At 35.6% G+C, this 144,179-nt stretch overlaps 1 long non-coding RNA gene across 1 annotated transcript; it reads right to left on the reverse strand.

The window, feature by feature from the left end:
• Positions 1–23,031: 23,031 nt before the first annotated feature.
• Positions 23,032–78,947, reverse strand: LOC144282976 (uncharacterized). Its single transcript, XR_013351382.1, has 4 exons — positions 78,025–78,947; positions 71,204–71,271; positions 70,050–70,174; positions 23,032–23,186 (listed from the first exon to the last, which is right to left on the reverse strand). It is a non-coding gene; the product is annotated as an uncharacterized LOC144282976 (long non-coding RNA).
• Positions 78,948–144,179: the final 65,232 nt, after the last annotated feature.

A 144,179-nucleotide genomic window follows, 5' to 3' on the forward strand; every position in this document is an offset into this window, starting at 1 on the left:
CATCTAGGAATGACACGACTCAATCATATGACACATGCATGTTTAACTTTTAGAAAGTGCCAAGCTCTATTAAGGGTGTTTGTACCTTTTTGCATTCCCACCAGCAGTGGATGAGAATTACTGTTTCTCCTTATCTTTTCCAAAGTTTGAGATAGCTTTTTAATTCTAGCCATTCTAGCGATTTTGGGGTGGTATCTCGTTGTGATTTTAATTTGCCTTTCTCTACTGATGAATGAGATTAATCATCTTTTCCTGTGATTGTTTACTTTCTACAGATCTTCTTTTTTTGAAGCTTGTGTTCAAACCTTTAGCCCATATCTTTATTGGGTTGCTGCTATCTTATTGAGTTTGGGAACTCCTTATATAACCTGGACATAGGCCTTTGTCAGATGCATAATTTGCAAATGTTTTCTCTGAGTCCACGACTTGTGTTTTCACTCTCCTAACAGTGTCTTTCAAAGAGGAGACATTTTCAGTTTTGATGAAGTTCAACGTATCAATTTTTACTGCTATATATTGTTATATGGTATCTAAGAAATCTTAGACTAAATAAAGATCACAAAGATTTTCTCCTGGAACCTTTTAGTTTTAGGTTCTACATTAAAGTGTATAATCCAATTCTGATCAATTTTTGTTTATAGTGTGAGGCAGGAAGTGTGCTTCTTTGTTTCACATATAGATATGCGAGTTGTCTGAATCGCTTGAAAAAACTATCACCTCCACAGAATTGCTTTTTTTATTTTGTCAGTAATCAATTGTCCGTATATGTATATTTCTGGACTCTCTTCCCTGATCTATTGATCTATCAGCTTGCCTTCATGCCAATCTCATACTGTCTTGATTAATGTACCTTTATAATGAGTCCTGAAATCGAAGAATGTTATTCCAGCTTTAGGATCTGTTTTCGAAGTTCTTTTGGCATTCCACATGCTTTGCATTCTGATATGATTTTAAAATCAACTTACGAATTGTTACCCTCCAAATAATGACTTCTGGAATTTTTACTGAGATTGTATTAAATCTAAAGATCATCTAACCCATGAAAGGGATGTGCCTCTCTTTTTATATAGGTCTTCACTAGTTTTTCTCAAGATTAACTTAAAGTTTTCAGTGCACATGGATTCCACAGCTTTTCAGATTTATCACTAAGTATTTATTTTTGATGCTATGGTAAATGACATTATTTTATTATTTCAATTTCTAATTATTCATTACTAGTAGATAGATAGTTAATTTTATATATTGATTACATATCCTGCAACCTTGCAAACTCAATTATCAGTTCTAGCCTCTTTGTATATTCCATTCGCTTTTTTCTATACACAATCATGTCATCTCCAGATAAAGACAGTTTTTATTTCTTTCTTTCCAATCTAGGTGTTTTTTCATCCTTTTACTTGAATGACCTTACAATGTTGAATAGAAGTGGTAAGATCAGAAATATCTTTCTTAATTTTAGCGGGAAAGCACTCAGTCTTTTACCATTAAGTATTTTTTAGCTATAGGTTTTTCATTACTGCCTTTTACCAGTATAGGAGGTTTCCTTCTATTTCTGGTTTACTGAGTGTTTTTGTCAGGAATGGATGTTATATTTGGTCAAATATTATTCTGCACCTATTGAGGTGATAATATGTTCTTCTCTTTTATTGACCTGTTAAGTTATATTGATTGGTTATTTTAACTATTAAAATGACTTTGCATTTGAGGGATAAATTCTACTTGGTCATCAGTTAATATCCTTTCATATATTATTGGATTTTATTTCCTAAAATTTTGTTTAAAATATTTGCATCTGTGTGCTGTTGTATAGTGTTCCACAGTTACCTTTTTCTGTAATGTCTTTATATGATTTTAATATCAGAACTTTTAGACTATCATAGTATCTGGAGCTGAGCTCACATACTTAGTGGTAGCTTCAATTATGTGTAAGCCTTTATAAAAATATTAACTTTTACTCTGAGAAAGATGGAAATCCACTGTAGGGTTTTGAGAAGAGAAGTACATGATCTGCCATATGTTTTCAAACATTCACTCTACAGCTCTTGGGAAGATATAATATGGAGGATGTGATATAAATATACAGATAAGTGGAGAGGTTATTATAATAATCTAGGTGAGAGATGATGAGGCTTGGACTCAGGTGGTAACAATGGATGAGTGAGACATAGATTCTGGTTACATGTTTGAAGCAGAACTGATATTTGTGGAGATGATGTAGGGTAGAAGAAAAATACACAGACAAAGGTGGCAGTCATTGTTTGTAATTTGAATGGTTTAAATAAAGTAGCTACCATTAAGTGTCTGGGAAAGTATGCAGAAAGAGCAGATTATGGCATGTTATATTTGAGATTCCTTTTAAAAATTGGAAATGCTGAGTACACAGTTCTGAGAATCTGGAGTTCAGGACCACAATCTAATCCAAGCCATACATATGGATTTAACCTTTACACGGTATTCAAAATGATAGAATAGTATGAGATCACCCAGTGTGAGTATAGAGAAAACAGGAATTCTGAAAATCTGTCCCTGATGTGGGAAAATCTATCCCACAACCACACTGTGAGAGTTTTGCATGTTATTTTGTAACCATAACCATATTTTAATATGTAGCTTGAGATTGCATTGACACCACATAAAAGCTGACTCAGAAGATATCAAAGAAACAAGTTAAAACTCATATTTTAGATACCTATTTTTTCATCAGGAATTATTCTTATTTGCAGCTGCACTGTGTATATGTCATGTACTACATGCATTTAGATTTTGGACACTCGGAAATGTTGTTGGCTGAATATAAAGAGTGAAGGGTTTTATTAACTTATGACTCAGGATATTTCTGATTAAATGTGGAGGAGATTTTAAAGAGGAGATCTTTCCTTTTTGCTAGTTATGGTGGTAATTTTGTTATCTACATCCTTTTAACCAATGACATGATAGGTCACAAAGAAGATAAATCTGGCAGATAAAATGAAAATAGAAGTATCATTCAATCCAAATAAATATTCTCTAACTTATATCCAAGTATAGTAACAATACCTACTGTAGTAAGCAAGTCCCCTTACATCATAATGAAACACAGATAACAGATTTTTCGAGTTTCAGGCAGTCTTCTTGTTCACTCAAAACAAATAGACAGACTCCACCACTCTCATTTTTCTCAGACATGCCCAACTGAGGAAAGACTTCCTTTTTTTTTTTTTTTTTTTTTAATTACTTGACTTGGGAGATCCCTGGATGGCTCAGTGGTTTAGTGCCTGCCTTCGGCCCAGGGTGTGGTCCTGGAGTCTCGGGATTGAGTCCCACATCAGGCTCCCTGCATGGAGCCTGCTCTCTCTCTGCCTATGTCTCTGCCTCTGTGTGTGTGTGTGTGTGTGTGTGTCTCATGAATAAATAAATAAAATCTTAAAAATAAATAAATAAATAAATAAAAACTTGATCTGAATTCTGACATTCACCAATATATTGCATAACTTCAGAAAAGCAACCTTGACACTATTGTCTATATAAATTGGGACACTGGGAGAGTGATTTATAAATAGATAAGTTAATATTTTATAGTATATGGGCACAAATTTTTAAAATATAAAGTGACAATATTTATTGGAGATAACCACAGACAAAAACTATTGACAGCCACAAAGCTCTAACTCACTACAGTTGCATTATTTTTCAAGGTCAGTGGCTCTCAAAGTTTTGTTTCTTCACTCAACAAGACTGAGGATCGCGCCCTGGGCCAAAGGCAGGCGCCAAACCGCTGCACCACCCAGGGATCCCCAAGACTGAACTTCTTAAAAGTAAACAGCCTCAAGTGAACCCCCTACCTACTAGATCAGTAACTCTCTGGGCAGGGTTCAGCAATCTGTGTGTTCATAAGCTTTTTATGTGATTTAGATTGACATTAAAGTTTGAGAACCACTGATGTAGACTAAGCATGTTAGAAGAATAGGAGAAGGAGAAAAAGATTTTTTCTTTGCTAATGCTAATAAGCTCTCAGATGAATTTTTGGGGGTTGTTAAATTTTTGTAGTCAAGTGTCAACTTAATGGTACACCATTGTGAAGGACAGTACAGAAATTAAGAATCAAACTGCCTCATTCTACAAAAATTAGAAGCCAATAGGAACAATGCTTGCTTAACATGATCATCTTCATTCTTAGTGAAAGGTAAAAGATAACGAAATGAGAATACCCAACAAGTCTGTTAGGTAAAAGAAAAAAACTCAAAAACTTTTAAGTTTTAGGAGTTTTTTGTTTGTTTCTTTTGTCAAACAGCAGGTGCAGATTAATTGTTCCCTTAAAAAGATGTATCAAGAATACATAAGAGTACACTATAAAGAACACTCACTTAGAATAGGAACAAAGAAAATGGGGACACCGAATGTCCAGTGCATCTAAAAATGCCACAAACATTCAAAAATGATTTTTGCTCCAATCTATCAATGTCACTTTTCATTTCACCCTCAATAAAAATTAAGATGTAATTCCTTTCAAAACTGCAATCCTCTTCTAAATTTTCTGCCTACATTTCCTGATATCCCACAGCCAATTCTCCCCTGAATGGAACATATTTGCAAGTGTGCTGATAATGTAACAACAATTCTGAGAAGCTCTTAAAAAAAAAAAAAAAAAAGAAAGAAAGAAAGAAAGAAAGAAAGAAAGAAAGAAAGAAAGAAAAGAAAAAGAAAGAAAGAAATAATTAATTTGAATCATGTCTTGTGCCAGTACATATTTTTCTTTTCTGAGTCATTTTAAAAAAGTATAACAGAAATCATCATTAGGGATTTCCTTTTCACCAATTGCTACTAAGCAAATTAGCAGAAAGACCTTACACATAAATACAACTTGACTTGAAGTAGAATGCAAGCGAAATGAGACAAAGGATATACATCTAAGGAAAAGAAACATTTTGGCAGAAAAGCCATAATCAATCGTTCCAAAAATATTTGGAAACATTCTCTGCAGTTTTTTGACTTACATATGTTGGCTTGGAGAAATATCTTGAATCAAATTATATCAAAAACATAAAAGTGAACTGAGGAAACCAACACTTCATTACAGGTTAAACATATGTTTTCTTCTTATGTCTTCATTTTTGTGCTCTCAGTTTGGAACAAATCCTCAAGACCATGAAATAAATCTATGGAAGGGGAATAGGTGAATAAATCCCTATAAGTTTCTGCTCATCAGTTTCTGTCTTCTGAAAAGTAATTGAAGGGGGAATGGAGGGATGAATAAAGCAAGGAAGATTTTTAGGCAATATAACTATTCTGTATAATATTGTAATATTATATTGTCATTATACATTTGTGCAAACCCATAGAATGTAAAACTCCAAAATTAAACCCCAATTGTAAACTATAGAATCTGGATAATACTGATGTGTCAATTCCGGCACATTAATTGGAGCAAATGTACCACTGATAGGTACACTGATAGGTACCACTGATAGGTACATAGGATGGCCATAGTAGTAGGGGTTATGTGCGTGTGGAGGCAGCAGGTATATGGGAATCCTCTGTACTTTTTTTTTAAAGATTTTATTTATTTATTTAAGAGAGAAAGAGTAAGGAGGAGAGAGAGAGGGAGAACACAAGCAAGGGGATACAGAGTTAAAATATTCTTTTTAAAGTATTTAGGTTTTGATAATACAAACATTTCCTAAATGACATTTTCTCATCTTATTTTAAAATATGTATTACAAAAATTTGGTACCCCTAAATAACTTGTTTATAAGAAAAAATGCTTAGTATATATTCTATGTCAAGGACTAAAGATACATACAAGGCACTAAAGATGAATTGATGAATTAAATGTGGACACTGCTACTACAAAACAAATGTATTTGTCGGTAAGTCAATCCAAAAAAAGAAAAAATAAGTGAATAAATGATGACTCCACTAGTTTTTGGTTTGCTTATCCTGTTTTTTTAAGTATATTCAAGGCAAATCTCTTGGACATATTAACCACATAAAGATAGTAGACATTCTATTTCACAGATTTATCTTTCCCTATGTTCTCCCTTAAATTTTAGTGTTCTTCAGGCTTCCATTCTAGACCCTCTTCTCTGATCAGTCTTATGATATTGTATTAGCTTTCATTATTAATGCTGATGGCTTTCAGAACCATCTTTCCAGACAAGATCTACCTCCCCGTAAGGATGAGCTGTTGATGCCTCCAACAGCTGAATACCTTTGGATAACTTAATACCGGGACCTGTGCCTCTGTCTAAGGGAGTACTTTATTTGTAGGAGTGTGCTAGAATTCTGCATGCAAGATAGGACACAAGTGTGGCAAGCTATACATAAGCTAGCTCCCCAGGAAACAGCTTCTATCAGACACAGACCAGAGTTATTAGATAAATAATCCAGCAGCCTCCCCTTTCAGGTGGAACCACTCTGAGGCATATTCTACACAATAGGATTCCAGTGCTACAAAATCTCAGTTGTGGCACACGGGGAACTTGCTAATAGCACACTCTATTAATTTACTTCCTTTTCTTCTCACTTCTCTATCAGTGCTTCCTGAGATTAATTCCCAAATAAATTACTTAAACACTTTAAAATTCATAAATCAAATATTCACCAATGAAATAATAATCCTTTAATATACTCTAGGTACTCCAATCCAAGTTTCAATTAAATATCTATCTATTGGGCCTCTATATCTGGATGTTCCATAAGCAACAGTGCTAGCATCCACACTGGGAAAAAAAATGCTCAAGTATCATTTTAGATTTTACCCTTTCCCTTACTCTCCATATCTTTTCACCAAAATCTTTCAATTTTAACTCCTTAAAAACTCGTAAATATGCCAATTTTTCTGTAATACCATGATCTATATCTTATTTTAGGTTCTAATCTTTATCTCATGAATTGCAGAAGTTGGTCATCTGTAAAGGCTTCCTTTATCTCCTTATTTATCTTCCTTATTTCCTTATTTATCTCCTTATTTATCTTTCCTTATGTATCTTCCTTATTTATCTCCTTCAATCTTTTACAGCTCTAATATATACACCCTAGCATGACATTGATCATTAAAAAAAAAGAGAGAGAGGAAGGAAGGAAGGAAGGAAGGAAGGAAGGAAGGAAGGAAGGAAGGAAGGAAGGAAGGAATATTATCACCAATCGGCTTAAAATCACATAGTGATTGTACATTGCTTTCAGGATAAAATTCAAATTCTATGAGCATGGCATACAAGCTGTCTGTAAACTTTCTTCAACAAATATTTCAAGCCTCATCTATTCACATATTCACAGAATACTTCCTTTACATCAACACTTTCAAATAGTTTGTCCTAAGTGCCTAAAATCTCCTCCCACATTCTCTTTCTTTGAATTAACTCATTAATTAAGAGTAATTCTAGTGTGGCCTACTCCAGGGCATCTTTTCTGATGCATTTCAAATCCAGTCTAGCTTAGGAATACTTTTTTAATTAATTAATTAAGTAAGTAAGTAAGTATAGTAGACACACTCCATGATTAGGCTTAGGTATACTTCTTATGCTTTCCAATATTAAGCCATGTGCAGACACTGAGCAAAATGCTGGGGAAGATATGAAGAATAAAATATAGTTTCTGATTCCACAGAACTCATAGTCTAATATACAGCCTGAAATACAAGTTTAAGAAATTTATTTGAAGTGAGTACAGACAAAAAAAAGCATAAGATGCCATGATTTCTCACAACAGAAATCCAGAAATTTCAAAGCTAATTAAAGAAGAAAATTGATTTTGGAATTATAACTTGATATTTAAGCCCTCTCAGTAATTATTTATTTATATAAAATATATATATTTATATTTTACAACATTCTCTAGAAATAAAGAGGGCATTAGGAAAATAAGTAATTCTCAACTGAACGATAATATTATAAGTTCTAAATCATAGAAATATTGAGGGGTGCTAACAACATAGGTAAAAACTGCATGTATATGAATTACTTTAGGGAGCAGAATTCACTTCGTGTTTTTCATTTATTTAACATTCTAAAAGACCATTAAGCAAATATAGCACTGTGTTAGATTAATTTAGAGAATGTAAAAAAAAAGAAATTTTAAATGACCTTTTTTCAAACTATAGAACGAATGGTTAATAAAGGAAAATTTGCATGTGTGAGTTACTCTGGAGAAATCAATTGACAGAAGTAAATCATAATTTCTCATGTTTCCAAGCATCAAATAGGAGTTGACCTTGGTGCCCAGAATCGTGTCTGTCCCTATCTTACCATTTGAGTTCATGAAAATCTGTATAAATTTGCAACATGAGCTGTAGCCCAAAGCCCTGGTGTAATTAGTTGATATGTTAATTTGCCAACTAGACGTGAATTGAGCATTATTACTGTGGACTGGCATGTCAAATCTTAGCAGTAAAAGCCCTAAAGGAGATAAAGTATATAGGCCAGGTCCAGTCTCAAAGTACTCACTGAAATTTTAACATTGTCAACAAGCCTCTGTTCTCTGCAGAAAAGCAAGTATCCAGCAGCATAAACACATATCCTTGGAGAATTAGAAGTCTGCAACACCATTACTATCATAGAAACAAAAGGAAAAAAGCTAATAATAAAACTATCCCACAATAATTTAACTCAAATATTCAATGTGTTACTAACTGATGTATTATTAAAATTCCATTTAGCTAAATGTTAAATCTACAAAGGGAGAATATGTGAACTGCTGCATTTGATTTATGTATTTTCTTAATGTTTGTATCTTCTTATAATGAATTTATTATTTTATGTAGATCAGAAAAAATAAATATAGCCATTAATATTAAAAACCATAATTTAGTTAGACAAATGCAAGTCATCAATAACCTCACTGTAAATAAAAAATTGAATTAACACAAACACAATTTGGAAATTTCTTTAGGAGTCATCTTCACAGGAAAATAGATGAGAAATTCATTAATCCACTTTTTTTTCCTTTCTCTTTCACTGACATGTCTTCAGTACTTCCCTTTAATTTTTGTATTGTGATATAGGGATGAATCTGGCATATATTGCCATGGCAATATGGCCATGAAAATTGTGCCTCAGACACTGTAGGGATGTAATAAATATTTATGGAAAGAGTATCTAGATGAATGAGCACAAAGCGCCAGAACTGTCCTTAAGAAACTAATGCAATGGCACAATTACATAATAAATACAGATAGGCAATCTCATAAATGGGTTGTTCGAAGTGACTGCCAAGAATGAATGTTGTATTCACAGCCATATAATTAATATACATATTTGGGAAGCACAAAGTAAAACTTGTAAGACCGGAATGATAAAACTCAGGTGAATAACATTCCTTCCTCCTCACCCCAACCCACCAAACCAGTAGAAAGAACAAAGTAATTACGAAAAAAAAAAAAAAAAACTGAATATTTTTCTAGTCAAAGTTTAATCAAAGGTTTGAGAATCTACTGATATAGATTCACAAAAATATCCATAATAATCAGCTTCACCAAACTATTTTTTTGTTTTTTTTGTTTTTTTGGTTTTTTGTTTTTTTTGGATTAAAATGTTTCCCATTGATTATATGGTACCAGGACCCAACTTAATTTCCTAATTCTCCATGGATTCTTAACTTCTTATTTAAGATAAACAAACAAATGTGGTTGTAAATACTCAATTTATAGAGGGGTATAGGATCTAGAAAAGTTGTAACATTTAAGTAATTGTGTTAGGTACATGAAATTCTAACCTGCAATTTGCCAACTGAAGGACTCCAGACTGAACCATGATTTTGGTTCATTCCCTATATCTAACTTTCTTATGGTTCCAGTTCTCTTAAAGTCTGCATTTACAAATTGTGTTTACCTAGTGCTAACCCAGGTGCATGGCTCGATCTTGACATAGTTATACAGAAATGACCCCCTAACACCAAAACCTTCAGGAATTTCATATTTTTATTGATGACTTAAGGGGATGTGGCAAAAGATGACATAGGACATTGCCCCATCCTTCACTATCACGTTACTTTTATTGCCCTTTCTCTTTCTTTCCATTTCTCCACTACCACCAAGTGTAGCAAATAATTCTCTACCTTATCTCATACAGATATTGTATTGATTTCCTTTTATTTTCCCCCACAAGCCACAAGCAGTCAAAGGCAGAATCCATTTTTACTATTTTTCTTTTATGAAAAACTATGAGTAAAATAACCCAGTATTCTGGTTATTCTCAATTTGCTGCCCTCCCATCCAAAAATTCTTTTTTTCAAACATTTCTTCTGTTTTCTTTCTTTCTTTGCCTTCTCATACTCCCATTGTGTGTATGTTATACCTTTCATAGTTGTCTCATATTTCTTAGATATTGTTTTTTTTTTTTCAAGCTTTTTTTTTTTTTTCTTTGCTTTTCAGTTTTGGTAGTTTCTGTTGACATGGCCTCAAGTTCAGAGACCCTTTCCTCAGCCATGTCCTGTCTACTAATTAGCCCATCAAAAGCATCCTTCATTTCTGTTACAGTATTTTTCTATCTCTAGTATTTCTTTTTGATTCTTCTTAAATAATTTCCATCTCTCTCTTTACATTATCCAACTGTTCTTGCAAGTTGCCTACGTTTCCCACTAGAGCTATTAGTATATAAATCATACTTGTTTTATAGTCTAGTCATTCTAACATTCCTCTCATATTGGAGTTTATGAACTAAACTGGTTCATTTGTCTCTTCAAAGTATGATTTTTGCCTTTTAACATGGCTTGTATTTTATTTTTGAAAACTGGACAAGACATAGTGGGTGAAAGGCATTGTGGTAAATAGGTCTTTAGCATATGCTGGTGAGGTGTGGAGGAGGGAAGGATCCTATAACCCTTTGATTAGGTCTCAGACATGTAGTGAGCCTATACTCCTGGACTGTACTTCAAAGTGATTCTCAGTTTTCACCCACTCCTTAACATGAAACAGGATGGCCAGAGGAGCTAGAGTTGAATATTTCCCTTTCCTTTGGTCAGTCAGGCTCTGATTAAATCCCAATAGGTTGGGCTCTGGCAGAATAGCTTTCTTGAATGCTGGCTTTGTTCAGAAAAGACTGGTCTGACATATTTCAAATGGTTCCTTTCCCCTTCCTCTGCTGGAAGCCCAAGAGGACTTTTCTCCAGTCTTCATTGTTATAACCAGCCAGACATCCTGGAAATAAAACTCACAAAAAGTGTAGGTGTTCCCTCCTAAGACTTGCCCTCCTGGAGTTTTAACTCTCCGATGTGTCCCTACTGAGTGTCCAACAATTTGTCCATTACAGTTGACACTTTCCCACCCCAGCAGAGGTTCCCACATAGATTTCTGCTCATGGGTCTCTGCTTTGGTAACTTATTATTCTTTATTATCTCTCTGTGTTTACAATTTTTGGACCAGGGGCTTGCCCTGTGACCTCAATTCTCTGTTGGATCTAAGAAGAGTTGTTAATTTTCAGTTTGCTCTGCTGCTCACTTATTGTTAGGATGACGTGGTGACTTCCACGGACCTTACATGCTGACCAGACACTGGAAGCCACCCACATTTCTTCTCTATTTTTTTCTCTTTTGAGCTGAATTCTAAGTGGCTGATCTCCACAGACTGTATCACCTTTGTCTCGCTTGGGTTTGGTTAAAGAGAGGGCACAGTTGGGAGATTAGAGGATGAGGCAGGAGGGGCTATTTCTTTCCTGGATCACCCTCCTTTTCACTGCAATGTCCCTGGCAGTTCAGCTTTCCAGAACTGTTGTTTCCACTGAGCTGTCTTTGTCCACAATACCAGCTCTCTGGGTACCAATAACACCCTTTCCTCTTCTTGTCCCATGAGGTCTAGAGGTAGAAAAATTTCCCATTCTTGTAGGTCTTTGTGTATCTTGCTATTAATATGTGTTTCCTGCAAATAATTTTGTCACTAAAGCTATCTTGATTTGAACTATCTGGGATAAATTCTACTTCTCATTGCAACCAAGTGAACAGATATAGGACACAAACAGTAAGCCAACCAAGCATCGACTATTTCTTGACTCTTTGCCATCTCTATATCTAACAGAGGAATCAACATGGTATTGGTAACAATCTCAAATATTTTAGCAAAGAAGCAATTGAGTTAAAGTCTCATAAGTTGTTTCCATCCATCTTTCTGAAATCAAATTAGCTATGTTTAAATAAAGTCTATTTTTCTTTCACACAAATCTGTAGCTTCCCATGGCATTTCTATATGCTCACTTGAGGTTACTATTTACTATCATTTTTAGTAAGGAGATGACTAAAGCTGACTTGGTGGAATGGCAAAAATATATGGCACCAGAACAGCTCTTGTCAAAATTACTTTCATGTAGCCAAATATTCTTTATCTCCTTGTTCTATCTTCAGTCTTCTCATCAGAAATGGCTGCCACTTCCTTCTTGGATAATCTCTTCTCCAAGGGTTCTTCTCCTGCACTGCCTACTCCAGTTCAGTCCATTTGCTCTCTCCTTCTCCTCTTCACAATCTTAAATGATCGAAAGTCCTTGATCCTAGACTTTCTTATCTTCTCCTGCTATCGACTTCCTTAAGCAAATGCATTAATTCACAAGACTTTGAGACAAACCCATCACTGAGATCCAAATGTGCATATTCACCATCTTCCTTGAATTTCTATTCAAAGGTTTCATATATCTCAAACATGGCATGCTCCAAATGGAATTTTTTTATTCTTCCCTCCTTAAAACCTGCCTCTCAATATTTTCCAAATTTAGAAATTCACATCATCAAACTTTAATTTGACAAGTCTGAAGCATAAATCACCCTTGGTTCCTCTTTTTTACTTCATCCCCTTTGTGTCACACCAAGCACATCAATGATTTCTGTATATGATTATAACTCTAAAACATGTCTCTGTTTTATTTTCTTCTCTTTATTTCCAATCACACCTCCCTAATCCAGATTACCAAAAGCTCTGGCCAAACTTCAGCAAATGACTCTCAATTAAATCCATACTTCCATTCTTATTCCCCTCAAATTTGTTTTCCAAAGAGCAGAAAGAGTGTTCTTAAAACTAATATTAGATAATGTCACTCCTTTCAAATTTTTTTCTTTGAGTTTAAAATAAAATCCAAGGCCTCCTTTTTGGCCTATAGGATCCATCTGTTCTAACCACTAACTTGTCCTCAGTTTTCAATCCCCTAGAACATCACATTTCTCTTTCAACTACAGCTACGTGCTTCTCTCCATACCAAGATCTTTCCAGACTTGGAGTCTTTGGACAGAATGCTCCTTCTGCTGAAAATACTTCCCCCTTCTCTTTGCATATCTAGTTCCATTTCATCAGTCAGTCTTTGAAATGCCACTATCAAAGATCTATCTTCTTTGCCCTTATTTAAAGTGAAGGTCAAATTTTAAGAAAGGAAGAATAAAAAAATCCTCCCTGTTAACATTCACCTCACCTGTTTTTTTTTTTAATAGTGCTTGATTACAATTTGCAATTCATTAATTTTTTTTGTTTCCCTGTTTTATTGTCTGTTTCTCTCACTAGAATACGACAAAAGGCCAGATATCACGTCTATTTTGTTTATTTTTGAGCCACAGCAGAATAGCCCTGAATGGTCATAACTAATTTTTTTTTTAAGATTTTATTTATTTATTCATGAGAGACACATAGAGAGAGGCAGAGACATAGGCAGAGGGAGAAGCAGGCTCCCTGCTGAATAGGGAGCTTGATACGGGACTCCATCCCAGGACCCTGGATCATGCCCTGAGCCAAAGGCAGATGCTCAACCACTGAGCTACCCAGGCATCCCAATAACTAAATATTTTTAAATGAATTTTCAATATTTAGAAACCTATTCTCTCTCTTTGAATATGTATTAACCTGCCATCTTATATTTTCCTTGCTGAATAATTGTTTTAACTTCTCCCTTCAGTGCTGGCACCAATGTAACAACTTTCTACCCTTCTACTCACTCAGTATGAATGATAAATGGCATACTTGGTGAAAAGGTTCAAGGCAATTGGCTTTGAGAAGGTTTAAATAGCTCCTTTTAACCATGTACTCTTCCCCCAATAAATTTAATTCATTGAAATTATAAAATATGTGCAAACTACACTCAAATATAAAATTTGGTTCTACTATTTGATCAATCATTTTTCTTATATTGTGCTTTCCAAATAAGCCACTTATAATATCTTAGGACTGTAATAATCAGGACCATGTTTTTTTGTGCATTCTTTGAGTAGAAGAAAACAATGAAATTAGTATACTTTCTTAAATAAAAGCATTGAGTCTTTACTAAAAAGCTGCAAACCTGCTTGAATTCTGATGTAATAATATACATATTTTATCTAGATGATGAGTAAGAAAAAAGGAAAGGACAGAAAATTACAGGTCACAAAGTATCTTAAAATAAGAATGGTGCCAAATATCAATGATTTTTTGCTAGGAATCAGTTACCCATTAAAAGATCTTGAATGCTACAACAGAAGTATAAAAGAGAGGTGTATCAATACAAAATTAATCTAAGCAGACATCCCTGATCACTTTTTAAAAAGAAATTAATTTTAAATAAAAAGGAAGAGGAGCTAGTATTTCTAAGGAAATGATGGATTCTTACTTTTTGTAACAGATATTTCCTCTAGGCAAATTCCGATGTCATTTGTAATATCTCCAACGATTTTAGTCATTTGAGGAATCCAAAACCCATATAATCCATAGGAGAAGCCATTTATATTTCATAATCATTGCCTGCTTAAGTTCTCATCTGTAACTCAGATACTCAACAATTTAAAAATTTATCAGCTTCCGATAGCCCTGCTCTAAAAGATCATTAAGAATACCAAGGAAATAGGGGCACTTGGGCAGCTCAGTCTGTTAGGGCTCTGACGCTTGATGTTGGCTCAGGTCATGATCTAAGGTTGCAAGATCAAACCTTGCATGGGGCTTTGCACTGGGTGTGGAGACTGCTTGAGATTCTCTCTCCCTCTCCCCTGCCCCTCTCCCAAGATTGCACACACACACACTCTCTCTCTCTCTCTTAAAAAAAAGAAAAAGACTATCAGGGAAATACAAGATCATCCATTTCTTTTGAATTGAATTATTTGAAAGTAAGCTCATAGTGTTAGTTGGTTTAATTCACTCTTTGACATTCACTACACATTATGCAGGTGACTCCTAGACACCCCAAGGCTCTTAGAAAAGCACTGTACATATTTGATGCTAAAAAAATATTTGTTAAATTCAGAATTAATGGAGTCTCTACCTCTAAGGAGTTGTTGAACTTTGGATACACTGAATCATGTAGATTCATTTTTTTAAAATCCCAATCCAGGGGCACCTTGGTGTCTCAGTCAATTAAATGTCTGCTTTCTACTCAGGTCATGATTCTAGGGTTCTGGATTGAGCCCCATGTTGGGCTCCCTGGTCAATGAAGAGCTTGCTTCTCCCTCTCCCACTGCCTGATGCTCCCTCTGCTTGCGCGCTCTCTCTCTCTCTGTCAAATAAATACATAAAGTCTTAAACTAAAATAAAATAAAATAAAATCCCATTCCAAACCTTTTAATGACCAATAATAATCATTATAAGCATACTAACTATATCCTTGAATATGATAGATGGTACTGCAACCCCATCTCTGTAAGATCAGATAGAAAAAACTGGAGGAATTTCACCCAAGATCTGTGAATTAATGATTCTAACACAGAATTGAAATTATAATGACCAAAATACCATTCTCCCAAAGAATGTCTTTAGGTTAAATCAAGAGTGACAAAAACCAACTGAGCATTATCTGTATTGAATTATTGTTAAATACTGGCATTAAGATATTTTACCTGTGCACATATAAACATCCTTTGTTTAAAAGGTCATTATTTACCTAAAAGCATTATTCTAAATAAAGGTAATAGGAGTAATACTATTTTTAGGACAGAATTAATTTTACCAAACTCTCATAGATAGGTCATATTGTACTTTGCATTCAATTATTCTAATAAGTACATTTCAGGGTTTTGAGGCACAGTTTATCCTATAAAAATATTTTATTATTTTATATTTTATAAAAATTCTTCCTGATAAAATGAAATTTCATCTGCATTTCTTTCTTTAATATCTAAGAGGAAAATTATTATAAAATCACTGCATATTAATACATTTCACCAGATGAAGGGGCAAAAATGAACTTTAAAAGCAGGGAGAACTAGAATCAGGAAAAACTTATGGGCATTTTCTAAGATATTCGACTGCCCTGATTATGAATTATTTCAGTTAAGTCAAGATTTCATTTTGTCAGAACCAGTGCCTTGTTAAAAAAAAAATGAGAGTATTACTTTACTTATGTGGAATCTGGAAAGAATAGGAATTTTCAATGTATTTTCCCATTTTAAGTCCTTCCAATTTTAGATGCACCTGCTGGCTCCAATTCATGGTGTTTCAAGGTGTTCTCAGAAGGAAATGACTCACTTCATTGCACGGTACTCCTCTAGTGAAGGTATAGTCATATTTCCCTTTCCTCTGATCTGTTAAGTCAGTTATCATTTGGTCTTTACTTTGTCCCTTCTACTATTTTATGGACACATTTTTTTTCTGCTGTCATCATCTGTCATTCATTTTGCCCATGTGGATTTATTTTCTTTTCTATTACACTCAGGTAGCATAGATAAATAGATAAGCTTAGTCAAAGTCAAAGACTTTTTTTTAAAATATAGGAAGAGAGATAACATCATTTAAATCTATCCCCCCATATAAAATATGCTATGCTGATAAAGTTCTTCAATACATTTTTAAAATATTAGATAAAAAGAAGAGGTTATGGGAATATACCAAATGTGGTTATATTGGTATAGGTGCTTTTCTTTTTTCATTTTTATTTCTTCTTATATTTTTGAGGTTGTGCATGTTTTCTTTTATGCTGAAATATAATTTATATTTTGTTTCCTTAAGGCACAATTAGATTAGAATATTTTATACTTATAATATTCATCCTAAAAGTACATACTCTCTCATGTTTTCATGTTGGAAAGAGACATGAAAAAGAATAGAAAAATCTAGAGAGTAAAGCAGTTAGACATTTTTGGCCTATTTTGGTTTGAGCTACTTTGTTTGGTTTGGCAGCAAATGGTTCTTTCCCTTCTGCATCAGTTTCCCTGGGCTACCATAACAAAGTAGCACAACTAGGTAGTTCAAACACCAAAAATTTACTGTCTCGCAATTTTGGAAGCTAAACATCCAAGATCAAGGTGGCAGTAAAGCATGTTCCTTCTGAGGGTGGTAGAGAAAAATGTGTTCTGGTAGTTCCTTGGTTTGCAGTAACTTATTTGCAATCTTCACATGGTGTCTGTGTATATGTTTGCTTCTGTATCAAAATTTCCCATTTTTATAAAGAAAACCTATTTAACTGGCCCATCTACCCATATCTGCTCTGGTAACCATCAGTTTGTTCTCCAAAGTTAAGTGTCTATTGCTTGGTTTGCCTCTCTTTTTACCCCGTGATCATTTGATTTGTTTCTTAAGTTTCACATATGAGTGAAATCATATTTGTCTTTCTCTGATTAAATAATTTTGCTTAGCATAATACTTTCTAGCTCTATCTATGTCACTGCAAATGCAAGATTTCGTTCTTTTTTATGGCTGAGTAATATTCCATTACACATAGACACACACATAAAGTACATACACACACCACATCTTCTTCATCCATTCAGCAGTTGATGGACATCTGGGCTCTTTCCATAATTTGGCTATTGCAGATAATGCTGCTATAAACGTTGGGGGTGCATGTATCCCTTCAAACTAGTACATTTGTAACCTCTGGGTAAATACCAAGTAGTGCAATTGTTGGATTGTATAGTAATTCTACTTTTAAATTTTTGAGAAACTTTCATTTCGTTTTCCAGAGTGGCTGCACAAGTTTGCGTTCCCACCAACAGCGTAAAAGGGTTCCCCTTTTCTCCACATCCTTGTCAACATCTGTTGTTTCTTGTGTTGTTAATTTTAGCCATTCTGACTGGTAGGAGGCAAACTTTCAAAACTAACTGAAGGGATACTGTAAGCCAAGGCTTTTGGAGGCAATTGCCCTACAGGTTACTGAGACAGATTATTATCTGGTCTTCTGAATCACACAGGTACTCACTAAAGACAAACATAATTCTGAAAATGACAATGATGAGCAGGAATCCCATTGGACTTGCAATAAATGTATGTTTATAGGACATTTTAATAAATACCTTTATACTTACTTACTATGGGGCCTTTAATTTGTATCACTAAAATGTTCTATACACCAGCCTCATTATACAATATAGGTAGGTATTTATTGCCATACAATGAAAAAATCTGTATGCTTATGAATAAATCACTGTTTCACAGTGCATTTCACAGAAGCAAAAGAAACTTATTGAGATGAGAGATTTTTTTTTAATTTTACCTTGAAAAATAAGTAAGAAGAGAGACCTAAAAAGTAAAGAATAATAGAAGTTGGGAATACAGTTACATGATAGATTTTTATATAGCTTCAAAGAGGAGAGAGAGGAAAAAAAAAGAAAATAGGAAAGGGACAAGGAAAGATTTTTTTTTTTTTTTTTAATGGAAGGAACATAGAAAGAATCCAGGTATTAAATTAGAGGGAAAATACCTTCCCTATAAACAATAGTGTTCTGCCAATTGTGCTGAGAGAGAATGAGCTGGAATTGATTGTGCCGGAATTAGATAAAGCACTAGCTAAACAAAGAGCTTCTGGCATCCTGAGGAAGGAGCCAGAAAGTACAAAAAAAGATCAGCTCAGTGGCAGTCAGCCATTAGATACCAATGAAGCTAATCCACACCACAAACTTGTGAACGAAGTAGATTTTCCTCCTTGTCTGTTCCCACAAATAATCATTAATTTTAAGTGCAGCTTGGGCAGGTGCACAGAGAATCCCTGCCGTTTTGACACTGTGCTGGAGACTTTCCAAGCAGCAAGCTGGTACAGTCCTTGAGTCCCTTCCACTTCACTGCTTCTCAAATTCACTTACATCTATAGACAGCCTGTCTCCTACCTGTAACATGCAGGGGCAGACCAGCAATTCTGGCATCCAGAGAGGTTTATTTTCAAAAATTTGGAGCCAAAACATCCATAAACTTATTCAACGAGTGGCAGCAGGAGCATCCAGTCTCCGATATGAACTGTCTAGGATGAGTCTACTTGGCTAATATGCTTATTGATCATCAGCCTATTAGATCAGCTACTGTGGACTGAATTTCTGACATCTTCATGCTCAAGGAGATGTGTTATGTCCTCTGACTCACTGCACTTAAGATTAGCACAAGTAATACATGAATTTATACTGGAATCAATATAAAGAAAGCATTAAAAAGAAAAAGGCTAACTCCTTACAGATCTAAACCTCTGCCATTGTAGTTTCTCTTGAACATTCTACAGTGTCCGAGACTGAATGTCCATTTACTTTGCTCACTCTCTTTGCCTTTACCCTTAGGGAGGAGGCAAATAAGAAATGAGAGAGGAAAAGGCCAGAAACTGCTTATACCTCTTTTCTCAAAAATTCTTCCTATAATGAACATTAGTGAGTGTATCAGTGGTTACAGTTCATTAAATAAGAACAGATGCCACAAAAGGATTGCAAAACCCAGGGAAAAATGTGTCCCCATTGTGTACATAGCACTCCACCATCCCCAAAGGTTTATAGACAGTGCCACCTGTCTTGGTGACAGATCCACTGTGTCCACTGCAAGCTTTCCAGGTGAACAGAGTGAGGCCATATGAGGAACCATTTGTAACATAAAGACATCTGCCAACTCTCCCCCCAAGCTTTGGGGAGGACCAATGACATATGTATAGATCAATTCAAGTTCCTTAGAAGGAAGAACCTGTGAAATAAGTACATTAGTTTTCCTTAGAAGTTAGCAGGTAGCTAATGACCCTACCCTTAATATGTGGATATAGCTATTGACACATAGATTAGATGGATTGCTCACTAACATGAAGAATAAGTGACAAGGTTAGAAGAAAAATAATATGAAACACTATTGTCTCCTAATATCCTAGTAATCAATGCTCTGTTCACTGGAGGAAAGATTTATGTGGATGCTATCAAGACACAGAAAATTTGAGTTCCCTCTCTAAGTTTCACATACTAGAAAATAACTTTTATAAAATACAGTATATAAAGATCATCTGGTAAGTCAATAAAATATTTTTTAAAAAAGGGAACTTGACAAATTAGAAACCAGTGAAGAGTGCAATAACATCTCACTTTTAAAACATCTAAGAAAAAATAAAATAATATGCCAAAAATTGATAAAGAAAAATCACTCCAATGTTGGCTTGGCCTCAGACCACATTCTTTTGTGAACTTTATGACTATCGCATTTAAAGATAAAGTTATATTTTTCAAAATGGAAACTTGAGGAATTGTGAATGCAGTTGGCCCTCTGAGTTAAAAAGATATTCACGTCTTGAATTTTAATTCCAATTATACAGCTTGCAGGCTAATGCCGAATGGACTTGTTTTCCTCTCTGTTTAGAAAAGGGAGGAGGGAAGGGAAAACCACACATGGCATCGTTGGAAAGAAGCCAAGTGGCAGAGTGCTGGGGAGGGAATTGGCAGCCACACTATCTGAGATCAAACCAGCGACAACTTTCAATGCATTTCAAAAATAAGATGTAGCATAGTATGACAAGTATAAACTTTTTAACAAAAGCAATGAAAATTGTTTCGTTCCCTCCCTTTTTTTTTTTTTTTTTTTTTGCAATTATCATTTTAGCTTTCCAAGTGTTCCCATTTGATTTCACTACATTGCTATTTTGGTATAAATGTCAAGAAAATCTTAAAGACTATATTTTTCTAATCTTGAAAGATGCCTCAACGTTTTTTGGAGAAAACAAGGTTCTGACAAACAAAGGAAATTTGGAGATAACATTCTGCCTGATTAAAAATGGAAAATATCAGAAGGAATCATTGCTAAAGAAAAACAAACTAGCTATTAAAATTGTTAGCATTCTACAAGACCCATAATCTAGTCCATGATACCTGAACCTAATGGCCCCTTTTATGTGAAGTTCTTGGAGCATCTCCAAGGCAGTTATATTCCTTAATCTTCAAACTATTGCGGCAAGAGAGAAGTGCTGTCCATCAAAACCCCATTTTCCAGATAGTAAATTTTCAAGCACAAGAAATTTAAGTCTTATTTAATGATCCAGAAAAAAAGTAGGGTTAGGAGAGGCTTGCTGGGTCTAAAGTGTGTCATGTCAGTCCAGATTGATAGGTGTGGCTTTACCTCCTTACATCTTGCAATCTCACTGAGAAGGAGGAATTTACACTGCCCTCCCCAAGAGGGAATGGATTTAGGGGAAAGATATCCACATTCTCTCATTCATATTTTTACTGGAGAAGAAGAATGGTTCATTTTAGGGATGAGACTGAGAAAAAGCTCAGAAGCTCTCGAGGTGTAGCTCAAACTCCTCTTGATGCACTCTCCCCTCCCTCTAGCTTGCCTCTGCATACAAACACTCTGCTCTGCTCCACGTGATAAGTCTATTAGAGTAGGCTCTGCCGACAAAGGAAAGAAATCTGGACTGTAGAGTGGAGAGGTCGATTCCGCTGGGCAAAGAGCAGAAATCCTGATTTCAGTTGCACGTTTAAGTAGGATCGTCCAACCTAGCTTTATTAGTTATAAAGCTGTTGTTTCGATCATCCCCTTCAACTGGCTCAGAATATAGAAGGAGAAACATGAGGGGCACTTCAAAATCTCTATCGAGTGTCCTATGAAAGTTTAAGTCAATTAAAAAGATGCCTCATTCACAAGATTGAGCCTGGTGATAATGACGCCAGTAATGATCATGGTGATGCCGCATGTTCTGACACCTACCATGTGCCAAACATTATGACATCCATAACTGATTTACATATATTAGCCACCACATTGTCATATAAATATATGAGATAAAGCTATAATTAGTCTCACATGAAAAATTGAGGCGACCAAGGCTTAATAACCTTTCCAAGAGCAGAGAGTTTGCTCTTTTCACTTCCACTCTTTTTTTTTTTAAGACCTTATTTGAGAGAGAGAGAGAGAGAGAATATGGGGTGGGGTAAGAATAGAGGGAGAAGAAGAAGCACTCCTGCTGAGCAGGAAGCCTGACATGGGGCTTGATTCCAGGACGCTGAGATCATGACCTGGGGCAAAGACAGTCGCTTAACGGACTTAACCACCCAGGTGCCTTTTATCACCACTCTTATTGTCACTAACAGCTTCAGGCATTATCTGACCCTCATCTGAAGGTTATCAGTCATTTTGTAATGAATAGTGCTTATTTTTTAATCTGTTCACTTTGACTACTTGGCATGATGTGCTTATGTATCTATTATTGTTTTTATGGTAATTTTTTAAAAAGGTAAGAATAATATCCATAGGGACAGTACCTAACATTTATGCATCAAGAACTATATGAAGCACTTATATTGTCTGATGAAAGCTTCAAAACAATTGAATGAGGTGATGGTACTATTATTCCCATTTTACAGATAAGGTTTAGAAACTTGAAGTGACTTTGCCAAGGTTATTGAGTATTAGAGGCAGTATCGATGCATATGTGTCAGGTTCTGACATCTGATCTTAACTCTATGCCATATAGATGAAATTTGAGATCAATAAAAGATATCAAAACATCTTTAATTATTGGTCTGTCTGTAACACCCAAGAAAGTTAACTCATACAAAACTTTAAGAAAACACATCCTAATAGTAGGCTATCTAAATGTTTATTATTTATCTTTATACCACAAATCATAATTATGATGTGCTTTTTGCATACTTAAGCCATAAGCTCATCATAATTATCTAGCCTTAACATAATTTGGAAAAACTTGAAATGGAAAAGGATTAGGTTCACTTCACTACCATAATAGTTTTGATAATTCTGACTCTCATCAAAACACTCTTCTGCTTTTTCTAGGAAAAGAAAAATCTTATGTTTAATTATTTTCTATAATTTTCATATATCTCTTCTAGATAAACCATTCTGTTTTGAACTGTTCATTAGCAACATCTAAAAGTTCTACTTACTGTTAAATGGCAAGTTAGAATTAGCAAGAAGGAAGATCTGGAATGCACCCAGTCAACCTACCTTGAGACTAAATACAATATAGCCACCTCTCTGTGTTTTGCACTTAATTGGAGCTCAATCAACATGGACTACTTTGTTGATCTACTGAGTTGAAGCAGTGCACAGGATAGATGTGCACAGGCTATCCAAACAGCATATGATGAGGAGCAAAGTAGGGTACCTACAAACAGAGATTAGAAACAAAATGTTTTTAAAGAATCCCTGAAGCATAACTTCAAACATTGTCATGGCTGTAGACCACTGGGAAACCCTGGCAGCAGATGGCTCAAGCTAATGCCCAACTAAAATGAAATGAAAATACCAGCCAAACCTCCAAGAGGAGATGAGTTTGCAAATGTAGGACAGTCTGCATTTGTATATGATAGAGAAAGCTGTAACATATAGAATACTTTCAGCTCAAATATTTAAAAAAAAAAAGAAAGCAGTTTCCCTCAACATTTCCTTTCTCTCCCACTCTCTTTCTCTCTGTGTTCACTTCTTTATATAAATATCTTATTGCTCAAGTCATTAATAGTATCACAGTGAACACAAATACATAATCATTTTAATGACATTAGAAGAAAAAAGTTGAAAAGTGTATTATTCCAGAATTCTATGTTAGGTAAATAGGCTCATGGATCTTCTCAGCCTACTTACATTTGAAAAAAGAAAACGATAAATTAGATATTGATATAGATATAGATATAGATATAGATATAGATATAGATATAGATAGATATAGATATATCTGCTAAGTTTGCATATTTTCATATTAAACCATTTTGTTCACAGTTATTCACTGTCCATTATTCACAATAACTGATACCTAGAATGAAGCATATTCATGTTATCCTTATCATCACACTTCTTAATTTTTTCATGGGGTTCTCATCTATCTGGATTTCAAATCAAAATAATTTAATGTCATAAACATTGGCCATGAGGCCAATTAAGTAGGAGCTTGCAGCAGAATCTCTCTCATCTCATCTTCCAGTTTCTTTCCCATTTTTCCTGTCAATGCCTTTCTCATGATAGAAATTCTATCTCCAGTGAATTCATGTTCTCTCTGCTTACCTAAGTTTTTTTAACTGTTAAATACACCAGATGAGAAGATGTCCCCCAATATGGGTGGCACCATGACAAGAGAGGAGTCAGGAAAGCTGAATGCAGTAGGACAGAAGGTGAGATTCATGGAACAAGAGTAGGAGCAGCGTTTTAGAACCAGACAGAGAATGGTGTCTGGCTGCTGGTACAAACACACTACAGAAGTTGCAGTATGCTTGCTGGGCATCAGCAAGGACCACCCTGGAAAGGAACTGACAAAGTAACTGACAGCAATGTATGACTGAGTGATATAACAACTGCATGTTTTATTCCTGCAAAGATTATATAGAGTTCAAGAGGGATAAAATATTTAGGGTTGAAGTTGGGAGATTTATTCGATATTTTTCTGTTTTCCATGAGAAAGGATCTTATCTAAATATTCCTGACTTCTTGCTTGTCCCCTACTCCTCTCTATAGGGGTAGAATGTGACACTTGGCAGGCTGGGTTGTGCTAATCCATCACAAGCCCTAAACAAAAGGGATTTCACACACCTGCCCTATTATCCCTAGGTAAGTAGAAAGGCAATGTGTCCCCAGGTAATGGTGTCTATTCCTCAAGGCCTGGAATAAGAAGACAGGGAGTAGTATCAGATCCATCCAGCCCATATTGGGCTGCAATTATATCGGTAAGACCTACTCTGTTCTCTATCTCTCTAACTCACATCTATTTCTCAATTGGTTCTAAAGACAGAAAATAGAGATGTCACTTATGAGACCTGATAATAATTTTTAATCTCTAACTAGAATTTGAGTCATCTGTGATGGGAAGACAAGAAGTATTCTGATATTCTTCTAATCATATTCCCTAGGCTACAAATGACATTAAATGCCCATAAATCAACTCTGAATTTCATTTTACGGATCTTCCTTGACTTACGATAGGATTATGTCCCGATAAACCCATTTTAATTTGAAAATATCATAAGTCAAAAATGCATTTAATCCATCTAATCTACTGAACCTCGTAACTTAGCCTAGCCTACTTTAAGTATGCTAACACTTGTATTAGCCTACTGTTGGGCTAAAATCATCTAGCACGAGACCTATTTTAAATTAAGTGTTGAATATATCATGTAATTCATTGAATAGAATACTGATGGTGAAAAACAGAATGGCTATATGGGTACAAATGGTTGTAACTGTACTGGTTGTTGACCTTCATGATCTGTGGCTGACACGCACCTGCAGCTACCACTGCACAGCATTACAAGGAAGCATCATACTGCTTATCATTAGCCCAGAAAGAAATCAAAATTCCAAATTTGAAGTATGATTTCTACTGAATGTATATCACTTTCTCACCATCATAAGTCAAAAAAAAAATAAAAAGTCAAACCATTATAGTTAAGGATCCATCTCTATTTGCAAACCACCGGTTACCTCATTTATTTGTCTAAATTGTGATATTTTTGGTACAAATTAGAGATGCCTTTATGTTTTTCATGTTTAGAGTTTAACTCTGTGCCATCTTTTAGTATCCAAATCACCTCTAAGCCCCAGCTAAGGTCTCACGACTTTCTTTACTGAAATTCCCAGTTATTTGCCTATTTTACTTTCCCAGTTGACTTACAATGTATGCCGCACAAATTTTTCCTTTTCCTATTATGTTATCTAAATATCAGCTGTGGTTTTCTTCCCAGCTTAGATCCGGATAATATTCTACTTTCCATGACCCGTAGAAAGTGCAATGCCTTCCATAAAATCTCTGTCAATTTGTGGTTCAATCTCTGATCACTTCTGGTTCCCCTTCTTTGCCCCTGACTTCCTTTTGTGCTGGAGTTTTGTCCTCTACTATGTCTTTTACTCTCCTTTATCTCTGTCCCACTAGGGACTCAAACTTGAAACACTATTTTTTTGTTATGTTTCCATAAAAGCAGATCAAAGAAAATATTCATGTGCCTAGCATATGTATAAAAGTAATTACAGATGAAAAGCATTTACAAGGAAGAAATGCAAAATAATAATTAAAATTCAATATTAAATAGTGCTGTACTTAAAAGTTCACTTTGTCATCCTATGTTGCTTGACCATTTCCTCCTATTTTTCTTCTCCCATTTTTCTCTCTCTCTTTTTTTTTTTTCTGTCCTCTGCTCTGCCAGGAAATGAAAAAAAAATAAGACTAAAGGAAAGTAAAGATTCCTTACAGTCCCTTTGCTCAAACTCCAGTCAAGACTGCATACTCAACAATGCAGCAGAAGCTTTGAAAGTACCACCTGTGAGTCAGCTGGATAGAATTTAGGGTCTCACATAATGAAGGTTTCCTTTGCTCACATTTCTAATACTTTATTAGAAATTCATGGTAACAAATCTTCACTCTCCAACTTACTGAATGAGTCTTCTATTCAAGGCTAATGTTTGTATTTCACACCTTCACAATACCCAGCATTGTATAAGATGCCTGATGTTTTCTTTGCAAAATAAGAGAAATACTACCTGACTAAGGAGTTGCTCAACCCTACTTAAGAAGCCTTTCTGGGGATTCTTGGGTGGCTCAGTGGTTTAGGGCCTGCCTTCTGCCCAGGGCATGATCCTGGAGTCTCGGACTCCAGTCCTGCATTGGGCCCTCTGCATGGAGCCTGCTCCTCTACCTGTCTGTGTCTCTGCCTCTCTCTCTCTCTCTGTGTCTCTCATAAATAAATAAATAAATAAATAAATAAATAAATAAATAATCTTAACAACAACAACAAAAAAAAGAAGTAGAAGAAGAAGCCTTTCTACTTCAGCTTGGGAGTTGGTTCCTGATTTCCATGGTCCTTAGTTTGAAGCATAAGGTCTACACAGATCAACCTCTGTTCAATCTCTTAGAAGAAAGGGGCAAAATTGTTCTCTTGAAGTACTAAAAGGAAATGAAATATTCTGTGAAAAAAAAAATCTGCTTCATTTAATTGTTTTTTCAACTTTCTGCTATTTATTACCAAACAAAAACATGTCCATAACACAGAAAGACTAAAAAGAAGTGACAGATATTGCAGGCAAATTCTAAAAATCTCATAGGCAACCCCATAAAAAATTCCCTTAAATTAGGAACAGGTGAAATCATTTATGCCACTGGAAATTTTATATGCTTGGATAATCCTAGTACCTGAAAAACAAACTTCTAAGTATATTTTACTTCTAGACTATCTGCTTAATTTTTTAATTCACATGCAGTATAATTTTGAAATTTAGTTCACCAGGATGCCTGGGTGGCTCAGCGGTTGAGCGTCTGCCTTTGGCCCAGGGTATGATCCTGGAATCCCAGGATCCAGTCCCACATAGGGGTTCCTGCAGGGAGCCTCCTTATCCTTCTGCCTATGTCTCTGCCTCTCTCTCTCTCTGTGTCTCTCATGAATAAATAAATAAAATCTTTAAAAAAAACAAAGAAATTGGTTTAAAAAAATCTTAGTTCACCAAAACAATTTAAAATATTATTTGCTTTTTAAATTTCTCTGCAATCAGAGATCACTTATTCGTTAAATATATATCAAGGACATGGTATATACTAAAGACTTTACAAGGTGCTAAAATGCAAACATGAACAGTCTTTTGTGGAAAACTAATAATAATTATACTGTATTATGGAAAGTGTCCTTTTCTTTTTTTTTTGCTAGGTATTGTACCTTACCCTTCTGCTTCAATCCAAAAAAAGGGTAAGTTTTTGCAATAACTTAAATTAATACTGCCAACCAACTAATGTCAAAATTTAGAAAGGACTTCTTTATTTTATTTTAAAGCCTGTGTATCTGATTAAAGAAATCCGTCTACAAGTCATGGAACACCATAATATCCTAAGTGAAACAGATGACCTGAGGAGAGTAGAAAAATATTTTCTTATTTCTTTCTACATCTTTTCATGACCATGAAACCCAAGCCCTGAACTATCCATAAAACATGGCTTTTATTCTCTATATCTAATAAGAGCAGTTAGAAGACCTAGAAGACATACCTTTTGAAGTAGCTTCATATACAAGAAGAAAATTCCTGAGACTAATTTCTAATTTTGCAAAATGTAACTACTATATATGAGAGAGAAAATTAAGAGAAAGGAACTTTTTCAGTTGGAAAGGCAATAATATTAGAAGAAATTGGAAGAGGATGAAATAAAAAAACATTATAAGGAGGTTTAAAAATGTAATAAAAAACATAAACCAGAAAAAAAATAACAAGCAGAACTGGTGCTGAAGAAAAAAATAAATCCCTGAAAGGACTCATATTACAAACCATACCCTAACTACAAAGTGATATTCATATCTGATTAATAGTTTTTTTAAAGACTAAGCAGTTAGAAAAATTTTTGTATTCTTTGGTAAAGAGAAAATGAAAACAAAATTATAGGCTACCTAGAAATTAGTAAAAATAGAATGATTATATACTAAGCCTTAAGGTTATAGCCAAAGCTAGTGCTGTCTGCTTTATAATTAAAGAAAAAAGGAATAAAAATAATTGAACTGGGCATTCAATTCAATATGTTAAAAAAAGAAAAATGCAATAATTATATGAAAAGTAAAGGAAGATTATTCATTAAAGACTAGACATTAAAAAAAAAGACTAGACATTAACAAATTAACAAACATGTTTCTAGTGCTAATTATTTGAGCATGTAAGTAAAACAGCCTGATGCTGTTCATTATTGAGAAAGAGGGGAGGAAGGGAGAGAGTGAGGGAAAGAGGGAGAGTAGAAAGAAAGAGACTTTTTGGAATGAGAAAATTGGAAAAGGTATACCATTCATCATGAGATGTAAATGCTTGGGATAGTTGATAGAAAAATTGGGGGAGTAAAAATAACGTAAGAAGACTTATCATATGATATATTAAAACCTGAGTAAATAAATGGATTAGTAAATAGATTAAGTAAATAAACAGAATAAGCAAATGTATAAAATAATTCCTTATGCCAGTGAAGAGAGGTGAATTTTAAAAAATAAATGGTATTGAGAACATTGAAAAATGTAGTGGCACCTCACACCTGTCAGAATGGCTAAAACCAACAACACAAGAAATAACAGGTATTAGGGTGCCTGGGTGGCTCAGTGGGTTGAGCATCTGCTCAACCAATTCAGGTCATGATCCCAGAATCCTGGGATCCAACCCTTGGCAGAAATCGTGCTTCCTCCCTGCCTCTGTCACTCCCCCTGCTTGTGCTCTCTTGCTCTCTCTCTCTCTCTGTCAAATAAATAAGATCGAAAGAAGAAAGAGGAAAGAAAGAAAGAAAGAAAGAAAGAAAGAAAGAAAGAAAGAAAGAAAAGAAGGAAGGAAGGAAGGAAGGAAGGAAGGAAGGAAGGAAGGAAGAAAGAAAGAAAGAAAGAAAGAAAGAAAGAAAGAAAGAAAGAAGAAAGAAAGAAAGAAAGAAAGAAAGAAAGAAAGAAAGAAAGAAGAAAGAAAAGAAAGAAAGAAAGAAAGAAGAAAGAAAAGAAAGAAAGAAAGAAAGAAAGAAAGAAAGAAAGAAAGAAAGAAAGAAAGAAAGAAAGAAGGAAGGAAGGAAGAACAGGTGTTGGTAAGGATGTGGAGAAAAAGTAACACTTGTACACTGTTGGTAGGAATAACACTGGTGCAGCCACTCTGAAAAACAGTATGGATGTTCCTCAAAAAGTTAAATATAGAACTACCCTATAATCTAGCAATAGGTATTTACCAAAAGAATACAAAAATACTAATGCAAAGGGATACATGCACCCCAATGTTTATAGCAGTATTATCTACAATAGCCAAATTGAGGATAAAGCCCAAGTATCCAGCAAATGATGAATGGACAAGGGAGATATGGTATTTATATACAATGGAATAACATTCAGGCATAAAAAAGAATGAAATCCTGACATTTGCAATGATGTGGATAGAGCCAGAGAGTATTTAGCTAAGCAAAATAAGTCAGAGAAAGACTACGATATGATTTCACTTATATGTGGAATTTAACAATAAAAACAAATGAGCAAAGAGAAAAAGAAAAATAAATAAATCAAGAAACAGACTCATAATTATAAAGAACAAATTGATGGTTACCAGAGGGGAGGTGGGGGATGGATGGGTTAAATAAGTGATGGGGATTAAGGAGTGCATTTGTTGTGATGAGCACCAGGTGATGTATGGAACTGTTGAATCACCACATTGTACTCCTGGAACTAATATAACATTGTATGTTAACTAACTAGATTTACAATAAAAACTTAAAAAGCCAAAAAAATATATTGTGGTAGGTTCTCATATCACAGTTTTTCCAAAATGATTTCAAAATGGATTAAATATTTCAATAACAAAAAGAAATCATAAATGTATTAGAATGAGAAATTACTTTTAATTATTTATTTCAAAGGATAAAACATATAGAGTTTGATAGTTTACATAAAAATGAAAAATATGGTAAAGGTAAAGGAAAAAATATCACTAACAGAGTGAAACGGCAAAGACCAAACTTTGAAAGAAAACCCACAGCCTACACAGCAATAAATGTTCAGTATCTTCAATATAAATAGAAATACAAATCAGTACTCAAAGTCTGAATAATCCATTAGAAAAATGGGCTAAAGTTCATGAGCATGCTATTTACACAAGAAACACAAATGGCCAATGAACACATTTTTAAAAACTTAACCTAACTGAAGAAATTCCGATTGAAACATCAATAGGGACACCTGGGTGGCTCAGCGGTTGAGCATCTGCCTTTGGCCCAGGGCATGATCCTGGAGTCCTAGGATCGAGTCCCACGTAGGGCTTCCTGCATGGAGCCTACTTTTCTCTCTGCCTTTGTCTTTCCCTCTGTGTGTGTGTGTGTGTCACTCATGAATAAATAAATAGAATCTTTAAAAAAAAAAAAAAAAGAAACATCAATAAAGGAAGGTCTAGAACTATCTGATGAGTAAAAGTTATATGAATGATAATATTCATTGTTGGTAAGCAATTCTCATAAGGATGGTTAGATACACAGACAAGTAGTAACTTTTGGGAAGATAATTTATTCATTTGAGTAAGGACATTAAATAAGATTTTTCCTGATATCTGAAGAATTGAGATCGATGACACAAAATCAAGAGCAATAAATACCAAAAAGAGTTGGTGGGCCAGGTACTTTTTTAGTACTCATTAAGAAGTAAACAATTATCCTTCATACAAGCCCAACTTTCTTCCTGTTTGATAAACATAGGAGACCAGGAAGCAGAGGGTATCTTGAGTATTTAATCTAAGAAAGAGCTATGCATTGCTCATTCCCTGAAGCCAAATAATGAACCTCTGAGAGAATCAATTAAAGAAACTGGCGTCTCATTCATTAGTTCAGGATCTTGTCATGCAGCAGATTGAATGATCTGTACATAGGAATATTTGAGCAGAAGTGGAAACAGGAAGTTGAGAGAGAATGTAGAACAGAAGAGGGATAGAGTGGTGTAGTCTGTACTCCAGCCAGCTTTGTCTTAGAGAAAGTGGACGTTACAGAAAGCAACAAAATTTGAAATATCTTGTTTGCCTGAAGTCATGAAGATAGATAAGCAAAGGTAAACCAGAAATAAAAGGCTGTGTTGACAACAGAAGGTGGACCTGGGATGTGTTCTACGGAGCTATCAATGGAGCAGACATCACATGTCAAAGAACTGAGCACTGAAATTCCCCTTCTGGAATCATACAAACACCCCAAGAGAGCCTGCCTATCAACACCTGCCACAAGAGAAGCAACAGCCAGCATATCTAAGAGATGACCTAGCAGAAACCTATAAGTAGAAAATATTTTCTCTATTTTTTTCTTTTTATCATATCTCTCCATTCTACTAGCTGGGAATGAAAAGATGCATAAGAGGGAAAATAAATAGAGGTAGAGTAGATGTCTTAGGAGCAGACTTTGTTTCATCTGTACTCCAAGTTCCCCAAGCCTCGCTACCACTTGGAGGAGAGGAGATGCGCAATGAATTGGATATGCAATTGGGCTTGACTTTCTTATATATCTGCATGTAACAGGAGAGTTGAGGGGACTGTCCAAGATGTCCCTAAATAATGAAAAAAAGAAATCTGAGAGAGCATAGAACAAGGTAACTTGACCATATCAAGTTCAGACTGTTCAATAGACCAGTTGTATGGTCCACAGTTCCTAAAATAATACATTCCCCTTCACCCACAAATGGTACTTCTGGAATTTATCTGTGGTGACATAAAGATCATACTGTCAAATCAAGCTACATAAATCTTGGATTTGACCCAATATCAAACTTTACCAATGATCTAAATGATACAGGAGGAAATTTTCTCCTTGGAGGACTCTGAGACCCTCAGGTACAGCTTCCAATAAAAAATGACTTTCTTCTTCCACAACAGGACATTGTTTTGTTCCAGGTTAACAGATAAAGCAGTTGAGCAATGTATGCATGAACATCACTCACACAGAAGAAGCCATTTGGACTATTTTACATTAATTACAGCTTATGTGATCTTCCTCAGCTAGCCATCCCCCATAAATTTATAAGTTGCAGAATTATTCACAATAAACAGCTTCAACTGAATAGTTTTTTTCCTGCTAAAGATCTTTTCAAAGACAAGAAGTTGCCATTATCCTTCTGCTAGTAAATATCAAGAGTGGGTTTCTCAGGTCATTTGTATGTTTACCAGGAGGTCATTAGCATGTTTCCCAGGAGGTCATTAGCATGTTTGCCAGAAGATTTAATGCAGTAATTCTTTGTGTCTGGACATCTCCAGGAGAAAGTGGATTGGTACAGAACTGCTGCAAATTCTTTTCTTCCCAAGCCCCAGTCAAAAAATTGGGCAAGAGTACACATTTTAGGTACAAAGATGTTTAATTCAAATAATTTTAAACAACCTTAATATATAATAAATGAATACATTAAATATATTGCTCATATATTTATATTATGAAATCATCTATAGTTGTTATGAATGATAATAGGCACATATCTATGTTTTATCATGAAATTATGTTTATGAGAAATAGCTTAATGAACAGGCAGGTTATAGAACAATACGTACCATATGATACAACATGACATAAATTTCATAACACATACACATAAAAAAAAGATTGGAATGCTTCAGAAAATATATATATTGACAAGATCCATGAATATCACTTCTCCTGTCAAATAGATTTATTCTACCCTTGAGGGATTTTTTAGCAGTTTATCCCAATTCATGAAGACACATCACACCAAAAATAGTCTAATCCCTTTATATATACATTACAAAAGAAATTTTCTTAACTTTGTAACTTCCTGCAAAAAATCTGGAAATCATTATAACCCTCCTTGCTTGTGCATTAGAGCTCCTTTCTTTTCCACTCTTCCCCTTTTTATGTATTTATAATGACATGTCACAGGTATGCACACTCTTGTGTGTTTCTTCCACTAAGTCATGAAATTCCTTCAGGCAGGAGCTACCACTGTTTTCTTTCTATCCCTATTATAATACCTGGCATGCAGAACATATTATCAATAGAGTTCTTTTTCCAATCTGCACAGGTAGAAAAAAAAAAGAAAGGAATAAAGCACTGCAAAGCATTGTACTGTGTGTTATAGGAAATAAAAACAAAGATACCATGATTATTTGCATACTTAAGAATGTGGTTTGGAAAAATAAGATATAGCCACAACTTGTTTGCCAATTGTGGGTAGAGTTTCTATAGGAGCAGTAACTTTTACCAGATTCTACCTCCATCCCTTTCCTACTTTGTTCCACCCACTATAGGTAGGAACTATAAGGTAGGAAGATTGCATCCCTTAGGAATTTGTTCTCCAGATAACATCCAACAAACAGTAGTTTAAACCAATGTAGATTCATTATTCATATATTACTAGAAGTCTACACGTTAATCGTGGCTGTCACTGGTTCTTCTTTTCAACAAGAAACCAAAAGCTTCCTATTTTTCTGCTTTTCCATCATTAAAACATTGGTTTGGGGCCTCATAATTGCAAGATGACTGCCAGACTTCAGAGAGTACATATGCATTTTCAGGGAGGAGGAAGTGAAAGGACCAGAGGTATAGCAGCATGCCTGGTAAATATGTCATATTTTATCAGGAATTTAAAAGCATCCCAGGGAGCTCCACTTAGCTGACAGCCACTCATAATTCATTGGATAGAAATAGAGTCATAAAGCCTGACTAGATAGAATGAAGCTAGAAAGAGGAGTACTGTAGTGGCCAGAAAACAGGGCTGCCACATTTGTTAAGCTAGTTACTTATTACCTGGGACATTTCTTGGATGACAAATATTTGTGAGCAGTATTACCATGTTTAGAAGTCACAAACCCAATTAAGCTTTTTCTCTCTAATCTACTGACTCCCACGTTCATATGATAAGCAGACTTGGCCAAAACTAGCCTCCTCTATTGATGCCCAGCCATGCCTCTTGTTTCTACTCCTTTATTTGATGCAGTTATGTGGACAAACTTAAGACCCACCGCTTAACAGGTCCTACCAGATGCTCTATCCTCACCTTGTTCTTTCCGTATAGATGGTCAAAGAAAAGCAATTTTAAGAATTCCATTAAAGAGGCTGATGGATAGATATTAGGACAACTTACTTAAAATTGAACATAGTTCTTTTCCCAGGTTTTATCAACATTTTCTTTGGGGACAATACATACTAAGTCATTTATACAGAAAGTAGTGTTTCCATTTTCAATTTTATGATTTTGGGGAAACCCTGTAAGCATCCAGAGGTACTGGCATGTTTCAATTATCTTAACATATACTCTCCATAACCCTAGCTATGTCTCTCATATCTCAATTTCTAAAAGACCCATAACAGGTATGCAGCAATTGGATCCATGAGTGCATAGACATATTTGGATTTTCTCAACTAACAGACAGTAAAAATATAACCATTACAACATGATGTGTATTAAGTAGGTTGATGCTATAAAGGGGTTCTTGTGTGCAGAAAAGTTGAAGACACTGTCCCAAATTGAGGTAGAACAGATTTTTTTTTCAATCAAAGAAGCAAGAATGTTTTCATGGCCTGGCAGTCTGAAATGTTAGAAAGAATTAGGGGACATATAAGACCAAGAAACAACTATGGAAACCGCTGTAAACTGGTTAGGTAAAAAGAAGAAACATACCTAACTGAAGAAACAGATGTACCAATACATGGAAACATTCAAACTTTGATCTTTAAGAGCAATATATATATAATATGCATGATTAACGCACCCAAATGATGTGTTACATCAGAAACAAAGAAAAATTCACAAAAGTTGAGATTTTTGAAATGTCTTATGGCAAAACAAGTATTTCTCATTTTACATGCTATTATGAAAGAGAAGGTACTTACTGAAGTTGGTGAATGGCTTACTACTAATGAATATCAGAAAGAATATTAATCTCATATCCTATTTTATTGCCTTTTTTTTTTTAATTTTCCAGGAGAACATTTGTTGGAATAGGAAATATAAGAAAAACAATAGTAAGAGGTGATGTCAAGATATGTGACATCACCAAAGGAGACCTTAAACACCTTAGGCTTTTACTAATGGTTCCCCAATGCTACCCCACGGACTGGCCAACAGAAGAAACACTGGAGGAAATGTTTAAATATAGCTCTGAGGACCTACCTTCGAAGGTAATGATTCAGTATACCTAGGGTAGAACCTAAAATTCTGTACTTTAGAAAAAGTTACATGACTGATTTTAATGTGTAGTAAGATGAAGTTTCCCCCTGAAAGAATTTCAGTCTTATGACCCATATAACTACCTTCCCTAGATACTGAAAGAATCCATCCTTTCTATGATCTTTGAAGAATCTAGAAAATAGTGAAGACAGTAAAAGAGACTGGAAGTGTATTGGAATGTTCAAGGCAGAAAAAAAAAAAAAAAACATTAATTTCAAAGATCCAGAGGAAAGAAGGCTTTTGCCAGGATTAAAGCACAGCAAGAAGCCCACATGGGCTAGAAAGGTATAAACAGGATGAAAGTGGCTGGAAATGAGAGAGGAGAGGTGGGTGGGGACAGGCAAACATGTGGGTTATAATAAGGACATTGCATTTATTTTCAATACATGGAGAAGCCATTTAAAGATTAGGAGCCAAAAAAAAATAACATATTTTAATTATGTTTTTTAAAGATAACTTTTGTTATTGAGGGGAAAGAATTGGGATAGAGAAAATTTGTTGTCCACTTTAATAAATTACTGTCTGCTTAACATAAATTTGTTAGGATGGCAGCAGTGGAGATGATGGGGATTTTATAAAGTCTCGGTATATCTTAAAAGTGTAACTGGAAGCGTTTTGGGTGAATAGTCTATCAAGGATGAGGACAAGAAAGAACTCAGGGATGATTCCTAGAGGTTTCCATAGCCCCTGGGTAAATGATGGTGCCATTTTATAAAATGAAGAAATCTGAGAAATTAGCATACTTGACAGGCAAGGATGGGGTGGTGACAGGTTTTTATTTTGGACATATTAAATTTGATATGCCTATTGGATGACCAAATGGGGATGTGATGAAGACAATCAGACATACTCATCCAGAGCACAGAGGTATTTCCTGTTTTTTAATAAGATTTTATTTATTTACTTATTCGTGAGGGACACACAGAGAGGCAGAGAGAGAAGCAGATTCAGGTGCCCTGAGAGTTTAAGACTGGAACTGTTACTACTAAGAAATGTAATTTAAAGCCAGGGCCTGGAGGAGATAATCTAGAGCATGGGTGTAAATGAGAACTAGATAAGGGATGAGGAATGAATCTTGATGCACTCCCACCTGGAATAGATCAGGGAAACAAAGGAGAGGAAAGGGAATTGCCATAAAAGTGTGAGGAAAACTCAGAGACAGTGGAGTTTGGAAAAGTGTACAAGAAAGGTATTCTAGGGCATCTGGGTGGCTCAGTGGTTGAGCATCTGCCTTTGACTCAAGTTGTGATCCCAGAGTCCTGGGATTGAGCCCACATCAGGCCTGCCAGTGGGGAGCCTGCTTCTCCTCTGCCTCTCTCTGTGTGTCTCTCATGAATAAATAAATAAATAAATACATAAATACATAAATACATAAATAAATAAAATCTTAAAAAAAAAGTAGGGAATCACGAATTTTATCAAATATTGTGAAGTCATGATGTCAAATGAGAATTAACCATTGGACTTGAAAAATGGATGATTTTGTCAAGAGTATTTCAGTGGAGAGGTAGAAATGAAATCTGATTTCATTGAAGGAATAAATGAGAAGTTGAGAAATGGAAAACTTCAGAAAAATTTGTAACTAAAGTGAGTAAAGGTATACAGGCAGGGGTATGGAGATATAAGGATTCTTTTTTTGTTTTTTTTAATGGATGCTTTTGCAGTATATTTGTGTGTGGATGGTAATATCTTAGTAGCAAAGAAAATATTCACTAACTTATGAGGCAGACTCATTTTCCAAAAACGGCTACAGCAGTATATCCCCTCCCTCATGCCATTCTGCAATGGGACCTTAACACTCCTCTTATCAAGAAGTGGGATTATGTTCCTTCTTCACAAATCTGTATAGTCTGTGACTGTCTTATAATCAAAAGGATTAGCATATAGATGCTGTGTGAAGCATATTGTAGTCCTGAGGCCAGGATAGAAAAGACAGTGAAATGTACTCTGGTTACTCGGACACTCCCACTAGAGCCCTAAACTGCTTTGTAAATGTTTTGACTGCCCTAAAGCTACTGAGCTGTAAGGAAACCCAAAGCAACCCAGGCAGAGATATCACAGAGTGATAGTTTTGAGACTATTTGAAGTGAAAGAAACACTTGGTCGATCCCCAGCTGCTCCCGACACTCTGCTCCATCTGCGCTAGTTTCAGCCATGATCTGACTACAGTCCCATTAGAGATCCTTGGCCAGAACCACCTAGCTGATCACTTACTAAATGATGATCCACAGGACCTATGAGAGATAACAAAATGCTTGTTTTAAGACACTAAATTTTGGAGTGATCTGTTATGCAGCAATACCACTTAAAACAAAACAGAACAGGAAAAAAAATGAAAAGAGAAAATTGTGGGATTAACTTCAGTAAGTCAGAAGGACTGGAATCCAATGCACAAATGTAGAGTTCATCCATGGTAAAAGGTAAATAGGCAATAATTATATGTCCAGATGCATGGAGTGGCCAGATTTCATGTGGAAAAAAAAGAATGTATTTGTCTTGTGATTATTTCTATTTTCTTAGTGCTATAAGAAGAGAGTCATCAACTCAGAATGAGAAGGTGAAAGGGATACTGAAACCCTAAGGAAAGGGGAAAAGATGTGCAATAATCTTTTGAAAGAATCGGAAGGAGAATTGATTTTTAAAATGGAGTAGGAGAGCTAGGCAGTCCTGAGGAAACACATGAAACTTGTGATTATGATTTTAAAATGAATACGGTGAGTGCATTTATGTTTTTCCTCCAGCTGCCTTTGGCTGCAATGGCACACTTATGCCTAAAAGGAGGACTTACCCAGCGTTTGCATCTTACCAGGCAATATGGGAAAAGAGAGACACCACAGAATTGAAGTGAATTCAAGGGAGTATCAAGGTGATAAAAATAATAGTTCAATGCAATCCAGATAAAAAGAACAGTGAAGATTTGTGAAGTTATACTGGTAGATTAAAAAGGTGGCATGCCTCAGAGGTACTTAGAGGGTAGAAGAATTGTGGAAGTCGTAATGAAATAAGTGAGCCAGAAATATTAGCAGTGCAGTGAGATAGTAGAATCTTTGCAATCAAGATTTTGTGGAAACTGCAGTTTTTCATAATGATGAGCTCAGAGTATGCCCAAGGGATGGGTGGTTAAGGACAAGTAGAGGACATAATCATTGGGGATAAAGCAGCCATGAAACTGAGGATCCAGAGCGTTAGAGTGCTTATCTCAATATTCAAAATACTAGAAAAATAACAGACATCATGAATGAATTAATAAAACCTCCAGAGAATGATAAGACATAAGTGAGTTTTGAGGGCGAGTGTTTAAGAAGTGTAGAGGACATCATAGTGATTTGTTTCAAACAAACTGGGAGTTCTGACAAAAAAAAGGGACAGACAGGGATTTGGAAGAGACAATGAGAAACATGGAAGACATCCAACTACCCCTGGCCTCAGGAGAATATGGAAGGAAAAGATGTCACCACCCAGAGAGCTGTTTTTTTTTTTTAAGAGGATCTCTGACTTCATTAGGCATAAAAGGTGAAGAACTATCTAGAGCAAAAGATATAGGGAGTTTTGTAGAGAGCACAGTGGAAGAGGGTAGATAAACGCGGAAGGGAGGGAGACTGATTCAAGTTAGGGAACATACTGAGCCATGTGAGGTTAAAATCATGATGGATGTCCCCAGGGTCCTGAACTGGAATTTGTGCCCAAAGTAGGGCATGATGAAATTAATCCTGATGGTTTCTTAGGGAATGTGAGGAGTCCATTTGATTCTTGGGACTGATCTCATCAACACTATGTAATACTAAGAGAAATGTTTGGCTGGTGATAGGTATAGAGAGTGACAGTCTTACTAAAAGCATGTGGAGCTCTGGGGTTTCCTAAAATCCTGCTTTAGCCAGTGTCAAAGCTGTGGAATCATAGTCTTACCAGAGGCATAGGGAATTCTTTGGAATTGCCTTAAATCCTGCTACAAGTGCTACTGTGACAATATGAGAGACAATCTTATCACAGCCAAAGGGAGCTTTGGGGCCTGAAAGAGGTTAGAGATAATCGAGTCAGGATCATGGATGGAGAATATTAGCCTTGAATAGGAAATTATTTCTATTTCTGAAGCAGGAGGAAAATATGTCAAGAATAAAGATGCGTAGAAATGTTGATGTAAGAACTGAGATTTCTGAGAGTCAAACAATCTCAGAAAAGTAGGTAACCATGCCTGCCGCAATGTGGGAATTGAATATAAATTTGAGAGATTAAATAATTGTTTGGAAATTGTTGTGTAGTATGCAAGGGAAAGATAAAGGAAAGGTATGTGTGTATTGCCAAGTAGCCCAGAGAGATAAGCATGAATGTGTAGATGGCAGGGATTATGGCTTCTCTGATCCTCCAAACTGTATCCATCCAAAGCCACAGCCTGAAATCACCTAAGAAAGTATATTTTAAAAGGAAAGATGATCATCAACATTTTATCTTTATACCTTCCATCTGACTCTAAATGTGATAGAGACTTCTAGGTCCAGGGTTTACTCAAGTTGGAAGATGCTTACCATATATTTTTTTTCAGATCTGTCATTTGACATTCTAGAATTTAAGCTCTCTGAGGTCAGGGAAATATATCTTATTCATCTTTGTAGCATTGGCTTTCATTGCAGCATCGGATACCTGGTAGGCAATGCCACAATGTTGAATACAGATACTACACGTATGTGTTCGGGAAACCTTCTGGGGTGAAGAATGTATGTTTATGTTTTAATAAAATAGACTAAGATCAGCTGTTCTGTTATGTTGTGAGCATTCTAGTACATTTCTACTTGTTATATATGAATATTATATATTATATCATGTAATATATATTAGTGAAAAATCTCATCTACCTGCCAACCTAAGACGAGTATTGGTAATTATTGCTTGCATGCTCATCCACCAAAATGGTAAGAAACTAATGTGAAGGGAACATGGTATTGCTGGTGTTCTTTAAAAATAAAAACCTATTGTACTGCAAGATTTCAATGCCCAGGTGTTACCTAATGTGCTGTAAATATGTACAGCAGACAATGTCAGAACAAGCTATTTCATTTCCATGGAAACGTCAGGGCCACAATGGAGGGTGCTGGTTAAAAATGGATTCTTTTCATTAGGACCACACAACAGGAGGGGACAATTAACAGACTGAATAGAAGTCCTAATGAATTTAGCAAAAATACAATAAAGCTGTCTTCCTATTTTTATTGTAAACATTTACGAAGCAAAAGTACAAATGAAATGCTTTGTCTGATACATTCCAACCTATTTCAAGAGACAATTCTACAACTCTCGGATTTCAAATGTTACATTAAATATTTTATGATTTCCTGACCAGGCTGAATAGGAGAAAGAGGAAGAGACAAAACTAATTTTTGTTTTGATTATTGAGATCACTTAAATTGCATCTAGTAAACAGAATTGTGAAACTTAATCACTGTTCAGTGAAGAAAACTAGAAAATTCAAAAGGAGCAATTAAAATTTAAATATGTACACTAAAAGAATAAATCAAACCGTAAAATATATATTTCCCCCTTTCAACTGGGGCTGCTATTGGTCAAGATTGAAATAATTATTTTTAAAGTTATGCATTTATTTGCTGATACTTGGTCACTGTGTAGCACCAAAGAATGTAATTCAAAGTGAAAATTGTATCAGTCATTCAGAAGTTTTGCCTAAAACAAGGCTAAAACATCTGCATATTTGGATGAATGCCTGGCTCTGTCATTCACTAGCTGAGAGGAGAGGCACCATTGCATCATTGTTATCCTAAGCATCGAGAATGCTAATTCAGTATGTGTATCAGACTTCCGTGCACTTCTTGCTTGGGCTACACCTTATCATCTAAGATTAAGTTGATTTTATTTAGATTATACTCACAAATAAAGGATAATTATACTGCTATGTGACAGAAAAGAATCTACTGTTAGAGGAACCTGCTAAAATGAAATTCATTCCCTGAATGACCTTCAGGGTAGAGGGAAAAGAGTATAAGGACAAGAACAAAAGCCCTCTAGCAAACCTAAACAGCTGTCCTAGTTCTGACAAGTCCCTTATGATTCTGTGCCCCAGTCTGAGGTAGAATAGAGCCTGGAAGTCTTTTGGTCTATCTATATCTCTAGATACGATGATAAGATTAGTGATTAGTGACAGATTAGTGGTTAAGAGTTCAGGCCCTACATGGGATGCCTGGGTGGTTCAGCAGTTGAGCGTCTGCCTTTGGCTCAGGGCGTGATCCCTGAATCCCCGAATTGAGTCCCACATCAGGCTCCTTAAGTGGAGTCTGCTTCTCCCTCTGCCTCTTCTCTCTGTCTTTCATGAATTTTTAAACAAAAATCTTTAAAAAAAAAAAAAAAAAAAAAAAAAGAGCTCGAGCCCTACAAATCGTAATTATCATTAACTTGCTATAAATTTAGGCAAGCTTCAATTTCCTCACCAGCAAACTGTTGACAATCACTGTATCTGAGCATTAAATGAGAACATGAATTCTGAATATTTAGCATAGTGCCGAGAACACTGTAAGCAACCAGTAAATGGACATTTGGGAGAATCAAAGAGAGCACATGTTCAAAGCAGCTTGGAAAATGAAGAAGGCCATAGAATCCACCAGTCTTCAAATTTGAGATGCTGGAACATGTAAATCACACCCCATTTTCTAGACTACCAAAGGTGAAAATGAAACTATCATTGACACCGTCATAAATCACATACAAAATTTAATTAAGTAAAAAGTACATGTATGTTCCTTATGTTCCTTTCTCAAATTTTGTCAACATCAACAGAGATAGCCCAGAAGTCTCCAGAAATCAAGCAACTCTCCTATACCAAAGGGATCAAACTGGAAGTCTAATCTGACCCGTGGCTATGCTTCCTCTAGTGTCACAGTACTTTAAAAGATTACTCAAAAACTGAAAATTTGAAAAAAAAAAAAAAAAAAGCCTGAATATTTGGAGTGTTAAAATAAAAATCAAGATTCCTAGCTTAACTTAAAAATTAGAAAACCTGGTAGCCCTCAGCATGCACAACCATATGGCACAAATCTGCTAAAATATAAAAGCAGATGTCCTCTGTAGAAAGGCAAGACTTCTCTAGTTCTCATGGTCCTTATCTCACTTTGTTGCTTCTTTTGATACCAAGGCTTAGTACCAGTCACTGTCTGCTGTCATAGCATATCAAATTTTCCTTTGGGGAAGAAACAACTCTTAGTACTCATGTTTCCTTCTTCTTCTTCTTCTTATAGATTTTATTTATATTTATTTATTTATTTATTTATTTATTTATTTATTTATTTATTTTTATTTATTTTTAAAGATTTTATTTATTTATTCATGAGAGACACACACACAGAGAGAGAGGCAGAGACACAGGCAAAGGGAAAAGCAGGCTCCATGCAGGGAGCCTAACGTGGGACTCGATCCCGGGTCTCCAGGATCACACCCTGGCTGAAGGCAAGTGCTAAACTGCTGAGCCTCCCAGAGATTCCATTTTACTTATTTATTTGAGAGAGAGCAAGCATGAGTGAGGGTAGGGGTAGAGCAAGAGGAACAAGCAGGCTCCCCACTGGGCAAGGAGCCCAACACAGGGCCCTTCCGAAGACCCTCGATCCTGGACCCTGGGATTGTGACCCAAACAGAAGGCAGACACTTAACCAATTGAGCCACCCAGGTGCCCCAGTATTCATGCTTCTTCTAAAGGCTGGAAGGAAGCCTTTAGGCTACAATTTTAAAAAGTACATAAATAAGAAAAAAAAATAAAAAAAAATTTAAAAAGTAAATAAATAAATAAATAAATAAATAAATAAATAAATAAATAAATTTGTGGATTTGAAGATTTGTTGGTATATATTTTTTAACCTTTTTATTAAAGTAAAACATATATATATGTTTTAATATAAAACATATTTATATATATATATATATATATAAAAGGACCCAAGTCATAAGTTTACAACTCAATAAATATTCATAAATTGAATTCATTTATGCAACCAGCACCCAGATCAAGAAAGAGAACATTATCAGCAAGTAGAAGCCCCTTTGTGCCTTCTTCTGTTTACGATTCTCACAAAGGAACTGCAATCCTAACTTCTAATACAATTACTTGCTCTGTTTGAACTTTATGAAAATAGAATCACTCAGAATATATTCCTGCACATGTGCCATCTTTTACGTAACACCTTGTTTGTGAGATTCATTTATATGGTTACATGAAGTTTTCATTCTATTGCTGCATTTCTAATGTGCAAAGAAAGCTTGTCCATAACTCACTTAACTGTTATTACCTGTCTGGCCCCTATTGGCAACCCAGTTCAGCACCCTAATCAAGATATAAATCTTTAAGAAATCTTTCCCTTTACAATTCTCTTAATACTTCAAAATCCATTGGCTTCTCCACAACCATTTCACTCCTGTCTAGTGATTTAAATTTTCAAATGGTCCTCTTTGTTCATGCACAAAGGTGCAAAAATCACTTTCTGATTTGATCCTTTTACCTAACATCGAACTCGTTTCCCCCTATTTCAAATATGTCTGAAACATCTTGAATTGCCGAAAAGAGGAGTAGGATTATCTGCTACATGCCTGCTGTGCTGCTTCTTAGAATGTTCTTGATGAAGAGGAAGCAGTGTTCAGATTTCAGTCTCTTTGTTACACAGCCTAGAATCAGCGTTTAGTGAGCAAAGGATTAGATGTATTAAAATAACACTTTTGGTCAATTCTAAATGATAAAAATATTTCATATCTGAGATGCAGACAACTTTAAGCTACTAATACCACATCATTAATTACATAAGACTTTTCAGGAGAATAAAACCAGTGATTCCTAACCACAAATTTATAATCTGTCCAGAAATTTAATAGTTAACAAAAATCTTGTGTTAAGATGCCCATGCATGGTATAAGTGTAACTTTTAGTGCTGTTTTGGAAAAATTAATGTGTTATGATTCAAAATATCATTTGGACAACAAAGAAGAGAAGACTGAATTTGCTATTAACTAAGAATAATTTCACTGGGAGTCCTCTATTTCATATTTTCTCTTGAGATTTTCAGTAGGCTTTTAAAGGAGATGCTGAGCTCGAAACTAATCCAAGAAATAAAGAAAGCCAAGGGGAGAAAACAATAATAATGGACAGTTGTACTTGATTGTTTCCGTGGTCAGGGCATCCTCCTGAGTGGCAGATAATTCATCTTCTGTCAGTTTCCATTGCCTAGAGATCATTCTGAGCATTGTTATCAGCAAAACCTCCACAAAGTGAAGGATTTTCAAACAGGAAACCAGATGTGATGGGGTCAGGCCCTGCATGTGATGGGGATATTTGGGTTAATGATGATTGATGCCATATCACATTTCATAAAGTACACACTTGCCAAATCAGGTATTTCTGCAATCATGTAAGAGCAGTTGCTAAATGCCTTTACAGCAAAGCACCAAGGTCAAAGAGGAAGCAGTGGATGTAAAAGATCCCATTTCCCTTAGAAAGGTGGCATAATAAAATTGGGATAACCATGTTGCATACTGTGTGGGGTTTGTGTAACAATCCTTTCTAAATGTCTCCTATTTATCGAGGAAATCTGAAACACTCCAAAGTTCCCATACCTAAAACAAGCACATTATTGTTTTGTTTGGGGGATGTATATTTTTTACTTTGTTACTCTAAATTACTATATTAAGTAACTCTTAATGCCATTACTTTATCAAAATCAGTGATTAAAATGTAAAATATTAATTTTTGCATAACACATTTGGTGATTTGGGACAAAAATATCACATTGAATACAAATGTACACCCAACAAGTATTCCCTCTTATTTGCTGAGGCACATAAAGGTAGTGATTTTATTACCACTCCTGCTTTGGTAAAAAATATGTTTTGATTTATATGGTAGTTCAATATGGACACATATTTACATGCTACAAAGGAATAATATACAAACATGCTCAAGGGGGAAAGGACCCTCACCATTTAATCTTAGGAAATAAATCTTTACAGGGTCCCTGGGTGGCTCAGTGGTTGAGTGTCTGCCTTTGGCTCAGGGCAAGTCCTGGTATCAAGTCCTACATGGGGCTCCTTGAAGGGAGCCTGCTTCTCCCTCTGCCTATGTCTCTGCCTCTCTCCCTCTGTCTCTCATGAATAAATAAATAAAATCTTTTTTTTTTTTAATAAATAAAATCTTTAAAAAAGAAAGAAATCTTTACAAAACCATTATGCCATTGTTTTTGAGGTTGATGTTTCCAAAGGAAGAATAATGAACGTTGCAACTATCGTAAAATAGTCTTGGAAAAGCTTAAAAATTATTTTTAAGCTGATGTATTTACAAGACTCTTGAAGCATTTGTGGTTTTCGATAGCTATTGGTATAATACCAACTTTTCCAAAATATGCATATTTTAAAGAAGCTTATAGTCAGGATTGGTATAGCAATCTGCATGAGTGAAACACTGGGACACCTGCACCCCAATGTTTATAGCAGCAATGTCCACAATAGCCAAACTGTGGAAGGAGCCTCGGTGTCCAACGAAAGATGAATGGATAAAGGAGATGTGGTTTATGTATACAATGGAATATTCCTCAGCCATTCAAAACGACAAATACCCACCATTTGCTTCGACGTGGATGGAACTGGAGGGTATTATGCTGAGTGAAGCAAGTCAATTGGAGAAGGACAAGCATTATATGGTTTCATTCATTTGGAGAATATAAGAAATAGTGAAAGGGATTATAGGGGAAAGGAGAGTAAATGAGTGGGAAATATCAGTGAGGGAGACAGAACATGAGAGACTCCTAACTGGGAAATGAACAAGGGGTGGTGGAAAGAGAGGTGGGCGGGGGGTGGAGGTGACTGGGTGATGGGCACTGAGGGGGGCACTTGATGAGCACTGGGTGTTATGTTATATATTGGCAAATTGAACTCCAATAAAAAATAATAAAAATAAAAATAAATAAAAATAATTTAAAAGGAAATCTGCATGGTTGACTTTATACTTCCTTTTCTAAAATCAAGGCCTGCCTCATGGGAAGAAATTGGGAAAAGAAATAGTTCTGAAAGATTACTTGCTAAATAAAAATTAGAACTTCATTGTCAATGGTAGATTGGGAATTATTGGACCTAATAAAATGTATCATTGTGATGATTAATTTTATGTGTCAACTTACTGGGTCATGAAGTATCCGAATATCTAGTTAAATATTATTCCTGGTGTATCTATGAAGGTCTTTATAGATGACACTAGTACTTGAATCCATAGGCTGAGTAAAGCAGAGTACTTACCCTTCCCAGTGTGGAAAGGCTTCATCTCCTCTGCTGAGTGCCTGAATTGAATTTCAAAAAGCAGAGGATGAGAGAATTCTCTGCATCTCTATCTCTGTTTCTCTCTGTTTCTGTGTCTCTCTCTCTTCTGGATGACTGCTTCAGCTGGAATATCAATCTTCTCCTGCCTTTGGCCTAGGACTTATACCATTTGCTATCCTGGTTGTCAGTCTTTAGGATTCGGAATGGAATTATATCACCAGTACTCCTTGGTTTTAGGCCTTTGGACTCAGACTGGCATGTTTTCTACTGACTCTCCTGAGTCTCCAATTTGCCACCTGTATATCATGGGACTTCTCAGCCTCCATAATCACAATTATAAGCCAATTTCTTAAAAGTTATATATATATATACATATACTTATGTTTTGTTTCTTTCAGAACTCTCACTAATACAGATTTTGGCACAAAGAATGGAGTGTTACCATAACAAATAGTTAAACATGTGAAAATAGCTTTGGAACTGAACACAGGTAGAGGCTAAAAGAGTTTTGAAGTGCATGCTAGAAATATGGATGTTAATAGCGATTCTGGTAAAGTCTTAGACAGAAATGAGGTTATTGGAAACTGGAGGAGAGGTGATCCTTACTATAAAATGGCAAAGAACTTGACTGAACTGTAGTCTAGTGTTCTGTGGATAAAACTTGTGAACAATGAAACTGGATATTTAGCTGAAGAGATTTCTAAGCAAAGTGTTGATGGAGTGGCTTGGTTCCTCCTGACTGCTTGCAGTTCGATGTGAGAAAAGAGAAATGAACTGAAGGAGCAATTGTTATCCTAAGAGAAACTAGAACTTAAAGTTTTAGAAAATCCTCAGCTTGTCCATATCAAAAGACGAGAAAGTATGTTCAGAAGAGAACACCAAGATATGGCTGACCAATTATTTGACAGATTAATGTCGAAGTAAACCATGGACTTAATCTCAATAGGATCCAGGAATTGAGATAAGATTACACCAAAAGAAACACTGCCTGTTGGGACTAAGGAAAACAGAAATGAAGGAAGACTGTAAACATGCAATATCCTTCAAGGAAAGAAAGACCCCAAAGGTGATTCAGAAACCTTCAGGGCTACTATTCCCACCACAGGCCTAGGCAGCAAGGCTGTCTCCACTTTAGTTTCAAGGGGTAGAACTGCCATCCAGCAGAGCAACCTGGGCAAGGACCTTGCAAAAAGCTGCACAGGCAGGGCTCCACCAGGGCCACCTCTCTGAGCCATGAGGGTGATGCCACCATCTCCCCCACGTGTGTCTAGAAGGTGGGACTGCTGCCCCAGTGGCTCTGGATAGCAGAGCAACAAACCAAAGAGGCCTAATATGTCATGGTATTTGCCCTGCTACACAGTGTACTTGCTTGAGAACCAACACCCCTTTCTTCCTTCCTATTTCTCCCTTTGGGAATCAGAATAACCATCTTATGTCTATACCACCATTGTGTTTGGGAAGCACATAACTAATCTGGTTTCAAAGGTTCAGCTGGAGAGAAATTTTGCCTCAAGATGAATCATATCTCCAGACTCATCTACATCTGACTTAGGCAATATTTGGGTAAGACTTTAGACTTTAGAGTTAATGTTGGTACTAGTTAAGACATTTGGGATGAAATTAGTATATTTTACATGTGAGGAGGACATGAATTTTGCGGGCTTAGGGGCAGAATGCTACAGAATGAATGTTTGTGTTCCCCTAAAATTCATATGTTAAAGCCCTAATTCCCAGTATGATAGTATTTCAGTGTGAAGCCTTTGGGAGATTTAGAGTTTAGATGGGAGATTTAGAGATTTAGGTTTAGATGAGGTCATAAGGATGGGGTTTCTATGACAGAATTAGGATAGAATTAGGGTTCTTATAAGATGAGAAAGATTAGTATCCTTAAGATGATGAGTGTGCTTTTTCTTTGTCTCTCACTTTTCCTCCCTCACTTCCCTTCTCCCCTCCCTCCCTCCCTACCTTCCTCCCTCCCATGTGAGGGCCCAGTAAGAAGACAGCAGTCTATGAACCAGGAAGCAGGTTCTCATCAGACACCAAATCTGCTGGTGCCTTATTCCTGCACTTCTCAGGAATGGCACCAAGAATGGAGTGCCATGACTCCATAACTGTAAAAAATAAATTTGTTATTTATAAGTATTTTGTTGTAGCAGCCTGAATGGACTAAGACACATCCTGGGCCAACTAAGACAAAAAGAAAAACCCACACACAAAACCTTGATAATAAATAGGGACCATTAACCACTTCTCTAGGTGATTAGACTACACAAGGAGAACTGAAGCCATAGAAGACTCGTGAGAACACAAAGATTAAATATCACAATTGTCAAAGCTCTTTGAGGCATCAACCTTGGTTCCTTTTTCACTCTTTAAAAAGAATGTTCTTTAAACATCTAACGTATTTGAATCCCTCAAACTAAGGATTCCGGATCAATCCAGAGAAAAATTGAAACAAGGACAAGTTAACTTCAAGATCAAAACACAGAAGATTACTGTTCACATTTTCTTGTGAGAACTGTATTTAAATTCTATAAATTTCACTTTCAGAGATCTTACTTTTGGGATACATTGATTAATAGAAGCAGACATATCTATCGTTGGCTGGATTCAGGGCAGTGCCTAACCAACTAACCTGCCTAATAAAATATAAACAGAAATCATTCCCTCTGTAGGATAGTGATAGTCCAATTACATCTTAATCATATATTGCACAAGGATATTTTGGTGACATGTTTAAGGGAGCTGCACACCTAGTACCAAAAGTAGAAATACAGAAAACAATCTTTAAATCCACTCTCACAAATCTCTGATAGACAGAAATTCAAAGTACAAAACCAGCAAGAAAAGTGTTCATAGTCTTCTGCCAGAGGCATGGAGGGAAAAATGAGATTTTTACTTTCTCATTGCTCAGGGTAAAATTGCTTCAACCTGAAGGTAACATGAGAAATGGAGAAAGGGGTTAGCATAGAACAGTAACCCTGAACGTCATTCCCTCCTGAAGTCTTCTCTTTTTCACAATGACATCTTGAAGAAAATAACACTGGCAAGCCTGATAGACACTAGCATGAGCCACATTTGCTGAAGATGTGATTTTGTTCTTCTTCAAGTGAATACTAAGACATTTGCCATTCTAAACAAAGAAGAGCTTGCATAACTGTGTACATGATCTCATAGTATGGTTTTTATAGACTAAATCTAACCTAAAATATATATTGCACCACTATATTTGCTCATAATTTCTCAGGCAGAGCACAGGCTATGCTGTACGAAGGGCGATCTTTTAGCATTTTCAATAATAAATCCACACTAACCTAAAAGGGAGCTGGAGATGATGAGCTTCACAATTAAGAGGAATTAAGAACAAGAACAGGAAGATATTCTATTTATCTCTCTTTTATACCATTCACCCACAAATATCAAAACCTCCAAACAATCTTTCAGAGAAAGGACAACATATATATGGAGTAAAAAACAGAAATATCAAAGCACTTATATATTTTATGCAAATACACCAGCTGTATACAAAATGTCCCATGATATCTAAAAATCAGCTCATATCAAAAGAAGTTCCTTAATTAAAGCTCATATGCTTTCAACTTTGGGTTTGGTTTTTAAAACTAAATATAGGCATCCCTATATCACCAAATTTTCTTCTCCCACATTGTTCTCTTCCTCTAGGGTTTAATCCAAAAACTCTGGAATCATCCTTAACACTTTCATAACCAACACACAATACATCAAAAAGTTATCTCAGCTCTAAATCTTTCTAGAATCCAGCTATTTCTCAGTATCTCCAGTGCTGCTTACCTGATCCAAGTCCCTATCATAACAATTCTAGATTATAGTTGTAGCCTTCTATTGGGTCTCCTTGCTTCCATCAATACTTCCCTATGGCCTGTGCCCTGTAGAGCATCAGAGTGACTATTTTAACATGTCATGCTTTTGCTAAAAACGCTATAAATATGTAGAAGTCCAAAATGTCCTTTCTTATCTGATGGTCTTCATATATGCAGATTTTGGGCTCTCTTCTTATTTCCAGTGACTTTTTCATTCACTCACTCTGTTTCACCACTCTGGCCTCCTTGCTGTTACATAAACATTTCAAGACCTCTCCCACCATAGGACATTTCTACTTGCCATTGCCTTTGCTTGGATGCTCTTTTTCCAGAAATCCTCATGGTTCCCTCTGTCACTTTTTTTTTGAGTGTATGCTCAAATATAACCTTATCAGAGAAACTTAAGCATTCCATTCTATAAATAGAAACCTCCTACTGCAGCATTTCCTACTCCTGTAGCCAGGCATATTGTTCTCCATAGCACTTCCAACACCTGACACAATCTACATTATTTTTTTATTCCTTATCACCTCAACACTAGACTGTAAGATCTTCAGTAGCAGATTTTTTTTCCCTTTTGTTAACTGCTCTTATCTCTAGCACTTGCAAAAGTGCCTGGCACACAGTGGGAACTTACTTAATATTTGCTGAATAAATGAATAAAAGGATATATGAATGAATAATGATCCAATATTAAATATGGTCACAAATTATATCAACAAAGTGGGTTAAGAAAAGCTTGGCATGTTTTGACCTGAGAGAAGTTCAGAGAGGCTGGCTCAATAACAAGGACAAAGAGATCTTTGGATGACAGTGATGAGTCAGGTATAGGCTGATCACCCTGGAGTTTGTATAGCAGGCTGAATAATTTTAATTTTATTTTAAGGAAAATATCAAGCCATTAAAAAGTTTAAGCAAAGGAGTAACATGTTATCATTTTTTCCAAATTTTTTACTTTGTCTACTGAGTAAAATACAGAATAAAATAGAGCCAAGAGAAGAAGAGAGATTATTAATAAGGCCATTGCCATAATTTGGATGAGACAATATGCTTTCTTGGACAAGAGTGGTGGCAGCTGGAAATGGAGAGCAAAACTAAATCCAGAATATATTTTGTAAGCATGAACAATACTAATTACTAATCATTTGCATGTAGCAAAGGGAGGAGAGGAATTTTGGCTTGAATAGTTGGGTGTGTAGGCCTCAAAATGGGAAAAACTAGAAGAAGAAAGATCTGGGGCAGAAATTTGATCTGAATGTATCAAGTTGAGATGTTTTAGATGGCTTACAGATCCTCCCATACAGGACAAATTGCTTCACTTTCCCCTGATAAACTAGCCACTGCTTTAGGAAACTTCATTGACACCTCTCTACCGAGCAAGCACCTCTCAAGCAATAAAGCACAAGATCTCTCTAAATTTTTGAATACTTTAGGATACCTTTATTTGGAGGTTCCAGAAATCAGTCTGACAGGAAGTCAATATCATCTTGCATAGACTTTGTAACTGACCTCAAAAGAAAAGAGATTTTATATGACTTAGCTCCTATTCTTCCTTTGACAGAGGTCTCAGCAGGAAATCTGGGCTGAAAGCAAAAGTTTGTTACAAAATTCATTTTTAATTGTCTCCTCTGGTATGTCAGGTAACCCTAAATTGTCTCCAGGAAATTGAATATTCCTTCTTATGTGGTAGGAAAATGATGAAAGTGTCTAGGACAGCCAGTCACCATTAGGAAGATGAAAATCTATTCATTGCCCACAAAATGGAAAGTTCTCTACCTTGAGTCTTTTCTCTCTTAACCCTAAGGGATCCAAAAAGTACTTTGGGCATGAGAAATAAATTTGAAAATTATGAATTCAAGGGACGCATGTAAAGCCATGAAAAGGAAGAATTTACTTAGAAAGGATATCTATAAAGGAAAGGGACACAGAAGAGAGCTATGGGCTTCACAGAGTTTGGATAGAAGAGTAATCCTGTAAGGGATACTGAGAAGAAGTTGAAGAAAAAAGATGAAAACCAAAAGAGTATGCTGGAAACTAAGAGGAACTAATGTTTTATATATATATAAAGAGGAAATGGGCTATTGCATCATTTTTTTCTGAGAGGTTAGATAAAAGGATAGAAATTCAGTATGGCGATATTGGTGATCATAAAAAGAACAGATTCGCGGACATGATGAGGGAGGAAACAAAAATTACAATGGCTTAATGAATCATTGGGTGGTCAGAGAGTGAAGATACTTTACATAGAAAATGCCTGCCTAAAAAATGAGATGGTAAAATGAACAGAAATGCAGCTATAGCTGGAAGGTTATGAAAGTGAATGAAATAATTATTAGTGTACCAAGAGCTCTTCACAGAATGCGCATCATTCTGATGCCCAACAAGCTGAACAGACCCTATTAAATAATGTTGACCAAGCAAATACTGAGCACACTGTGGAGTCATGGCTGAAGGGGACAATAAGATAAATCTGCTGGGAGAGTCCCACATTATGGCCTTCAGGACTCCGGACTCAGAAAAGTCCTCTAATGACCTATGGTAACTTGAAGTCATATTCTTTGGGGCAGTTGAGTGTTGTGCAAAATATTATGGGACCCTAAGAGATCAGAGAACTATGCATATGACCTTTAGTTACTCCAGTTATTTTTGCAACGGATACTTGCTGATATTCTTTTTTACTATTATTAAACCTCTTTGTGTGATACATTTATATTGTCTTGCCGCGTGCCTGGCACTCACCTAAATGCTTTAACAAATACTAACTCATTAAGCCCTCATTGCAACCTTCTAAGACCTGTACTATTATTTCCTTTATTTCACAATCCGAGGCACAGAGAATTCTGTAAGGAAAGTAGTCTTTTTCCAGAGGCCATGGCTTCAAGCTCTGCGTTTAATTGATGCTATTTAACTTACCTACTTGTTTGCAAATGAGCATTGTTACATTGTCAAGATAGAAAGCACTTCCTGAAGCTTCTGGATGAGTGATTCAAGTCAAGTGAAGAACACCTCTTCGTTAACTACATTCAGCGCTCCTGGGAACTTGGAGAGTCACTCACCTCAAAGGTGTAAGAGCAAGCTGCATTGGTAGTGCATCCTCCATTACTCATTTTCTTTAACATACATTAGAAGGAAGCACCCAGTTGAAAGGCTTAATTTTTATAATTAATAGGAATGACTGAAGGACAACTCCCTACTGTTTTTGTTTTGTTTCACTTTAGGGGGCAAGATTTCTCTACTTCTTTATACAGTTCTCTAAGAAGTCTCAAAAAGAGCCTCTGTGAGAATTATTGCACTTCCGAAACCAGAAACTCGTCATCCCCTATCTGACAAACTGATTTTATCTCTCATGCCCACTATACTATGTATGTTCTTTGACCTCAAAATAACTTGCTTGATTCTTTTGTCCCTTTTTTTGGCCCTATCACCTTATTTCTAATCTTATTTCCTTACCTGTCCATCCTCAATCTGTGTATCAATTTAACCAACTCCTGCCAGCACTCTTAATTTCTTTACCCTAATATGTTTCTAGTTCAACATCTTCAAAAATGATTACTTAACTGAATCTAAATATCTGCATGCTCTCCTCTCCTGCCAGACTTCTGAAAGCTCAGCCATGTCAATATGGCAACTGATGCTGCTAACAAGTCCTGGCCATCATGAATCAATCCTTTTAGATGGTCCAGGATAGCTCTCTTTTCCTTATCTCCTCCTATTACTATATGGGCTAGACTCCACCTGACTCAATCTCAACTTCACATTACATAGAGGAGTAACGTTCCTTCCTCACCATCACCATCACCTTCACCCCCATGTCAGAGGTAAAAGCATTACTTCTCTTTCCCAAGGCATTTTTTTCATAAATGCTTTCTCTCCCATTCTTTCCTACTATCTCCAGAGTCCTGCTCCAACCACTATCCAATTGTTTTGTATTGGCAACCTTTCTCATTTCATTAGCTCCTTCCTATACATGGAATCCAAAATATAGTCAAATAAGAGACACAAATAAAAATAAACATTGGGCCATCCAGTGGTTCAGTCAGTTAAGCATGGATTCTTGAGCTCAACTCTGGTCTTGATCTTGGAGTCATGAGTTAGAGCCCCCCATTGGCTCCATGTTGGGCATGAGCCTAATTAATTTTTTTAATTTAAAAAATAAATAGAAAACCTCCTATATACTATTTCCTTTCATCTGGTCTTTAACTCTACACATTTCACATCTACCCTTCCCAAAGTGTTAATACTTATGAAAAACTTTTAGAGCACGCTGTGTCAGGCACAGTTCTAATAACTTTTTTTTTTAAAGATTTTATTTATTCATTCATGAGAGACACAGAGAGAGAGGCAGAGACACAGGCAGAGGGAGATGCAGGCTCCATGCAGGGAGCCCAACGTGGGACTCGATCCTGGGACCCCAGGATCATGCCCTGGGCTGAAGGCAGGCACTAAATGCTGAGCCACCCAGTGATCCCCCAGTTCTAATAATTGACACATATTTTAGTTCAATCCATACAGCAACCTTTGAGGTAAGCATTTTATTATTCTCATTTTACAGAAGAAAAACTGAGTCATAACAAGTTTAAGTACATTTTCCAGGGTCACAGAGGTGTGTTTCCCATTGTCTCTTTGACTTATTAATAAATTTTACAATAAATTACAATAAATAAATGGGCAGTTACCTGCTCACTCTAATTTTTTTTCCAGGCTTTAAAAATTTAAGCAGACCACCTCTTTGAGGATTTTTTTTTAATTTCCTTTTAGAATTTTTGCTTTCTTAGATTTTCCTAAGTATTTTTTTTCTATTTTATATTTCTACCATAACATCAACTTTACTCATTCTCAATGACTTAAATTCTTAAAAAATAGGAGCGCCTGGGTGGCTCAGTTGGGTAAGTGTCTGCCTTCAGTTCAGATCATGATCTAAGGGTCCCATGATAGAGCCCCTCATCAGGCTCCCTGCTCAGTGGGGAATCTGCTTCTTTCTCTCCCCCTGCCACTCCTCCTGCTTGTGCTCTGTCAAAGAAATAAATAAAATCTTTTTAAAAAAATTGTTAAAAATTAAACTGTAACTAAATGTAGACAAATATGAATATATTTTCACTCATAATGAAATGCATATGAAAATATTTTTCATGTTATCCCTAAAATTATATTTTCCCTAAACGTATTTTTAAGTAATTTCAAAAGAACTATTAAGAAGTAGTGGGATGCCTGGGTGGCTCAGCAGTTGAGCGTCTGCCTTTGACTCAGGGCCTGATCACCCAGATTCCTGGGATTGAGTCCCGCATCCGGCTCCTTGCAAGAAGCTTGCTTCTCCCCCCTCGTCTGGGTTTCTGCCTCTCTTTCTGTGTCAATCATGAATAAATAAATAAATAAAATATTTTTTAATAAAGTAGTTAGGAATGTCAGTTTTAAATAAAAATTATTTAAATAAGTCCAAAAATTTTAATTTTAAAAAAGTTGATTAAATCTTATCAAATATTTTATAAAAATACAATGCATCACAATTTGCCTTTAATTTCTGTCAAGTTACCAATGTAAAGCAACAATCAGTGTTATGCTTCATGAATGTTATATCTAAACATAAGTAAATATAAATTTAAGAGAAATATGAATTATTTAACCCTGTAAAATATTATAAGCTTTGCAACATATTGTGAATACCTGCTATATGTGAGTGTCTTTGGAAACACGATTAGAAGGTGAAAAGTAATAAGAAAATAAATGCTCAGCACTACTGAGAAATGATACTATATTTTGCAAGAATCTGTTGGGTTTAGATGAGCATTTGACAGATCAATTAATTTACCTTTTCTCTTACCCAAATCCTTCCCCTGCTCTGATCCTCCCCTCCTACTGAAGCTAATGCCTGTTTCCAATGTCATCTGTGGCACAGCCCACAGCTTTTATAGCATTTGGATACAGTTGCCTTTGCAAGAAATGAAGAAAAATATTACCCAGGGGCAGGAGTAACACTAGTCAAGAGAGCAGATGTTTGGGATAATAGGGGTACAAGCACTGAGTGTTAAATTCCAAGTCAAAGAAAAATCTACGTGTTTTTTTATTAATGGATGTATACCTGCATATAAGACATTTAAGGTCTTCTAGAGTACAGGGCTCAGGGCAAGGATCACTCTTGCCTAAATCTAAGGGAGTCTTGCTCAAGATAGAAACTAAGTTCAGCTGTAGAAAAACAAAGAATGATATATTTGTTGCATACCAATACATGGTTTGAAAATATATCCAGTACACATTGCTGTAAATTGCATGTACTTTACAAACCTTCATTGACAAATCTTGCTAAAGATTCTTTCTTACTAAATTGCAAGCTTACTGAAAACTAGAATTAGGTCTCGGTTGATTACTGTAGTTCTTCCTAATAAAGAGCCCATCTTCTGGCACACACCAGGAAATACTGCTACAAATAGTGCATTGTTTCAAAGAAGGCTAAGCTGGGATCAAGCATATATATGCAATGAACATGCTGAGGGCAAAAATACCCCCAAGTGAGTTAAATGAGAGTATTTCAAAAGATAATTAGATAGCAAATCCAAAGATTATTACTAATGTGATATGTACACTTTTTTCCTTTTTCCTTTTCCTTCCTCGTTATTTTCTTTTTGAATGAACAATTTCTAGTAGTAAATATCGAAAACCAAGAACTCTTTAACCATTAAATCTTCTGATAACTATTACTTGTACGCAGTTGATATACAAGGGAAAATGTTGCTATTAAACTAAATTTTAAGTAAAAGCACATTATAGTAGAAATAAGACCCTCCAGAGTATAATTTTATGAGACCATTATTGCACGGTAGCTTGGGCAGTTGAACTCACATGAAACAAATGGCTCCATAAAACAAGTCCCAAAGTGGCCTATTGCTTAATTAAATTCATATACAAAGCATCCCTCTGCCTTGACATGTGTACATACATATATTAGATATGTTTTAAAATTCAGTCTGAAAAATATGACCTCATAAAGATGCAAAGGTTTAGACAACACTTCAAAGCCAAAGAACTTCTTGAAGCAATATTTTACATAGAATTGTGACTTTTAAAATAATTGCGTTTTTTTTTTCCCTTAACATAGTGAGGACAGTCAGCTTGATGTATACAATATGTTTAAGCTTTCTGCCTCTAAAGATGTGCCAGAGACTACATGAAATGCTTGCATTGAATGCAAGTATTGCTAATTCTTTCTTCTATTTCATCAAAATGGAAGCATTTCTAGAGAAGTCTGGGGGGGGGGGGGGCATATGAAGAAACACATTTATAAGATCCATAGCCTAATCCTTCAACTGAAATGTGTCTATTTGGAAGAATGTCAATTTAATGAATGCAAATAAATTAAGACATATTCTTTGCCTTGAATATAAAATTGTTTTATCACAATGTATTACTCTCCTCTTCTGTTTCATGAACCACCTACACGTGGGTAACAGCCCTCCAGGAGCAGAATGTGGTCCAGTCTGTTCAATAGGCTAAAAACATCCTAAAGCCATCTGGTAGTAAATGTGTTCAGGAAAGATGGAAGCAAGGGAAGAAAATGAAGAGACATTATTCAAAACATGTTACTAATTGATTATAAGATTGTGTCCACAAATGTTCTATCAGTTTTAAGATTCCACACTAAATAATCTGGAATGAATAATTTTAGCCTCTCAATTTTCACCTATTCTTTTGGGAAATTCCTCAATAATGCCTATTGAACTAGCACCCCTAAAAAGAATGGGAAACAATGCATAAAATCTAGACAAGTACATACAGGTGATTCTCAAACAGAAAATAAATGAGACTAAGTTTTATTTTATTTATTTATTTATTTATTTTTTTAAAACATTTTATTTATTTATTCATGAAAGGCACAGAGAGAGAGAGAGAGAGAGAGGCAGAGACACAGGCAGAGGGAGAAGCAGGCTCCATGCAGGGAGCCCGATGTGGGACTCGATCCCGGATCTCCAGGATCACACCCTGGGCTGAAGGCGGTGCTAAACCACTGAGCCACCCAGGCTGCCCGAGACTAAGTTTTAAATGTGTGAGCAAAATGTTCTACATTTGGGTAAAATTCTCTGGACTTACAAACAGAAAAATGAGGAGGGCTTTATACTGGTGTGAATAATTTTTGCAGCCAGACACTGAAAATGTCCTGTGTAAGAATACCAGCAATCATGAGAAAAGCTATGATTTATTTAGAATTCATGGGGCACCAGGCACTATGTGAAGCATTTTACACTTGGTTACCTCACTCTAATCATTGTGACATCTCTACGGAGGTATTCTTAGTTTAAAGATGAAGAAACTAAGGCGCAAAGACTTGAAGCAACTTGCTCAAATCACAGTTAGTAAATAGCAGGGCTGAAACTCTTTTTCACTGATGTAAAAGCTCATCCTTTTAACTCCTACCCCCTTGCTGCCAGCTTTAAGAGGAAGTCAAGATCTGGCCACAGGGAGAAACTTGGCAGTGCCCCTTAATAACCTCATAGAGACAACTTCACATTTAGGCCACTGACAAGAAAAACAATCCATTAGAGATACATCCCAAACATTCACCTCACCAAAGGTAACCGCACAATGCAACCAATGTCCAACCCTATAGTTGTGAGGAGACATTTCTGTAAAAAAAAAAAAAAAAAAAAAGGTTTATGTTTAGAAACAGTAGGTTTCTTTCTGAGCCATTTATATTCATGGAGGAAAAGCACACACTCTTTTCTCTGGGCCAGTCCTCTCAAGGTGTATGATAACTAGGGAGAGGTCACAGAACATGTACTTAGTGCTATCCAGCAAACAAGCCTGAACAGATGGTGTGAGATTCCAACAGCAGAAAGGCTGAGTGAGCTCCCTATCTGAATGAAGAGCATGTGTGAGCTGTCATGGCCCTATTTATCACTTCCACCTCAGTCACTCTCTTGACAAATGCCATAGCTAAAGAGTAAGGGACAGATTCTGTGTATAAGAGCAGATATTACTACTGCCTCGCAAAAGAAATGCATCCCACATTCAAACTAAAGCATAGAGAGTCGTGGATAATGTTTACCAAGCATGCACAAGGCTATAGACACTTGACAAGGAGATGTGATGTTTACTTTGTCGGGATACATAATCGTAATGAGGCCAGAGGGTCTTTCTGTTGTGTCCATCACTAAACGATACACTTCACCAAATACAGAGATATTACACATTACCTAGCCTGGTGTGAGCAGCCCTGATGAAATAAAATGAGACTGTAGTCCACCTGACAATTACTTCCATGGAGGATTTGGTTGCAGGGCAGGCAGCGGGGAACACAGAGATCTGTTTCCATTTTGCAACTTGGAAAATGCTATTCAAAACATTCATAACAAGGATACCTAAGAGAGGATACCTGAATTCTTGCTCCTCTCTGGCATCATACTTATGCTCTGGTATTGTCACTTTTAGCAAGAGAAGAAACCATGTGACATACTGTCACCGGCTAGACCCCAAGACCTGACCTTTACTGCCCACCTGCTTGAACTCTCCAACCTTTGTCCCACATTTTTCCTCAAGCTCTTTGTTCCAGTTTATCTCTTAACTCAAGCAAATGGAAAGTGAAACCACCCCTCCCCCAGTTGACCCAGATGACTCAGACCACCCAGACCAGTTTGAGCAGAAAACCTAATGACTGTGCAGATGGACCATGGAGTGACATCTCTGATGACAGACAAAAACCTTTCCCTCAAGGTATTTATAATACTCAAGTCTCTACCCAAGGAGTCTCAGCTTCATTTACATAATATGCAATGTAGGCATGGGCATGTTTCCCTGACGTGTATGCACAGCCTTATACCAACTTCTACATCTGATGACAAATATCTATCTAAATATTCATCCCCTCTCTAAATATTCCTATCTAAATATTCATCCTAACCCTAAATTTAAAAACAAAAACAAAAACAAAAACAAAGAAACAAACAACCCTCCATTCTTGCTGAGGAGTCACAGCTTTGGAATTCATTCCTTGTGATCTCCTTAATTCACTGCAAGTAAACCTTTCTTTGTGCTACAATTCAACCTGGTACAGTTTCTGATTCACCAAGGAGCAAACTCACATTGGTTCAGTTACAATGGTAGGATTATGTATGCACCTCAGATATTTAAATTAACTTTCAGTAAGGATGGAATCTTTTAAGAACTCAAATGAAAGAATGTGGCACTGATGCTTTCAAATATTTTTTTCTGCCACTGTTCCATAATATTGAGATTTTGAGGATACTTTATATATTTTCAAATAAAAGGCTCTTCTGGTGTGTCATACTCTTGAATTTTATCCCTTGATTTTTTTTTCAAGTGAACTTATTTTTTCTTGAGCTTATTTTTTTAGTAACCCCTATACCCAATTTGGGGTTCCAACTGATGACTTCAAGATCAAGAGTCACATATTCTTCCTACTGAGCCAGCCAGACGCCCCTCCAGGGAACAAGGGAACTCATTTTAAGATCTTATATTTTCAAAAAAAAAAAAATCTATATTTTTAACAAATGTTTATCAAATGCCCATAAAATACAAGATATTTTTCAGTGGTATCTCAAAAGACATAAATATATATTAGAAACAGATCTAACAAAGGTAAAAAAAAAATAACCAAAGCTATAATGATAAACAGCCCAAGGGAAGTGCTATTTGAATGATAGAAACTAAATGCCTATGAGAACTTCAGAGTTTCAATTTGGCTTCAGAACTTTTGAACGACCTTATAAACCCTGACTGTGGCCAAGTTCAAAGCACTTGAGATAAGGAAGGCTCTTTGTTTTAAAGGTCCTAGAATGTAAATTTCTTGGTATTCCAGTGCTACCAGCATCATCCCTGGCTCAATCCACATGATGATGAAAGAAACCAGCCAGTAAACTGTTTATTATCAAATAACTTTGATTCAGTTATTTTGCAATGTTATCTTTGTCTTTTGCCAAAACACCAAAAACTCATGCAACATTAAGAGAAGGTCTCTCCTTCCTATGTTTGGGTACTTTACTGGAGTAAAGGCATAAATAATGTTTAAGTTGCAAGAAAATTTAGAAAGAAAACAAGTTCATTACAGATGAAATACTGAAACCCAGATAAGTGAAATGAGTCATAAGCAGAAAAGAGATTAGAACTTGGGGTTTCTTAGTTTTTTAATCCACTGTTAGTTCTATCAAACACTGTGCTAATTATTAAGTCGTTCAAATTCATTTAGTCATTGAAAATGCTGTCTATAGGTATTTTTGCCTTGATCATCTTTGACTTTTTATTAACATTGTTTGACAAGTTATGAATCTATGTCTAAGATAGAAAAATTTGAGTACACAATTCTTAAGGTAAGTAAAAGGATAAAGCAACTTGACAAAAAAAAAACTGCTTTTGACTCACATTTTAGGAAGCACACAAATCTATCTTTAATGAGAGTCGATGTATTATCTATCATCTTTAGAATTTGAAAGATAAATGCCATAGAATGATAGGGGCTGAATCTGACTTTATTGTTGATGCTAATTTGGAGATCCTCAACTGCACACCTTATCTTGAAATACCTCAGAAGTTTACATTTCATTTACAAATGAAAATCATCTATCAAGTCAACTCTGACTCAACCAGCTCTCTACTCATTTGAAAGCCAGCCCATACTAATCTCTCTCATGGCATTCTGTGGCTTGCTATTTTTTTCATTCATGAAACTTTTCTTATGGCAATATCATGATTTGAAATCTTGTATCTATACCTACATATGTGTGTATTCAGTAGGTCAATATCTGTCATCTAACACACTCTAAGCTGTGTGAAATTAGTCAAATGTGGATTTATTTCATCCTGGAACCAGTGGCTATTCAGTAAATATTTTTTGAATGACCAAAGGAAAAATTATTGGATAGTCTTCTGATTTTGAAAATTGATGGATATTCTTACATTGTTGCTAGGTACAATTAATAAAGGGGGAATAGTACTGTATTACACATAATTAAATATTGTTTTAAGTCTATTACTGCTTGTATTAGACAGGATCATTTAGATCCAAGTGATAAAACCCTACCCGAACTCATTTAAACAAAATTGAGAACTTAGCAACACAAAACTGGAAAGCCCAGATGATGAAGTTTTGTAATATAGGAGAGGTCCAGAGCTGATGACCAAGAAAGAATTCTTGAGATGTCTTCGGTGCAAAATGGTGGTTTTATTAAAGCATGAGGACAAGACCCCAGGGGCAGGAAGAGCTGTGAGGGGTGGTGGACTATATACCTGGGAGTTGGGAGGGGTTTGAGGATAGAGTGCTAAGGAATTTTGGAAGCAAGGTTTCCAGGACCTTGGGGGCTAGCTATTGTTGGGAAAAGTCACTTATTATCACCCAATAAACTGTGAGTCATGAGACCCTTCAGATGTGTATCGGTGGGCCATCTGCTTGGGGGATGATTGCCAACATGTAACTTGGGGATTTAGAGAAAAAGGAAATTTCTAAAGGAATTTTTCTATGTTAAAGTAGACTTACAGGATCCTGGGGGTCAGGCTAAGATTGCCTTCTGCCCTTAGCAAAGTATGAACATCGAGGCAGTTGAGTCCATACAGGAATGTCCCTCTGCCTGTTTGAAGAAGTTGTGAATGTGCTGGCCCAAGCTCCTGCCTTGTCCCCAGCTAGTCCTGTGTTCCCCCCATCGCAGGGTTTCCAGTGAGGTGAGATTTGATCCTGTCTTTAATGAATGGCACTCGAATGAATAATCAGCAAAATCGGGGATATTGGTCTGTTTTTTTCACTGATATATCCCAAGTTTTTAGACAGTGCTTATCATATATAAACTGCTGAATAAATATTTGTTGACTAAATGAATGATCAATCTCTGTCTCTCAGACAAACTTCCCTATCTGATGGTGTGGCAGGAAGAACAATCACCCCCAAAATGATTCATAAGGACCTAAGAATATGTTACCTAGTAAAAACCAGTTTACAGATATGCTTGAGGTTAGAACCTTAAGATGGGCAGATTATCCAGATGGGCCCAATCTAATCACATATATCTTTTCCAATTACAGTCAGAGAGAACTATAACAACAGAAAAGGAGGAAGAGTGATGTTGCATGAAGACAAGATCTGTTGTTGCTGGCTTTGAAGATTCATGCTTGGGGGAGATTGTAGGGCCATGAGGCTGAGAGGCCATCAAGTAGCAGAGGAACAGTTTGTAAAGGAAGCAGTAGGTTATGTTACCAGAAGAAAGGAAAGGAAACCTTCAAGCTTCTTGACATGTTATAGGGAAGACAGAATTTACACATGAAATGAGACAGAATTCAGTTCAAGGCTGAAATACTTTTAACACATAATAACAACTCTACAATCCTGAGAAAGAGAGAAATACCATTAGCCCAAAATGTTACTAAAGCATATAGAGTAAGAAAACTTAAATGGAGTTTCAAGATTATGGGAAAATAGAATGGAATAAAAATATAGGGAGGATCTTCTAATTAGAAATTATAATAAAGGCATAGCTATCATGGAAAATGTGAAAAGACAAGGTAATTTTGAATAGAATGGGATTTTTTTATGGCAAAAATCTTCAAAATGTTAAGAAAGACAAAAGAAACAGAATGAAAGCATCAGTGTATTAAAGTTTCAAAAAACTATCTACAAATGTGTAAGAGATTATTTTTCTAAGAATATATTATAAAGTAAAAAACATATTTAACTCTATAATTTCATTACATACTGATGCTAGAAAATATTTATGGCTTCTAATTCTGTTCATTTCTCAAAAATTTTACTGAAACACTATTGTCTAAAAAATCTGAATGTTCCAAACTGCAGCAAAACACGCTGCTCTGAATGGATCCAATATTATGATCATAGAAATTCAAAGAGGCAACCTTTGCTATTGAGGCAGGATTAGAAAATCCACTGTAGAAAGGTCTGAAAGACTTAAGGGAATCATTGTAATTAAAAAGAAATGTTGATATTAAGCCTATAAAACATATGGATCATCCTGTTGCTTCCTAGGGTGATTCTCTATGTCATCTGATATTTAATCCTTATTTTCTTTTCTTCTTCAGGGAGAAAAATGTAGCTGGAGCTATAGCTTCCTATTTGCCACCAACAACGTTATCTGTTTTTTCCATCAGCCATGCACCATCCAACCTCCCTCTCTACCATGTATTCCCCCCAAGCTTTTCAAAGGTAGTATGCTCCCTGATTTCACTTAAAAACAAAACTAAATTAAGTCTTCTCTAAGTCTCCATTCACCTAGTGTCTAGTTCTCTTTTCCTCCTCAGGCAAACACCTTCAAAAACTTTCCCTTATTATTATTTCTCCTTATTTCCCTTTTAGTCCTCAATTTGCTGCACTGTGCCTTTGCTTTCAGCCTTCCAAAGAAACTGTTCATGGTGAAGGGATGAAGATCTCTGTTCCTCCCATTAGTTCTCATATATTTCACCTCATCCAGGTCTCTACTCAAAGTAACCTCCTCACAGAATTTTTCAATGCTTATTTTCCTTTATATCTGGCCGATCTTTCCCATCCTAATGCAAAGAGATCTTTTTCCTAGCAGCTCCTGTATGATTTGGGCTCAGTCCTCTTCATTATTCACTCTTTTAACCCTCTTCCCACGTGGTCTTTATTTGCTTCCATAACTTCAGTTACTATGTGTTCCCAGACAACTTTAAAATGTATGTCTCTACCTGAGACCCCTCTCTTGATTTCCAAACAAAGGTCTCAGATGGTCTACTGATGCCTCCTCATGGAGACATCTGAAACTAAATAATGCACCTTTTCTCCTCTCCTAGGTATGCCCTGTGCCTTTAATTTATATTTACTAATTCCTAATTTGGTGTCACCACCCATTCCTTTAGTCTTTCAGGCATTATGCCTTTTCAATTCTACCTCTTCAAGAGCTCCCCGTTCCAGTCATGGTTATTCCTTAGGCCTTCCTTATTTCCTACATGAATTCTTGCCACAGGTTTCTGACTGGTGTCCTTGACTGTTGTCATGCCCACACCCACTAAACTTGCCATTATTGGTTATTAGATTGACAACTTAAAAATTCAAAATAACATCATATAAGAGGCCCATCATGGCATCTTCCTTATGCTTCACTCCCATTACCACTGAGCACATGCCCTGTGCCTTCATCCATCTCTGCTTTTTGCATGTTGCTTCCATTCTCTCTCAGGATTTCCCCCATCATCTCCTCTTGGTCTGGCTAACACTTACTTGTCTTTCACATTCCAACTGAAATCTTGCTTCCTACAAGTTTCTTCTTTTGACTGCTACTTGCCCCCAACACCCAAGAGTACATTAGGTGGCACTCCAATATATTCCTACAGCTTCTTCCCCTTCTTGTCACTTGAATTAACACAGTATTAAAATTATAATTTGTTTGCTATCATCCAGTACCAGTAAGCTAATGCTAGTTGCTGAGATAAATCACCCAAAATGTCAGCATCTTAACAATAAAGGTTTGTATCTTACTCCTAAAAATCCTGTCAAAAACTAAATTAGGTCTGGGACAAAATTAACAAAGCCTATTTATTTATAAACTTGGGCAAGAGAACACACACATGTGCCATCACTTTTATTTCATCAGAGGATCAAAGGTCTAAGAAACGAAAGTAAATTTTAAAGACTCTAAAGAAGAATACAAATGTTTTTTAAATGGTATCTTTGGAAGCAAGGACTCTCTAATTGGTCTCCAGATATATTTGGCAGACAGGTTGGCTAGAGGGGACAAGTGAATAGTTTCTGGGCATTTCAAAAGAGGAAAGGTTGCTCAGTGTTAGGCCTAGAGGGTTTTTTGTGTCTAGCCATTTCTTCTAACAAATAGAGGTTGGTGGGCTGTCTTCTTGGGGCTGTACTGTCATTACGGTCTTTAGTGGGGGTGGCTGCCATTAGGAAGGATGGTTCTCTGATCGAGCACATTTTTCCTGAAAGTTGGTTGGCTTTTTTCCATGTGGTGATTGGGAATCTAGGCTTCTTCTTTTTATGGCCCCGCCATCCACAAAGTTCAATAAGCAGATTAAAAAGTTGGAAGTATATTCACAAATCCCAAACAAGAACTAATAAACACCACTTCTGTTCACATTGGATAGGCAAAATCTTGTCCTCGGACAGTGCCTGGATGCTAAAGGTGCTGGGAAATGCAGTCTTCATTGGGCACCTCCCTCCCAGGGACTTCTTCACATTATGGAGGGAAAAGGAGGTACAGATATTCTAAATAAAAGCTCCTAGCTACCATCTTTACCACACATTCCCACTAGATTTTGAATTGTAAAAAAGCAAAAAACAAAACAACAACAAAACAAAAAAGCTATGTATTTCCATTGCCTTTAAAAGTCAAAATGCCACATATTAGTTGCTCAAAAACAAAATGGTTAAATGTTTAAATCAATAAATGTTTGAATGGCTCTGTCAGCTGAAAACTCTCAATCACTAAAATTGTGTCTTTCTATTCCTAAAGATTTACTCAAGCAAATTATGGTTAATAATGAAATAAAAACATATAATCTATAAATATAAGGCATGATCTGAAAGCTGATACTGAATATCCCTCTACTTGCAAAAAATGAAAATGAATCTAAGAAGCACTATAGATATAATACATATCAAATAAACTAATAGCAATATTTTAAATGATAAAAATCAATATTATAAAATAAATTACAGGAAAAAATGCTGAAAACCCTTGCCAAAGAAATCTTCTTAATATTTTGAGAAGGGAATTCAGAGAGTTCACAGATTTGAGCCTAACAATTAATTAAAGTGGGTTTCTATATAGCATTTTGAGATCATTTTTTAGGCACAAGATCATTCTTAACAATCTGTTCTATTTGTCACTTGAAGATATTTCTAAAATAAAATTTTCAAAAATAAAGTATGAAATAATTATCAGCACATCACCTAGTGAAAAATAGAATAAACAACTTTCCAATTAGTTTTAGAGGTATGCAGGAATGAATTATCCTCTGCTTTCAGGTTTTCATGAATAATTCAAATTCTGCTGTCAGCCGACCTAATTAGTAATTATCCAAACTATTTCTAAATTATCTGGTTTGAAGCTATCTGTGTTGCAACTAGATGTATTTCTGATATAATTATTAACTCCATCTGTGTTGGTCTTATCTCTTTTTTCTGTTGCTGGTAATGGAACAGTCATCTCCATACAGCAGAAAAACCTACAGATTCAGTTTATTACTGAATAAACTGTACCATTACCAAGGATCCCCTCTAGTACTAAGAAACTGACAACATATACCATACAAAGAGATATTTTAAAGCCTTTATAAATGCTCCATTCTACCAATTTAACCATATAACCACAGGGAAAGAAAGCTGACTTTAAAAAGAAAGAATAAGGTCTACTGCAAACATGATGAAAGGAGAGTGAGGCACAAGGACTTACTCAGGGATGAAGTGAAACACACTAGAGTAGATATAGAGGCCCCACCCACAGAGAAATCTTCCCCATGTGAACCTTGGAGATAATTCAACACACTCAGAAGTAACACGGTACAAAAAGGAAAATTCATTAGTTTAATACTGCATCACAATGCTAGAAATTATGTTGTCTTTATATTTTAAATTGCAGTTTATTTCATAGTATATACTTCTTAGCAACACTATTTGGACTATGAATATCACCGCTGCTCAAAAAAGAAAAAAAGTTTACAAAATAAATTTTTACATCTTGACCCTAAAACAAAATCTGAAACCTAAAAATTCCTAACAAGTTTTGGGGTAGAATGAAACTTAAAATCAAATTATAATTGTGAGGCAGAACATATTTCACTGATGACTGCAAGTGCATCATATACTCTGGGGTGAAAATTCTAATTAATAAGGGACATATTCCCTGATTCATTCTCCTATTTCTAGATTTATATGAGATTATATCACCTTTCTCTTCTTAAAAAGTTTTTACTGAAAGCTTGTAGGGATTATAACAAACTAGGTAATTCTTTCAAAATAATCAAAAGCATTTAGTTTTAACTTGCAGGAGTACATCATAACATTTTATTTCACAATTGCTATTGCCTAGCCCTAACAGTTTTGGCTATTATTGCCATTAATAACTTCCTTCATCTCCATACACATGCAAAATAATTTTTTAAATACCCTATTTTCTTCTTTATTCTTTTTTTTTTTTTTTTTTTTTTTTTTTAAATCTAGATTTCACCAACAACTGAGAAGTATAAAAGATGTGATAGGCTTGTGGTCATTTCTTGAGTCTTTGCCTGCTTAACATTTTTGCTTTACAGTGTTTTTCTCTCCGTTTTGTTCTTTCTCTTGGATGTATTTATAGAAACTTTTCTTATTTCCTTTGAGTCCCTTAGCTACATTATTTCATTTTGCTTTCTTGACTCTCTTATTGTGTGCCTGCATTTCTTGATGGCTAGCTTATATCTATTCCTTTCAATCTCCCCTCTTTTCCATTTCCTGTACAATTCTATTTTGTATTTCAGCGCTTAGAGAAACCCACCCTCACCCACAGAAATTTTTTAATCTTCTCTGTATTTTTAACCTATATTGGAATCGCTGTTGAGCTTTCCACGCTGAGCTCATCTTAAAACTTATTTCTTCCCCTTTTTTCCTCACCCTAGCAGTTGGCCACTGACTTCATTTGAACTGATTATGTTGCTCTACATTGTCATAAAAAAAACTCTTCCACTTTAGCCACTATTTATTATATTAGGGACATTGAACAGTTATCTAACTATTACAAGGGACTTACTGATTTGAAAACAAATTGGGACATTTTATACCTATCTCCATGGTGAGGAACAAACAAGAAAATGAATGATACAGTATCATTGTATACTAAGTCCTCCTGAGTCGCTCAAATAGACTGGCCTCCCCGAGCTAGGACAATAGAAAGTTCAGATGACCTCCTTATAGTCAACAACTCTTGACAGCTGATGGGTATAATGGACTATGAGAGTTCGTACCACTACCATGGCCAACCCCAGGTTCACTTATCCTAAAGCCATTCTATATTAAAATCCTCCTGGAACTCAGAAAATTTATTAAAGTGACCTTAACACCAAAGTATATTTTTAAACTCTCAAATCATACATTATATTTATAAATATAGCCATGGATCCCTAGAAGACAATATCATAGGAATAGCAAGCCTAAAAATTAAAATTTCAAGGCAAAGACCTTTTAGTTAAGCCTACAGACACACATTTTCAGACAAAAAATCTACCAAATATTGTGACTAGTTTTGGAAATCTAAGAAAAGACCTGAACCCTGGCAAGTTTTGTTAATCAACATCTACCTTCAGATGTAAGGCTTGTTCCAGCCCAGATATTTAATAGTGTGTCGTCCCAGTAATCCATTGCGTGCTCTTAAATGAATGAGCTAAATCCAAGGAAATTAAACTAAAAGCTCGGCCTCCCAAATCTGCAAGAAATATAGAGACGATATGAAAGACATTGTAGCTTAGATTACTTATGAACCATCAGGTGGCACATTTATGAGCCAGGGCAAATATTACCTCATTTCATTTGACTGGCATCAGTTGAAGAAGGAACAGCAATTAATATTAGTTTCAGTATGGCTATTTAGATATATCTGTTTGAATCAGTCTATATATATAATATACATAATAAATAATAAATAGACTTTTTATATTTTTGTACACAGATGTCCTCAAACATCTGAATAGCTAAAAAGCAAGTGCTCAAGCATAAAATGAAGCAGTCTCTTACAGAAGATAGAGGAAGAAAAATCAACTTTAAGAACTTGCAAACCAGCCTGCCTGCTAAAATATTGCTCAGTCCCCTTCCCACCCAAGTAGAAAGGAGGGCATTCTCCATATGCAGCTGTAAATAAATGACATATAAACTTAGTCATGAATAAAAGAAAAAGGACAACTTTTTGTACCATGAAGAAAGGGTAAAAGTAAAATATCATCAACATTAAGTGGATTTTTTTTCTTTTTTATAGATTTTACATTTTAAACACATATGTCATGACATTTTAATGTAGCAGTCTGAAATGGAGAAATAGCACATTGATTTTGTGCCCCAGAGAAAAATAAACAATAGCACTTTCAAAAAAGGTTTTGGCCTGAGATTCTCTTGAACCATATAAAGGACATTTATCCCCAAACTGAATGATGTTAGTAATGATTGTATTTCCTTGACTACTCTTTCCATCTATATATTCTGGTTTGATCCATCAGTGAGGTCACCATACTGCCCAAGCTGTAACATAACACGCTGATGAAAAATTACTATAAATTCAAATTAACATAAAGAATACCACCAAATCCAGAATACACAGCATTAGTAAAGAATTAATAAAGAAAGGTGGCCTGATATCCTTCATGTATTTAGCTATAAAACCAGCAATTTTCAAAGAAAATTTTAATGAGAGTCATTTAAAAGTGCATATCCAAGTAACATATATTTTAAATATTTTTCCTACCTGATATTCTATTCCTTTCTATTTTTAGTGTGTTGGAGACAGATCTTGTGTGATGACTCTTAGTAGTCCTACAGTGAAATGAAAGAAAATGCTTTTGTCAGGATCAAACTAACTATTAAAGGGGTTTAAAAAAATGTACATTCTACTTTTGACATGGGTAAAATCTATTAATGGTGATATATATTACATTTGCCCACAGAGGAATTATTTAACTTCTCTTAGGTTTAAATACTGTAATCTGAAGATTCTTGTTGTTGACACATGTGGTAGCTGAGGTCTACTGAGGAGAAAGTAAAATAATATTTCCATACTTTTATGAAACACACTACTAACTTCACCAAAAGATATACATTGGAATGTCATTAAAATACTCTAATTGGGATGTATGATACAAGACTGATCTTTAAATGACACCATAATAAGCTCATATTCCTCCAAAGTCAGATTTGCAGAATGGAGTATAATACAAGCTGAGAGCTTATATAAACAGGTTGATTGACTTAGAAAATATTAACTCAAATGCCACTTTGATGATGGGAAACTCACATTTACCAATTTTTAAAAATTACAATTGAATGAAGCCTTCTTTACTCCTATATTGTTTTCTCCAATCACAGTAGAAACCTCAAATGTGGTAAGCCTTAAAGAAGAAACTCAGGGGACACCTAGGTGGCTCAGTGGTTGAGCATCTGCCTTTGGCTCAGGTCGTTATCCCAGATCCTAGGATCTAGTCCCACATCAGGCTCCCCACAGGGAGCCTGCTTTCTCCCTCTGCCTATGTCTCTGCCTCTCTCTGTGTGTCTCTCATGAATAAATAAATAAGAAAGAAAGAAAGAAAGAAAGAAAGAAAGAAAGAAAGAAAGAAAGAAACTCAGGATGACATATCGTCTGTGCCTCTTGGAAAACACAGAAAAGCCTACAGAGCCAGTTCCCACAGGAAGAGAAGGGACAAAGGAAAGAGAACTCTTTTCAAAGATAGGAAGAAGGTGTTTTCAGTCCTTCGCATCTAATAGTACTTGCTTACAGTGCTTTAAAAGATGGAAGCAAGTTTGATAGGCCTGCCTACAATTACCAATGCCATCATCTGCTCTGGACTCCACCCATTTTTAGTGAGTGTATACTCCATATGGACAGTCATTTCTGAGTACTATGCCATAATCTGATGCTACAAAGGCCTCCAAAACACCTATGTATTTTCATTCCCATTTTTATCAGACTTCTTGGGGAAGCTCAAATGTTTATTTGAAATTTCTTATTGGGATCCCTGGGTGGCGCAGCGGTTTGGCGCCTGCCTTTGGCCCAGGGCGCGATCCTGGAGACCCGGGATCAAATCCCACGTCGGGCTCCCGGTGCATGGAGCCTGCTTCTCCCTCTGCCTGTGTCTCTGCCTCTCTCTCTCTCTCTCTGTGACTATCATAAATAAATAAAATTTTTTTAAAAATGAAATTTCTTATTACAGTGCGCTTCTGAATTTAAGATTCAAGAGAATAACAATTTAAGTCAGCTAGCATTAGAGACATGCAAAATTATTTTTAATCCATAAACTTTCTGTAAACAAACTAGTTGGCTGAAATTTGTTAGCCTCACACCCCTACTAAAGCTCATTTTATATTTCACATTCAAGAATCTGAACATCTCAAAAATGTCAGTACAAATCACACATTCACCCTAATCAAATTCGTTTTCATTACAGGAAGGCCTTTTCCAAAAGACCAAGTAATTTGATGTAAATACTCTGCCTTTCAAATTGGAGACAAACTAAGCTTTGGCATTTTCTAGTAAAATATTTATTTACATAAATAAAATAGCTTGATACTGGTCCCTCTCCCCTTTCATGATTCAGGCAGTCAAAAAAGTAAGAACAAGCCCTGAGTTAATTACATTTGTCAACACTTTGTCATTACCACAACATGTTCTATTGGAACTGAACTTGTGAAAGTTTCTAGATAAAAACTGAAGGAGGATGTGTGGTAAATATTGTAGATTAAGTGCATGCATCCCTCCTGTAAGCCCACTTACAGAGAAGAAGAGGAAGAAGAAGAAGAAGAAGAAGAAGAAGAAGAAGAAGAAGAAGAAGAAGAAGAAGAAAAAGAAGAAGGAGGAGGAGGAGGGAAGGAGGGAGGAGGGGATGGGTGGGAGGGGAGGAGGGAGAACAGGAAGTGGAAGGAAGGAGGGAGGGTGGGGGAGGGGGAGGGGAGGGAAGGCAAATAGGAGGGGAAGGGGGGGAAGGGAAGGGAGGAAGATAGGAGGGGAGGGGGAGGAGGAACAGGAGAGGGGAGGAGGGGGAGGGGAAGGTGAAGGGAAAGGGAAAGAAGAAAAGAATAATTCCAGGACTAACAGAAGCAGTTGTACAATAGGGAAAGACATCAACAAGTTTTTGGAGCATGGAAACCAAGTGGATGAGAGGTAAATAGTTATTAAAACAGGAGAAATTTAAAGCTAAAAAAGAGAAAGTTGAAACCCATTCAGGAAAGGATGCCAACATGAAGCAGCCATTTATGTAGCAGAATCCCAGGAAGACTTATGGATTCCAAGCACCAGATATTTCAGAATGTGGAAATCATGGTGAGACTAAAAATAAAAGTATCTGAAAATCAATTTAAAAGAGCAGTTAAACATCCTAAATTCCTTTCCAACCCTAACCATTCACAAGATTTCTCTCAACTTTGGTATATTCGGACTTGAATGAATTAGACTCTGGACACAAGGATAGAGACATTAGTAACAGCTGAGAATAGGACCACAATTTTATACTGAAAACAGAAGACTACTTACACATATAAATTTATGATTTCTCCTCCATAGTCCAGGAATCCAGCAGCCTGGTTATACTGCTCCAGCCTATAACTAGAGAACATTCTTTGGAGAAACAATCAGCCCCAAAGAAAAGATACACAGATAATGATATTTGGACATCCCCCACAGATTGGTGATCCTGCCTAATTACCCAACAGTGAAGTCCAACAGCCAACAAATTCTGCCCAAATACCGGATTCTCTGGTTTTTAATGTTTCAATCTTAAATATAAACAGATGATGAAAGATAGCTCAACACTTGAAGAAAGCCTTCAACATAAATGTTAGCAATAAACAACAAAATATAAAAACAAATGCATAGAAATGGGTACAACACAGGAAATAGAAGTTAACTTCAAAAAATGTATACGTAATTAATATTCTTGAATATATTGCTCTGTGAAAAAAAGAAGAGGGTGCTGTTTTTTTAAAGGACAATTAGATAAAAAGAAAGAGACTTTGGGTATATAAATATGACAAACCTCCAGTCGAAGTTTTGGAAGACAAAACTGGGAAATCAAAAAAAAAAAAAAAAAAACAGTGTGAAAGAAAAAAATAAAGAAATTTTTTAATTAGATAATTAATTTAGGAGGTCTAATTGCTGCCCAACTAAAGTTCCAGAAAAAAAGGTACAAAGAAAATAGAAAGGAGAAATTTGTTCAAAAAATTGAAATAACATTTCTCTAAACTGTAAGACATACAACAGTTATCACCACAACTAATAAAAAGTGACACCCACCGGGGCACATAAACATGAGGTTTCTGTTAAAGATATCTTAAATGCTTCCAGTGATAATGATGATTATGAGAAGGAGGGATGGAGGACAATTAAAATGACAAGCAAAACTATAGGAATAAGGTGGGTGTTGATTTTTTTCAGAAGTTACCCATCCTAAAATTTCTTCCAAAATATTAGTTAAGTAGTAAGGTGGAATAAAGACATTTTTTGACAAATGTGCAAAAATTTCGATTCTCTTATACTGCACTTAAGACAGCTACTCCAAAAATGGTAGCTAGAGACATATGGAAAAAGGACCCGGAGGCAGAAAATAATGGTTCTGTTTTAATAAAGAAGTAAAGAGAATTCCCACGATGATGAAGAGAGGGAAATGCCATGTGGATAACTGAACAGCAGGCCAAAATGGCAAGCAGTCTCCGTGAGACCAGGAACATGAAGGTCACCAGAAAAACATCTCCTATGAAAGAAAAAAGGTCCTGATAGATTACCTAATATGTTTGGCCTTAGTGAGAAGTATTCTTTTCTTTAAATGAACTTTATATTTAGGAATAACTTTAGATTTACAGAAGAGCTTCCAAAGATAGTCCATAGATTTCCTATATATTTTTCACTTAATTTCCACATGGTTAACATCTTAAATTACCATGGCCTATTTGTCAAAACTAAGACACTGACAGTGCTTTATGAATGCATGAAGTCCAGACTTTTATTAGATTTTACCAGGTTTTCCATTAATATCCTTTTCTTCTAACATCCAATCCACGCTACCACACTGCATTGAGTTGTTGTATGTCCCAGTCTCCTCTTATTTGGACAGTTTCTCAATCTTTCCTTGTATGTATTTCATGTGACAGTCTTAAGGGGTGCTGCCAAGGAAGTATCTGAGTTTCTCAGATATTTTTCTTATGATTCAAGTGGAGTTAAAGTTTATCTCTTGAAGAGGGGGCAGAAATATCTACACATATTTTTTGAATTTTTCTGTAAATAAGTTGTGTCTCTTCTCCCCATTTATTTACATATTTATTTATTCATATCAGCATATAAATTCATTTGTATAAACTTTTTGCTTCATGGTATAATCCAATACTACTTAACCTGTTCTAGCTTTGGCTATTAGACCTTTTGGGTTATCTCTTGTGTTCTTTGATATGATACTACCCTTCTGCCTTAGAATACTTCACTACTTTTAATAGTGAAACATGCTCCAGGCTAATCTTCCATTTGCTCTACCCCAGCTCTAGAGCTGGTTATTTCTCTAAGGAATACAGATTCCTTCTACTAGAAAATGGTATTTAGAACACAGGACCTGAGTATGCTGCATGTGCTCATTGCTAGTAGCATATCATTGCTTCTAGGCAAGTAAGAGGAATTTTATAGCATGTCCGAGTGCTGGTGGAGCATCAGCAATGGGTACATAGAGAAGAAAACAAACCAAAGAGACAATTTTTAATTCGATATTTAAGAAAAGTTTCAAAGGAGGGATGCCTGGGTGGCTCAGTGGTTGAGTATCTGCCTTCAGCTCAGGGCGTGATCCTGGAGTCCCGGAATCAAGTCCCACATCAGGCTCCCTGTGGGGAGCCTGCTTCTCCCTCTGCCTATGTCTCTGCCTCTCTATCTGTGTCTCTCATGAATAAATAAATGAAATCTTTAAAATAAAAAGTTTCAAAAGAAATCAAATTTAATTATAATATGGTATTTTGGTATTTTGTTCCGTTATAACAATATTTATGTAATCCATATGATACAAATACTTAATACTATCTCATTTAACCAAAATATCATAACCATATGGTCAGAATAGGCATACCGTAAGTACTTGTGAGTTTAATTGAAAGCAAGTGGTCTCTGAACACAAACCCTCATCTACTATAAAAGATAAATCATCTATCAGAAATTCAAAACTCAAGAAAGAGCCATATGTGGATTTTAACTTAGAAATATGAGTGTAAATTCCAGAGATACAGATAAAATGTTGAAAATTCTTTCCTCTGGAGAATGATGTCTTGTGGGCAGAGTATGTGACTACTTTTAATTATTATACTAACATATTTTAAACTAAGTAAATATAGCTCATAATGGATAAAAAAATTTTAATCAGTCAGGGCTATCTTTGGTAAACTAGGAGTCCCCTTCTTACTTCTTTACTATAGTTTCCAAACTCCAAAATACATGTGAAATTTCATCAATAATTGAAAAAAAGAGTCTCACTATTTAAAAAATGAAACAAGCACACCTAGCAGCAGCAAATATTTTATAATGGAGTTGGATCAAACTGAAATCCTTAAAAGTATGATCAGTAATGCTAGAAATAGAAATTTGCCTTGGGAAAAAAATCCCTTGTTACAGAATATCAATGTGAGAAGAAGGCAAGGGAGAAGTGAAAATTATGTTTTAGTTGTGAATTTAGAGAAAAAAAAAAGAGTTAACACAAAGGGAAAAAAAAAGATTTTAAAGGTTCACATGTCTGTATCTATGTGTGTGAACCAATTTGGCTGCTTCTGTATGCTTTGGTAGGAAAATGACTATAGATACCAGACCTTCTGCAAATTTAAAAGAATGTCGTTCCATTCTTTTCTCCCATTTCACAGATTGGGGAAATTCTCAACCAGGAAGAAACTGAATAGTTCATGAAATGCACATTGTACTCATTCTCAAATGTCTTGTGCTCCCTTGAAGTGCTGGTCTCTCATACTACAAGGGAGTTTTGAAGATATACAAAGCAAAGTGAGGAAAAAGAAGAAAATGGGCCTATCTACCTGAATACTGAAATAGAAACAATATTCCCTAAGATGGTAACAGCATATGCCTGGGACGCATGCCTTAGTTCTCTAAAAACCTCCATATTTCCCCCGCAAAAAAATATGCATAATAATGGTACCAACCTCCTACAGATGCAGTGAAGATTAAGATATCAAATCCCAAATAAAGTACTGTCCAGAAAATAGAGATCCATAAACTGTGACTAGTATTTGTATTTGTAATTTTTTTAAGATTTTATTTATTCATTTGAGAGAGAGAGAAAAAAAATGCACGAATGGGTGGAGCAGAGGGAGAAGCAGACTGTGTGCTGAGCAGGGAGCCTGTTGCAGGGCTCAGTCCCAGAATCCTAGGATCATGACCTGAGCTGAAAACAGATCCTCCACCAACTGAGCCACCCAGGTGCCCCTAGTGTTTGTATTTATGTTCATGTACGTGCGGGTATCATTTAACCCGTTAATATCACTGCTCTTTATATGAAGGGAATTAGTATAAATGTTAGATGCAGAAAGCAAAGCCACAGTGTGTACCTGAACTATGCATTATCTAGGCCACAGAAAGAGTAAGAACCAGGTAGGCCGAGATCCTCCAGTTGTTAACTTTATCCCTCCTTCTGATCTATCCACCAGGTCACCTGTCCAAACACAGAAGATCCAGAAACACAAATGTGTATCATGATGAAACTTCTATAATAGTTTTTAAATATTGATGAGATCAAAACATAATAGAGAATTATGTACCTCAAAATATTTTTTTAAGAATAAGATCTATTTCTCCTAGTGTCGTTTAACTAGGTTCAAAGACTTTCTTGCAGCCTAAGGAAGCTCTGGTTTGTCTGAAGCCTGATTATTTAGCATTTCACAGTAAATATAGGAAGTGTTTCTTTGAAACTACTTTAGGAAATGATCACTTTTGGTGCTCAACTTGAAACCATCTATGTATAGGAAACAGATAACTGCACAATCAGTAATTTCCTTCCAGGGAGTTGAAGTTAATTAAATCCATAAACTAAATTATGAGCACTAATGTCAATATGTCCAACTGGTTAGATAATGAATTTGTGTTCTAGAGAATTATGATAAAACAAATGTTCAACTTCTGTTAAGAATTAAAAGTTTTACCTTATAAAATAGATGTGTGCATTGTAATGTTGACATTGAATCAGTTGGATAGTGTTTAAGACTCACTTTTGAGATGGGCTCCATTTCTGATCTTGAGAAGTTGTGTAAACCCATGAGCCTTGTAGGTCATATATTATATAGGTATAATAAAAATTTTTTTAAAGCACTTAATATGGGACCTAACAAAGTAAATGCTGAACCATTAATAATAGACTGTTAATTACAGCATTATCATTATTTTAAAGGTAAAGTATTGGGATCCCTGGGTGGCGCAACGGTTTGGCGCCTGCCTTTGGCCCAGGGCGTGATCCTGGAGACCCAGGATCGAATCCCACGTCGGGCTCCCGGTGCATGGAGCCTGCTTCTCCCTCTGCCTGTGTCTCTGCCTCTCTCTCTCTCTCTCTCTGTGACTATCATAAATAATAAATAAAAAAATTTAAAAAAATAAAATAAAAAATAAAGGTAAAGTATTAAGGCTATTTTGCCTAAAGGCACATACTTATTAAGAAAATAAGTTAATAAATTACTAGTTTACTATTTACATTTGCTTTTCTAAGCCCCAAAATGTTGGTTTTTTTCTATTGAAAATAATTTAAGTGACAGAACTGAGATTGGATTCCAGTAATTCTATTCATTCTATAAAACCTAGTTTCATCTCAGTCATAAATTCCTTTTTTAAAATATATATATATATATATATATATTTAAGATTTTATTTATTTATTCATGATAGACATAGAGAGAGAAGGACAAAGACACAGGCAGAGGGAGAAGCAGGCTCCATGCAGGTAGCTCGACATGGGAGTTGATCCCGGGACTCCAGGATCATGCCCCAGGGCCAAAGATAGGTGCTAAACTGCTGAGCCACCTAGGGATCCCTCAGTCACAAATTCCTAAAGAATTATTTGCTGAAACATAAAATTCTCCCTCTCTCCTTTTCTTTCTTTCTTTCTTTCTTTCTTTCTTTCTTTCTTTCTTTCTTTCTTTCTTTCTTTCTTTCTTTCTCTTTCTTTCTTTCTTTCTTTCTTTCTTTCTTTCTTTCTTTCTTTCTTTCTTTCTTTCTTTCTTTCCTTTCCTCCCTCCCTCCCTTCTTTTCTTTGTCTTGGTTGTCAATGAACAGTGCTTATAGCTAGGGGAATGAAAGAAAAATGTTTAGGGGCATCTGGGTGGCTCAGTTGGTTAAGATTTCAACTCTTGGTTTTCAGCTTAGGTCATGATCTCAGGGTCATGAGATCAAGCCCTACATCGGGCTTCACACTGGGTATGAAGCTTGCTTAAAATTCTCTTTTTCCTTCTGAGTCTCCCCCACCATATTGAGACACATGCTCTCTAAAAACAAAGAGAAAGAAAAATGTTTATTGAGTTGCACAAATGGTTCAAACATTCAACACATGTCCACATTAAAAGATTCTCTTTTTTTTCAGTCACTAGTGGGAAAACTACAATATGAACCTGTGACTTACTCTAGGGCAACAATATTTTTACAACCTGTCAATTGATTGAAGCCTCAAGGTTGCCTCAAATTTGAATAGAGAAAAGAAAAAGAAGGGAGGATTTTATGAAGGGTCAAGGGAACAGGATTCATGTAGTGGCCTGAAGCTAGGCCAAGGGCACATCCCTCAATAGAGTAAGAAATTATTCTAATAATCTCAAAAATGCTGGAATTTAATACAGTTTTGATTATTTTATACTATTTTCAAATATCTTTCAAAAAGTATATAATCTTTCTTGTCAGAATCCATACAAGTATTTTTTAACAAATCAATCTTTAGTGTAAAATAGAGTCAAGTAGCTTATTATAGTTTATAAAAGATTTATAGGCTTTTAGAACCAGAAGATACCCAGACTTTCTTCACTTAATTAGTTCAGAGAATTATTTCTGAGGTACATTTCTCCAAAGGAAGAGAATCCATGATTGACCAAATAAGCTAAGAAGTCATTTGATTAAATAAAGTTCAATAACATTTTTATTTTTTCTGTTTTCTTCTCTTTATTTTTAAATTCCAAAACTTCTTTAAATCTTTACTGTGTTAATGTAGGTTGTGAATTTCAAAGAGGAGAATACAGACTGCTTTATTTTCCAAGTTTTTGTGACCAGAGATTTTTGTTTCTAGTAGTACACTTATCAAATGGTTTTTTAAAACAATGTTTAGAAGAAAATACTTGTGTAACCTAGAAGATTAAACACAGGACAAAACTGGAGTCCAAAGAATAAAATCGTTTTCCTTAAGAACAAACAACTAATTGATAATATTTTAAGAATATTAAATTGGAGGTGGACCTTGGTCTCCTGCCTAGTCCAGGATATTTGCCACTCTACCATTCTAAATGTTAAGGACTCTCCTGAGACAGAAATGTATTTTGCAGCTAGAGAAATATTGTGCTTTTATATTAAGCTAAATCAGGTTACATGTTAAAAATCTAACACTTGATGATAGGGGGGAAATGTCCTGGTTGAGCAGTTCGGGACTCTTAATAACAGTCTTAATATCTGTTAACTCGAGTGCCTTCATTTCACTCTTAGGAAATGGAGACTGTCTTTCATCACCCACATTGTAAGATTATTATGAAGATAAAATAAAATAGTAGGCTTAAAAATGGAACCATAAAATTATATACAAAGAAAATGCATTGTTATTAGTAATAGACATCATTTCTATTATTTTGGTTTTCAGAATTTACTTTGGGCATGTGCTCTAACTTATTTCCTCTTCTGCTATGTTATCTCAGATGTCTAGTAAAGGACTATTGCTAAACTTCAAAAAAAAAAAAAAGAAAGAAAAAATAAAAAATATGTTATGCCATGTAACCCCATAGCAAGAAGAAAAATCTTGAAAATACATTGGATAGATAATTGGTAAAGGAATTATTAGAATGTAAGGTGCTTAAAATATAAAATCAACATTTTCAAACATTATAATATTCTAGTAGAATATATAAATATGAGACAGTGTATACTTAAGAACTTAGTGATGGAATTTCCTCATAGATTAACATAAGTTTCAATCTGAGCCCAAATTTTTATATATTTAGCAAACAAATATGAAAGAAAGACACAAATGAGTAACAGAGGATTAATTCTGTTCATAGGACAATCTTTCCATTCATTCATTCATTCATTCATTTATTCAACCAACAAGTATCTATTGGCTACTCACAAAGTACCAGGAATTATTTTAACTCCAAAGGATATACTGGTAAATAAAATAAGAAAGACTCTTGTTCTCATGAAGTTCTCTCTCTTGTATTCATATGAGTAAAATGAAGAACAAAGAAGCAAAAAAGTAGACCATTTCAACAAAGCACTTTGAAGATAATAAAAATAGGCTGATAAGAGAGAGAGGAAAGGGAGAAGGATAGGAAGAAAAATACTTGTCTAAGATGGCAAGGAGGACTTGAAGGAGGACTTGTTTGAGGAAATGCCATGTGACTGACCTCCAAATGATAACACATTTAAGAGCTGTATAAAAATCTGGGGGGGGGCGGGTAGAGCTATCACTGAGTGGGAGTCTTTTCTCCCAAGGGAATCATAAGAACAAGATTAAAATTTCCATAAGAAAAAAAGAAAAAAGAGCCCTGTGATCTCTCTTGAAGGTGCATTTGACAGAAGATAACTCACAGATTAGAGATGAAGTAGAAGTACAGACACACACACACACACACACACACAAATGTGGAATACCAGGTAGTTCAGCACATTCATAAGTGTTACAAGAAAACAAAGCCCAAGGAAAATGAACACAATCTCCCACACGTGAAGAATGGCAGCTATATGATGGATAAAAATGCCTCCCGCTCAGCATTATGATGCAATGGTAAAAGAAATGAATTAACAAATATTTTGAGGAGGGAAATTTTCTAAATTAACAGAAATAATTCCTAACTTGGATTTAGCAATATGACAAAAGAACCAGAAGCAGCTAAGGGATTAAAATGCTTCTAGGGATGTTCAAGTATCACCTCAAAGAAAGAAATTTAAGAAGAAATACCAGTCCAAAAACCAGGATCCAGACTAAGACTAAAATTGTCTTTTATCTCTAACTAGCTAAAGAGTTAAACTTACTCCTTATTTCGGAAGAATGTACTTACTAAATAAGATTCATATTCAGTATATATGTTGTAGTTTGCTTCTTTTTGTTCATCTTTACCCCAGCTCATGTTTAGCAAAGTAACCCATGTTTGACATAAGGCAGATACCAAATAAATATTGGCATATTTTTAGTGTGAAGTGTAAGGGCTTTGAAAATAGTTCTGGTATCTTAATTTCTTGAGCCTGTAATAAAAGGATACTGGCCTATCTTGGAAAAAGAAATTTGAAATAAAAGATACTTTCCCCTTTCAAGTCACTCACCCTCTTACTGTTCCCCAAGCACGTATCAAACTCCAGGTAATTTACCTCACCATCAAGGATGTGTTGCTCTCTATTTATTCAAGTTTGAGGACACAATTCAGGCCAAATTTACTCAGAATTTTGTAGAAGGGTGTATTTTGCTATGGCTCAATCTACCATAACAAAATACCACAGTCTGGGTGACTCAAATAATAGAAATGTATTTTCTCATAGTTCTGGAGGCTAGATTTCTAAGATCAAGATGTTGTTAAGGTTGGTTTCTAGTGAAGTCTCTCTGCCTGGTTTATAGATGGGTGCCTTCTTGATGTGTCCTCATACGGTCTATGTGTATGTGTGTGTCTGTGTAAAAAGAGAGAAATCACTGGTGTTTCTTCCTCTTCTTATAAGAACATCAAAATTAAAAAAAAAAAAAAAACAAAGAATATCAAAATTAGGGCCTCATCCTTATGACCTCGTTTAACTTAATTCCCTCTCTAAAAGTTCTTTCTCCAAACAGTCACACTGGTGGGCTACACCTAGAGTCAATGTAGAGAATTACACTATATCCATGGAAATGGGGAAAGAAACCGAATAATTTAAAAAATTAACTTAATATAGCATTGTACTTATAACTTTTTGACACATTCATGTTGAGATCCAAGACTCTGGGATAAATGTGGGGGTAGATATAGACTGAGCAGAACATTAAGCATATCAGTAATCTGGTTTTAGAGTTTAGGAATAGGGTCTCAATACATTACAGCTTAATTAATTAAAATTCTACACTGAGATTTGGGGGCCCCCACAAGTGTTAACTTGTCTTGCTTAATTAATTATGCATGCATACCCTTCAAACTTTCTCTCAATCCATACTAATCTTTCTTTAAATGGTATTAAGAATCCAGTGAGATAATATGTGACAGCATGAAACACAATGCTTGAAACAAAGCAGGTGCTCATGAAAGTTTTCTTCTACACTTTGTGTCTGTCTGTTATACAAATGTAATTCAAATTGGCTCATACACAGCATTGTTTCTTCTTTGTAATGCCTTCAATTCCAACATTTCAAGTTGCAAAACTCCTCTAAGCTTTTAAAAGTGAAACATGGAATATAGTTGAATTGAACTGACAGTTTGATCTCAATTTTAGTGCCTGGACAGGACAACAGTCCTGAGTTTGCCACCCATCGATTTCCCAGAACCTCATTATAAAACCAGTACCCTTTGGGATCATCCTCAATGAGGAGAGGGCAAACTGCAGTCTGTGTAATCTAACATATGCCATAAACTTGTAACATTTGCAAGGAGTATGTCAAAAGACTTGCAAATTCCCACATGCATAAATGTCACTATAGGATATAATTTCTCACGTAAATCTGTTGAATGTAATGATGTATTTAAATAACCCCTCAGACCTCTAATGGAGGACCTCTGCATACCTGAAGACAGGCCAAGAACAACAGAACCATGTTGATATTGAGATAGAGTGGTTGACGAGGCTCACTCATCACCTCACGATTTTCTCCCCTCCGACTGGCCTCAAAGACACACGATTTAATCAGAAGCTCCACACACTTAACAGTATTGCAGGTCATGAACTTTCCAAATTTCCTGTGACTCACCGAAACCACAAATGTTAAAACTGTGAATGGCAAGGGTCCACTCCACCATGAGGAGAATTCAGGAGAATATTAGGAGGTACAAGACACTTGCTAGAATAGGAAATAGAATAAAGCACATAAAACCCCTGCAGTGGCACAAATGAGAGATTGCGTATATTCAACTCAGCCTTTACATGATCAAGTAAGATGTGCAACAACTAACAGCTGAGTACAGACAGGAACCAATAACCTGAGTTACAAGCTCTGCCCTAAGAAATACATATCCCCATGCTCCCACTACACAATGAACATCCATTAGCATATAACCTTCCACTTACAAGTACACATGGGAATCCTGCCAATAGGACACTATATGCTGAAGATGATTAAATCAGCATTACAGAGAGAAGAGCACAAAGAGACCTTCTAAACAATTTAATTACTAGCGCCACATTTACTGGAAGACAGAGTTTGAAATCTCTTATCACTAGCTATTTGTAAGATGAAATTTCAGACTAGTATGAGAAAGACAATACCAGATGCTCTTTATTACCAACCAATTCTGTTTTTCTGTTATAAATGCCAGTTTACCTTATTATTGGGGTAAGTACCAAATTCACATAAGTACCAAATTCTGTTAAGTGGCTAATGTTGGGGTTTCACATAAATACTGAGTTCTACTAAGTGGCAGTGAGGATGATGATGATGATGATGATAGTGGCTGACATTTATTGAGTCCTTTCTACCTACCAGGCTCTGTTCTATGTGCTAAACAAGAATTATGACATTTAAACATAACTATTTTGTAAGATAAATCTTATCATTTCCCCCATTTTATAAGAAAAGAAAAAGATGCATAGAACTAGTAAGTATAATGGTAAAGACAGAACTCAAAATAAGATGATTTGAAAATCTGAGCTCTTCACCAAAACAGTTTACTAACTACAGTGCTAAAAAGTGATTAATAACATTGACTAGAATTCAAACCTCTCCTCTTTGGCTTACTTGCTATGCAAATTTGGGCAACTTACATAAAAACTCTAAATATGAATTATTTTTCATCTGTAGAATGAATATAAATAAGTATATCTAACATCTATTAAGCTTTTTGTAAGGCTTACATGAGCTTAAGCATTGTTAAGTCATATAATGCAACATGTAGAAGGAAGACCTCAAAAATATTAACTCTTATTAAGAGCTCTACTAAGCTCTTACTTTATTAAAAGGAAATTTGATTCATTATATGCTACTCTCATTCCTAAGCAATGACTCATTGATCCTAATATAGAGCTTATTAAAATATATCATAAGCTGAATGCTTCTATAAAAATTTAAATTTTATAGCCACAAAGTAATTCTTGTTAAAAAATATAATTTCATGCATTTTAACATGAAAACTTGGAAATTTGGAAGGCGTTGCTATATTTAGGACAATCACTATAGAATGTAATTAGCCTTTTGCTACCCAAACTATCTTTACGTTTCGTTTTTCTTAGACCCAGTTAAAAGGTTGAAATTCTAGGTGAGCTCACCTCATATAATGACAGGAAATTTGAAGAAAAATTGTTCCACATCTTTAGGATTTTCTTTAAGAAAACTGAAAAAGAATAGCTTGGAATCATGAAATTACTGTATCAATTAGCTATTGATCCAAAACAACTGAGCACACCATCCCAGTGACATACCACAATGTGCTTTCATTCTTATTAATATGTAGGTTGGTCAGCCAGGGCAGCTCTTCTTCAGGCTTTGGCAGCTGAGGAGGCTCTGCTTCCTCATGAAGATCTGAGGTTGGCAGGGTTGATTCTGCTGCACATACATTCTCTCTGGGTCTCAGTGTAAGAGCAACACCACCTAAAGATGGGTCTTCTCATGATCATGCAGAGGAAGCTCATGTCAGATACTGAATGAAATGCTGTATGTATATCAACTTATATAACCTTCATAATAATGCATGATAAAATAGGAACTATTTTTATCCCATTATATAAACGAGATTATTGAGGCACAGAGACATTAAATAACTTGTCCAGGACATACACATAAGTGGCTGAGTCTCAATTCAAACCAAGATAATCTGGCTCCAGAATCTGTTATTAAGCAGTCCAGATATTGCTATTCCATTTCTACATTTCTTTGACAAAATTTAGACCTCCAAAATATTGACTTTCTTTCTTTTTCACTATCAATCACCCATTAATGTCTTCTTGTTCATCCTCTACCTCGTGTTAGTAATCATAATCATCATAATCATTCCCCTGCAAATCCCCTTAGCTCACTCACCCCTTCCCTGTATGGCTTAAAACTAGCTATCGTCCTACAACTATACCTGAACATATTAGCATTTCCAGAGAAAGAAACATGTTACTACTGGGTAGTCTTACATTATATTAAATTTCTGACCTTAGATCAAAAGTTCAAAACTGATCTGTAACACTCTCTGATGTTCCAGTGATATTCCTCTAGTACTTTTTTTTTTTTTTTTTTTGGATAGACAGTCGATAGGGATAGCAATATTGGGAAAGCAAAGGGGAGTATGTGTCCTTTCACTATTGTCACTATTGTGCCCTATCAATCACTGGGCATCCTCTGTGAAAAAGACCCATCTTTAGCTCTGAAGAAGAGGGAAAGAAGCATAAAATACAATTGATTAGCTTTCTACCTGAGGGACAAACACCATACACATGCTCACATCTCACAAGAAAAAAGAGATTCACAAAAGACAATATAAGTAAAATAAATGCTATAAACACAAATTACAAACACTTGTGTGGAGTCAATTCAGGGCAATGGAAGAAAACTAAGTTATAAGAGGCACTTTATTGACATTTCATTATCAGTTCCCATTTAGAACCTGATCCTTTTATAGAATCCTCTCCCAGGTGCTGTTGGAGAAACTTAGTTAGTGGAAGTGGCAGAGCTAGGACAAAAGCTGGGAAGTTAAACTGACAGACTATGGTGGAAATTGGGGGGGGGGGGGTCAAAGAGGCTCTCACCCTTTAGTCATATCTTTCTCAGACCAAAGAAATAGGCACTCTCAATTACATTTTTCTCATGCACACCCACAGCAGCACAACCAGCCACTACTGTCACTGTGTTTTTAGTTATTATAGCTTGTTCCCAATCGTTATGGTGGTGAGAGGAGTCTTCTTTGCAAAAAGCTTAAGCAGTCTATTTTGCCCCAATTCTTTCCTTTAAGTATTGATTTTTGGCAATAAAGATATTCAGAAAATAGAGATACAGAGCCAAATTTGGGCACTTCACTGACAGATTAGGATTTAAAAATTGTTACCACACCCTTTGGTACTGGCCAGGAAAGAAGGGACAGATTTTTAGGAAATTGTGTATGGAAAGCAGAAGTGCACATTAGCATTCTATAGCATTGCAAGTCATAACTGCCTTTCAAGGCCTCTTTCTCCATAACTCCTCTGGAGCTAGCTCAGCTTCACGATCTGCTAGTAGACAGGCAGGTGGCATGAGAATTCATTTGGTCTATTTTCCATCCAATATGGGGCCATTCTTATAAGATCCTTGACAGATGGTCATCAGCCCCCCAAGGCAGCTTGGTACTCTGACCTCTGTACCTCAAATTGATGTACTACTCTGATTTTTTGAGACATAATTGACATATAATATTACATGACTTTTAGGTGTACAACACAATGTTTCAATATATACCTCTAGCACTTTTGCTTTCCCAATATCCAAAATTACTATTTTACCAACTTCTTGGTGAAATTCTACTACAGTATTTTTTCAAGTTTAAGGAAATTTTTTCAAATTCTAAAATCTCTGAACAACTCTATCAGTCCCATGATAAATTATGCCATTGAATGTTTATATTTGTAACACAGAAGGATCACTTTCAAAATTTACAGAATCAGTGTCAATATATTGAAAGAAAGTGCCAGAATCAATAATGATGGATTTCCATACACCAAACCATTGTGGGGTTGGGAGAAGCAAGTGATGACTCAAAGGTATTTAACAACTTTCCCAAAACACTAGTCTACAAAATTTTAAAGAGCACAGATTTTAGTTCTTTATTAAGGTTTTTGCGTGGCTTGTTTTATTTTATTTTATTTTTTTTCAGTACAGTATCATCAATACTCTAGATTGCACAGAAGACAGTATTAGAAAAAAAAACACACAAACATTAACAACCATGAGTCAAAAATGATTTACAAGAGTGAGAATCTGGATGTGAAATTTTAAGAATATCTTAACTCATTTATCTCACACTTTTTATTTATATATATGAGCGATAGGTGATAAAATATATCTGAACCTAAAAGTAATTTTCATACAGGTAAAATGAAATTAGTTGGAAAATATGATATCACAATGTATTTAGTAGTTTTTTTTTATGGTACTATAAATGATATGTCTTGCATATGGGTTCTAAAAAAGAAAAACCTTCATTATTGAAGAATTCTCATAGTTTTCAATACATTGCAATGCCATAAAAATATGCGATAAATAGAATAATGCTTCCCAATTATGTCTGTGTTCTAATATCTGGAACCTGTGAATATATTACTTTCCATGGAAAAGGGGACTTTGCAAATATGGTTAAGAAAGCTGAGAAGAAAGTTTATCCTGGATTATTTGAGTGATCCAAATGCTAAACTACTAACTTTGAAGACAGAGGAAGAGGCCAAGAGCCAAGGAATGCAGGAGGCCTCTAGAAGCCAGTGGAGGCAAGAATAAAGATTCTCTTTATAGCCTTCAGCAGGAAGATAGCTCTACCTACATCTTGATGTTATAACCTTTGATCACCAGAACTGAAAGAAAATAAATTTGTATGTTTTAATTCAATAAATTAGAGAGAGTCTATAATAAAGCAATAGGAAATTAACACTAAGTATACATTGTCTTAAATATTTGCCAAACTAGTTTGGATATAGAAGTTTTACGACAGTCTCATGATACAGTATTCTGAAGAATGATTTTTGGAAAATGTTGCTTTCGCATAATCCTGATGCAGCAGAGCTACTGGTTAAGAGCCTCAGACTCTAGAGCCAGACTAACTGGGTCCAAATGCTGGCTTTTCTACATAGTAGCTTATTCTCTTAACCCCTCCTGGTTGCTTCAGCTTCCTTGTTTGTAAAATGGGAATGATAAGCACCTCCCTCAAAGAGTTATTATATGAGAATAAAGAGAGTTAATGTATACTAAGAGTTTAGAACAGTGCTTATCCTACATTGTAAAGACTATGTTTGTCTTTAAAAGATAGTGACACCACATGAAGCTACTTGGAGATTAGGTAAAAAAGGAAATTACATCTAGATATATTATAATATTAGATAAATATATAAGTCAAAGACTGTTTTTAGGGTAATAATAGACTGATATGGTGGTAGGGTTTTTGGGATAAGTAGCTTCATATTAATTAGATACAATAAAACAAAGAATGATTATTTTAAGAACTTAATCTGAATTTTTTTGTTTTTGTTTTTGCTCTGGTCTCATCAATTCACATTACCCACAGACCCAAAAGGCAAACTCATTTTAAGAATCAGCCCTCCTTTGCCTGCTTATATTGTTTAAATCTAAACCTCATATAAGTACTCTCTCCCCCCTTATCATTTCAATTAATTAAAAATTGCTCTCTACCAATTAATATTATTACTTCATCTGCTCTGTTATGTTCTAATATTTTTTGTTGTGTTCTAATATTAAGGCCATTTTAATATAATACCACTCTATTCATTCAAATTCAATAAATATTTAAAATTTTAATGGACATCAGGCACATTGGTACATGTTTGGGATAAAAAAAAATGAATAGACTTGGTCTTCAGCCTTTTTCAGATTTTTTAAATAGACAGCAAAGATTTTACTAAAAGGAAAATTAAGAAACATTTGTCATAAATTGTCCTGAAAATTAAAAATACTCTAATATTTAAAATACTCTAATACTCTAAAAACTAAAAATTGTCCTGAAAAATTGTCCTGAAAATTAAAAATACTCTAATAACTCAAATACTAGAACACTTAGATTTAGAAAAATCTATCCTAAATAATATATTACTGACTTTACCATACAGGCTTTCCACTTTCTGTCTTTCATTTTTTATGTCAAAAATGTTTCAGTAAAAAAAAGACAAAGCCACTAGCATGGCTATTGGAAAATAGTAAATTTTTTCTTCCTCTTTCTTATTATTCCTCTTCTTTTCATTCCCTCTTTCCCATTTTTCTCTCCAAGGTAATTATAATAATTAATTGCACTTTCACTCATTATTATCATCATTACCATCATCATCACCTTCATAATTATAATCATCATTATTAATCATTAGTCATCACCTCTATAAGAGCAAGGAATTGCTAGTAGCCAGGATCTGGATGGAAGACGAGTAAAAAAACTACAGGAACATTGATAAAAGGCAATTCAGAAGACTTTAGAGGAGGGAGATCAAGGAAGGTCATTTCACTTTTTCCCCCAATGTGTTCATTGTGGCAAAATACATATAACATAAAACTTAGTATCTTTGGGCAGCCCGGGTGGCTCAGCAGTTTAGCGTCGCCTGCAGCCCAGGGCCTGATCCTGAAGACCTGGGATCGAGTCCCACATCAGGCTCCCTGCAAGGAGCCTGCTTCCCCCTCTGCCTGTGTCTCTGCCTCTCTCTCTCTCTCTCTCTCTCTCTCTCATGAATAAATAAATAAAATATTAAGAAAAACTGAGTGTCTTTATCATTTTTAAGTTAACAGTTTAGTGGTATTAAGTACATTCATATTGTTGTGTAATAATCACCAACATTCATCTTCAGAATACTTTCATCTTAAGAAATTGAAACTGTACCCATTAAACAATCACTCCTCAAAACCCCCTCCCTCTAGTCCCTGTCATCTACCACTCTGCTTTCTATTTTTCTTTTCCCTCCATTTTTCACATGTCCCAACCTCTAAGAACCTTCTATTCTCTGTTATTATGAGCTAAGTATTTTAGGTTCTTTTTTTCTTTTTCAGATTCCATATGTAAATAAGATCATACAACATTTATTTCTCTGAGTTATTTCACTTAATATAATGTCCCCCAAGTTCACCCATTATGTCTCAAATATGTGCATATATATATTAAATATATATTATGAATATATCTTAAGTATATACATATATCTCCATACACATATGTACACACAGCACATATACATAGCTCTATAACTAAACCTAATGATTAATTTCCAGCAAAAAAATATGGCTTTAGCTAATTTTATATATTGGGTAGTGGAATACAAGTGCTTTAATATTTCTCTTGGAATTGAGATATCTATGTCTTGACCTAGAAATAAATTCTAACTATTTGATTTGAGAATTTCTGGGTACAAGGGAGTAGAAAAAAATCAATAGTTTCTCACTAAGAGGTTAAAAAAAAGCACAAACAATTCTGCTGTGAGTAAAAACTGAATCTGATGGTGAAGATCAGATCCCTATTAAATTCTGTGCCAAAATAAAAGATAAGATGCCTACCTGAAGATCAAGCATCATATCAACATGGGCTATAGAGATTATGGCTATAAAGACGATGTAGAATTAGTGCATCCTAAGTTTTTCCACTTTTTTCTCTAAAAAGGGTATGCCTAGGGCAGCCCTGGTGGCTCAGTGGTTTAGCACCACCTTCAGCCCAGGGCCTGATCCTGGAGACCTGGGATCGAGTCCCACGTCGGGATCCCTGCATGGAGCCTGTTTCTCCCTCTGCCTGTGTCTCTGCCTCTCTCTTTCTCTCTGTGTCCCTCATGAATAAATAAATAAAATCTTTTAAAAAATAAATAAATAAAAAGGGTATGCCTACCTAGCTTTGCTCTGTTTGCTTAGCTATACATAAAAATATACATGTAGTTCAATGCTAGGTCACTGAGCAATGGGCATATTCTATCTTTTAGCCATATTTATTCTTTCATTTTAGGTTCATTCTCAACTGCAATATGACAAACACTTTAATAAGCACTAGGAATATAAATATGGACAAAATATAACCCTACTCTGAAGGAAATCACATGCCAGCAAACAAGAAAGCAGTTATAGAAAGTGCATAAATTGTAGATACCTAAGAAAAAAGTAACTAAAGATGAAGGAAAGTACAAGGGGTCAGAGGAATGCCATATTGGACAGGTCTTTAAGGACACATACAATATAACTATTGGAAATGTCCCTCAATTCTTTCCAGCTAAATGAATGGGACTAAGTTTTCCTGTTCATAGAAGTTTTTTTCTAAGATTTTATTTATTAATTCATGAGAGACACAGAGAGAGAGGCAGAGACACAGGCAGAGGGAGAAGCAAGCTCCCTGCAGAGAGCCTGATATGGGGCTTGATACCAGGACCCTGGGATCATGCCCTAAGTCCAAGGCAGACACTCAACCACTGAGCCACCCAGGTGCCCCTGTTCATAGACGATTAAAAGAGAGAATATCTGACCCAAACGAGGCCAATTATCTCTCCCTGCTGTTTCTCAAGAATTTAAACAGAGATACAGAAGTGACTTTGCTGTATCAAACTAATGATGAAGGACAAGTGTGAATTTCCAGGAACTCTGCCCCTCAAATCCCTGTTGTTGGCTTCTCTTCTTGAAGTGTTTCCTTGTTAACTACATTAAATTTTTTCTGTATTCCATGAGATTGGAGCCCAGAAAATTAGCCTTCTTTTTCTAGAGGTTTGGGATCTGTTCAAGCAAACAAGGAGGAGAAAAGTAATTCAAGCAAAATGATAGATGATAAAACATAATATGATAAAACATAAATAGGTATGAGAAAATAGAATTTAAGATTCGTAAATTTTAAAAATTTAAAATAAGGAATGTTGTCTTTCCAAAGTTGGATCTAAGTCATTTATTTCTCCAGGACAAAAGAAAATCTAATCCCTTCAATTTATTTCCCATTTCTTAGTTTAAGAGTTCTGCAAAATGTGACTACCAAAGCATGGAGATGATGTGTGTATGTGTATACATGTACAACTGCCAATATGGGATAAATATGAAACAGAACATTTCTGTATTGTAAAACAAACTTTGTAGTTTTATCTTCTTCTTTTTCACTTTTTCTCTTTCTTTTCTTTTTACTTCACCCCTTTGGAAATGCATACTGTTAAACTATTAAGCACATCTTTTAAGTATCAACAGTAATAAATTGGGCATTTTGCATTGTTCCTTTAAAGTCTAATTTCTGAGTTTTCTTGTTGCAATTATCTTCATTTTTTCATAATGTAAATACATAATAAGATTATCATCAATGTTTCTTAAGCATTTTCAAAATTTTTATGGTTGTGATGTCACCTGGATTAAGAAGAAATTACTGCTTATCAAAGGTGGTTATGTTAAACAAAAAAAGAAACAGCAAATAACACAATATTTAATAATGAGTATAGCTATAAAGGAAAAAGATGAGCAGGAGAGGAGAGCATGTTACTTTTGTGATTTTGTTTATCCATCTTTTAGTGCCATAAAAATAGAATTCAGGAACTATCAATAAATTTGTTATTCAAAAATCTTTTGCTAACAACTGTAGAGTGAAAACCTAAATGTCCATTAACCGATTAATGGATTAAGAAAGTGTGATTACACACACAACACACACACACAAAATGGAATTTAATTCTGCCTTAAAAAAGAAGGAAATCTTGTCATATATAACAACATGAATGAGACTTGAGGATATTACACCAAGTGAAATAAACCAGTCACAGGACAAACATTGCATGGTCCCACTTACCTGGAGTAGCTAAAGTAGGAAACTCATAGAAACTGAAAGTGGAATCATGGCTGCTACAACTAGGGGGAGGTGGGTGGAGAGTTACTATTCAGTGGTTGGAGAGTTTGTCATGCAGGATGAGAAAGTTCTTAAGATCTATCGTATAACAATGTGCATAAACAACCGTAGACTTAAAATGTTCTTAAGAAAAATTTCATCTTCTCTGTTTTTTATCACAATAAAAAAATTATAAGGGTGGAATTAAATGACAGATAGATGATACCAGAATTCACAAGAGGGAAGGATTACTATAAGTCAAGGTTATCAGAGAAAGCTTCATGGAAGAGACTGAATTAAGTCACAGGCCTTGAAAGATAGGTAGGATTCGGACATCTGGATAGTATTTACAAGACTGTTCTGGGCCAAAGGAAGAACTCAAGCAATAACATAGCAGAAGGGGGCTTAGAGCATTCTGCAAATAGTAGTTTATCTGGCCTTGAGCAGAATGTGTACAAAGTAAAAAATAGGAAAAAATACAAAGTAAGGTTAAAAGAACCAGGTTCTGATTATGGAATACCTTAGAAAGTAGGCTAAGCAATGTAGATTTCTCATTTCTCTATAATAGGAAGAACTGAACATTCTGAGCCTTTAATGAATATGAAATGACAGGAATAAAATTTAAAACTTTTAGGATATTATATTTGCAGTTTATAAAAAACATTGGTAATAATGGGCCTTTACAAGGCAAAAAAGCCCATATTCATATCCATAACATTTTTAACTTTTTTTTCTTACAGATTCATTGAAAATATTAATAATTATAAATCTCAAATGTTTACTGTACCTATAGGTGTACTAGGTACTAGAAAAATATGAAAGGAACATACAATACTGCTTTTAGTACTTCATCTAGTGAAGAAACAAATCTAGGCCCTCAAAGCAATTGGAACATTACTAAATAATTCATGAAAGTGTCAAATTAATATGTAGTTTCAGTAAAGGGAAAAGTCAGGGAGGTGTGGCTTAATCTAGGGATGCTAGTCAGAGAGTAGGATAGGATTAGTGGTTAAGGAAACACCCTCTGGAATTAAATGAATTGTGTTCAAATCCCTGCTGTGTAATTAACCCAGTGATCTTAGGCAAGTAACTTAACTGCTTTCAATGTTTCTTACTTTATACAATTGGGAGGATTCTAGAAAATTGTATGTGAAACCCTAAAATTGCACCTAGCACACAGTAGGAACTCAACACAGGGTAGTTCCTTTCCTTTACCTTATCTTTTCCTAAGGATGAATCAGAAAAGTCAGAAAAAAATATCAGAGAATATACTATACATATTGGCCTATAAATAACAATAAATGAATTTTAACCATTAAAAAAAGAAAAACAATGTAAAAGATTACCTGTAATTCTACCTCACAGAATGAGTACACTTAGGTTTTGTTCTCTGAGATTCTACTTTTCCACCTAATAATATAAGAACCGCTTTTCCACATGTTAAAAACCATTTTGGAGTTGCATTATCTTTAATGATTGTCCAATTGTCCATACTAAAGATTCAGTACACATTTATTTAGTAAGTATTTATTGAATGTCTCCTATGTTCTGGGCATTGTTCTGAGCACTCAAAATAGAGCAATCGATAAAATAGACAAAACCCTTGCTAATGGATTTCAATAATTTGAAATCAGGGTTGCTTCTAATTTTTCATTATTGTAAATCACACAGCAACAAATGCCTTTGTGCATAGTTTTATGAACATCTCTATTTCCTTAAGAAAGTATTCTAGAAATAGAAACAAAAATATAAGCTTAGAATCATTATTTCTACACAATCTGTGCCAATTTGTTTTGACCAATAATATATGAGAATTCTCAATTAATCATACTCCTGCTAGAGTATTTTTCTTCACTTTTATTTTATATACACACACATACACACACACACGCATATTCATTCTATCATCATCATCATCATTTTCAACAAAAAATATCTAGACTTATTTAACTACGCTAAACATGTTAAACATGTTGTTAAACAGGCCAATGCCTTGACATCAAAGGCCATGTCAACTACAAATGACTCAACACAATATCCCAGCAAATAGGATCTTAGATGGGTATCTGATTGATAATCTGGCCACAAGCTATATGGAGTGACTTGGCATAAAGGAAGTAGCCCAAAGCTTAGCCAATTCTATAGAATTTTAAAATAAAAATATAAAAAGAATTCATCAATTTTCATGACTGAAATTAAAGTGATATATAAAAAAAATGATGAGGCTAGGAAAAGGTCATGCAATAAATAATATTTAGGAAGTTAAATCTTTGAGCTAGAAGAAGCTATGGAGTAAAAAAAATAATTAATAATAATAATAATCAGTACAGAGAATACCAATGCAAAAGCAAGAACTGGATGAAGAAGAAAATTAAACAGATTTGCAAAGTAAACTGAAAATCCTGCTGAAGAACAGGTGTGTTCAATGAGAGACACCAAAGAGAGCCAGAAACCATCATACTGATGACAGAGGCAGGCTGCAAATTCTCCTTCTCCCTGTTCACTGGCCCACCAGATAGAGAGGGCTAGAGTCAGTGGTGGAGGTAAACAATGCACAAAGGAAGTATGAGGATGTGACTAGCAGCAACAACACTAGAAACATAACAAATTGAAAAGTGGAGAGAAAGAATGTGCAGAGACAAATGGAAGCACTTAGCTTAGCCCTGGAGCAGGACTGCTTGCTGTTTATGCTCTTTCCATAACTCCATTCTTTGAAGTTACCTGAACATCCCTACTCCTTACAGCATAGAATAAACTAAAACAATGCCTTGCCATTTATAAAGTAGTTTGTCCTAGAGTGTTTCATCTAAATTCCGAAAAACCTCATGAGATATTCTGAGTAATTGTGACTCTCTCTTACTTTGGTTTTGACAGAGAAGGCTCAGAGAGATTAAACAATTCCACCAGGTCTATTGATTCTAAATCATCTCCATTCAGAAAAATGTGTCCAGAAATAATAAAAGCAGCAGAAATCATACTAGCCAATGGAAACACACACACACACACACACACACACACACACACACACACACAAAGATATAATTCCTACCATCAACGAGCTCACAGTATAATAAGAGAGACAAAGAAACCACCAGTTATGGTAGTTATTTTCAGTGATATTTATGTGCATAGGATTTTAATTACAGCAGAGATGACTAGAATCCAAATTTTTAATGGATAGCATTAAAATAAAATAAAATAGCATTAAAATAAAATATCCCGTGCTATTCAATGGATAGTCAGAAACTATGGGAATGGAAGCAAGAAAAAAAAAAAGAGCAACTAAATCAAGAAGGCTTCTTAAAGAAGAGAGATAACTACCTGGTACATCAAAGTTGGTCCATAAATTTCGATTAAATGAAATGGAGTTAATAATAACCCTAGAACTTATTATTAAAGCATGAGCAGGAAAAGAAAAAAAAAACATGAGCAGGTGTCAGCTGAGTAGATAGAGACAGAAGGTCATTTTTAGGTAGAGGACGTGAGTAGGGAATCTTTGAGGAAGTTTAAGTTATTTGACATGGTTGGAGGGGTGGGAGTGTGGGAATTTGAATATTGAATGTCAGTCAGGTATCGATGCAGGATTATTTTTTAATACCATTTTAAGAAGTCTGGTCTTTAACCTAGGTCCCCAAAGAGTAAGAATAGTTATACAATCACATTTTCATTTTAGAAATATGTGCCTGGAGGCGTCATGAAGGATAGAATGAAAGAACACAAAAATAGAGCAAGAACGTAAGAAAGGAGGTTCTCATCGTAGCCAAGGAATAAGTCATGCAGGGTTAATGTAAGATAGGGAGAGTTAACTGAATAACGGGGTACAAATCAAAAAAAAAAGATTTTAACGATTTACTAGCTCAAGAATCTATTACCAATTGGATGGATAGACTGATAGATAAAAGGAACGATAAATTGACTTTTGGGTAATTTTTGGCATGTTCAGATTCCATTAACCAAATATTAATCACAAAAAAAGGAATAGATTAAGAAGAAGCTAACAAAGAAAAGGAAAACCAGGAGACAGAAGTGTCATGGGCTGAGAGAATTTTTTTAAAAAGGGAATGACCACAATGGCAAAGTAATGTCAAATAAAATAAGGACCAACATGTGTCTATAAGCTTTGGCAATTAGAGCATTAGTGGTCTATGCAACAGCTGTTTCAATAGAATAGCGCAGACAGATGGCAGAGAGCAGCTGGTGGAAGAAGTAAGAATGGGAAACAAGGGGAGGACACCAGAAGCCCAGAGACTTGTTCTTTACACCTTGTTAGTGATCTCTTGGAAAAAGTTATCCATACTGGGTAAATATTAAGGTATGCAAGATTCAGCCTGCCATTCAAAGGCCGTTTAATTATAATCAGAGCAAAACATGCAGCACATACTTGGAATCCTTCACTAGATAAAGTGCATTACATTTTCATTATGAATCATGCCCACCAGGCTATAAATTCTAAAACCTCAGGAAGTGCGCCTATCTCGTTTTCCCATTGTGCCAATGCCTGGCAATCATATGTATGCAATAGATAACTGCCTTCTTGTCTCTATTGTTCCTTCATCATGTTGGTAGAAATTCCACTTATTCTTCAAGATTTGGAGAACAAAATGCCACTCCCTACAGGAAGTATTTGCCTCTGGTATCTCCCCTCTCTCCCTGTCCCTCTCTCATGATTCCAATATGATGGAATATACTCACTATCTGAAACTTACTTTTATACACATTGTATCTTTATGACTGGAATATCTATCACTCATGTTCCATCAGAGTAGCAGAACCTCTATGGGTAATAAAAGGCTTTATTTGGAGATTTATTTACTTCAGGTCCATCTGTTGTGCCTACATATGTGCTAGGCCTGAAATAAACTGCACCAGCAGTCAGGAAGGGAAGATAAATACAAATCACGGGATAAAAGGATAAATTAGAATCTACAAGGATGAGAAGGATAAACAAACGTGCATCTGCCTCTCACCAAAACCTGCCTTGGTCATGTGTCTCCTTCAAGCCCCTTGCTTCCAACTTCACTGGAAAAGGTTTCCTGTAGTCCTGGCTCACTTTACTCCAACATTTGGAGAAGCTAAAGGAAGAGATCTAGCAAGACCTAGAGGTGAGCCTTCAGATCTACAACAATGTACATATATGGTGCAACTATGCCTGAGCCTATACCAGGGTACACTTGGCTTTTACCTCTCTTCCACTTTCCACATCTCACACAAATTGGTCAACCCCAACCCAAAACCATGGAGGCAAGGGAAGTCTGGAAAAGTAGTCCCAGATTAGTTAAGTACACACATTACAAAGTCACCACAGTCCACCCTCTATTAACTTGACATCATACACATCTTTTTTAACCATATTCAACTTCCAAAAAAAAAAAAAATAGCATAATTTGAAAAAATAGCAAAATCACATATTCACTTGAAGTGAAAAATTATCTTTTATTCAACCAAAAATATGCTAACCCTCTCCCCAAGAAAAGATGCAAAGTCATTCTATCCATCTTTGGATGATATTTATTAACCATCTGGCTAAGTCATGTTTCTATTTGATGCCCTATAACTTAAATACCATAAATTAAATATAGATTAGCTTTATTATCATGTTATATTAGATTATAAAGGAACAGAAGAAGCAAAGAAAAAATGATTTAAAAATACACAAATTCATTTACATCAAAATAAGAAAGAAATATCTGTGGTTATAATACTCCTCGATTTGGTAACAGGGTACGTGATAACTGGTACTCAACTGGTACAACTGGTAATAACTTGTTTTCTTTCATAAATATTTCACATATATTTTGCCCTCAGCAAGCACCTTGGCCAGTGAGGTGATCCAAACCTACATTACTAAAGGTTCAGGACCATTTCTGTATAGGATTATTATTTTTTCCATTGAATCTAATCACAAAAATTGAAAATATTAAGCAGTGTCCCAGAGGATTTACTAAACTCTGGAGAGATTCCTCCTTAACCTATTGAGTAGTAGTAAGCAATTTCCCCATGAGAGTTAGGATAAATCAGCATAGCAAGTACAGTAATCTTATTTGCCTGATGATTTCCAAGTATGAAGATCCCAAGTATATCCTAATCTCAACTTCCAGTATAATGAAACCATTCCTGTATACCCCCTCTGGAAGCTTTTATCTCTTGGGAATTATTATCTCTAGGCCAGCAAACTCCAAAATTAGGGGAACAGAAGGAGAAATTTCAATAGCTGATCACTGAAAATAATAGAATGAAAATTTACTCACATCTCCACATTTCGATTCTTATACCCATGAATCTTGTTATCAGAGGAAAACTACTATATATTGATGGCTGCTTTAGAGCATATACAACATCCCAGTGGCCACATAATCCTAACTTGCAAGTTGTTGCCCAAACTAGCACCAAAACTGAGTCTTCAAAACATCACTCCACATATCCATTAAAGCACTCTAAAACTCAGGGTGATAGGGAATATGATAAGACCAGTGACTTCCACAATCATAAGCCGACAGTCACCTTTTATTTGCTCTTAGTCAGAAAAAATACTATGGGGAATATCATCCCAGTAACTAAATCATCTATAGGTCCATGTGTGATGATTTGGCAGAACAATTGAGGAAAGAGCAAATATGCATATCCCGAGTAATGTCTATTTCAATCAAAACATATTCTGGCCCTTTCCATAGGAAAGTGATTCAGTATAACCAATGTGCCACAGTTGCCTGGCTAATCATCACAAAGAAAGTGCTGTATTGGGGGCTGAGTATTAGACTCTGCTCTTAACAGATTGGGCACCCAGCAGTGACTATACTCATTCATCCTTAGTAACAAGAAGTCCATTCATTGAGTCTATGCATAATCTCCATTTTCAATATCACAGAAAATTTGTAAGCCCATTGAGCAAGAACAAGAATGGCTGGGAATAGACTGTACCTTCTTGACTATCTTATCATTAAGCTCCTCCTCTGCTGAGGTTGCCCTAAAGAGAATATTCACATGGTATATGAATGACTTTGGACTCTGCCTTTTCAGAAAGACTGATCAGTATACTTCTACCCCTTAGCACTTTGTTAAATTTTCTAATTGTATTCCTTTTCAATTTTGACAGTCCCATCTAACCAAAAGCCAGTGATGACACAGTGGTCTAGCTATTTCTCCTCAAGGTTCAAAGTTCTGCTGACGGGGGATCCCTGGGTGTCTCAGCAGTTTAGCGCCTACCTTTGGCCCAGGACATGATCCTGGAGTCCTGGGATGGAGTCCCACATCAGGCTCCCTGCATGGAGCCTGCTTCTCCCTCTGCCTGTGTCTCTGCCTCTCTCTCTCTCTGTTTCTCATAAATAAATAAATAAATAAATAAATAAATAAATAAATAAATAAATAAATAAATCTTTAAAAAAAAAAAGTTCTAAGAGATTTATTTTTATTACTGTCCTTCAGAGCCACTTCAGAGTGGAGTTGTAGTGTCGCACATTGTTCAGAGTTAGATTTGAATTTTTCCAAACTCCTTTAAGGCTGATATCACAACATCTAGCACAGAATCTATTTGTAGAATTCACTCAACAAATAATGGTTAATGTGAACACAAAAATGTCTCTTTTTAACTAATAATTTGGGTATCTCTTGGGAGGAAAATCTAAGTAGTTAGGGGAGATTAATGGGACAGAAATTTCTCCCATTTAGTTCCTTTGAATTTTGAACCATTTGAATATGTTGCTTATTTTTAATTATTTTAAATTGGGGACAATAAACTCAACAACTGCTGATTTCCTTAAAAGAATGTTTCTGTACTTCACAGTTAAAAAAAAGTTAAATAAATTTGTTTGTATTTTAACTGTTTTGTATTAGAACTTCTATATGTAGTATTGATAGAATGGAGGCTGACTTTCTTTTTTATTTCTTGGGAAAAATTTGCACAGCTTTGAAGTAAGCCATGCTTACATAATACATGCATTAACCTTTTTAAAAAATGTCATTATGCATGCATGTTCACATAGTGCCAGTGAATATCAGATGTTACTCAAATCCATTCTACCATTTCTAATCATGTCAAACAAACTTCCTCAGGTTTCTTTCACTCAACAATTAATTGTTTTATAGAAACTCTCAATATAGTTTCAGGGAAAAGCTACATTGCTAGAGTCTGAAATACTAGCTTCCTTTCTTCTAACTAAAGAAAATTCCAGATAATATACTGGTCAATTCTACAGATTGTAGGGTGTTCATTAGTTTCTCTCATGTCACCTCGTGCATCCAATTTATCTGATGGTATATGAACATGTGTGAATACACATGTATTTTGAGATTCATTCGTAGATCCCATTTGTTTCATGTTCTGTACATGTTTTCCTCATATTTGATTTAGAATACCTATACAAGTATTTCTCAATTTTCTCAAATGCATTCTTGGAATGAAAGAAGGAATAAATAAAAGGTGAGTTTTCATTTAAAAATTATGATGAACTTTCAGTTCTCATCATGGCTTATTAATAGCATTTGGTCACTGCCTCCTTAGAACAGATTTTTCTCCTGGCCCTTTCGGTACTTTATATATATTACCCCACTTATTCCCAGACTCTCTTGTTGAATTCTCCTCGTGTCTACATCTTCTAAATATTGACATCTCCAAATCTTAGTCTTTTCTTCTTTATCTACTTTTATTCCTATCTGATCTCTTGCATTATGATTTTAAATACCTTTAATACACTAATTCCTAAATTTATGTCATTCTAGAGTTCCTCCCTGAATTTCAGAATCATATTTAACTACTAACTCAACATTTCCAGCTAGATATCTGATAGGTATCTGAAACTGAACATGTCAAAACTCCTGAATCCCCTGAAATTCACTAATCCCATAGAATTTCAGTTTTGATAAATGACCATTCTATCCATCTATTTAATCAGGCCCAAATCCTTGACACCTTTTTTTTCATACCCACAGCACTAATTCATCAGCTACCCATGAGCAAATCTTATCAACTACTTCTCTTCTTCTCTCCCACAACCATTGTCACATCTCACCTGCATTATTACAAGGGGCAGTCTTTTGTTTTACATTCTAGCCCACACACAGCTTCCAGAATGAGCATTTCTAATTATGTCAGATCCTGTCACTCAGTCTTCAAAATCTTCCACTGGGACAAATGCTGCTGTTGTTGTCATTGTTGTTACCATTATTAAAATTACAAGATTCTTACTTTAATGAATTCATAATCCAGGATACAATATGGTATGAGAGAGATTACATAAATTAGCAATTACTCTGCTGGTAAAAGAAGGAAAAAAATATTCTGGGAGGAAGAAATGGGCAGGGAAGATGTTATAGAAGGATGATGCTCAATCCAGATCTTGAATAATGGATAATAGAAGGCTCTCAAAGCAGATCGAAAAAGGGAAAAGAAAAGGAAAGAGCATAGTGGGAAAGGCAACCTATTTGACCAACTGTAAGACATTCATTAGGGTTGGGCCTCTGGGTTCAAGGTAGAGAAGTAGTAAAGACAAGACTGCATAAATTAATAGACACCATAAAATGATATATTTTGCATGTCACACAAAGGACTCTGGCCTGTAGCCTTCAAGTTATATAAACCTATTGAAATATTTTAAATTTGAGAGTGACATGGTCATATCAGCAATTTTTAAGAGTGGTTCTGGGCAGATTAATTAGAAAGGGTGAAATTAGGAAGGTGTTGAAATAATATAAATTCTTAAGATATTTGCCCAAGAAAATGAATGAAAAGGTATGATATGGAAGTAAGAGAGGGGAATACTCAATAAGGTGAAACAGTTCAGAAGAAATCTGAGCTGCAGGTGGAAATCTGGAGATCATAAATATGTGTGTGCCCAATAAAACCATGACTGTAAATGGGCTCATCCATGAAATTTGGAAACCATAAATATATGAGCCCACAGAATCCATATGGTCAGGGAGAATATATGGCACAAAAAGAGATCCAAAACAAGATCCCCAACACTCACATTTAGGGGTCAGATGGAGGAAAAGCAGCCAAAGAGTGAAAACCATAGTTAGGAAGTCAGGAGGAGAATCAGGAGTATGAAGTACTAAGAAGGTGAAGAGTGAAAGTAAAAAAGTGACGGTTCAGCAGCGCCATACCCTCCAGAAAATCAAAGAAGTTGAAAGGGAACATGTAGCTGTTAATAATTTGGTAACTATCACACAACTGCTTTACATATTCCACCACTTAGTAGGTATTGATCTTCGCTAGATGCCAATGGAAAAACAATTTTCTTTCCATTTATTCAATATGCATTTTCATGTCTCTGTTATTTCATGGCTAATATATAGCCTCATGAATTAAAATAGATGCTCTAAAACAAAGCCCTTTTGCCTCATCAGTGAAAGTGTTTGGTTGAGTTTTTGCCCATTTCTCCTTATCAATACATTCTACAAAACATTAAATGCCAATTTTTCAAACATTAATTTTAGTAATCTTTAATTGGACATATATGTACTGTCCTTCAGCCTTTCATCTCTTCTATAGAAATGGCAGCACCTTTATGTTTTACTTTGCAACCTTCATCAAAAGATTTAGACTTTATAGAAGCTTCCATTGGCCACTGTCTGAGTCATGGCCTTTACCTCTCCTTGGGTGCAGCTTACTCATTTTATAAGCCAAAGAGAAAGCCTAAGATGAAAGTGAGCAAGATAAAAGAGGATAATAAAAGAAGTGAAGCTGAAAAAAGGTGGCTTCCAGCACTCTTGTGAACAATAAGGGGACTTCATTCATAATAAGGAGTCACTTTGCTGGAAGCATTCTTTCAAGAATGTAGTAAGGTGCATAACCTTGGAAAGATAAGGTGAAGTCAAACCACTATAGGGAACTGTTATTTTCCTCCAACCCCAGTATATAAGACAAACTTTTCTTCTTTTCTTGCAATACTCAGTGGTGAAGTGACAGCATACTTTCGGAACTAATCCAAAGTTTCCATCGTAAATACAGGAAAGAATGCAATCTGAATTAAAAAAAATAAAAAAAGAGGGAAACTAAGTAAGAACCCTGTAGATTGGCAGGACACTCAACTCCCTTTTAAAAGGTGAGAACAGCACAACCGCCTTCGGTTACACCTAAACCACATTGTCCTCACACAGAACATCTGGTAACTTTCAGCGGCAAATTCCCAAAGGATTTCACACTTATTAAATTCTTATTAAAATTAATAGCAGGGCTGCAAGGCATGACAATATTAGAACAGCCTTTTATCAGGAAAATAAAATCAACTGAGATAATAAAGCTACTTTCTACTGCCAGAAAACCAAGGCCAAATATTACATAGGAAATTAGTTTAATTTATTCCTAAAGAATGTTATTCCTTTCCACACTATATTCACACACTGATTATTTACTTGTAATGCAATGTCACGGATATTAAAGATGAATACTTCTGTATAACTAAAATAAATATTCCCACAAGTCTCAAATTCCAATTATTCTCTTTCACATATTCTCTTATTCTATAATTAAATGTTTTAAGTGACTGAAATATCATTTTACATTTTATGTCATTGCCACAGTCCAATAAATGTCATCTTTTAAAAAAAATCACCTTGATATAGCCTAAATCTCCTTTTGGGACATGTCAATACTACCTAATTGAATAATTTATTTACAAATTTGAGTTACTGTTTACCTTGATTTCATTATATTTCAATACAGTCTTTTGCACCTACACTTCAACCCCGATTCCTGCTTTTCTTTCTATGTATCTATGATTCTCTCACTCTCTCTCTCTCTCTCTCTCTTATTCTCTATCTCTCTGCATATGTTTGTGTAGATAAGTTTTGTTTTTCTTCTGTGTGTGTGGTATGTGGCTACTGTATTTATGGTTTTCTGTCTATAAGGTTTGTGTGTGGGGGAGTGACTCATGTTTTTATGAGAAAAAGTTCATGTACCATAAAATTCACCATTTTAACCAGTTTAATTCTGTGGTTTTTAGTATATTCACAATGTTGGGCAACCATCACCACTATTTAAGTCCAGGGCACTCTCATTAGTCCAAAAAGAAAGATGGTACCCATTAAGCAATCACTCCCCATTTCCCCCCTCCACTAGCTCTTGGCAACCACTGATCTTCCTGCCTCTATGAATTTGCCTATTATGGGCATTTCATTTAAATGGAATTATACAATAAGTGGTCTTTTTTGTCTTGTCCCTTTAACTTAGCATAATATTTTCAAGGTTAATCCATGTTGCAACATATATGTATTTTGTTTCTTTTTATTTTCAAACAAGAAGAGAGCTACACTCTTTGTATTTCCCAGCCTATGTGTCTCAGTGTGTGTGTGTGTGTGTGTGTGTGTGTGTGTCTCTCGGGGTGCTTTTCTGGTTTAGCTTTCACTCTCTCTACATGTTCGTGGTGTCTCCCTATCTCTCTTAAATTATTTAATAATTTTATAATAAATATTGGCACAGTTCATCATTTCTGAGTGTACTTGTGAGTCTGTGTGTCTTGGACACACTACACTAGAGATTCAGATAATTTATCGTGAATTTATTTGCAGAGAGATTATTTTCAATGGTTATTGTTTTGCTGTTATTTTTGAAGAACCTTAATTGGCTATTAAAGACAACTGAAGATCCACATAACTGGACACAAAGGGCTTGCCTGTTAACAAGTACAAAATCACCTGGACAGGGAAACTGAAAATTAAAATAACAGTCACATGTCAGAAAAGGTGGAATTAAAAAGGTGCATTTACAAACCTCAAGTTAAAGTCCCTTCTACATAATGTATTAGGATTCCTTTACATACTATTCTGCATCCTCTCCAAAATCAGAATTGTAAGTCACAGGTCATATCATGTCATTATCTTCACAAACTCCTTCTGTTACCAAAAAAATCACAGACTCCTTACAATGGCTTACCAGAAGATACATAACCATGGCTTACCAACAGATACATAATCTATCCACAGTTTACAACTTTAAGATCATCTACTATTTTCTTTTACCCCACCCAAACCTCTAGTCACTCACCTTGAATATATTATGCCTCTGATGATGTTTCTATACTTGGGGGGTTTCTATACTATGTTTCTTGTCTCTGGTCTGTATGACATCCTTTAAATATCAAATCACATGTAACCACCATGCTCTAGTTTCTCCTTATACTCTCACCACCCAGTGAAATTAATTTCACTCATTGATAAGCCCACATTTAAAAAATAATTCTATTGGGGAGTGTGAGTTGCTCAATCTGTTAAGCATCTGCCTTCAACTCGAGTCACGATCCCAAGATCCTGGGATCAAGCCCCATGTTGGCTCCCTGCTCAGGAGGAGAAATCCCTGTTTCCCCCTCTCTATCTGTTCCTTCCCTTCTACTCATACTCTCTCATGCACTCTCTCTCTCTCTCTCTCAAATAAATAAATATAATCTTTAAAAATAAAATAAAAAACAACTCTATTGTGGCATTGATCATATACTTATTATAGTTATATATCTACTTTTCTATATCTGCTCATTCTAAAGTATCAAATTCTTGAGTATTTTATTTAGCTGTTCATATGTGCTTAACACATATCCAGTGTCTGATACAACTAAGTTCTAAATAAATTTTAATGGAATTAGATAATTTAAATTTTTTTTTAGGTAGTGTGAAGTTTATGCTGCTTTATGATAGCTGAAACTGAAAGGAAGAAAAAGAGGATAAAATAAAACAGAATCTAAAAAAAATAACATGATTTTTAAGCCCATCCATAGAGAAAGGATGCCTGGACAGTGGCCCATCTATCATCTTTGTAACTGGCAAGCCAAGCAAAGAGCTCCTGTGTGTTCAGTTGGCGAACGATACTACATTAGTGATGACAGTGGATGGGCACTTGGGGAAACGTGTTGAGTAACATGGACCACTGAAGCAGCAATCCTTCTCAAATCAATTTCACTTTCTCAAATGCTGAGTATGTAGTGATATTTCAAAGCAATCTCTAGAGATGCGTTCAAGCTACAGCAGGAGATCCTAAGCTATTGTTCCATTTGCACAGATGATCTGAGCCCAAATGCGAATACTGAAGCATCAGGTGTTGTTTTTATGATATTTTTTAAAGAGAACAAGTCACACAAACTTCAGAGGAGGCATAAATTGACACTTTTTGGTCAAGCACAAATATCCCCCTATTCCTTTTAAGACTCCCCATAGTTTATCACCCCAATACTCAATTCTGAATACCTAACCAACTTAACCCAATAAATATGCCTGATGATGAGAGATTTTGTGGTTACTATATAATATATTTGTGCATATGGCTTAAAAAACTATATATATATATTTTTTTTTTATTTTTAGATAAGTAAAGACTGTGTCCTTCCTCCCAGCTGAGATGAGGGGATTTGACATTAGGCAATAATCATATGTGTTGCATTATATTCTTAATCTTTTCTAATGTCAAAGAACTCAGATATTTATGTAAGTTGCAGAAAGAAAAATTGTGTCTCATGCAGTGAAACTCAGAAATAAAAACATGCAAGCTTCTTAAGTAAGAAAGGAGGAAAGAGACTACAGTAGCAGTGGTGATGGTTTGTGATGGTGGTAGTGGTGGAGGAGGAGGAGGAAGAGGAGCAGCAGCAGGAACAGCACAGGAGAAGGAGCAGCAGCAGGAGGCAGTAGCAGCAGCAGGAGGCAGTAGCAGCTAAATTGAGCCCAGTGAGAATATCAAACATGTAGTTGAAGAAAGGAATATAAAACAGCCTATTAATAATTTTATATTGACATGTTGAAATGATTATATTTTCAATATAGTGAGTTAAATAAAATAGATTGTTATTTTCACCTTTCTTTCATGTGTTACAAAATATTAAATTACATATGTGGCTTTGCATTCCATTTCAACTGGACATGTTAAATAAAAACAAATCCAGATTTCGGTAAGGAGATAATTTATTTAAAACAATTATTCCAATAAAAGGAAAAGAACATTGCAATAGAGCAGGGGAGACTATAGTAATAAGGAGAAAACTCTGGCCACAAAGTTCGGCAGGCATCTCAAAAGTTAGGCAGAAAGAAGAAAACAAGACTAGAAAGAACCAAGTATGGGGGAGTGGATGGCAAGACAGGACAGTTGATCAAGGAATGTATTTCTTTTGGTCAGCTGTCTCTCAGGAGGAATAAGTAAGGAAGGGTTCTATATTGGTTCAGGTTGAGGGCAAGTCAAAGATCAGGGGCTCAGAAGGACAGAGGTTGAAGCAAGTTGGTCAAGTAAATGAATAAGCACTTTGATCCAACTGATCAGTTGGGACGAACAGTTTGGCTAATCCTCTATGGAGCATGGAAAGGGGTATGTGTCTGGCTTCAACATAGGCAAACAAGGGGGGCAGCCATGAGTGTTATCTAAGTCTTATAAGGAAAGATAGCTCTTTGCAGAAAACCAATATCCCAGAAACAAAGGGTGGGGAATTTTTTAAACTGTCCTTGTTCTCTATATCACAGGACTTCAGTCTAGTTCAAGACTGTTGAATCGTGCAGTTCCAGAACATCGAATGAGCACTATTTCCAGAGTGGTTAATGGTTAAAACAAGCTACAGATTCAGACAAACTGATTTCAGATCTCAGCTCTGCTATTACCAGCTCTGTAAACTTGAACAACGTACCTAATCTCTGGCTCAGTGTTTTTATTTGTCAAAAGCACTCGCTTCACAGAGTTGTTATGGTTGCAGAGATAAACAAAGACCACGCACATGAGGATAAACAGGCTATTTTTTGTGAGCTTGCTATAGCAAGGGAATCGGCCACTACCCCTTGCAATTGGCAGAGATACAGTAGAGTGAAAAGGCTTCAAAGTAAAAAAGAAAAAAGAAAGAAAAAAAAAAGGAAGGCTTCAGATAGGCTTTAATTACAGGTTGTTGACATATGAAAGCTGGGGACAGGATAACTAGAAGCAGAGTATCTTATATCATTGATTTGAGGAACATATTTTCTTCTTCTGTTGCTCCTCAGTTGGATTTAGTGTGGGAGGGTGGGGTTATGAAATCGTGGAATAGGAAAGATGGCTATTAAAGATCAAGTCCTGGTCTTTCTGGGCTGATTACTGCAGTTTTGATTTCCCAGGCTGGTTGCTTTGAGAATGTGGGTCAGAGATCTACTGTCATATAAGGACTGGCTTGTCAACTTGTATATTCAGTCTTTCATGATGATAAAATGAAATAGTATGTATAGAGTGTTCAGCATATGACTTGGCTCACAGTTAAGTTGAGCTTTAATTTTACCACATCTTGGGATGCCTGAGTGGCTCACTGGTTGAGCATCTGCCTATGGCTCAGGACTTGACCCTCATCAGGCTCCCTGCAGAGGCCCTGCTTTTCCCTCTGCCTATGTCTCTGCTTCTTTCTCTGTGTCTCATGAATAAATAAAATCTTTTAAAAAATTTTACCACACCTTATTTTCTTAGTAAGTAATACACAACTACTCTTTCTTAAATGTTTCAAAGAGAGAAGTACAGTCAGAATTTATTTAGAATTGGAAGTTTGGCTTAAGTTGAGTCTTTCATTTCAGGTACATGATTAGGATTAGGTAGGTGTCATGATATAACCATCCAGGCTTGGTGGAAATAGTAAGGCAAGGATTTTGAGGGATTCAGAGAATCTCTGGGCACAAACTGTCTGTTGATATTGTCCACTGAAGAGTTGATGAGTCCTTTGGGAAGTTCCTGTAATGAACAATCATATCATTTGCTTAAGCAGGACAGCCCTAGAAGAATAAAGAAATGCTAATGAATTGCAAAATCATATTAAGGTAGAGAGTAAGTTATTGTTTCTGTTTTCAGTGCCCAGGCTGAGTGTGGGGGGAAAGGTTCTGGTTCTCATAGATGGTGCCTATTTGTGTCTGTAAATTTTAAAAAGATAATTACAAAGATTTTTATTTAGTTCAGAAAACTTCAATTTCTCCTGGAGGTACTTTTTATCCAAATGTTTCTCTACATATTTTCTAACAGAACCTCCATTTTCCAAAGAACCTCCATGTCTTCAATATTTGAAAAGGTATTGGTGAAAAAGATGATATAATTAAAAAAGATGGACAAGTTCTTCTACATCTTCCTCTTGTTGTATGCACAGTATATTTTAACACGATAAAATGTGAGAAGTGCAGTATTCAAGACTCCTCTTTAACTCAGCAATAGCTTTGAGTGTAAGTGGTTTATTTGGCAGGTCAGAAATTGATCCTAAGAAGCACCATGAGAGTGGTGGGGAAGTGAGAAAAGGAAGGATAAGAGTCAATACAGGATACATTAATGAGCAGACTGCTATCCTACTGGAAACTCTAGGAGACGGTGTGAAAAGAACTTCAGAGTTGTCCCATTGTGGGTGGTTACAATTTATAGTCATTTATGCTCCAATTCCCATTCCTCAGTAGTTAAGAACAGTTTTTAAGAGATATTAACTCCCCACAATTTGTGGCCTGCCCTGGGTAGGGGCTAATAGAAAGCCCTCAGGCAGAAAGTTGAAGGATTTTAAAAACAGATAGTCATCAATATATTCTTGTACAAAAACAATGAGTGCTATATCACACAGTGAATGTTAGAGGGTATATTGTTGGGGCATCAATAGCATCTGCTGTAGGATGCCACTTGCAATGCACAGATTCACCCATCTCCCAAGATAAGTTCAAGTTGTCCCATCATTGCTTCTGCAAGTTGATGGCCCATAACAATTTCTAAAAAACAAATAAGACTTACGACGAGAAGGTTAATGGGGATTTAAAATAGGAAATATAATGGGAAAAAAAAAAAAAGGAAATATAATGGGGTAAGCTACAGACCTCACTAAAGCAGTTGACACTGAGGCGGTTATTGACATTATACATTTCTTACTACCATTTGCTCTACTCACTTTAAGTACCTTAGCCAGTACTTCTGCTTGTCCCTGAGAAGTCCAAGCCCTGATTATATCTTTGCGTTTTTATAAAAGCCTCAAGAAAAGACTAATAAGAGACAAAGAAGGGTAATATATAATGATAAAGGGGCCAATCCAACAAGAGAATATGACAATCTTTGTTTTAAAAGGCTATATAAAGCCGCAAGAAGAATTTCCGAGAATTTGTGGGCTTCAAACAAACTCCTGCCTGTCTTTATTACATAGCAGCAACCTCATCTCCTTGTTTTAATGTGGGTTAATTACATATCAGTACAGTAACTCCTTTGCCTGTTAATCTAATAGCACAAAGAGCTCCAATGACCTGGCAGCAGCTATTTAGTGAGACCATTACTGTGTCCCCTGGTAGAAATACCCATCTCTTCTCTGGAAATTGGGACCTCTAATCCAGCAGCGAACATAAAAAGCAGAATTTCTCCAAGCAGGTAATTGGGAGTAGTGAAAGGGGCCTCTTCAACCTTCACCCCTATTCCAAGACCCATGATTTTCTACACGAATGCAGCATCATATAGAGGCCATTGGTTGGAGGTCATACCAGATCTTGAAGGACAGTGCCCCAATTCTGCAGGGCTGTATTTCCCCATGATTTTAGAACACTACTCCAAAATTCCACTAGGCCAGCTACTTCAAGATTAAGAGAGATATATTATAAGACCAGTGAATTTCATGATCATGTGCCTCCTTTGCCAAAAAGAGTGGTTCCCTTTATCCAGAGCAGTATTATATGGGATGCCATATCTGTGGGTTCTCGGCTAATGATGCCAATCAAGAATGTGGCAAAGAAAAGAAACCCATACCAAGAATACATGGAAATTCCAGTGAGAATTAAGAGTCTCTTATGGTTTAGCTCCCTCTCTGATTTCATCTTGAGGAGGGTGGGGGGATGGAGTAACTGGGTGATGGATATTAAGGAGGGCATGTGATGTAATGAGCACTGGGTGTTATACAAGACCAATGAATAACATCTCTACCTCTGAAACCAATAATACAGTATATGGTAGTTAATTGAATTTAATTTTTTAAAAAAATTCCAGCAAGGAAAAAACACTGCCTTCTCTGGGGTTCTCCTAGTTTTTGCCTTATCTGTTTTCTGGGGTGATCCCAAGAAGCAAGGGGAAAGATGACATGACACAAGAAATAAAGGGTGTATTAATAAGCAAGAGACCACTGTGGACATCAGGGGCTTAAGCCTGCTGAGGATCTCTAGGAGACAGTGTGGAACATGCTTTAGAGTTGCCTGATCTAGGGGATAAGAATACTAGAATACTTATAGTCCAACTTCCATTCATTATTAATTAAGAATCTCCTGGTGACATTAATTTTCCAGAACCCACTGTCTGCCTTGTACAAAGGCTGAGTGAAGGCCCTCAGGTAGAGTGACAGTAAAATATCTGGGCATATAATGAAATACTGAATACGACACATAGGCAGGGCAGCCACAGGGTTTCTTATACTTAGCATTTGATAAGATTATCTTAGCTAAAGAGCAGAGCTGATATTCAGCTGGTTTGCTCTGCCCAACTGTTTCAGTTGTTTACAGCTGGTATCTCTTGTGATTGGTCAGGAGCAATGCTCTGTTGGTTAAATGTTATGAATATTATCCTCCTAAGGGTATGTGGTAGCTCCCTAATTATCCATAAAAGGGAGACTAAAAGTATAGGACGAGCTATGGCTCAAAACCCAGAGGTATGAAGAAGAGCTCTAAACACTGGAGAAACACAGAAAGTTATCAGCCACTGGAACACTTTGTAAAACCATCCACTTACACGGCCAACTGGACTTAGCGAGAAAAAATAATTATTATTCATGGTGACTTCAAACAGAAAGTTTAGGTTCTTCTAAACAGGATGAGACCAAATGTGAGTCTGGGCCCTTGAAGCAGAAATAATTCTTACATTCACAGTGACACAGTATCTAGAGAATAGACAGAAATCCTGAATTTGTTCACAGTTCAACTAAGTGGGCCTGCTAGCAATCCCATGTCAAGATTATACTTTGCTAATCTTTTGTGGAGGAAAGCTATAAAATGAACATCTACAAAAAAGATCAAGTTAATTCATCTTCCAGTGGGCAACATCCTTTAAATGTAAGTTGCATGCCCAAGATTGTACAATAAATGTACAAAAAAGCCCATCTCTGCACATTTAGTCCAGAGTTCTACCCAATAAATCACGTTGCCTCTTATTTAAAACTTCTCAATGGTAAGAAATTATTTTTCAGCCCTTTTCAAAAGGGCAAACCTAGTATGAAACTCAAGCCAGTACCATATGGAACAGAGAATAAAATGAATTAGCATATTATTAATTGCATACCATTAATTTTCAAGGACAATTGCAAATTAGACCAACTCATTTATTTCTATAGTGTAGCTTATGCATGGGGAATATCTTCATGTCTCAGACAGGTTACCCATTTATTAAGATTAAAATATTTCCTTTCAATCTCAGTTCTCTGAAGGGTGCCATAATAGGGGGACAGATGTTGAATGGGAAGTGTGAGAGTTTGTGAGCCATAAGCCTAGCACTATTAATCAGGAAGGAAAAATAGCAAGAAAGGAAGCAGAAAGGACTAAGGAAGTCCCTATTGCTGTAGCCCAAACACCCCAGTCCAGAGACATACAGAAAAGAAAAAACAATTTTAATGATACCAACCAAGAAAAACTAAGAACTTTATAGCAAGAATCTATTTTTGTCTCTTTGCTATCACCTTCATTATTCAGCTGATGTCAGTATAGTAAGACTCTGCAAAGTTTTACTCTAGAATCATTTGCAACACACTGACAATGTGCTCTGCTCTGCGTTGACTTAGAAGAGGACTCGGTTTCTGCCCGGGGCTCTTACAATCTGGTTGAAGTAGTCATAGCAATTCAAACATAAAAATGCCAGCTGAGAAGGGGATTAAATCTCAAGAGGTGCAAGGGTGCATGTAACATCATTAGCCATAACACCATATAGATGGTAATTAAGCAGAGAGCACTTCCATTTTGCTACCCTCAGCAGCCCATATCAAAAGGCCACTATTTAAATTAAGTTGACCTATGACCTTGAGGTGACATGATTTGCCAAACTTGTAATACTGCACATCAGTAATTCAAATAAATTTAAATAATCAGAATTGTATGCTACAGATTTACATGATTTCTTGATATTTTAGAACCAAAACACATGGTGCCTTTTAGACTGTGAAACCTTCTATCAAGTCATCCTAACACAGGAATATAACAGAGTAGAAAGTAAATTGGGTTTTGATACACTCATCTGACATGTCCATCAGCTAAGTCTTACCCCTGTGGGTAAATTTATTAAGACTGGTTGAGCAAATCAACAATATATTCATGATATTAGGCAACTGTGGCAGATTCGATTTTATATATTTATATCTCACTTATATATCAGTGAGAATGGTCAAATAAAATTAAAGCTAATTTTCATTTAACTGAATTATATTACACATAATATAGTATTATGATTAGTCAAATGGTCAGAGCAATTCTTTAATTCATAATGTCCTTAAGCAAGCTCCATTATTCTGCATATGTATATCATGCTAAAGTACTGTTTCAGTTCTGTGAAGTTGTTATATCTTAAATTGTTGTAAGGCTGACTCTTATTTCCAAAATCTTATCCTTCTCAGCCTTTTCTTAACTCTCTCTAATATAAATGAATGTTAATGTATTTAAGCTCGTAAACTGGAAGGATTAATATGTTAAAATGGCCATACTTCCCGAAGCAATCTACAGACTTAATGCAATCCCTATCAAAATACCAATAGCATGTTTAAAAGAACTAGAGCAAATAGTCCTAAATTATTTCTGGAACCACAAAAGACCCTCAAATAAACAAAGAATCTCGAGAAAGAAGAACAAAGATGGAAGTATCACAACACCATTTTTCAAGATATACTACAGAACTATAATAATCAAAACAGTATGATACTGGCACAAAAAGAGACACATAGATCAATAGAACAAAATAGCAAGCTCAGAAATAAACCCACACTTACAGAGTCAATTAATGTATGATAAAAGAGGCAAGAATATACAATAAGGAAACGATAGTTTCTTCAATAAATGGTGCTAAGAAACCTACACAGCTACATGCAAAAGAATGAAACTGGACTACTCTCTTACACCATACACAAAAATAAACTCAAACTGGATTAAAAACATAAATGTGAAACCTGAAACCATAAAATTCCCAGAAGAAAACAGACTGTAATCTCTTTGAATTAGTGATAGCAACATTTTTTCTAGATGTATTTCCTCAGACAAAGTAAACAAAAGCAAAAATAAACTTTTGGGACTACACCAAAATAGGTTTTTTGCACAACCACAAATAGAAAGGCAATCTACTGAATGGAAGAAGATATTTGCATTTTTCCAAAGAAGATACACAGCTGGCCAACAGGCACATGAATAGATGGTCAATATCTCTCATCATCAGGGAAATGCAAATCAAAACCACAATGAGATATCACCTTACACCTATCAGAATGACTAGAGTCAAAAAGACAAGAAAAACAAGTGTTGGTGAGGATGTGGAGAAAGAGGAATCTCTTGCACTGCTGGTGGGAATGTAAATCGGTGCAAACAATATGGCATTTCTCAAAAAAATTAAAATAGAAATACCATACAATCCATTAATTCCATTACTGGGCATTTCCCCAAAGAAAATGAAGACATTAATTCAAAAAAATATATGCACCCCTATGTGTCTCACAGCATTATTTACAATAGCCAAGAAAGGAAATTAACCTAAGTGTCCACAGATAGATGAACAGATAAAAAAATAAAATGTGGTATATTTATACAACAGAATACTACTCTGACAGACAAAAAAAAAAAAAAAAAAAGAATGTGATCTTGCTGTCTGTGACAACACAGATGGACCTAGAGGGTATTATGCTAAGTGCTAAGTAACTTGTAGTCAGGCAAAGACAAATACTGAATGACTTCACTTATATGTGGAATTTAAAAAACAAAACAAACAAAAACCATAAACAAACCCATAAATGCAGAGAACAAACTGCTGGTTGCCAGAGGGGACAGGTGGAGGAAAGGGCAAGATGGGTGAAGGAGAGTAGGAGATACAGGCTTCCAGTTATGGAACAAATAAGTCTTCTAATAAAACTATGAAATTACTTTCCATCTCAAGTCTGTTTCTTTTCTTGAAATAAGTTATTTCTATTTCAAGAGTAAATTATTTGAAAACAGATTTTAAACTATAATTAAGTATCTCCACTAAGTGTTACTTATCCAAAAGAAGGATTTATTTATAGAATATTGGATGTGCTTTAAAATTCACTTCCTTATCTGCTAAAGACAAGTTTAACCATAACATTGCTCTAAGATCCCAATACTGATAATCACCAATAAGACTTTTAAATTGACCTTATAAACTATATAATATATTGACCAAGAGTTCTTTTTATTTAGTTGCAAGAGTTCTTTTTATTCATCTGAAAATGTTATTTACAATCTAAAAACCTCCACTCAAATTGACATGGATATAATTAAGAACTATTCTTAAAAGTTATGCTTACATTATGTAGCATTAAATGTTTGATCCAATATGTACTATTTTTAAAAATACATACTCAAATGAAATATTCTCACATTTATTTTTTTAAAAAGGTTTTATTTATTTATTCATGAGAGACACAGAGAGAGAGAGAGAGGCAGAGGAACAGGCAGAGGGAGAAGCAGGCTCCACGCAGGGAGCCCAACGTGGGACTCGATCCCGGGTCTCCAGGATCATGCTCTGGGCTGAAGGCAGCGCTAATCCGCTGAGCCACCTGGGCTGCCCTATTCTCACATTTAACAGGAAGTTTAACTAATGCCAAAAAAACAAAAAACCCACCATAAAAACAGCTAATTATATCTTTGACTAAATAAAACAATCCAAACAGGATACTGAATGTGTAGAAAGTGTGTGAGCCCAGACTGATGTATATGGATTAATAAGAGCAAAGAGAGATAAGGAGACTGTAGACCATGGAGGAGTGGCAAATTCTAGATCTCAGAGGTGGGTGATGCCTCCTAAAGTCTAAATTCATGCTGGTATTTTATAAAGGTGGAATGGAAATGGAGGTTAGTGATTCAAGGAAGTAGAGGAACTAACTATTCAATAAGAGACTGAATCCACAAGAATAAAAGTGGGAGTAAGTTACAAAAGGAAAGGCATAATGCATGCTTGCAGCCTCCTCTGCTATTTTTTCTCAGCCAATTAATGTTGAAATCTTGACCTCACATATTTATTAAGATCAATTTTTTTTAAAAGATTTTATTTATTCATTCATGAGAGACACAGAGAGAGAAAGAGAGAAAGGCAGAGACACAGGCAGAGGGAGAAGCAGGCTCCATGCAGGGAGCCCGACGTGGGAATTGATCCTGGGACTCCAGGATCATGCCTTGGGCCAAAGGCAGGCACCAAACCACTGAGCCACCCAGGGATCCCAAGTTCAATTTTTCTATTTTCAATATTCACTTCCTAAATGTATGCAGGTATGTTAATAAGTCCATTTATGTAAGGCCACCAAACTGTAATTATAAATTTTTCTATAGTTGGCCAACTAATCAAGACCATGCATGATAAAATGTTTCATAATTCCTCGAAATTATTAGAAATATTCAATCTAATTGACCAAGCACAAAAATACAACTCTGCTTAAATAGAAATAATGCCTTATTTACTCTAACTTCACATTTTTTTAAACAAAGTTGAACTCCGGAACCCGTTATTTCTGACACTACTGTGTATCTCTTCATGAAGGTGAGTCCTATTTCCCAAACTAAGGGAAACACTGAACACTAAGCTAGAAAACTAGACTTGTGATTCCTGGCAGCACAGAGCTCACACTATAGAGCAAATTGCCGAAACAAAAAAAATTTTGTTGAAATGAAGTTATTTTATTTTTCTACCTATCAATTTTCACAACTGAAAGGCTCATATCTTTTTTTTTTCCCCCTCTAATGTTACAACTAATGCCCTGAAGCAGAATGCATTCTAAATTCATGCTGTCTATTTACTCTGTCATTACAATTTCTGGAAGTCAGTCACTCAAATCTAAATTGTGTTTAATCCACTTATAAGCATCTAAATAAAGGGTATATATAAACCAAGATTTTCATATAAGCATGAAAATAAAATCTAACAAATGATAAACTCTTGTGAATTATTTTGATCATTATTCTTTTGGCTTTTAAGGCTTTCAAATAGGCTTTAAAATACTTCTAAAGCTTTAATTTCATTTTGTATTGGCTTTATGAACATAATATGGATTTATCATCATTTTTGTTTCATTACACAAAATAAAACTCCACTGCAGGCATTGCACCTCATTTTATACTGCTTTGCTTTATTGTGCTTCACTGATAATGCTTTTTTTTTTTTTTTTTTTTTTTAAATTGAAGGTTTGGGGCAACCCTGCATCTTTCACATCTATCAGTGTCATTTTTCCAACAGCATTTGGGCATTCTATGTGTTACATTTTTGTAATTCTTGTAGTATGCCAAGGTTGTTCATTATTGTTATATTTGCTAGAGTGATCTAGGATCAGCAATCTTTGATGTTACCATTGTAATTGTTTTGGGGCACCACAAACCATACCCATATAAAAATGATGCACTTTGTTAATAAATGTATGTGTGGTCTGACTGCTCTACTGACTCTCTCCCCTTGGTTCTCCATTTTACCTAAGACTCAACAATACTGAAATTAGGCCAATTAATAATCCTACACAACAGCCCTAAATGCTCAAGTGAAAAGAAGAGCCACATGTCTCTCATTTTAAATCAAAAGCTAGGGAATCCCTGGGTGGCTCAGCAGGTTAGCGCTTGCCTTTGGCCCAGGGCATGATCCTGGAGTTCCAATATCAAGTCCTGCATCAAGTTCTGCATTGAGTCCCGCATCAGGCTACCTGCATGGAGCCTGCTTCTCCCTTTGCCCATGTCTTTGCCTCTCTCTCTCTCTCTCTCTCTTTCTCTGTATGTGTCTCTCATGAATAAATAAAATCTTTAAATAAATAAATAAATAAATAGCAAGCTAGAAATGATTAAGCTTAGTGCGGAAGATGTGTCGAAAGCCAACATAGACCAAAAGTTAGACCTTTTGTGCTAAATAGTCAAATCGTGACTGTGAAGGAAAAGTTTTTGAAGGAAATGGAAAGTACTATTCCAGTGAACACACAAACAATAAGAAAGTGAAACAGCCTTATTAATAATATGGAGAGAGTTTTAAGGGTCTTGATAGGAGATCAAACCAGCCACAATATTGCCTTAAGCCAAAGCTTAACTCAGAGCAAAGGCCTAAGTCTCTTTACTCTTTGAAAGTTGAAAGAGGTGAGGAAGCTGCAGAAGAAATGTGTGAAGTAGCAGTGGTCGGTTCATGAGATTTAAGGAAAGAAGCCATCTCCATGAAAACAAAAGCGCAAAATGAAGCAGCAAGCGCTGATGTAGAAGCTGCAGCAAGTTATCTAAAAGATTTGGCAAGATGATGAAGGTAGCTACACTAAACATTGGAATTTCAATGTAGATGAAACAACGTACTTTTGGAAGAAAAGGCCATCTAGGAACTTAGCTAGCTGGAGAGGAGAAGTCAATGTCTGGCCTCAAAGCTTCAGAGGACAGGCTGACTTTCCTGTTAGAGGCTAAGGCAGCTGGTGACCAAGTAAAAGCCAATAGTCATTTACCGTTCCAAAAATCCAAGGGCCCTTAAGAATTATGCTAAATCTACCCTGTCTGTGCTCTAGAAATGGAACAACATAGCCTGGATGACAGCATCTGTTGACAACATGCTTTACAGAATATTTTAAGCCCACTGTTGAGAACTACTGCTCAGAAAAAAATCCTTTCAGAATATTATCGCTCACAGACAATGCACCTGGTCACTCAAGAGCTCTGATGGAGATGTACTAGAGATTAATGTTGTTTTCATGCCTGCTAACACAACATCCATTCTGCAGCCCATGAATCAAGGAGTAATTTCAACTTTCAAGTCTTATTATTTAAGAAATACATTTCGTAAGGCTATAGCTGCCAAAGACAGTGATTCCTCTGATGAATCAGGGCAAAGAAAATTGAAAACCTTCTGGAAGGGATTCATCACTCTAGATGCCGTTAGAACATTTATGACCCATGGGAAGAGGTCAAATGTCAACATCCACAGGACTTTGGAAGAAGTTGATTCTATCCCTCATGAATGACTTTGAGGGATTCAAGACTTCAGTGAAGAAGAAATTGCAGAAGTGGTGGAAAATAGCAACAGAACCAGATTTACAAGTGGAACCTGAAGATGTGACTGAATTGCTGACATCCCATGATAAGACTTTATAGGATGAGGAAGCACTTCTTACAAATGAGTAAAGAAGTGCTTTCTTGAGATGGAATCTACTCCTTGTGAAGGTGCTTTGAAGGTTGTTGAAATAGCAACAAAGCATTTAGAATATGACATAAACTCAGTTCATAAAGCAACCGCAGAATTTGAGAGGATGGACTCCAATTTTGAAAGAAGTTCTGCCACGGGGAGAAGCCTGTCAACTGCCTTGCATGCTACAGAGAAATGACTTGCAGAAGGAAGTGTCAGTTGTTACGGCAAATTTATTGTTAGCCTATTTTACGAAATGGCCACAGCTACCCCGGCCTTCAGCAAATACCACCTCAATCACTACAGTTATAGTGTAAGCATAACTTAGATGCGCTGGGAAACCAAAAATTCATTTGACTCACTTTATGACAATATTCACTTTACTGTGGTGGGCTGCAGTCAAACCCACGATATTTCCAATATCTGCCTGTATATGTTTTTCCATCAGGACCATTCTTCATATGCACATATATGGTATAGATATGTCATTCTCCTTACATCATAATAGCCAGAACTATAGATGATAACCTTCTTCACCACAGTTGTAAGAGGGTGCTCCTAACTTAGACACTTTATTGGTAAATTCTCTATTTTTCCAAACACAGCACAAATTCAAAGAATCAAATCTTGAGACCAACCAGGACATTAAAGACACTCAAATATATTCACCTCTGCTATCCCGACCTCTTCAGAATGTGCCAGAATTCAGGTATTCCAGATAACAGATGAGGATTTTATGTAGATTTTAAACCCTCTAGAGAAAGAGATTGTACGACCTTGTAATCTACCTGTAGCACTTTGGCTGTTTATTATATAATCAATCCTATAGCTTCCTATGTGTTATAGCTTCCATATCTTAGCCCCTTTTGTTTTGAATTCTATGCAATGCACTCTGAGGAGCAGATTTTCATGCGGTATTCGATCTAATTTAAATTCCTTAAACTTACTTAGAATAGGAAAGAGTATTAACATCACCTAAATAAATGTCCTCCCGAAGTTTCTTTTTTTTTTTAATAAATTAATTTTTTATTGGTGTTCAATTTACCAACATACAGAATAACACCCAGTGCTCATTCCGTCAAGTGTCCCCCTCAGTGCCCGTCACCCATTCACCCCCACCCCCCGCCCTCCTCCCCTTCCATCACCCCTAGTTTGTTTCCCAGAGTTTGGAGTCTTTCTTTATGTTCTGTCTCCCTTTCTGATATTTCCCACACATTTCTTCTCCCTTCCCTTATATTCCCTTTCACTATTATTTATATTCCCCTCCCGAAGTTTCTTCTACTACTTCCTCAAAATGTCTATTCTTCTATTGCTTGAACACTCCCAGTGACAAGGAGCTTAATACCTTGTGAAGACACCTCTGTGTGCAGGTCTTTTCTGCACTGGGTTAATACTTCCTTCCTTCCACTATTTACCCCTTGGCCATAGCATCAGCCATTCAATTATTCAAAGGCAGTCATCATGTTTTATTTTCTTCTAAGAGAAATGTCTGATATTCCTTAATGGAATGAAGTTAAGGATATTTGGCCCTAAGAAAGGGAGCACTCGTGTCTAAGAGCATATAACTCTGGGTACCATTCCCCCAAGACCTCGGCATCCCACACAGCATTCTGTCTCTGACAGCAGACCCAAGGAATTCACTCTAAGAAAGAATGAGTATATTCCCAAAAACCAACTTCAAAAATAAATGTAAATATATGATTGCCAACGTTTCCTTAATTAACAATTATGTATTTATCATCAGAATTTAGAAGATCTTTTGAACCTGCATTTCAGTCTCAACTTTCTTTGGAAGTAATAGTCCTAAGACTATAGTTATACATAATAAAAAAAGAGATTTATTTTATTAGTCTTAAACTTAATACATTAAGCTTCGAAGTAGCTCCCTAGTTTGAGGTTTCCAGAATATGGTGAACAAGTTAGCATTGCAAACTATTTTTCTGTCCTCATTTTCCAAACTTGTTTATTCCTAATCCTTCTTATCTGCTCTCCTATAATACCTCTTTGCAACCTTTTCTCTACCCACTCCCTTATCCTAAAGTTTTCTAATTACTAATTTGGAACCTGTCCTCATTTTCTTTTTCTTTTTTTTTTTTTTTTTTTTTTTTTTTTTGATCTTAAGGAATGGTACTGCAGTATCTCACAAGTTTTAATGTATATACTGTATATGCTTTGGTTTGTGAGCCATTTGGGCTTTCTGAGAAGAGTACTAAGTGTTATCAAGGATAACACCTGTGAAAGGAAAAGGTAGGAAGCAGGACTGGGTAAGGGAGCTGTTAGTTCAAATATAGATTTGCCAAAGCCTAGAATAACCCAAGAGGAGCTCCAAAGGGAGGAATACCCATTAAAGGGGTTCTAATGCACTGGGCAAAAATGGGTAGGCCTTTCTACCAGAATCTTTCTCTGTCATTGGCTAATCAGAAGAAGGTTACCTTCACTCAAAATTAGAAGTGAACCCAAAGAAGTTAATAGCTAGAGGCTGTCAGCTAAGCACAGTTCTCAAAGCAGGGCAATGAGCTCTTTCTTGAGGGAAGATCTGATCTGCCACAGTCCCCTCCATACACCAGTGTGTATTCACTTCTCCATATGTGCACAGGGAGCTCCAGGACTCTGATGGACCTCTCTCACAAAAGGAAAACTTAGAAAAAAATGAATTAGGGAAAAGAACTACATACAACCCTTATCACTGCAGTTGGTTCTAAAGCTAAAATCATCTACTTATTCCATGATTCACTCTAAATTTTCCTTGCCTCAGCTATCACCTTTGGTGGTCACAAAGGCCTACTTGGGGGTATGACCTAGAGCCTCATTTTTTAGAGGTCTGAGCTCTAATAAATATACTTTTCTTATATATGAGTTGCTGAACTTGTCTGTTTATAACACAGTTGGTCAAGAAATCACCAATAGGCACCCAAAGGAGTGCAGAGTTCCACATACATTATTCCTTGTTCCCACAGCAGCCCTGCCTCCACTTGATGATCAGGTCATTTGTCCCTACCAATATCTCGATTCCCCTTATTGACTGCTAGTCCCTGGACATAAAGAGTACAAAGTGTTCGGGTAACAACTGTATCCTATAGTTTAAATAAATCCTTGCTACATCCCCTCATAAGAGTAAAGTCCCTTTGGGGACCAGTACCTCCAACTTGCAGAGTCTAGAGTTGAAAGGAAAGTAAACATAATCCCCTAGTGGGTTATTGGAGATGGTGATAAGTAGATACATTCCTGTTTCTACTCCTTTGCAGTTAGACTAATTAATTGAGCTCACAATACCATATGGAGTCTGTGGCTCAGTGGGGATACTAGAATCTGTGGTATGGTCGTTCAGGCCCCCAACTATTGCCTTTAGACTAAGTGCTTCAGCTGTGCCTTCAGTAGACTGTCCCAGTACCTATCAGGCTGGTAGCTTCTGGATAGTACAGTATATAATTCAAACAATAGATCCTATGGTCATAGGCCCACCTCCCTTCCTTTTTTAGGCAGTATGTCCCTTGGTCAGGTACTATATTATAGGGGTTCACTGTGTGGGAACCAAGTACTCCATAGGCCCCTAGATTGTGGTGCTGATGGAGGCTCTTCAGGAATGAAAGACAGCCACCAGGATAAGTGCCTATTCCTGTGAGAAGGGTTTACTGGTGTCTCCAGGACAGAAGCAGCCCAAGATAGTTAACTTAATATCAAGTGGATGTTTGATCTTCTCAAAGAATACTATAATTTCAATGACTCATAGTTGGTTTCTTATTGTCAGGTTGATTCCTCATCTTCTAGAGGGCATGAGCTATATCATCCCTGTAGCATAAGCCCTGAGTTTCAGAGAAGAGTCATTCCTAAACATTTTAGTGATACTGAAATCCCTCTCACTAATGCATTCCTGATGGATTTGGGGAAGAGTATGTCTTCCCAGCTTTACTAAGGGTCTTCTAGACTCACATAATATTACCATTCTAGTGTCCATTTTCAAGCTTTATAAACCTCTACCATCTTTTACAGCAATTCTGACATTTTACCTTTGTTTAACAAGGGCTACTGTTTCTAAGAGTCATCTTTGCAGTAAGTTTGTTCCATCACCTGAGTCCTTGCTAGGATATTAAACAAGTATCCTTTATTTATTTATTTATTTATTTATTTATTTATTTATTTATTTATGAGAACCACAGAGAGAGAGAGAGAGAGAGAGAGGCAGAGACACAGGCAGAGGGAGAAGCAGGCTCCATGCACTGGGAGCCAGACGTGGGATTCGATCCCGGGTCTCCAGGATCGCGCCCTGGGCCAAAGGCAGGCGCCAAACCGCTGCGCCACCCAGGGATCCCTTAAACAAGTATCCTGAGAGTATGTTCCAAGCCATATGTTTTCCCTTATTCAAACTTATATTTTAGCCTCTTTGATTTAATTCTGGCATATTGAAAACCCAAACCCAAGTAAACTGCAGCTCTTGCTGGTTCATGCTGGTTAATTCTTGGAGATCCTTTGGTATAAATTCCTTTTGTCCCATATCATGCCCCACACGCCTCCAGCTTAGCTGCCCTTCAACTTAACCATACCTCTTGGCCTGAAAGCTAAGAGAGAAGTAGAGACTAATCCTGAAAGGAGTTCCTGCAGCCTTACAAAGAAGAGGCCTCAGCAGTATCCTCCAACATGTGGATGTGATAGCTCTTAATAAGGAAGCATGGACCACCCCTGAGGGGCTGTAGAGAATCCGAGGAATTTGTGGAGCCAAAGCTTTAAGCACATATACCAAGATGTGTCAGGGTCCAGAATCTGCCAAGCAGGATTTTGACTTTGACCCAATAGTCTTTCTTTAGCTGAATATTCAATTATCCTTAAAGCTTGATAACTATTAAATCCTGAGTTTGGTCATCAACATTTTGTGCTTTCCCACTGTGTCTCCTTTCTTGTAAAAGTCTCCAAAATCACTAGCAATTAAAGTTTTAGCAATTAGCCCACCACAACATTATGCCAAGAACAGAGTCCTTGTGCCAGAGATACTACCTCATATAGGATTCTCATTGCCTCCCAGATGGTGGGCAATCCAGACCCCAAATTCCAGCTTACTGGCTGTTTTATTGGGCTTGTTCTTGTACCACTATCAATTGAGTTCTCTAGGAATTAGATCCTGAGAAAGAATTAGGAATTCAAAAGTTTTATTGGCAAGCAATCCCTATGAAAAGAAAAAAAAAGAAAAAAACAAAACTGAACAGGAGGTTCTGACAAAGTCTCTGCCAGTCAACAGGGCACTCTGGTATGAAAATTGCCTGTCAGCGCAGTCCCATATTGGATGGAAGCAGCTTCCTCTTTACAGCACAATCTGGTTTAGTCATCGGTTAAGGCTATCCTGAGGATATGATCTTAACTCAAAGACTGAAGCAGAAGTGACTCTCTACTCATATTCTAGTCCAAAAGTTCCTATCATTGTCTGTCACAATTTTACTTCCTAGAGCTTGTCAAAAAGCACTCAAGATTTTGAATTCTGGACTCAACTAGGACACTGACCTGAGGCCTCTGGGTAATAAAATTACTAAAATAACCTCTGTTGAAGGTCAAATTCTTAAGCTAAAATAAGAATGTAATTCCTGACCAATCTAGTTGTCTAGTACAGATAGAAAACAAGTGTGATCAGTATTTCTCTTTAGTAAACTGTTCTGATTGTTCCTTAGAAACTTGCTTTCATGAAGGTGTTTGCAAATTGATTTTCTTATAGTTGTTTTTGATGCTTCTTTTGCTGCAAGTCTTACCTGAGTTAATCTATTACCTTATATATTGCTATGATCATAACTCAGATAAAACATAACACATTTTCATTTTGTCACTCCATTATTTTTGCAGTAAGTCAATATAATCTGACGTGAAGCATGCCTTGCTCAGCATTTATTGATCTGTCGGTTTGTTCATTGTTTACATCAAAACCCCACTTGTCAGTTCTGGCCCTATTACAATTATCTCCTCATAGGGAAAATGACAGCTTCAAAGCCCAAATATGAGTCAATTTCCAAGGTGAGTTACTCTCAAGATTCTGGTATCAAATGTATACCCCACTTCCTCCCTCTAGGTGTGAATGATGGATGACTTTCATTTTCTAGCTAAAAAAGAGAAAAGCATATATCTATCCTAACAAGATACCACTTTCTCCCATACAGAAGAAAAGTATTTTAATTGCAACAGTGCATAAGCACACAGTAGATGTTCAATAAATGATAATCATTATTAATATTGGCTTAAGCAATTGTGAGCCTGTCTAATAATTAACAGGAATCAATATGGTGATATGAAATGGGGAATGATAAGATAGGGTGGGTTGGAGCAACTTTTCCAATGCCTACAAAAATTAAATTGGTCTTTCATACACCTCACTAGGCAGACAACAAACAATGCTGAGATTGACTTCTCAGCTTCCTAAGCTTTTTTTTGTTTATTTTAGAATTATTTTGCAGCCACATTAACTCTCTAGTGCCATGGCAATATTAGTACTTCACTAACATTTTACTCAATTAGGGTGCTTTTTCTAACTATTTTACTATCTGCTCTTACTTCTAGAAAGCAATTTAACCTCTAATTCAGTCACCCTACCAACCCAAGCGTATGTTAATTAATCACATTCCCAAATATAGAGAACTTGGCCACTAACAGCCATTTTAATAAAAATGTCTTTTGCTTTTTTCCTTACATATGAAAATTATATTAAATCATTCCTGGGCTCAGCTCAAAACCTACTTCCTTCATGGAGTCTCACACACATGGACTCTCTACAAAAATCTCTTATCTCCTTTAACATTTTTTGATTGTGTCACATGTTTTAGCACTTGGAAGAAAATTGTTTTCCATGTCACTGATGTCACTTTTAAAATACAGTACAGAAAACACACATGGCAGCCTATCAGACTGACAGGAGTGGTATGATCTTGGGTCAGTCCCTGGAACTCTCTGAGTCTTTGTCTATACATTTTCAACTCCCTCTCAACTCTTAATGCTGTAATTTTAGGAGTTCGGCTTTGCTTCTTAGCCTGATAATATATTCTACACAATTTTGAGTATCCTCTCAGGCCCCAACAAAGTAGTTAACTTGGCACACACAGAATTATAAGATATACATTCTAAATCAATGAATTAATGAATTCATTAATTTAAGGCTTCACTGACTTAGAAATTATAGTTTGGGTAGAGAAATTTAGTTATAACTTTTACTGTTGTTTATGTTGTTGAAAGCCTTAACCACTATTCCATTTAAGTTTTAAAGTGACTAACTTTATTTTCCAAAAAAGTTTTTTCTAGACAATAAGGTCACTGTTATTTATATACATACATACTTGAACTTATTGAGTTGAACAATAATTTTGATAGGCAATAACTTTTTAAATAAGTTGATCATCTGCATTTTTTTCCTTTTAATATTCTTTTTAGCAAAATTGTCATAAAGGCAACTTTTACTATGGTCAAACCATTATAAAAACTAAAGTTGCTCAAAATATGCATGCATATGTGCATATATATAAATTATTGAAAATGAGCTAAATCTAAACCCAAATTTTTAAATAGTATCCAAAAATTGCTACTCTTTGAAAGTTTATATATGAAAATGAAAAGTGAAATTGGGTTCATGATGGGGAACAGACTCTAAGCTTGATTAAAATCTAGCAGTATATGATGTCTGTTCTTATTCTGTGAGCGTAGAAATGCCATGTTTCTGGTCATCTCCTATTCACCTGGTCAAGGAAAGTTCTCCCACCCTAGGTATTACAAGATGACTGAGCGAGCACACGATATGTGACACTGGACACATGAGATTATAAAAAGTTTGTCAGTCTCCTATACTCACAACTCAGGAAAAAGGACACTGCATACCATGCAGGACAACATAGGAAACTGATAATGGCCATGAGAGAGAGAGATTTGTTGTAATGAGGGTGAGGTGCCCCTTTGTTCTGCTGTAAAATGTGATTGGCTTTTTTGAATAATTTATGGGCTGAAAGGGAAGTGAAATCCATTAGGTTGAGGATCAGGTAGTCTAGTTGATAGGAGAACTAGCTAGATGGGGAGACTTTCTTCTAATGGGAAGTATATCTGACAAGAGCAGAACTCATAGATAGGTCTCTGGGGCCCTGTGATGCTCAAAGGTGTCAAAGCAGCACTTAAAATTCTAGGCCCTGTAATACTTGAGCAGATGCCAATATGACACCAAGATAAATTTATGTGAAAGAAGAAACTGTCAGACATTTATAATTTTTTTAAGTATTGTCATGAATTAGTCCTCTATAAAGCACACTATTATATACTTGTTCATTCATATATACATACAATAAAAGATAATCTCCAAATGAGTGTTGGGGCACCTGGGTGGCTCAGTCAATTAAGCGTCCAGTTAAGCATCTGACTTGATTTCAGCTCAGGTCATGATCTCAGGGTCATAAGACAGAGCCCCATTTCCGGCTCCATGCTAGGCATCAGCCTGCTTAAGATTCTTTCCATCCATCTTCCTTTGCCCTTCCCAGACCTTGGGCATACATGTGCATGTGTTTGTATGCAGGCATTCTATCTCTCTGAAAAACAAAACGAAATAAAACAAATCTGTGTAAGGGACACTTGAAATTTACTGAATGTTTGGTATCAATAGAGATATTAAACGATAGACTTTTTCAAGCAATTTTATTAATTTATGAAGCAATCTAGCTTGTAAAATTATTTATACTGCATATTTAATTTAGCTAATGTAAGTTGAAAAAGAATAATAGGAAGTGAAGGCTAAGAAGAGACAATGATGAAGAGGCAGAAAATGAAGAGAAAGAACAGGAAAGTTCACTTACCCTCTCTGCCACTGAGCCCTCAAATATAAATATAGAAATCTCACATGAGTCTTTCAATACAGGAACGGTCAAAAAATTTCATGCAGTTGGCCCTTGAATATCATACGTTTGAATTGCAGGGGTCCACTTATACATGAATTTCTTTTAATAAATACAGTATACTATTGTAAATGTGTTTTCCTTACAATTTTTAATGACATTTTCTTTTCTAATACTTAATATATGTAATAATACATATGACATACAAAATATGTGTTAATTACTCATCATAAGGCTTCAACAGTAGGCTATTAGTAATTAAGTTTTTAAGGAATCAAAAGTTATGCTCAGATTTTTGACTGTGCAAGGGATGAATGTCCCTTACCTCCATGCTGTCCAAGCATCAACTGTAAATGCAACTGAAATTAACAAGAGCTTGGGATATTGCAATTAGTATTGTGAAAATACAAGTATTAAGACCACAAGACCTAGCTTGAATGTATCCACCAAACTGCCGGAGCCACAGAATAAGCTTTTATTCTGACTTTCAACTATAAGCACTTCAGAGACTATGAACATCAAGCTTTCCCCTAGGAATTACATTTGCCATTCAATAAGCTCTAGGGAAAATGTTTCAGACAGATAGTGGCTGTGTCCCTGTCAACATGAGACTGGGCCAGGGACAAATCCTAACAATTACACTGCATCTTATAAAACATCCCTATATCCTTTTAGGAAATAAATCATTTCATGCTTATCCATTTTTATTATGACGTGTGCAATACTACTTATTCCCCAGAAAATAAATTATAGCCACACTTTCCCCCAAAATGCTTGTAAATGTCTTCTCCATCAGTCCCCAAAGCAAAGAATGCTGCAAGCCGTTAAGGAGATTCTGGAAATGCTTTTGGATGGAAGGATCAGGAGGCTCTGATGCTTAGAGGTATAGAGTAGGACAGGGCATGCATAAATGAATATAATCAGTAAAAGCTTTGCTTAAAGGATCAATCACTTTGTCTGACTCACAAAGATGAGAAATTTCCAGTACCTTCTAGATTTTGACCAGGGTCTCTTAAAGGAAAAGAATTTTATAAATTCAAGTAGAATTACCCTATAAATCTGAATGAAGCAGATGGAAACCTAATGGGATTTTTTTTTTTTTTAACCAAATTTAGTTTTTTGGACTGAGAGTTTACATAAGAAACTGTATCAAATCCCCACATTTTAAAATGGAACTATAAAATTGAGTTGAAGATTAGTTCCTAAAATGTGAATATTTTAAAAGACATTTGCTTTGTTTAGAATTGCAAATTTTCCCAGCCGTGGATGTGCACCCCATCTGTTCCTTCTTCCCTCCTGTTGAAGCACAGGTCTTCTCAGATTCCAGTCTACCCACTTTTTCTCCCCTCTCCCTTTCTTAGAGGTTATACTCCTACATCTTCAGCCATCTCCCTCTCTATTGATTGTTCCTTTCCAATGTCCTAGTGTGCTTTAATTCCATCTGTATCTTAAAAAGATAAAACCTTGATTTCATATCCCCCACCCTAAGTATCTACACTATTTCTCTGCTTCACTCCACAAATTCTTCAGTTTAGACTAGCTCCAATTTCTTATCTCCCGTTCACTCTTCACCTAATTGCAAGTTGATATCTACCATGCCACCAATAACACTCTTTCAGAGGTCACCAAATATCTGTGTTACTATTGCCAGGATACTCTTTTCTGTTTGTATCTTACTCGGTTTATCATTCAAAATAGTCTAACTTCCTTCAGTAATAAAAGACTAAAACAACAATAGCAACAACGGCTTATTTTCACTCACGTTATATGTAAAACAACAATAGCAACAATGGCTTATTTTCACTCATGTTATATGTCCATCATAGGTCAGCTAGGACTGTGTTCTACTTTGCCTTCACTTAGGAGAAGTATCCTCTACCTGGATCATTGCTTGTGCCATGGCTAAAGGGAAAAAGGTAGGTGGAGTCTGTGCTAGCTGGAAATGACTCATGTCACCCTGGTTAAAGCAAGTCCCTAGGCATACATGACTTTAACAAGGAGGGACAGCAAATATTGGTGAAGAGTAAAATAGTCTAAGACATTTGGAATCTTGACTACTTTTTCATAGTTGAATAAACTTTAATTTGTGTGACATTCTCATCACTTGGCTTCCATGACACTCTTCTTTCCAGATATTCCTTCTACCCATCTGGCTGCTCTTTTTCAGGTACTTCTGCTGAGTGCTTTTCTTATCCAATCCCTGAAGTTTGGAAATCTTCAGGATTCAGCGTTAAAGACTTTCATAACTGTACACTCTCTCTCTAAATGTTCTTATCCACTCTAATGCTTTAAAATATTAGCACAGAATACATCAAAATAAACTTCTGCATAGCAAAATAAGTTATCAACAACAACAACAAAAAGAAAACCCAACTTACTGATTAGGAGAAGATAATTGCAAATGACATAGCTGATAAAGGGTTAGTATCCAAAACATAAAAGAATTTAGCAATTCAACATCAAAAAAGTGTTTGTGTGTGGGGAAATGGGTGAAATAAGTGAAGGGGATTAAGAGTACACTTATCTTGATGAGCACTGAGTAATGTGTAGAATTGTTGAATCACTATATTGTATACCTGAAGCTAATATAACACAGTATGTTAATCATACTGGAATTAAAATATATATAAATATAAAATATATGGGTAATAGTACATACAATATATAGATAATATATCATTTATCATAAATATAATAAAATAAATAAATTATAAAATATGTTATATATATAATATCACCCATACATTTACGATATATTTTTAAAATTTTTAAATTACAATGTATTTAAATTCCAGGTTTATCTATCCAATTATCTCTTAGACATACCCCCTTAGATATCACATGAGCATCCTGTATTTAAAAAGCCCAAGATGCAACTTGTGATCCTCTCTTACCAAAACCATTGTTCTCTCTGTCTTCTCATGACAGTAAATGGCGTTTTCAGCTACCTAATTGTTCATGCCAGAAACCCAGAGTTGTTTGTAATACCTCCTTCTCTTTCACTCCCACATCCAATCTATTACCAGGTTCTGATGAGTCTGCATCCAAAAATGATCTCAAATAAGGCTACTTCCCACCATCTTTCCACTCTAGTTTAAACCAGTGATATCTGTCGCTTGAATTAACCACAGTAGTTACTCTCTTAATTTCTCCCAATCTTCTTTTCTGTCCACTCTGCTATATCCCTATGATTTCTCCTTAAAGAAATATAACTGATCAATTGAAAAAACCAAATCCAATTCAATCACAATAATCTCTTGCTCAAAACCATAAATAGCTTTCCATCGCCTTTACAATAAAACTGAAACTCCCAGTGTGTCCTCTCCACTCTCAGTAGGCTGCCTTCTTTCTGAGTCTAGAAATATGGCAAGATCTTTCCTTATGCAGAGACTCTGCAAAAGCAGACCTCTGCTTGGTTATACCTTCCCTTCCTCATTTTCCTCATCTTTGTCTTGCTAACTGCTACCTATCTCTCAATCTGAACTAGAGATTATTTCATTTAAGAGGTCTTCCTTGGGAATCCAGACTCATATATTATTCTAACTCCTCCACAGCTCCATCATATTTTCTTGCATCACACTTTGGATAAAATTGGATATTGCACCAGTGTCCAGAGCTGCTACAGGGCCAAAAACTGAGTGCCTTAAGACAAAAGAAATTTATTTTCTGACAGAAATGAAGGCTAGGAGTCTGACATCAAAGTGCTGAAAAGGCCATGTTCTCACTGAAAGGTTTAGGGGAAGAGACTCTCTTGCTTCTTTGCTTTTGGTGGTTGCTGATAATCTTTGGCATTCCTTAGCTTATAGATAAATCACTTCAAGCTCTGCCTGTCTTCACATGGCTGTCTTCGTTGTGTCTCACATGGTCTTCCTTCTGTGCATGTTTCTATGTTCAAATTTCCCTCTTCTTTTAAAGGTATCAATCACTGGATTAGGGCCCACTGTAATCCAGCACAACCTCATCCTAACTTGACTACATCAACAAAGAATGTATTTCCTCGTAAGATCATATTCACAGGTTCTGGGGGAACATGAATTTTGGAAGGATGTTGCTCAATTCAGTAGAAGTATGTATACATTTGTTATTCTTGTTTTGTGAATAAGGTACATTTTATACTTTGTGGCACATTATATATAGTCAATAAACATTCATTGAACAAACCTGAGAATATCTAGATAGTTTTGAAAAAAAAAATAAGGAGCATTGTGAAGAGAGGATCCTTTCAATACATCATTATTTATTGGAAGTAGATTTATCTTAGACTAGAGGACCTCTATAATTCTTTTTGTTTGTTTTAATTTTATTGAGGTATAAATACAAATAATGAAATGCATCCATTTTAGTTATTTATATTTCAAGAAGTTGTGGCAAATATAACCACTACCACATTTAAGGTACTTCAGATATCACAAGCTAAGGAATGCCAGACTACCAGAGGGTAGATCAGTGGGGGCGATGGTGATTAATGAGTGCATTTGTTATGATGAGTACTGGGTGTTGTATGGAACTGCTGAATCACTATATTGTGCACCTGAAACTAATATTATTGTATGATAACTACCTGAAATTTAAATTTAAAAAAGCTTTTTTAAAAAGGTATGTAATATTTCCATCGCTCCAAAATATCTCTTTGTACTGCTTTGCAGTTAAGTTCCCTCCCAAGGCCTAGCCCCACCACAGCTATAGGCAACCATTAATCTGTTCTCTGTCGCTATAAATTAACTTTGCCTGTCCTAGAACTTCGCAAGAATGGAATCATAAAGTATGCATGATTTTATATTTTGTTTTCATTTACACAGCACATTTTAGAGATTCATCAATTGTATCAACAGCTTATTATTTTTCATTGCTTATTAGTTTTCATTCCATAGATATACTACAACTTGTTTATCCATTCACTTGTTGATGGACATTGAGTTGTTTCTAGTTTTTAAACTCTTAAAAATAAAGCTTCTATGAACATTCTCATGCAAGCTTTTTCTGTGTATGGATGATTTTCTTCAATCCTTTATATACAAAGGACAAAAGTCCTCCTTTTGTGAACAATTCATTTTTTTGTACATCTTATATTGAGTTATTCAAATTAATGAATAGTTTTATAGTCTACATACCAATACATTTTCATATGCATACAATACAAATATTTTCTCAAAATCTATGGCTTGCATTTTCATTTGTGTAAGTCTTTTGAAGAACAGACTTCTTAATTTTGATGAAATCCCATATATTAATTTTTGTCATTGATAGTTTTGTGCCTTTTGTGACCTAAGAAAAGTTCAAGATTTTATCCTATGTTTTCTTCTAGAATTATAGGTTTTGCTTTTACCTAAGTCTGTAAGGTGTAACATAAGAGGAATGGCTCACTTTTTTCCATATGGATATCTGGTTTTTCCAATACAAATTGCTTTAGTGACTATCCTTTCCCTATTGAGTTTCTTTGGCACACTAGTTAAAAATTCTTTGACCATATGTATGTTTCTATACTTTTATGGACACTCCATCTGGACATTGATCTACATGATTTTTCTTATATCAGTACCACACTGTCTTGATTTCTGTGGTTAGTAATAATTCTAGACATCAGGTAGTGTACATTTTTCAAATTTCTTCTTTTCCTTAATTGTTTTAGTTTTTTATATTCTTTCAAATTACACATTTTTCAAATTTCTTCTTTTCCAAAATTGTTTTAGTTCTTTATATTCTTTCAAATTACAAACACATTTTTCAAATTTCTTCTCTTCCAAAACTGTTTTAGTTTTTTATATTCTTTCAAATAACAAACACACACACACACACACACACACACACACAAATCCACTGATACTTTGAATAGGATTGTTTATGTAAATATCTCAATGTGAGAACAATTTACATCTTAAAATATTAAGTCTTCTAATTCATGGACATGGTACATCTTTTCATCTGCTTAGGTCTTTAATTTCTCTCAGTAATATATTGTAATTATTGGTAAATAGGAATTACATATATCTTTATGTTTTGATATTTTATGTTTTGATACTCTTGTAAATGGTATTATTTATTTTTAATGTTTTGTTGCATATGCATGGTAATAAAATTGATTTTTGTATGCTGACCTTATGTGTCCTGCAACCTGTCTAAATTCATTTGTTAGCTCTGGTAGCTTTCTTATAGATCCCTTAGGATTTTCTACATATACAAACATGTTTTCTGTAAATGAAAATAGTTTTACTATTCCTATTAAATCTGCCTTTTAAAATTTTCCTTTCATTATTGTATTGACTAAGGTGTCTCCTAAAATGCTGAATAAAAGTAGTGAAAAAGCAGACATCTTTGTCCCCAAATTTAGGGAAGAAGTAATCAGTCCTCTAACAGTAATAATCTTCACTTTAGGTACTCCTGGGTGGCTCAGCAGTTGAGCTTCTGCCTTTGGCTCAGGGCATGATGTTGGGGTCCAGGATAGAGTCCTACATGGGGCTCCTTGCAGGGAGCATGCTTCTCCCTCTGCCTATGTTTCTGCCTCTCTCTCTCTCTCTGCTCTCATGAATAAATAAATAAAATCCTAAAAAAATAAATAGCCTTTGGTTTAGATTTTTTTATAGATGTCCCTTATCAAATTGAGCCAATTTTGCTATATTCCTACTTTGTTGAGAGTTTTATTAATGAATGATTATTTAATTTTGTTGAATGCTTTTTCTGCATTTCTTGAGATGATTATATTGTTAATTTCCCCCTTTTTAGTAACCTAATAAATTACATTTACAGATTTTCAAATGTTTAAACAACTTTGCATTCCTGGGAGAATAGCACCTTGTCATGATGTATTTCCTTTTCATGTATTCATTAATTTTGTTAAGATTTTTTTTCCATTTATGTTCATAACAGATAGTCTTCTTTAGTTATTTGTTTGTTTTTATAATGTAATCAATTTGCTTTTAGTACCAGGATAATTTGGAGTCTATAAAATGAGTTTAGAAAGTATCCCTTCTCCTCTTTTTCCTGAAATATTTATGTAGAAATGATATTTCTTTTTCCATATATACTTAGTATACTTAGTATAGAAGTCACCAGAGAAGACTGTCAGAAAGTTATTATCAATTCAATTTCTTTAATATAGAGCTACTCAGATTTCCTATTACTTATTGTGCAAGTTTTGGAAATTGTTCATTACTCTAATCTGTCAAATTTAGTGGCATGAAGTTGTTCATAATATTCCCTAATTATTATATTATCTTAATTTTTGTACGGTTTGGATTGATGTCGCCTTTTTCATTTCTTATAATGACATTTGTGTGTTCTCTATTTTTTCCCCTTGTAAATCTGTCTAGATTATCAAATTCATTAATGATTTAATGATTTCAAAGAATAAGCTTTCAGTGTTACAGGGTTTTTTATTGATTTCCTTTATTACATATGCCTTTAGTGCATTGATTTCAGTTTTTTCCTTTTACTCTAAACAGGTAAAGCACTCCTTTCACTCCATGAAAAATTATGTAATTGTGCTTTCATTGACATTTAGTTCAAAATACTTCCTAATTTTCTTTGTGATTTCTTTTTCTATTTAGGAATTTTTATAAATTTGTGAAGAAATTTTCTTTTAATTATTAAAGAATTTTAATGTATCACCTTTCTACTCAAAGATACACTACATATGACTTCAAATATTTTAGGCATATTATGCTTAGTATACGGTGTAATGTAGTGAATGTTCCATGTGCACTTCATAAGAGTGCATTCTGCTGTTCTTGTGTACAGTATTCCATATTTGTCAAGGTCTACCTAGCAATTGCTAAGTCTAGTTTCCTGATATTGTTCAAATACTCTAACTCTTCTTTTTTTTTTTTTAAGATTTTATTTATTTATTCATTAGAGACAGAGAGGCAGAGACGCAGGCAGAGGGAGAAGCAGGCTCCACACAGGGAACCTGATGCGGAACTCGATCCAGGGACCCCAGGATCACGCCCTGGGCCAAAGTCAGGCGCTAAACTGCTGAGTCTCCCAGGGATCCCAATACTCTAAGTCTTCTGTGATTTTTGTCTTCCTATTCTATTGATTATCCAAAGAACAGTGTTGAAACTTTCAACAATAATGGTGGATTTATTTATTTTTGTATTGAAGTATATATATTTGATACATAATATCTTATCAGGTGTGCACCATACTGATTTTTTATATATTATGAAATGATACCCCTAGGTAAGTCTAGTTACCATCTGTCACCATGCAGGCTAGTACAATATTATTGACTATGTTCTCTACGCTGTAACATCCTTGATTCACTTATTTTATAACTGAAAGTTTTCATCACTTTCACATACTTTGCCCATCTCTTGGGACCTCCCCACTCTGGTAACCAATAGTTTATTTCCTGTATCTCTGAATCTGTTCCAGGTTTTCTGTTGTAGTTGTTGTTGTTGTCATTTATTTGTTGTATTTTTTCGATTTTATATATAAGTGAAATCATGCCATCTGTGTCTTTCTCTGATTTATTCCACGTAGCATAATCCCCTTTAGATCTACCTGTATCATCAAAACTAGCAGGTTTATCTACTTATTTCACATCTTTACTTCTTTTTTCATGTATCTCAAAATTTTTTTAAGCTGCATACAGTTTTAAGATTTTTATGTCTTGACAAGTTGATGCTTTCATTGTTAGTAATAATCATTAGAAATAGGTCTGTGTTAAAGTCTGTTTTATTTATTATTAATATAGACATTCTATTTCCCTATAACTTGGGTTTGCACAATATAACTTTTCCATTACTTACTTTTAACTTATCTTTTTTTGACTTGTCTTTACATATACAGTGGATTTTTTTACAAAAAGCATACAGTTAGTGGTTGCTTTTTTTTAATGCAGTTTGATCAGCTCTGACTTTTAATTGGAGTGTTTGGACTATTCATATTTAATGTAATTATCAATATAGTTGAGTTTAAGTCCACCATCTTCTTGTGTTCCCACTTTGAGCCACCTGTCTTTTATTCCCTTATCTTTTTCCTGACTCCATTGTATTAATTGAGGGTTTTTAAAAAAACATTTCATTTTATCTCTACTGTTGTTATATTTAAACTTTTATATTTTTAGTGATTAATCCAGGGTTTATATTTGCATCTTTACTTACCAAAGTCTATTTTCTTTCTTTCTTTTTTTAAAGATTTTTTTAAATTTATCTACTCATGGGAGACAGAGAGGCAGAGATATAGACAGAGGGAGAAGCAGGATCCCCGTAGGGAGCCCGATGTAGGACTTGATCCCCAGACCTCGGGATCACACCCTGAGCTGAAGGCAGACGCTTAACCACTGACCCACCCAGACATCCCACCACAGTCTACTTTCAAATAATAGGATACTATTTTGAATAATATAAAAATTCTATTAACAATATGCTTCCATTGTCCTCCTCTCTGGTCCTATATGCCATTGGGTTATAAAATTTTACTTCTATAATCTTCCCTATATCTTCCTCTTCCTCTACTTATACATTGTCCATCAAGATTCATTCCTCTTTATCAATATATTTTTCAAATTATAATTGTCCAATAACATCCTCTTAGAAGAATAATTGCCTCATTTAGAGATTAGCATTCTAATGCTTGTCATATGCACTCAGAGGGAACTACAGGGATAAAATAAGATAATGTACTCAAAAACACCGTATAGTGTTTAAAAAGAATTATATATGACATCTTCATGTTTACATTAGTATTTTCCCATGCAGCCCTCATAGAAACATAGCAAAGCATCTATTTAAGCTCGTACTTTGAAATATGTGGCATATGAATGGACATGAATGCAATTGAGGTTTTGAGCTAGAATTTACTTATATGCTTTCTGTAAAATGAAATTTGATAAGCAAAGAATATTGTCAACATAGCAAATACTTGGTACACCTAACTGTGAAGGACAATAAACTACTTTGAAGCACCATAGTATCAGTAGCTTTGCATTAAAAGAATTAATATAGTTAAAATACATTTGAAAAGCACAAATGCACACTTTAAAATAAATGCTCTGCTCCATCCTCCCCCCTTCTCAGTCAGCATTTACTCATTATAGCCCAAAGTAGTAAAGCTATATTTCTTTTGAAATATACTATAATTCAGATTTTACATCAAGTTGTAGTGACCTTCCTTTCAGTTAGTGTGAGTTAGTAAGGTTTTAAACTATTTTTTATCACATAAATACTGTAAATAGCAGTTGGGCCTACAGCTTTCCCTCCACACTAGAGAACTGAGTGCTGGAGGGGCTCTAGAGAAAGAAAAATTACTTTCATTGTATCATCTTTGCAGTGCTTAAATTTCTTACTACGAATATAAATTACTTTTTCAATTAAAAAAAAGCTGGTTAATAAAACCATTAGGTGATATAATTTCATAATTTTATTGCGCATGGTCCATTATGGATTATAAACTGCCAGTAAGTATGCATACCTAGCTTTTATTAGCACTATATCTGAAAATGTATTTGTTGTGCATAATTGACTACTGTTTATTACACTTTAATGATTATAAATGCACAGCACTCATATACTAAATATAAATAATTAGTGATGAATAAAAACATTTTTGACAGTGTTAAATAGCTAATAAGATATCAAAATTTCATTGATCCCTATTAAAATTAAAATTCAGTCAATGAGCTCACACTTAAGGCCACTACACAGATGCTTCAAAGGGTCTTCGGAAGTCAGATAAGAATGCAGTGAATTCTTCTTTTAAATGCCATGTGTCCCATACGTTTTCTGCAGAACATTAAAAATGACAAACAGTGGTGTAATGAAGTGGAACCCCCCATTATTTCAGCATGGTTTATCATTATATCACTGAAACAAGGACACTGATGTAAAATCTACTAGCTCCCTCCAATTTACATTTAGAATTACAGAAAATTAAATAAGAGATGTAATTAGGTTGTTCCTGTGGGAAAATCCAAGAAGCACTGTCTTTCTAATGCTTCCTTCACAAATGTGAATGTTTTATTCTTCAGATGTGTTGTCCCTATTATTTTTTTTTAAGATTTTATTTATTTATTCATGAGAGACACAGAGAAAGAGAAAGAGAGAGAAAGAGAGAGAGACAGGCAGAGAAGAAGCAGGATCCATGCAGGGAGCCCAATGTGGGACTCCATCCTGGGTCTCCAGGATCATGCCCTGGGTCAGAGGTGGTGCTAAACCGCTGAGCCCCCTGGGCTGCCCCATCGAACACTGGATTGGGACCTGGGAGAATCTGACCACATGGCATTAACTTAGATATTTCAAGAATGAGATCAGCTCTGAGAACCTGGTGAACTAAAGAGAAAATTCCATCTTATTCTTACCTGTTTCTTTCTATTTAATTCTGGAGGCTATTCTAGAGCACCAATTCTTATAGAATGGCTAAGAAGGAAATTTTTCATATTCTAAATAGGTTTTTGTCATGCCTAAATAACAGCTGTGTCTTCGGTAAGGATTTCTGTAATTGGAAGATAGTTATGTGTCAGTTCATTATTGATCTATATATTTAAAGCAATTCCTACTAAAATCCTAACACAATTTTTTGTAGATATAGACAGGTTATTCAAGAAACTATATGGAAAAGGAGAGAAATTAAAATAATTTTGAAAAAGAAGAATAAAGTGGGAGGAATCTCCTTTCCCCATTTTGAGGCTTATTCTACAGCCACAGTCATATAGACAGGATACTACTGGTGGAGGGATAGATACAAAAAAGAAGAAAGAGAAGGAGAAGTAGAGGAAGGGGAGAGGAAGGGGGGTGAGAGGAAGTGACTGATGAACAGGATCAGCAACTAGAGGAAGAAAAAAAGAGGAAAAGCCCTCCAGGGCTTGCTGGAGACTGGCATGGTTGGGGGCAACATGGGGTGGAGAAGGCAGGGGGCAGTCTGAGGAGGAAGGCTGATTGCTGGATTTTCTATCTTATGGAGCCTTGGTGGCCACTCTTGTCTCACTCAAAAGCCTTATTTCCCAAAGTTTATAAAATATTTCTAAAATATTGTCATTTCTGACCCCTCTTTGAAGAGGAAAAAGTAACTAAGACTGAGGAGAAGGATTTGCTTAGGGCCACAGCCACTGGGAGAGAAACAGCCAAGACAAAGTGGAGATTTGTATGTCATCAAAAATTGTAGGACTCCCAGCCATGTGCAGCTTCTGATTAGGGTAGGAGAAAAGGTAGGAAAAGCTCACTTGCTTTTGGGTTTATCTGTACAAGTATGAATATATTTTGGGTGTTGGATGAGGTAAGTCACTTGAATGCTGATTCTATTTTCTATTAAAATTTATATACTAAAATTATTCATACGCTGAAAAGAAGTAGATGTCCTCTAGATTTTACTTTTAAAACCCCTAACTCTCAGATCTCCAAAAGAGATTGACTGTTAATAAATGAAATTCTATTATAATATGTATACCATTTGTAGGAAAAAAGTTCCAAAGGAGAGTCCAAAAGCTATACAACTCATAAAATAGTTCTCCATATACTTTCTCTTACACCTTAAAAAATAGAAAAAGTTTAAATTTAGCTGCGTCTTCTCTTTCAGAAGGCTGTGCTGTGTTTAGTACAACTGACTGGCTTTAGTAGCATCAGAGGCTCCCATGGGTGCAATCTTCTCTAAGTATGTTCATTGGTGGATTCTTTATACTCCTCTTTTATACTCTTTGCTTCCTAGACAGCTCAAATGGCTCTACACTGGCTCTAAAATTCAAACAAAACTCCTAGCCTCAAGTCTTAAGACTTACCACAACTGACACCAATTCTCATTTAGATACAGATCCCTATTCCATTCTCTCAAACCACATCCCTCTTCTTCCAACCTTTGAAATAGAATTCATCTATCCACTACAGGTTGTATGTAATCTCTAGCCATTTTGTTATTTACCAGCATTGTCACTTAAAACCTTTTAGAATTGCCCATTAATCTTGGAATGAGAGACAAAATCCTTGAACATGGTCTATAAGACCATAAAGGTTCTGGCTTTCACTTCCCTCTCTGGTTTTAACCTCCTAGTGATTTCTTCCTTGCTCCAGGCATGCCAGTTAGACAGGGTTATTTATACATTTCTTGAGCACATCATCCATAGGTTTTCCCTCTTAATTCTTTCTGAAAAGTTTTTTCCCCTTTTGTCATTTAAACATCATTTCCACAAATAAAAGCATTTCCAGATGCTTCTATGGCAGTTCTGCAGAGTTGGGAAATACCAATAACAATAGTAACAACAACCACAAAAATGCTTAACATTTACCCCACATCCTTCTTGTACCAGGCTCTCAGGTCTAGATATTTTGCACATATTTATCAATTTATCTTTAAAATAACCCTAAAGAAATCAACACCAGTATTGTCCTGTCTTAAAAACAAACTGAATGAAGTCAATGAAACACTCACACCAGGTCTCACTGCTAGGAATTGAAGAGTTAAGCTTCAAGTGTGGGCAGCCTGACTCCTGGTTCACTGCTCTTAATCCGTGCACACCACGATGTTTCATCTCTCTGATACAGAGAATATAGTGTTTTTTAAAAAATTTCAATGAGATGAAAATTTCAGGACACCAAAAAGATAAAGATTCATCAGATTTCACAGACCCTCACTACTGTTAGGCATTACCAAATCCAAATACTATGTGCACCACTTACAACCTTCTATCTGGAAGTGGGAATTTTCAATTACCCAGTTTTATGTGTTCCCAGAGTTGGTGTGATTCACTGGTTCTTAAGGCCCTAGGATGGAGAAGGCAAAACTTCCTGCAAAGAGCAAGGACAGCATTAGTACTTGCCCTGGAGCAGAAACTGTGGGCCAAAGTTGAAATCCTAATATAAAGAGGGCTTGGGACCTATTTGAGATACAGAGGAACAAGTTTC

This window comes from Canis aureus, chromosome 14 (assembly GCF_053574225.1).
Source record: "Canis aureus isolate CA01 chromosome 14, VMU_Caureus_v.1.0, whole genome shotgun sequence".
In the NCBI taxonomy this organism is placed as follows: domain Eukaryota; kingdom Metazoa; phylum Chordata; class Mammalia; order Carnivora; family Canidae; genus Canis; species Canis aureus.